The sequence below is a fragment of the Chanodichthys erythropterus genome, chromosome 10, assembly GCF_024489055.1.
Source record: "Chanodichthys erythropterus isolate Z2021 chromosome 10, ASM2448905v1, whole genome shotgun sequence".
NCBI lineage: Eukaryota > Metazoa > Chordata > Actinopteri > Cypriniformes > Xenocyprididae > Chanodichthys > Chanodichthys erythropterus.
The window spans coordinates 26131081-26275259 of record NC_090230.1 but is presented as its reverse complement, the minus strand read 5'-3'; the positions used below and the strand labels follow the sequence as shown (position 1 = coordinate 26275259).

General features: G+C 35.6%; 4 protein-coding genes across 6 annotated transcripts; 2 read left to right on the top strand and 2 right to left on the bottom strand.

Moving 5' to 3' along the window:
• Window positions 1-30154: 30154 nt before the first annotated feature.
• kdm4b (lysine (K)-specific demethylase 4B) lies at window positions 30155-86213 on the bottom strand. 2 transcript variants are annotated; one of them, XM_067396786.1, is made up of 22 exons: window positions 86091-86213; window positions 81238-81652; window positions 80013-80188; window positions 79672-79786; window positions 78718-78911; window positions 74095-74144; window positions 69865-69968; window positions 63023-63160; window positions 57873-58069; window positions 55747-55976; window positions 55107-55297; window positions 54876-54999; window positions 50754-50932; window positions 50275-50476; window positions 42455-42531; window positions 42317-42372; window positions 42106-42214; window positions 37592-37777; window positions 37351-37518; window positions 36991-37110; window positions 32483-32575; window positions 30155-32301 (listed from the first exon to the last, which is right to left on the bottom strand). In XM_067396786.1, exons 2-22 carry the CDS (start codon window positions 81631-81633, stop codon window positions 31960-31962), a joined length of 3447 nt encoding a protein of 1148 aa, XP_067252887.1. In that variant the 5' UTR covers window positions 81634-81652; window positions 86091-86213; the 3' UTR covers window positions 30155-31959. The 2 variants fall into 2 exon arrangements, with proteins under 2 accessions (XP_067252887.1, XP_067252888.1); XM_067396787.1 differs by having other exon boundaries at window positions 55107-55294.
• Window positions 86214-89340: 3127 nt separating this feature from the next.
• On the bottom strand, window positions 89341-104937 carry uhrf1 (ubiquitin-like with PHD and ring finger domains 1). 2 transcript variants are annotated; one of them, XM_067398860.1, is made up of 17 exons: window positions 104796-104937; window positions 103026-103188; window positions 101132-101392; window positions 99721-99866; window positions 98874-99089; window positions 97796-97911; window positions 97498-97684; window positions 96388-96511; window positions 96199-96306; window positions 95684-95788; window positions 95492-95598; window positions 95151-95313; window positions 93785-93922; window positions 93579-93696; window positions 93343-93494; window positions 93137-93235; window positions 89341-91746 (listed from the first exon to the last, which is right to left on the bottom strand). In XM_067398860.1, the coding sequence occupies exons 2-17, from the start codon at window positions 103176-103178 to the stop codon at window positions 91597-91599; spliced, it is 2343 nt and encodes a 780-aa protein (XP_067254961.1). In that variant the 5' UTR covers window positions 103179-103188; window positions 104796-104937; the 3' UTR covers window positions 89341-91596. The 2 variants fall into 2 exon arrangements, with proteins under 2 accessions (XP_067254961.1, XP_067254962.1); XM_067398861.1 differs by lacking the exon at window positions 104796-104937 and adding an exon at window positions 103935-104046.
• Window positions 104938-105622: 685 nt separating this feature from the next.
• On the top strand, window positions 105623-111013 carry ticam1 (TIR domain containing adaptor molecule 1). The gene is made up of 2 exons (XM_067396783.1): window positions 105623-105848; window positions 108783-111013. The coding sequence occupies exon 2, from the start codon at window positions 108884-108886 to the stop codon at window positions 110549-110551; it is 1668 nt and encodes a 555-aa protein (XP_067252884.1). The 5' UTR covers window positions 105623-105848; window positions 108783-108883; the 3' UTR covers window positions 110552-111013.
• Window positions 111014-112450: 1437 nt separating this feature from the next.
• On the top strand, window positions 112451-126759 carry timm44 (translocase of inner mitochondrial membrane 44 homolog (yeast)). Its single transcript, XM_067396785.1, has 13 exons — window positions 112451-112524; window positions 113026-113133; window positions 113211-113384; window positions 115975-116055; window positions 117956-118105; window positions 118255-118391; window positions 118574-118659; window positions 118991-119083; window positions 123357-123481; window positions 123570-123620; window positions 123704-123793; window positions 123978-124088; window positions 125836-126759. Exons 1-13 carry the CDS (start codon window positions 112495-112497, stop codon window positions 125953-125955), a joined length of 1356 nt encoding a protein of 451 aa, XP_067252886.1. The 5' UTR covers window positions 112451-112494; the 3' UTR covers window positions 125956-126759.
• Window positions 126760-144179: the final 17420 nt, after the last annotated feature.

Sequence of the window (144179 nt, the reverse complement as noted above, 5' to 3'; positions counted from 1 at the left end):
AGCGGATGCTAATGCTGAGACTGCCAGGAAGAGAAGCTGGATCATGACTGACCCCTACAGGTCAAGAGGGAATAGGGAATTACACGTGCTAAAGTAACTGTAGCACTGACTTCATGGTTTATCTGACTTTCTTTTTTCCACATAAAACATAAAATTAGAGATTAGCAAAAATGTCCAAGCTTCTGTTTACCATTCAACAAAAGTGCACTGCAAAAAACAAACAAACCAAAATCTTCCTCAGTATTTTCATCTTGTTTTCTGATTTAAGCATGTTTAGTAGGGCTGGGACAATACTATCAATGCATCGCGGTTCGTGGATCATTTCTGATATCGATTCTGAGCGTAGTTTTTAACAGCAGATGACGCTCTAGGCTAGTTTTTAACCACATGCTCAAATGTTCACGAAGCAGAGCGCTCGTGCGTTCGGCTGAGTCTGACAATGTATTTTTGATCAGAATCGATCCTGAATCATTTCTCGATTCGTGATGCATCGATGTATTGTCCCAGCCCTAATGTTGAGATATATGCACTGAAAAACAAAAATACTGAAGAAGAAAATCTAAACCAAAAAGAATCATAAAAGATATCAACTTAAAATATTCTCCTCCCAGCTCACATAAATCAGTTCATTTTTTGGTTGAAGCAACATGAGGATGAGTAAATGATGACAACATATTCTGCCATTTCAGAGAGCAAACACCAATCTGACACTCAAAACACGAGAGGAACAAAAAACACACACTAGCAACCAAAACACTGTGTTTAGTGTGCAAATATATGAATGATTGATTCTAAAGCATATAAAACTGCATCGCACTGACTCCGGACTTAACAACTAATGGATTAAGATATGATTAATACTTCACAAACATGCAAATCAATGTCTGGAGATGTGTAATTCTGCATGTGCGCTAATGTGCCGTGCGGTTTTAGCGGGACACAGGGACTCTTAGGGGCGACGAGAAACTCTAGATCGATATTCAAAGCTATTAATGCACAGATGTGAAGTGAGATTACTCTGACACTGACTGCAGTTATTTGGCACGCTATAATTGAATCATTATCTGCAGAACGTGACGTTCTGAAGAGGCTAATCTGAGATATAAATCAGTAGCATGAAAACACATTACAGAAGTATCATTATTAATTGGCATCAGTGTTATTGTTAACTAAAATAGAAATTGCACCTAAAATGTATAAAATAATTTAAATAAAGCTGAAATAAAGATAAATATTGTGATCAACTTTATTTCAGTTAGTTACCAGGGCAACATTTAAAAAAAAAAAAAAAAATTATGTTGAAGTACTAAAATTTAAAATTTAGAAAATAAATAAAGCTGAAATGGAAAAACTAACAAAAATTAAAAAAAGCACACCAAAATTTTGAAAATTAAAAATATAAAAATATAAATATTATACTATAATATTATGTTAATAAATAAATACAAAAACAACAGTGATGTGTGTGCTATGAGAAGCTGAAAGCATGTGTGTTCATGTACAGAGTTACAGGTTTAAGTCAACAAAACACTGGCAAAGACCACAAAACTTTCAATACTTCAGTTTATTAGTGGTAGGCCTACTAAAAACTTGCATAAACTCCAGTATTTTCATCTTGCTTTCCAGTCCAAATATCTACATATTCTTAAATCAAAAAATCTACTTGAGAAGCAAAATGAAAAAAATCCTAAATCTTGTTGTCTGAGAATTAAATGAAGAAAAGAATAAAATCTGCCAATTGGTTAAGAAAATGTAACTTGATCCAAAAGAAAAACAAGCTTATTTGATCCAATTGGAAGCATAAATTGGAACATATTTTTATAATTTTTTCAGAAAACAACACTTAAAATCTGTGCGTTCAAGTACTTTTGTAGAGTATGTTACAGGTCTAAGTCGATAAAACACTGACAAACACCAATGCAAAACTTTTCAAACTTCACAGTTTATTAGTGGTACAGCTGGGCGATATGGTCAAAAATATTACCACAATATTCATTTACCATTAGTGGGGAAGGAAATGCTTTCCATATATTTGTTAGTCCTTGAGAATGAATGTAAACGTGTTTGTTCACAGTTAAACTCCACAGAGTAGCTTCCTTTTAATTTAGGGCCACATGAAATACATTTTATTTTTCCCGAAATTCTGTGTTTTCCATTTTATTTTTGGAAATTCTGTGTTGTATGATTTAATACAAATGTATATAAACTTTTATCAAGCTTTAAAAACGTAGTAATCAAAAGGAAAATATAACAATTAATTTACAACAAAACATCACATTTTTATTTTTTGTTTGCACAACAGAAGTGTTTAAAAGTAAAACATGGATGAAAACATATCTTGGCTGTATGATATTCCTTAGAAATAATATTATTATTACTTTGAGAAGTACATTTTAGTATAGGCTACAGTAGTGATATATTTCTGTCATAATTTAAACCAAACTCCTAGTTTGACGGTTTGTCGTGAAGTGGGTATTTGATGGTAGTTTTTCGTAAAATGAAATGTTGAAAAGCTTGAAAAACCTTGATCTCGATATGATAGTACTAAAAACTTTCATAAACTCTAGTGTTTTCTTGTTTTCCAGGCCAAATATCTATATTCTTAAAATCAAGATACATTTACTTGAGAAGCAAAATGACTGGAGATGAATAAACTTTAAATCTCGTTTTCTGAGAATTGAGTTTATACTTTAAAAAAATCTGCCAACTGTTTAAGAGAAATCAACTTAATCCAAAATAAGAACAAGCATTTTTGATTTCATTAGAAATGTTTTTCTTGTTTTAAGTATTAAGTAACATATTTTTATAATTTTTTCAGACAACATCTGTGTGAGTATTTTACAGGTCTAAGTCCATAAAGCGCTGACAAACACCAAAACTTCACTTCTGAAGCTTCTTCACATTTTATAAATGGTACAAAAACTTACATAAAGTCCAGTTTTCTCAAAGACTCTTTGGCTTTTATAAAACCAGGCACTAAAAGCAGACATGAACATCAGTGTCAGGGTGAACCGTGCCATGCTGAATCAAAGATCAGGAACCTGCTTTCAATGCTTTCCATACATTCTGTCAGGTAAATGGAGTGGACCGGGCCAGCGGGCGTTTGACATTTCTTTGACATTTCTTTTTCATGCATTTCTGCTTTATTGAGGGGAAGGAAAACAGACCATTTTTCCTTTTTACAAACATGAATTTAAGAAACCCCTAATGGAAACTGGTGAAAGGAAACCACAGTTCAGAAACACTGTCCGTCCTGCTGGAAAAAAGCATGAAACTGCAATATCACACTGCGTTAGTGTTGTTGTCACAATGGACAAGATTATTCCAGTCAAGTCAAATAACACGGCAGCTTTTAGATTAAAAACCCAGCGAACACGCCGCAGCTTTGACAGTTGTGACGACGACAAATGCTTCGAAAGAAACTAGAACGTGTTCCTCACAATCCCACCTGCACTTTCAGCACTGGGGGATTAATCACAGCTGATCAATAACATCATTTCTAGCACTTCAACTAAAACTTTACAGCTACTGTTAAAGTGGGACAGGAGGAAGTACTTAAAGGGTTAGTTCCCCCAAAAATGAAAATTCTGTCATTTATTGCTCATGTCGTTCCACACCAGTAAGACCTTTGTTCATCTTCAGAACACAAATTAAGATATTTTTGATTAAATCCGATGGCTCTGTGAGGCCTGCATAGCTGAAATCACGTGACTTTGGCGCTCCGAACCACTGATTCGACACATTGATTCGACACACTTCATGAAGCAGCGTTTTGAAATCGACCATCACTAAATAAGTCGTTATATTGTTTTTTTGGTGCACCAAAAATATTCTCGTTGCTTTATAATATTAATATTGAACCACTGTACTCACATGAACTGATTTAAATATGTTTTAGTACATTAATGGACCTTGAGAGAGGAAATGTCATTGCTGGCTATGCAGGCAATCAACAATGGATATTTTTTCATCCATGTTTTCACAAGATGTAATATCAGTCTCTGGTGTCTCCAGAATGAAGTTTCAGCTCAAAATCCCCCACAGATCATTTATTATAGCTTGTCAAATTTGCCCCTATTTGGGTGTGAACAAAAACACGCCATTTTTGTGTGTGTCCCTTTAAATGCAAATGAGCTGCTGCTTTCCAGAAGAGGGCGGAGCTTTAACAGCTCAACAACAACAAAGCTGGAGAATCTCACGCAGACAAAATGAGGATTGTCAGTAACTGTGTTCAGCCTTACATTGTTCAAACCGGAGTCGACACTGATGGAGAGACTCAGGAAGAAGTTACAACTTTTAGACGTTTCTGAATGGTTAGTGGATACATTGATGTAGTTGCTGTGGAGTTGATTCAACTCATCCACTAGCATGTGCCATTTCGTTTTTGCAAATCCAGCATTGATTTGACCCTCGTTTGTGAAGCAGTCCGGCGTAAAAATCGCCCAGCCCTAATCATCATGGTTAAAAAAAAAACACTGTAGCACAAAAACTTGACAACTACAGCAGCGGGTGGCTATAATCAGAAATCTGTCCCAGCGTAATCTGACAATGGCAGCATGGCCTCACATGACACCCCTTTAGGGAGCAGACCAGAGTCACAGCGTTATCCTGCCGTCACAGTCCCTGTTTGACCAGACGTGTAGAGTAAACACTTCACAAGTCGAGAACATGGTACAAGAACAGCTTATTACCCTCCTCCACATCCTATTACACCAATAACAGGTCCTGCTCGCCGCACTGTCCTTTACAGAGGTTACCGATCCAACTCAAATGCATCCAGGGGACAAGAAAATGGATGTGTTATGATAATCACAGCATTTTTCATGGAAATGGAATTGACATATAGAGGATAAACCATGCTGTTCCATTATGAATGGCGCTATTATGAATAAATAATGTAGATTTCAAACAGCACAATGCATCTTGGGCCAACAAATCTAGTTTGCAAAGACACACCTGCCAGAAAATAATGCAGAACATATTAATATTTCTATTCACATGTATTCGTAAGGTTTTCCTCCCAAACTGACTTAGCATACAAACTGTAATTATTTCCAAAAAAAAAAAAAAAAAACATTACGAGCAACACAAAATATGAAATATGAACTAAAAATGTTCCTTAGACTTACCCAAACACCTTACAGAACAATTGTCTCACTCGAACGATGATTAACAATTTTACCAAAATTTCATTGGTTGGCATATTTGAATAATCATAAATTACTGAATTAGTCTATAAATATCTATATCTATAGATATCAGATAAGGAAATTACAGGTTCTAGCTTGTTGAGAGCGATAAAAGCATATTTTTTTGTAGAAACACTAGAATTTAAAAACATTACTAAGATTAATATCTGCTGCAGAAGTATTGTTCATTGTTAATTCATGTTAACGAACATAGGTAACTAATGTTATCAAATGAATCCTTATTGTAAAGTATTACTTTTTTGTGTTTTTATGTATAGGAAGCAGGGTTATTATCGTTCAAAACTCTAAAACCAAAACTATTAAAAACATCTGTTAATTGAAATAAAGCTGAAATAAAATACAAAATTTTAGTTGAAAAACTTAAACTAAACGAAAATTCGAAATGCTGCCTTGACAATGAACTGAAAAGTTTAAGTTGACTCACTAAAATGATTAACTGGAAACTAAAACTGAAATATAAAAATATAAATTAAACTGTTTACAGTTTTTCCCTGTGATTTTTCATAGTGCGATTTTTGATGAATTGTGAAAAGTTTGGCCAATACCGATAATTCTTAATATTTGAAAGCTGATAACCGATATATTGGCCAATAATTATAAATCCAATTTTTAATATCACTTTTGAGAATATGCAAACAAGTCTCCCCATTAACAGCCATGTCCCAAACACTTTAACATAAATCACATTTGTACACTACAGTAACGTAAAATATAAGTAAATTAAACAGTTTACAGTTTTTACCTGACATTTTGTTTTTCATAGTGTGATTTTTGATGTCTTGAATCCAATTAGGTTAAAAAATAATTCTCAGAATTTAAACTTTCGCCAACATTTCAACATGTTTTGATGTACTATAATACAAAAAAAGTAAGGATGCACCAATATGAAAATTTTGGCCGATACCGATATATTTATGTACTGCATATATTTGAAAGCCGTTAACTGATATATTGGTTGATAAATCTAAATCCAACTTTTTAAAAATTATTTTTGAGAATAAGAAATCAAAAGTCTCCCCATTAAAAGCCTAACCCAAGTACTTTGACATGAATCAAATATATACACTACAGTAACCTAAAATATAAATAAATTAAACAGTTAACAGATTTTACCTGACATTTTGTTTTGATGTCTTAAATCCAATTAGGTTCAAAAATCATTCTCAGAAATTGAACTTTTGCCAACATTTCAACATGTTTTAATGTACTATAATACCCAAAAAGTAGGGATGCACCGATATGAAAAGTTTGGCAGATACCGATAACCGATAATTCTGTATATTTGAAAGCTGATAACCGATATATTGGCAGATAAATCTAAATGCAAACTTGATATTAAAAACCATGTCCCAAACACTTCAACATAATTCAAATATATATAGTATAGTAGCCTAGTTTGAACCAGTGTAAGTTTTAAAATTAATTTAACACTCCTATGGTCAACTTTCCTCATTAAATAAAATCTATTGCCATACATATAAATCAAAAAATGGCTAAATAATGCAAAAAAAAGTAATTGGACAATATTACTTGCACACATAGAATCAAAATACACGTGCCATGGATGAATAAATTGGAATAACCTCCGCACAGCCAAACCAACAACATTAAAAATGAACAAATACCAGCCGATACCGATATGGTGGCCGATATATCGTGCATCCTTACTAAAAAGTCTTAAAACCGACTTAATGTGGTTTACTGATCTTAGCTGGCATCCACTAGTCAGGCTGGTCTGGTTTAATGGTTTAAGCAGGTAAACTATTCATAACATAAACAACCGTACATTGAACTTCCAACAACAGGAAGTAGCCAAGCCCTGGTGTCTTAACCCTTCGACAGCAGCCGTCAGCGTGGCCATCCATAACAGGAAAGTTTTAATTGTTTCTTTGTGTTGCTCGTGTGCGTCTGACACTGCAGAAAAGCCCAGTGAGAAACGCTCACAGGTGACGAGGAGAAATCGATAGCCCTTCACTGCCACACCGTCGCTCCAATACACGCTATTAATTTCCGGCATGCCGTGTATCTGTCAGGTCATGAGCCGAGATGCGGGAATTTCTTTCTGATGAGACACTTTTTGCCTTGAGTACGTTCTCTTTCCATTCTGTGTGTTCTGCTGACTGCTTGTTTTAGGGGATGGGGGAAAAAGACATTTTGTCTTTCATTTGCTGCCCTTTATCGTTTATAGTTTGTATAATTTGTGCCAGACAGACAGAATGAAACCAAATGAACTATAAGTTGCTTAATAGTTTGATAAGCATTTATGCTACTTTATCATTTTTTAGTACTTATACCGCAGTTTAACCCTTGTAAACTCAAAACAAAATGGTGCTGGATTTCCTTTTTGAAACAATTTTCAATCAAGTAACACATTGAATTAAAAGTAGAAAGACTGAAATAGTATTTTCTCCAACTATCTTTTTTTTTTTTTTTTTTTAATAAATAAAAAAAATTGTGGGTACAATTTTTATAGCTAATTTGATTCAATACAATTCACCAAAAATCACACTGAAAAACAAAATATCAGTTCATTTTTCTCACACTTTAATATTTCTCTGCACTGTGAATTAACATGAAGAAACAATTATATTTTTTTCCTAACATAAAGATTAACAAATGCTTTAAGAAATATATTGTTCATTGTTGGTTCATGTTAGTTAATAAATGAACTAATGTGACATTACTGTAAAATGCCAAAAAATAAACATGATGACATATTTGAGAATAGCTGTGTCAAACAAAACAACATGGCGCTCGCAACGCCAAGATCATGGGTTCGGATTTTTAGCTAAAATAACATGTACGCCTTCAACGCATCGTACGTTTCTTTGGACATTTAGCATTTGCCAAATACATAAACGTAAATGCCTTCAGAAGTTAGTACAGAAACTGACATAAAATACATCAAAAACTGTTTTATTTTAGCTCTGTGCAGCTGCCTTTAACCATGATATATTCGGGTCAAATTGACCCGCAAACAATAATACTGATATTAATTCCATTAGCACATTCAACAACAAATTAGATTGATTTACAAATGAGATGGTACTTCCTCAGAATGACAGCAAATAGTGATGGTTGATGGAGAGAGTTTTGCTGAGGAAAAAAACTTTCATTTGATTTCAGGAACAAAAAAACTGACGGGGATCAAGCATGACAGAGTGACGGAGGCTCATCAGACTGTCGAAAGGAACCCGAGCACGAAGATGAACCCAGTAGAGCGTCAAGCGGCACATACATGGGATGTGAGGATGTGTGATATGATGATCTCGAGAGAAAAAGGTCAATGTTTACACTGCAAACGGATGGATTTGAAGACAAAGCCTTGCAAAGGAGACAAAGGCTAGCATTCTGAACAGTATATTCTGACTAAACACATCGATACACATTTCAAACAGTAGAATGCTATATTATTGTCAAATATAGCAGATCTAATGCGTGAACTGATTAGCAAGTTGGGCGATAAACTTGTCCACACAGACTGTTGGTATCGTCCTGACCTTAACATGACCAAAAGACAAAGTTAAAGTGATTTAAAGTCAAAAACCAGTGAAGAAAGAGCAACCAGGTGCAAAAAGGACACACAAAATACACTGAATGAGTCACAAAATGTAGGAACAACTTAAACTATACCAGGGTTAGTACAATCAATTAAGACTAAAACTGAAACTAAAACCATAAAAAAGTGAAGTTCTCCTGTACATATAAATATGGGGGAAAAAAACATACATATACAATTTACATAATTTTAACATAAACAAACGAATAAACTTGACATGATGCAGATTTCCGTAATAGTACTAATAGACTGAATATGAATAACTGAACTAGATTAAAAAAAAAAAAGCTTACACAAACTTTAAGTTGGCTTGAAAAAGCCTAGCCAGAAAGTTTGTAGTGGACGGACAGATAGATAGATAGATAGATAGATAGATAGATAGATAGATAGATAGATAGATAGATAGATAGATAGATAGATAGATAGATAGATAGATAGATAGATAGATAGATAGATAGATAGTCACACAGAATGCGTTTTTCTATTGCTTTTCTATGTAAACGCGCTTGACGGACGTGCATGACCGTTACGCTCGCGATTCGCGTCTTTTGCAGCGCCTCACACGAGCGCCGCGTTTTTAAGATGCCGTGTCAAGTTAAAAGAATTTCAACTTTTACACGCAGCGCCGCTTATCAATGTCAGTTCCAAAACAGTGGACCAATCAGAAGAACTTGGAGGCGGGGCAAGCGTTGCGAGTTGGCATGACAACTGTTTTATATAATGGCAACATGGCAAAGGAGGCGCTAATTATTATCTTATTTTCTTTTTTTCCATGTCAAAACTTGTATCTGTAAATTCTGCAGTTTGCCCATTTCTATTATTTGTGTTATTGACGTTATTGCATCACGTCTCAAAGGCGCGTCTCGAGACTCTTGCGTTCTATGCTGCGCTTTTTTTAAAACCACTCCTGAGCGTTTTTAGATGCAAAGACGCGTTCTGTGTGAACGGCCCCTAAGGGTACTCAAGGTGGTTGCTAGGGTGTATATATATATAACAGCTCGCACTTCGGTTGCTCAACAACAACAAAGCTGGAGAATCTCACGCAGCCAAAATGAGGATTGTCAGTAACGGTGTTCAGCCTTACATTGTTCAAACCGGAGTCGACACTGATGGAGAGACTCAGGAAGAAGTTACAACTTTTAGACGTTTCTGAATGGTTAGTGGATAAATTTATGTAGTTGCTGTGGAGTTGATTCAACTCATCCACTAGCATGTGCCGTCATGTTCATCTCTTGTGCAAATCCAGTGTTGGATTGATCCTCGTTTGTGAAAATGACGGCATGACAACAACACTCTTCTACAACAACTCTTCCTCTTCTCTAAAGCAGCCCAACATGGCCCCGCCCCCTTTGTTGCCTGTTCTCGGGGACGGGGTTTATGTAAATCTCGTTGTAGTTCCTATCTTCCTTTACATTGAACTTTGAGCATTGTAACTTTGCAGATGTTGTTTATGCTCAAACAGCAACATTACACACTAACTAAAGTTTAAAAAGTCAAAACATAATTAACCACCCCTTTAAGAAACACTTTTCTATATAGAAACTTTTCTTCTAAGAGTGTAGTACAAAACCAAAAAAAAAAAATATGGTAATCCAAAACTTTTGTAAGACATTTTGTGACATACGTTTACAGATCTACGATAGAAAAGGCAAAAACGATTCATTTAGATTGGAAATGCATGCCTGCTCAGAAGAAAGCTAAAGTGAAGGACGGTGGTATAAATAAACTAGGGGAAGAGGCATCTTTCTGTGTAGTTATCAATCACTGCTGTGTGCTCACTGAGTCTGGTCCGCGCGATGACTCACTGCTGTAGCGAGAGCAGCGGTGTCCATATCCTAGCAGTCACGGGTCAAACCACACACTCTCACTCTCGCACACACTCGGTGTTGTGGTTATTCACGCACACGCTCGGCTGAGCTCTCCAGATAGCAGGAAATGAGGCAGTCAATAGAACGAGGCCCAGGCTGTCGATAGGGGCTCTGTGCTTTCGAATTTGTGCCCCGCTAAAGAGTCCAGGGCTAATGCGTGTGCCAGCACTAACAGAGGAGTGATGTGACCTCTACCTGCCACTGAGAAAATAGCGACTGCAATGGAAACCTATTATATTTGTGGCTTTAACTGCACCTGCTCACAGTAGACTTCAAGCATGCAAAATTATTTTGAACAACAGGATATTGCCACACTCTAGCGCTTTTCTTAAAATATATATAAATATATACAGGCATAACATTATGACCACCTTCCTAATATTGTGTTGGTTCAGTTTTTGCTGCCAAAACAGCCCTGACCCGTCGAGGCATGGACTCCTCTAGACCCCTGAAGGTGTGCTGTGGTATTTGATACCAAGATGTTAGCAGCAGATCCTTTAAGTCCTGTAAGTTGTGAGGTGATTCACAGATTCCCATTTTTGCAGTTTACACGGAGATGACGACGGTATCGTTTTCAAAAGTTTGCGTTTTCAGTTTTTAGTTGAAAATGGTGTCGTGCAAACGGCCCCTCAAACTGCACTGCAACACTGCAAAATTATTCATGCCCATTGACTGAGTTGTCTTTGCACAATCTTTGACACTGACACACCCACTTTTATGAAATATCTCCACTAAATATGAATATGTATTTGTGTGCACAAAACTCAAAACTACAATATTGAGAGCAAAGGCCAAACCCAACAAAGCCAGTAAAGCCAAAATATGCCATAAAAGCTGGATAATGTAGCTAATAATATACTGATGCTTGGTTATTTTAGTAAAATACCAAATGTAATACAACAACAACCCAACCAACAGGACGAAAGAGTTACAACAACTTCCTGTTTCATGGCAAAACATGAAATTTTGCCAGGCCGCCACGGACACGCCCTTCAGCGAAAATTCAAGATCTTCGCAATTTAATGTTGCAAAGGTCTTTAGATTACACTGACCAAATATGATGTTTATCTGATAAAATCTCTAGGAGGAGTTTGTTAAAGTACGTCTGGAAATGGCAAAAAAGTGCAAAAATTTGGCAGAGAAAATTTAAAAAAATCACACTTCCTGTTGGGTTTTCAGATTTTGCACCCTGTGACTTTTCTTGTAGGTATTGGGCTGTTACATCTGTTTACCAAATTTCATACTTCTATTTGAAACATAGCGCAAAGTGAAATTTTGTAGGTGGCGCTATCGAGCCATTTTGCCACACCTAATTCTGAAACCCATAACAGACGTAAATGTTCGCCACTTTCGACGCGTTGAAGATTCATGAGTTTTCGAGCATGTTTAGGCCCTCAAAAATGCAATTCATTTCGGAGAAGAAGCATAATTGACAGAGCAATTACAATAGGGTCCTCACACCCTAATTAAAACCAAATCACCATGTCACAGATAGTACACAGCAAGCGTAATAATTTCAAAGAAACCTAAAATGGCTGACCTGATATGTTGGTGTGTTTCCTGCAACATGCCTCTCATTAGATGGGTGTGGCAGGAAATCATTTGCGATGAGATGCTTTTTGGTGTGTTCGACTTGAAAATAAAAAAATAAATACATATGAATTCCTCTTTAATGATGCTTTAATGTGAATGTGAATTAGCACACAAACCTCAGATGAATCCAAACAGCTACAAACAACACAGTCACATGGAAGCCATTACTTTTCTTGGCGTTGAGAGGCTTGAACCAATCACATTCATTGGTTGTAATTGATTTTTCTGTTGTGTCCCTTTTCTACTTCTGTCAAAATAGATAGAATTTGCATATTACGTATTATATGCAACAGCTTTCTTTGTTTTATAATGAAACAAATAAAAAAAATGTATTCGTAAAAAATACTTTCTTAACTTGTATGAAGTTACTTCCAAATGTTTCTCGATCACGATAATGCTGTATAGGCCAACTATATAATATTATTATAATATAATACCACTAAATATAGGCCTCTCTCTCTCTCTCTCTGTCCATAGGCTATGTTATAAATATTATGTAAAGGACATTAGGCTTTTGTAGATAAGCATTATGTAGGTATGCATTGACATCTAAAATGATGCAACAGTGCATCATGCATAAGTGGGAAACTACACTTTTTTTTTCTGGATTCCGGCTCTAAACTTTTGTTTATAGCTGAATCATTTTTCCAGAGACAGGTTCGCCCTTGCAAGGACAGTCCTGACTTCGGGGGAAACTTTAAAAAGCTAATTATCTGCAAACTCCATGACGAATTGCTCAGATAACCTTATCCCTGGTGTGGGAAAAAAAGAAAAATAAGGCCATCAGCAGTTCTTAAAAAGGGCTGCAGCTTCCTTTTTGGGCGAGGAAGCCCAGCGCGCGCCAGGGCGGGAACGGAGGAAAGCGCAAACCATCCGTAATGTTTTGTGTCAACCTGGCAATTAGGAGAAATAATGTGCCTAACCAATGTCATCATCACCTGTGCTTTTGAGAGCAGGGAACATGACTAAATGGACTATGGTTAAAGGAGGGCTGGAGGCCAGGTGCTCGGCTGCAGGAACCTGTAATTTGGGCATTATCCTCATGAATATCATTCTTTTTATAGCGCCGGATTTCACAACGGCGGTAAGCGTCCCGTCAGGGCCACATCCTAGCGAAAAGAGTGAAATCCGACAACTATCATATCCCACAGACATGGGAGCAAACAAAAAGCAATCTCTTTCATTCTGCCTCACGTCGCGATGTAATGGATTTTCAATCACGTTATGAACTGTACATTAAAAAAAAACATTACTGGCATAATCAGCGGTGTGTTGCTATAAGACTGACAGGAAATAGTGCATAAGCAAGCAAACATCTCAAAAAATGCTTGATATTGAATAATCATCTGCGCTCGCACGCAGAGGGAAAATGATTTAGATTCGTTTTATTGACCGAAAGACTGTTAACCGAACAAATTAAGGGCGGGAAAGAGCGCGCTGTGCCTCCCGGCTGCGGGGACTTCAATTACATCTGAGTGCGTGTTTGCAGAACTGTCTGCTGGATTTTCCCTCTTTCCTTCTGAGTTTCCACAAATCAATTTGTCATATGCAGGAACATGTATGAGAAGCAATTTATTTTACACTTGCGTGAATTAGACGTTCCCCATTCCGCCTGTTGACATTTGAGTTCTGGGAGTTAACAATATTCACGGCCTCCACGTGGTGGCAAGCGGGTAAAGGTCAATTAATTATCACAAAATAAATTTGAATATGAAACAGGTAAAGCTCTCGATTCATAATCTCTAGTGGTTGTATATATGAAGCGAATTGGTTGGGTATTGTGCTCCTAACATCTAGAGTTCGGAGATTGATTTTATCCATAGCGCGCAACGGCTGCACTGCTTGATCCCGCGGGTTTATTCACATTAAAGGATTAGTTCACTTACAAATTAAAAATTGTGCTATTATAAAGCTCGGATGCGTAAGGATATTTATTAAAATATCTCTGATTGTGTTCATCAGAAAGAAGAAAGTCATATACACCTAGGATGGCTTGAGGGCGAGTAAATCTTGGGTAAATTTGATTTGAAAGTGAACTAATCCTTTAACTTTATTTCAGAGATTTAAGGTGTTGTGCTACTAATGAGACATATGAATAATCAAAAGGGTGACTGAGGTGAGCAGCTAGCTATTCAATCAGTATCTCAGCTGCTGAGTTGAAATTGCATTTCCAGTGTAAAATGAGGTGTAGTGATGTGACTACGATTGTAACGTGAGCTCAATGTGTTTGCGGCTTGTCTAAGCACACACTATCCTACTGCAGAGCTTTATCACCTCTCATATGAGTGTGTGTGTGTGTGTGTGTTAGTGCTTAGTGGCACCCCTCCGTATTCTCTGAAATGAAATAGATGGCAATAAGCCGGGATTAGGTTAGAGTCAGGTTTAATTCCAGTTTCCGGAATAACATCCACCACGAATCCACGGAGGTGATTGCACAAAGCTGCCACACACAGACTAGAGGTTCGGCCACATCCTGAATGTGTGCGTTTGTGTTCTGCTCATCCATATAAACAGATGGACTCGGTGGAAAAGGACATTTAAAAGTACCATGGTATTACTCTGTTTTTTTTGCAGATGTAAATAGCATGTTTTTGAACTTTTGAAGTACCTTTGAGTACCATCTAAATATAATATACCATATGGTGTTCCAAGATAGTACCATGTTACATGTCTAAAATACCATGGCAATACTATGGTACAATGTCCAAAATATGGTAATGTTTTTAATCACTTTTAGTAAGAGGTGCATCCCCATTTAAAGTGATTGCTCATATAACCATCTCTTAAAATGACGTGCCATGCTTTTTTGTATGATACCATGCTCAACGGGCTGAATGTAAGTATTTTCATGTATTAATCGTAATGTATTGCCAATGTGTGAACAGCTTGTAACGAAACTTAAAGGATTAGTTCACTTTCAAATTAAATTTTCCTGACAATTTACTCACCCCATGTCATCCAAGATGGTCATGTCTTTCTTTCTTCAGTAGAAAAGAAATTAAGGTTTTTGATGAAAACATTCCAGGATTATTCTTCTTATAGTGGACTTCACTGGAGCCCAAACGGTTGAAGATCAAAATTACAGTTTCAGTGCAGCTTCAAAGAGCTCTACATGATCCCAGACGAGGAATAAGGGTCTTATCTAGAGAAACCATTGCTCATTTTCTAAAAAATAATAATAATAATAATGTAAGTTTTAACAATAAATGCTTGAACTAGCTCTCTTCTTCTTCTCTATTTGAATTCCGGCAGTGTAGACACTGCTAAGTATATTACTGCCCTCCACAGGTCAAAGTTTGAACTAACTGTTATATACTTGCACTAGCATATTGTATATGACAATTTAGTTCAAACTTTGACCTGTGGAGGGCAGTAATATACTTAGCAGTGTCTACACTGCCGGAATTCAAATAGAGAAGAAGAAGAGAGCTAGTTCAAGATGAGCATTTATGGTTAAAACATATTTTTTTTTTTTAGAAGGTTTCTCAGATAAGACCCTTATTTCTCATCTGGGATTGCTGTAAACTGTAATTTTGACCTTCAACTGTCTGGAGTCCAGTGAAGTCCACTATAAGGAGAATAATCCTGGAATGTTTTCATCAAAAACCTTCATTTCTTTTCGACTGAAGAAAGAAAGACAACTTGGATGACATGGGGGTGAGTAAATTATCAGGAAATTTTAATTTGAAAGTGAACTAATCCTTTAAAAAACAAGACCCTACCGATTTCCTAGGCTGTCTATGAAAGCCTATAAACTGATTTATATGTTAAGGACTCTGGACGTTTTTGCCGGGAAAATCAAAAAAATGTGACGGTTACGCGCGCTCCCGAGAGCCTCACTCCCATAACAAATGAAAAAAAGGGATTCATTCAAACCATAGTCTCACATAGTTAGATATAGTCTCAAATATACTTAAGAATCAAACATCATAACAGTGTAATTTGAATTACCTCACCTGTCGACATGATGAATTATGGTGAATCGCAGAGCTGATGCAATATATCCACATCAGATTCTTTCTTAACTGCTGTTTTCTCATAGCTGTCATTTTTGTGTTATTATTTTGTTATTGAGAGGATAGCGCGCAACACATATATTCATCTAAACGTCGCTCTCAGCAGCGTGGACAGCATCGAGATGTTCGTTAAGTGTGTCAAGTTCAGCCTCTTGTACGTGCACGAGCGCAAGCATGAGCTGAATGCAGTTCACTTAAAGGCCACAGGTGTCGCTAATAAGGGTTGCTGAATTCTAAATCCTCTTTAATATTATGTTTTTGGACATGTTATATTGTATAATCGTGGTAAATACCATAAATATCCGGATACATGGGTAAGGTAATCACAAAAGAGGCAAAACTACATTTGAGTACTACATAAATACCATGGTAAATTAATTGTAGCACTATAAAAACACGAAACATTCTGAATACATGCAGCTTCATGCTCCTCAGAAACATTAAATAGGCATTTGATAAATAAGTATAAATAATATATTTTGTGCTGGTCAAGCGGCGTCTACAGCTAAGTGAAGGAAGCACTTTTTGCCTTTGAAGATCTCCGGCTGGGAGGCAAATGCAGTTTTCAAGTTTAAAATCTTTAAACCTCTGATTCTTTTGATGTCAGACATGTTCTCGAGTTAACACAGATCTTGGCTGCCCTCTCGTGATAGGAGCACAATACAGTGAGACGTTTGGGTCCTGTCAGCCGTCGGAGCGGGGGCCCTTTGGTGAGCAGGGGGCCGACAGATGGAAGATAATAGCATTTCCAAACTTTCCATTTAGAGGATTAAAATGCAGCAGTGGCCGCGACCCCCTTCACATTCAGACAGGAGGGACCGCTGAGGCCGGGAACATATGCCTGCTGCGGACAGCACAGCCAGAGGGGCCAACAACACGCGTCCTTCAGCCCAATGACCCCGCAATCTCTCTGGCACCGTTCCTTCCTTCCCTCTGTCCCTTGCTCTATCTCTGCAAGCTGTTCGCTTGTTAGCAGAGCTCCAGACCAGCCTCAAACTAATCATTCAGTTGTGCCTTCATCAGTGGTTTTCAACTGGTTTTGCTTCTGGGGCCAGATTTTACAATGGATATTTACAATGTTAAAATATGTTTGCTATTATAAACATGTATAAATATGTTATTTTCCATATCAGTATAATACACAGACACATATATAAATAAATAAATTTTAATTTTAGGGGAGTATTCAGGAAACCTGTTTGAAAACAGTTCAAAATTCTGTGCAACTCCTCGTGGTGGTGTTATTTGTATACGTAAATGGCACCCCTCAGGTTTAAAGGGGTCATAAACTGCATTGTTTTATGTTTCCTGGGGTGCACTTATAATGTTAGTATGCTTTTTACATCAAAAATTGTCATAATTTAGAAATAAAAGGCATTTTCCTGCCATGATTTTAGCCCTCTTATTTGAACGCTCTGTTTTAAGGGGCGTGTCTGTGTGAGACTTCAGTGTAAACGCCCACTGCTGTGATTGGCTGACATCTTTGCATATGAAATAGCTAAGTATTACTCTCTTGAAAACTTTCATCATGTTTTTTTCTATTACAGCTCTCGAGGTTAAAGGGTAAGTTCACCCAAAAATGAAAATAATGTCATTAATTACTCACCCTCATGTCGTTAGACCTTCGTTCATCTTCAGAACACAAATTAAGATATTTTTGATGAAATCTGATGGCCACGAGAATATTTTTGGTGCGCCAAAAAATATCATGATTCGGATCGCGTGTCAAACCGGCAAACTGCTGAAATCACGTGACTTTGGTGCTCTGAACCGCTGATTCGACACACTGATTCATTTGTGCTCCGAAGCTTCCTGAAGCAGTGTTTTGAAATCGGTCATCACTAAAGTCGTTATTTTGTTTTTTGGTGAACCAAAAATATTCTCATGGCTTTATAATATTAATATTGAACCACTGTACTCACATGAACTGATTTAAATATGTTTTTAGTACATTAATGGATCTTGAGAGAGGAAATGTCATTGCTGGCTATGCAGGCCTCACTGAGCCATCGGATTTCAACTAAAATATCTTAATTTGTGTTCTGAAGATGAACAAAGGTCTTACTGGTGTGGAACGGCATGAGGGTGAGTAATTAATAACAGAATTTTCATTTTTGGGTGAACTAACCCTAATTGTGAAAAGTGATTATAGCATTATATTTAGATCGTGGCATGAAAGGTTGCAGTGATGAACACTGTAATCGATCACAGACATGTTGTTGAGCTCATGAAAGCAGTGATTTCATCGTTGCAACTCGATTTCTGCACTCTCATAAATGCTTTCATCATCACTAACAGTGCAAACGCGATGTAAATAAGAGATTCATTGAATAAAACAGGAGTTTTGGCATGAATCTAGAACTCTAGAGTCACCAATAAACTCACGCTGTTTGATTGACAGCTCCAGCGATTGTAAAGGGAGCGCTTGTATTTGATCGCTTTCTATTTATAATTTAATCACAGGTTAAATAACAGATTATGTTCACCCTAATAAGAGAAACAACGTGAAGTTGAGCGTTTAGTCATTGGTTTGATTTACTGGCACATAGACAAACAATACCTGACTGTACATGAATCATTACAAATCACTGGTCCCAGATCAGGCAGAATTACCACAGTTACTCACATGTTGTCGCATTACTGTCAAGTCCATATCGTAAAAAAGTTATGCAAGTTTGCAAATTGACCAAATGTACCGAACACAAATAAATAATGCTCTGCTTAGACATTCACATCTTGCCGTCCCTGAAGCCATCTTAATTGCTTGCTAGCTCTAGTAACCCAGCGTTAGAGTCTCTCTGTTACTTGCCACACTATTAAAACAGAGCGTTCAAATCAGAGGGCTTAGAGATGGGAATTTTGAAATACACTTTGTACAGAAGACGTTTTGACCATAAATGTCTCTGGATTAGCATCTAGAGGTTGACAGCAGATGCTTGTCAACTAATTCCAATAATACACCATTATCATAAGTAACCACTTCAGTTCTGAAGGATTTCCTGACTTGTTGTTATGAATAAATTTAAATGAGGAGGTTTTTCGACACAACTGAAATGCCACTCTAACAGTTGATGTGCCCTGTAGGCTATTTCGATTCATTAAGACGTTTACGAACTGCTACAAACAGAATTACATTATGCTTGAAGATGTCTGTTCCTAAAGAGGGCAAGGATTCACACTACATCCTTATCGCATTATTGCTTAATGGAGAATTATGTCAGAGCGTCGTGGCTTTAATTATCTGCCCAGCAAGTTCATTTATAATGTAGTGAGACCAGAAACAGGCCGTATCCGTCTGCCGACCGCAAAGCCGTAATGAATTTACAAGCCCCCTCGCAAAGCAGGGCTTAAAACACGATTAAGAGTGCTTGAAAATAAAGCAGAAGGATGCTTTCAATTAACAAGGAATATAAAAAACAAACTTTAGTCAAAGGGATGAAAGTTGTGTGAAGTCTCAGTGTGATAACAGGAACTTCAGAGAAAACTATTTTGGGCAGAATATTTGATTAGATGTTAATTTGAGAGAAAAAAAGCACAAAATCAATGTCTACACCAGGGATGGACAACTCCGGTTGTATCCAGCAGAGTTTAGCTCCAACCCTAATCAAACACACCTGAACCAGCTAATCAAGGTCTTTAGGATTAGTAGAAAGTTATAGGCAAGTGAGTTTTTATCAGGGATGGAGATAAACTCTGCAGGACACTGGCCCTCCAGGACCGGAGTTGTCCATCCCTGGTCTACACTGTAAGTGAGTGAAGCTGCTAGCAAACTAACTGAAACGTTCACTGTCACTGCACGTGCGCGACACAAAATTATAATAAAATTGATTTCTTCCAATATAATCAACAAAAATGTCTACATTCTTAAGGCCTATTAACACCAAAGACTATATAACGCTAAAGATATGGTTCTAAAAATTACTCTAAATATAGAAGAATAGCGAGTCCGCACCACAACTGTAATGGCACAGAGAAACAATATTGTTGGAATCGCTTTCAGAACTATTTTTTCCAGCTGATGAACGATAAAAACATTGAAAGACAATCAGAATCCATCCTGTTTTAAAGAGCTCGAGCATTTAAAGCGGCAGACGACAAAACGAATAAACAGAACATTATCGTCCGCTGTGTGGACTCTAATCGTTATCGTTCTTGGTGTGAACAGGTATTACTCGTAGAAGTCGTTGCTGTGTTATGAGAAAGAATGTCAGGAAAAATTAATTTCATTGATGTCATTTGCAGTAACCAATATAAAGGGATGGTCATGGGGTCAAGGTCATGTGACAGGATGTGACCTCATTCAGACACCTGCAAAGGACCACATGGTCGTGAAGCAAAGTAACTAACTCTAACTCTTTTAACTATTTGAAAAATTCATGTTTTCACTAGCTCATACGCATATCCCGAAACATCAGGTCATTCGGTACAACCGCTATAAAACATGGAAAATGTTGTAATATTTTAAAAACTCCATCTTCAGAACACAAATTAAGATATTTTTGATGAAATCTGATGAGTGCTGCATAGCGAGCTATGACATTTCCTCTCTCAAGATCCATTAATGTACTAAAAACATATTTAAATCAGTTCATGTGAGTACAGTGGTTCAATATTAATATTATAAAGCGATGAGAATATTTTTGGTGCGCCAAAAAAAAACAAAATAACGACTTATATAGTGATGGCCGATTTCAAAACACTGCTTCATGAAGCTTCGGAGAGTTATGAATCTTTTGTGTCGAATCAGCGGTTCAGAGCGCCAAAGTCACATGATTTCAGCAGTTTGGTGGTTTGACACGCGACCCGAATCACAATATTTTTTTGGCGCACCAAAAATATTCTCATCGCTTTATAATATTAATATTGAACCACTGTACTCACTTGAACTGATTTAAATATGTTTTTAGTACCTTTACGGGTCTTGAGAGAGGAGATGTCATTGGTTATGTAGGCCTCATCAGATTTCATCAAAAATATCTTAATTTGTGTTCTGAAGATGAATGAAGGTCTTACGGTTGTTGAACAACATGAGGGTGAGTAATAAATGACATTATTTTCATTTTTGGGTGAACTAACCCTTTAACATGTTAGCAAATTAGCATTTTCTGAATTAGCTTGTAGCTTAGCCTACACTTATAAAGCTGTTTACATTGAGGCTACATGATAATTTAAAGTTGAATTAGAGTACTTATACATTTCAAGTAAAGAATATATAATCTAATTAAAATGTGTGAGTACGAAATAAAAATAATCAACAAAACTATCTGCATTCCAAGTACACAATGCACTGTTGTCAACAAAGCTTTACCACACACTGGGCAGAATATTAGTTTACACGTTAATTTGAGGAGAACCGCTCACAGGACGCAAGCAGGCAGATGTCAAAGAAAGGCGAGAGGGCAGAGAGAGCTAATATTCCCGGAACAGAGTGAAAAATTTGTTCACACAGCAGCAAATACAATTTTGCAGCCCCTCCAGCTGCACGGCACCAAACAGGAGAAATATGTTTACTTGTTTTAATTTCTTTTTCATGTAATGTTGACCCTGAGGGCTGCAAATATTTCCCCTGCTCTCGCGCTCTCTACATGGTGATTAAATTCAATTTTATTCAAATGAAATCTCCCACTCCGCGCCGGCACACACACATAGTCCTCCACAGATAATTAAGGAGAGGAAGCGTTTTCTCGCCTTCCTCGCTCTTCTCTAATTACAATCCTTTGAGAAATACAGAAGGAAACGCAGCGAAACACGGAGGTTTCCTCGGAGGGGAACGCGCGCTGACAGACACACGCCATAATAACCTCGCGCGTGATTACAGTTATGATTACACCATGACCCACAGATACTGGGATTAGATCATAAGGCATATTTATCTACATGTCAGACTGTCATTGAGGGTTATCGCTATATGTACGCAGAGACCTAGCAAAACTGAGGCCACGTCAAGAAAACCTGAGTGTTCATATCAGGCGCATTTATATCTAAACCAGATATCGTATTATTATAGGGAGATAAGAGGGTCTGCATCTCTTACTATTGGAGAAAGCGTAATGACTAACTTAAAGGGTTCGTTTCACCCCCCCAAAAAATAACTTCAGAGCTTCGGAGCGGAATCAGCGTGTCGAATCAGCGGTTCAGACCGCCAAAGACACGTGATTTCAGCAGTTACGCTGATTCATAACGCTCCGAAGCTTCCTGAAACACTATATCAGTCGTTATTTTGTTTTTTTTGGCACACCAAAAATATTCTCGTTGCTTTATAATATTAATATTGAACCACTGTACTCACATGAACTGATTTAAATATGTTTTTAGTACATTAATGGATCTTGAGAGAGGAAATGTCATTGCTGGCTATGCAGGCTTCACTAAGCCATCAGATTTCAATTAAAATATCTTAATTTGTGTTCTGAAGATTAACGAAGGTCTTACGGGTGTGGAACGGCATGAGGGTGAGTAATAAATTACATTATTTTCATTTTTGGGTGAACTAACCCTTTAATCACGTGCGGCACCTCTCAGCCTACCGTGTTGCAGTTCAAAACTCCTCCCTGCGTATGTACCACCAGTTAGCATTAGCCGTTACGCTAAAAATAAAATAAAATAAAAGGTTGCAGGTTTGCCTTCCAGTTGCTTTGGCAAAACTAAATTAGATGAATGTTTACAAAGTCTTTCTCTCTTTATACCTATATTTTGAAGGTCTCAATAGAAAAAAACAACAACAACAGTGAATGCTAGCGCTGGCGAACCATGATTGCTATAGAGTACCTCAGGGATGATGTGAAACAGGTTAGCATTTTAGGGCTTCCGGTTCCATCGGCCTGAAGTCTATGGGATTTTTTGAATGGGTTTTTGCTAAATCGCCTGAAATAAGGTCTGTGGTTAACAAAGCCTCTAAATTTTTTCACGTTTTGATCTATGACATAAAACACACCAGTTATAACCCGCTTGTGATTTTTTAAACTTTTACTGCGTCTTAAAAATGGCGGTTGCTAACAAGTTGCTAAAAGGGACTACTTCCTTTGGCGGAGACTTTAGACATCATCATTAAAAACGGGACATTTGGACAGCATTTCTCATGAAAAAGTGGATAAGTATTCATAACAGCACAGATCATAATCAGCGAGCATGTTTATAAATAAAGTTTGAGGAAGTTTGGTGATGGTAACGCTGATCCACGACCATGGTGTGCTGTAGTCTGTTTAGTTAGCTTTTTATATCTGACCACTTTATTTAGGCTTCAAAATGTATTTATGTTGTTTTAACTTGTAAAGATGATCTTGATAGACAAAACATAACCCTTTGTTAAACACAGAGCTTATTTGTTTGCGATTTTCCAAAAGTCTATGGGAAAAATGCATAGGCTTTCGATCGAGGGAACCCGTGCGCCGCTAACTTCCGGGCTGGCCTACAAAAACACGTCCTCCCTGAGATACTCTATTCAGAGGTATGCTTTTAGGAGACATTCTCATTTGTCATCAGTTTTGGTTCATTTTCTAGGAAGACATTTTGTACATATGCTGAGAGTTTAACTTTCGATGGCCTCGAAGCTAATTCTAATAGACACTGAATAAAAACCACAAAACTTTCAAGGCTTTTCACAGGTTAAAGGCTAATTGAATCTGAAATTAGGTTTTGAGCAGCAGAATTAGAGCTGATCTGAGACCAGTTTCTTTGTCTATTAAAATAACTCGAGTCTAAAAGTTAGATGTCTATGGACAGAGTTTTATTGTACAGAAAAGTTTCGGTCTCTGTTGGTTTGTACGGATAGAAGAAGGAATTAGCTGTTAGCTAAAAATTACTCAAAGACTTCTTTTAGGGTTTTGTGTTAGATACTGCAATTAGCTAAAAATAGCTTAAAGGATTAGTTCACTTTCAAATTAAAATTTCCTGATAATTTACTCACCCCCATGTCATCCAAGATGTCCATGTCTTTCTTTCTTCAGTCGAAAAGAAATGAAGGTTTTTGATGAAAACATTCCAGGATTTTTCTCCTTATAGTGGACTTCAATGGCCTCCAAACGGTTGAAGGTCAAAATAGTTTCAGTGCAGCTTCAAAGAGCTTTAAACCATACCAGACGAGAAATAAGAGTCTCATCTAGCGAAACAATCGAATCGTATATGAATACGGAAAACGGAAGCACGTGCAAGGCATTATTTTGTGTTTATAAAGCATATACAGTTGTATTTTTTTTCGAAAATGACCAATCGTTTCTCTAGATAAGACTCTTATTCCTCGTCTGGTGTCATTTAAAGCTCTTTGAAACTGCACTGAAACTGTCATTTTGACCGTTTGGAGTCCATTGAAGTTCACTATAAGAACAAAGAAAGACATGAACATCTTGGATGACATGGGGAGGGGGGGGGAGTAAATTATCAGGAAATTTTATTTAACAGTGAACTAATCCTTTAAGTTTACTGAGAGACTACTTTTTGTGTTAGATACTGCAATTAGCTACAAAAAAATGAGCTGAAATATGATTTACTCAAAGACTTTTACGGTTTTGTGTTAGATACTGCATTTAGCTAAGCAATTAGCTTAAACATTGTTTACTCAAATACTTATTTTAGGTTAGTTACTGCAATTAACTTTATATATAAAGACAACAAATGGCCTCATTTAGATGGCTAAGCGAATGTGTGTGGCTAACCATTTTAGAGACGCTAATAAATCGAGCCGAGCTCGCCGTATCAGATCCCTCATCCACTTCTGGACTAATGGAGCGTTTAGGAGCGTTTGGAGGAGAGGAGCGATTAGTTTGTCGTCCCTGACTGGACGAAGATGCTTCATTAGCATGCCAGTAACTCACAACGCTGTTTTTCATTAAACTTGGAGGACTTATATGTCTCTCTCTCGCTGCCTGTCACACACACACAAACTCTGTAGACAAGACATTGGTATACAAACAGCGACTGAAAACCACACTCAAACTGTGAGTAACACTGCATACCACAATACCATTCTTGCAGTATGTATACCATAACCCTGTTTATTAATGAAATAACACGACTTGAACTTATGTTTAGCATAAGATAATGATTCACATACTATTAATAATTGTATATGTAATGTAAATAACTATATAATATATACTGCACTGTACACTCCTGCATTAAATTGTCACATGACCTGCCATTCAGCTTTTAACAAATGAGAAAATAATGTAAAAAAACAATAGAAATACTATAAAATTAAAAATCCTAAACATCCAACTTCAGCTGGATTTCAGTAGCCACATATGTGACTCAGCAAGGCTGTAAATTTCCTGTCACATGACAGGTGATCTCACTTGCCCGGCACTAAATTCTCCTTTAGTATTTCACTGCCCTGATCCATAATATCAAATCCTGCCTTGTCTTTCTCTAAATGCATTTTAATATCTGTAATTGCAAATCTGGCACGATCCCAGCGCCCCGTTCTGGACGTACAGACGCGAGTGGAATATCAATGCCGCCCGTTTAGAGAGAGAGACAGACGGGTCAGACCGACGCTGTCACTTGCAGCTCCGTTGCGCTGGCAGAATTTGTCTTAGGCGGTGCCGGTCTGGTGACTGTAATTAGGGGGGAGCGCGTTCACATCAAACGGCCTCGCCACGTCGACGGGGTCACCGAGGGTCACGCAGAAACCCGCTCTCGACACGCCGGCCTCCGTTTCATCTGCTGACTTCAAAACAACTTTCACCAGCATCAAAGATGAAGATCGAGATGCTGATCACGTCTCAGAGCAACACCAGAGAGAGAGAGAGATGGAAATAAAGAGAGAGACAAAGAGAGAGAGATATAGATAGATAGATAGATAGATAGATAGATAGATAGATAGATAGATAGATAGATAGATAGATAGATAGATAGATAGATAGATAGATAGATAGATAGATAGATAGATAGATAGATAGATAGATAGATAGATAGATAGATAGATAGATAGATAGATAGATAGATAGGTATGATGGATGGACAGATAGACGGACAGATGGACAGATGGACAGATAGATATATAGATAGATAGATAGATAGATAGATAGATAGATAGATAGATAGATAGATAGATAGATAGATAGATAGATAGATAGATAGATAGATAGATAGATAGATATGATGGATGGATGGACAGATAGATAGATAGACAGACAGATGGACAGATAGATAGATAGATAGATAGATAGATAGATAGATAGATAGATAGATAGATAGATAGATAGATAGATATGATGGATGGATGGACAGATAGATAGATAGACAGACAGATGGACAGATAGATAGATAGATAGATAGATAGATAGATAGATAGATAGATAGATAGATAGATAGATAGATAGATAGATAGATAGATAGGATGGATGGATGGACAGATAGATGGATGGACAGATAGATGGATCGACAGATAGATAGATAGATAGATAGATAGATAGATAGATAGATAGATAGATAGATAGACGGACGGACGGACGGACGGACGGACGGACGGACGGACGGACGGACGGACAGACAGACAGACAGACAGACAGACAGACAGATAGATAGATAGATAGATAGATAGATAGATAGATAGATAGATAGGTATGATGGATGGATGGATGGATCTATCCATCCATCCATAAAAGCAGTTTCATAAGACTCTACTCATGTCTTTAGCAGCAGCTTTATTTCCCGCATCTTGTTCTATTATGAGCCACAGCTGCGCGTGTTTGATTCACGTCGTGCTTCTTCAGGTTAAAATCATCGGAGCTTGAACTAACTTTACCACACACTCACACACACACACACACACACACACACACACTCACACACACTGAACTAATGAAGATACGCAGCAGGTAATGAGCACAGGTGTCAATTCACATTTCTTCAGTTCGGCCCCTACAGAGGCAGCTGTGTCTCTAAATATCTCCGAGCGTAAGAGGATTCATAACTTTATCAACAGTTAGTGTGCGACTGCCACGGTCTGTCTAACGCCGTGGTGTATTATGGGAACTACAGTGGCGCCAAACAAATCCTGACTGACGTTTCATTTTAGTTGTGCGAAACAATTAGAGGATATTTTAAAAGCCTAATTGTTTTTTAATCAGATAAATGCACATTTAGAGCAGCTAAATGTCAATGAGGGTTCAATTTGACAAAATAACTCTCAACCAGATTAATGTTTTTGCCTCGGATGATTCATGACATTTTTTTTAAATGGTTTGTTTTTTTAATAGCGCTGGTCTCCGAGAAAAGCTTTTAATCTGTTCGATTGCGATCATTTGCGATTATTAAACAGCAATTTACTGACCTCTGAACTTCAGAAGAGGACTTGGCTGGAGTTTACAGAAAGACATTTATAAAAACGAAGCATTTTCAAGAGCAAAAGTGCATTGATAGATGCATTTCCATGACCTTCACGGTTGTTTGTGATTACTGGATAAGTATTTGAAGAACCATTTTAATTAAAGGATTAGTCCACTTTCAAATAAACTTTTCCTGATAAATTTACTCACCCCCATGTCATCCAAGATGTTCATGTCTTTCTTTCTTCAGTCGAAAAGAAATGAAGGTTTTTGATGAAAACATTCCAGGATTTTTATCCTTATAGTGGACTTCAATGGAGCCCAAACGGTTGAAGGTCAAAATTACAGTTTCAGTGCAGCTTCAAAGAGCTTTAAACGATACCAGATGAGGAATAAGGGTCTGATCTAGAGAAACCATCAGTCATTTTCTACAAAAAAAAAATATATATATATGTTATAACAATAAATGCTCATCTTGAACTAGCTCTTTTCTTCTTCTTCTCTATTAGGATTCCAGCAGTGTAGACGCTGCTAAGTGTATTACTGCCCTCCACAGGTCAAAGTTTGAACTAATTGTTATATACTTGCACTAGCATATTGAATATGACAATTTAGTCATATACAGTGGGTACGGAAAGTATTCAGACCCCCTTAAATTTTTCACTCTTTGTTATATTGCAGCCATTTGCTAAAATCATTTAAGTTCATTTTTTTTCCTCATTAATGTACACACAGCACCCCATATTGACAGAAAAACAGAATTGTTGACATTTTTGCAGATTTATTAAAAAAGAAAAACTGAAATATCACATGGTCCTAAGTATTCAGACTCTTTGCTCAGTATTTAGTAGAAACACCCTTTTGATCGAATACAGCCATGAGTCTTTTTGGGAAAGATGCAACAAGTTTTTCACACCTGGATTTGGGGATCTTCTGCCATTCCTCCTTGCAGATCCTCTCCAGTTCTGTCAGGTTGGATGGTAAACGTTGGTGGACAGCCATTTTTAGGTCTCTCCAGAGATGCTCAATTGGGTTTAAGTCAGGGCTCTGGCTGGGCCATTCAAGAACAGTCACGGAGTTGTTGTGAAGCCACTCCTTCGTTATTTTAGCTGTGTGCTTAGGGTCATTGTCTTGTTGGAAGGTAAACCTTCAGCCCAGTCTGAGGTCCTGAGCACTCTGGAGAAGGTTTTCATCCAGGATATCCCTGTACTTGGCCGCATTCATCTTTCCCTCGATTGCAACCAGTCGTCCTGTCCCAGCAGCTGAAAAACACCCCCACAGCATGATGCTGCCACCACCATGCTTCACTGTTGGGACTGTATTGGACAGGTGATGAGCAGTGCCTGGTTTTCTCCACACATACCGCTTAGAACTTTTTGGCCTTAATTCTATCTTGGTCTCATCAGAGCAGAGAATCTTATTTCTCACCATCTTGGCAAACTCCATGCAGGCTTTCATGTGTCTTGCACTGAGGAGAAGCTTCCGTCGGGTCACACTGCCATAAAGCCCTGACTGGTGGAGGGCTGCAGTGATGGTTGACTTTCTACAACTTTCTCCCATCTCCCGACTGCATCTCTGGAGCTCAGCCACAGTGATCTTTGGGTTCTTCTTTACCTCTCTCACCAAGGCTCTTCTCCCCCAATAGCTCAGTTTGGCCGGACGGCCAGCTCTAGGAAGGGTTCTGGTCATCCCAAACGTCTTCCATTTAAGGATTATGGAGGCCACAGTGCTCTTAGGAACCTTAAGTGCAGCAGAAATGTTTTTGTAACCTTGGCCAGATCTGTGCCTTGCCACAGTTCTGTCTCTGAGCTCTTCAGGCAGTTCCTTTGACCTCATGATTCTCATTTGCTCTGACATGCACTGTGAGCTGTAAGGTCTTATATAGACAGGTGTGTGGCTTTCCTAATCAAATCAAATCAGTATAATCAAACACAGCTGGACTCAAATGAAGGTGTAGAACCATCTCAAGGATGATCAGAAGAAATGGACAGCACCTGAGTTAAATATATGAGCGTCACAGCAAAGGGTCTGAATACTTAGGACCATGTGATATTTCAGTTTTTCTTTTTTAATAAATCTGCAAAAATGTCAACAATTCTGTGTTTTTCTGTCAATATGGGGTGCTGTGTGTACATTAATGGGGAAAAAAAATGAACTTAAATGATTTTAGCAAATGGCTGCAATATAACAGAGAGTGAACAATTTAAGGGGGTCTGAATACTTTCCGTACCCACTGTATGTTTAAAGCTCTTTGAAGCTGCACTGAAACTGTAATTTTGACCTTCAACCATTTGGGCTCCATTGAAGTCCACTATAAGGAGAACAATCCTGGAATGTATTCATCAAAAACCTTCATTTCTTTTCGACTGAAGAAAGAAAGACATGAACATATTGGATAACATGGGGGTGAGTAAATTATCAGGAAAATTTAATTTAAAAGTGGACTAATCCTTTAATTAAATTTGAGGAAGCTGACTAATTTGTGAACTGGTTCAATGGATTCATTACAAAGAACCAGGTCAAAAAATGAGTCAGTCACAAATCAGACATCACTAGAAACTTAAATGTATTATTATTAATTTAAACCAGGTTTTTCATGGCTTTACCAAGAAAATAAACACAGTTGAACACAAAGCACAGTTTCACTTCACATTTTATTAGAATCTTTCCTAGTAGGCCTACTTCTGAACAGATAAACATTTTCCATCATCAGTATGCAAGCTGCGGTGGGTTATTTCATTAAACTTGCCTCTTGTGAAGTTTCTGTTTTAACGCAAGGCAGAAACCTCAGAAACAGAGGAGTACAAATGCCATCGACACACTGTGTCTAGCCTTAGAGGGGCCTTAGGCGTCACTGACAGGTGGAAAACAATCAGTCGTGAGACGAGAACAACGGTCGTCACATCAAACGGAATGTGCTCGCAACAGTGCGAGAGGTTCTAACCTCAGTACGCACTTCGTCCATAAAGATTCATGATCTCCGAGATTATAAAACATGTTCTTATTAAAAAAACAAGCGGGTCGAAATGAAAGCAGGAGGAATAATAGTATGAAGTATGAGATGAGAAAAAGAAGGGCTGTCAATGCAATTTCATTTTTGAAATGTCTTAATTTGGGGAATTTAATGCATTAATTTATCCTGCGTCTTGAACAATTCTCCGATATCTTTGGCATGCTGAAGCGATTCATTCTGGAATGGTCTCATACGAGCGTTTGCCTCTGAATGAATCCAGTGGGCGGGCGTTGGAGCAAATTCTCAATGCTATCTGGACGACAAACCTGCAAGTACTGGCGATGGAGGTCTCACAAGACAAAACAACGAATGGGGAAACAACAAAAAGGAGAAAAGAAATCCGAAGCGACAACCAGACCCTTTTATTTGAATGTGGCATGGGTTTTGATAAGACTCTAGAAGTTACACTGAAGAATTTTCAGTTTCGTGAGCAGGAAGTCTAGTATGTACACCTCACCGTGGGTCACGTGACCCGGAGCGCCCCTCAGTAGTCTAAGACCTCTATAGCACCTTGAGAAGGCGGATTGCGTATCTGTTTAACATCACCTATATGACTATATGCTTAAATGTACGCCACTTCAACCTCTTGAATAGAAAGGATAAATTCAAATTTTTTTTTTTCCATATTCCAACATTATGTTGCAAAGTTTCACCAAAATAAAAATCAATAAAAATAAAAATCATAACAACAGTAATCATAATAATAATAATAAAAAAAAACAGACAAGGTGAATAGTATTCCATATAAACATCTACCAATTATGCTACAAAAACAAATCCAATCATCTGGCGCTGAAAAACTCTTTATCGTTGATTATAGTCGATAGAAGAATACATGAAGATGCGCGAATCTATCGAAACACATGTGTGCGCTAACTGAAAACCGTAGCTTCGGATGCTGTCATAATTGTGATTTTCTTTATACAAATATTAAATCTATATGTGACAAAAGACATTTAAATACTTGTTAAATCCCATGAGCCCTGCTAAAACTTCCAGTGACTCCCCCGAACACTTGAGTACAGAGAAAAATACCTGAAACTGTACAGATATAGACTGTGTTTGATCTGTGACCGGGTAGCGTAATGTTTTGGCTTGTTAGAAAAATATTTAGCACTCGTTAGAGAAAAAATCAGGTATAAAGTAAACAGCACAAACAGTAAATGATTATTCCATCTGAAAAATTGCCGTTTCGTGAAAGAGGCGGAGCGAGGGATCGTGGAAAGGGGTCCGAAGGATGTGGCGTCCCCCAAGGCTCTGTACTGGGTCCGTTTCGGCTTCAGTCTATAATGACACACATGCGTCCCACGCGCACCGTACATGGGTGGGAGACTCAGATTAGCACGACAGCGAGTAAATGAAACAAAGACATGCAGTGGATGAATTTAAAGTCAGTAAGCGTTGACGAATAGCTGCTAGCGCAGAGCTGCGCTTCAATACATCGGCTCAACACCTTGTTCGCCCTCGTCTGGAGGAAAGTCCGTGTTGAGGAGAGACTCCATGTAGGCTATGTAGCTGGAGCTGTGGGTGAAACTCTCGCTGGGTTCCGGGGCAGGAAGTGTGGGCGCTGAGACAGGAAGTGTGGCGGGTGGCAAGCAAGGGGCAGTGCTGGTGTTCGGAGTAATACTAGCGGGCAGGAAAGCGCTGACTAATTCCGGAGGTAGTGCTGAGGGCTCGATGGCTAGCGTGGGTGGCGGTGTTGGCAGACGCGGGCGTTTTGCGGCCAGCGGTTCGTCTGACGATTGGGCCTGAGGTTGCTGTTGGTTCACAGATGCCTGTCGATAAGAAAAAAAAAACTATTATCCTTCAGTAACGTCAATCAGAGCTCTCAAAATAGGCTTTGTTAGCTTGAAAAGTTCAAGTTTGGCAAACACAAAAGCAACTTTGACTTCTGCTTGATGAATTCTGTGAGCAGAAACGTACGGTACTCAGCCTGAAGCGGATTAAAGCACTTACCAGACGAGACATGACCCTCTTGGGCAGCTCCTGGTCCAGAGAGTGAATCTCACTGCGCTTCAGTAAGAGCTGCGTCTCGTCCTGAAACTCCACCTGGAAAGAAATGCAGTCGGTTTAGACGCCTCAGATCCTTCACTGCTCTTGGAACCAAAATGTTTGATGCAATCCAGAAGTTTAGAAAAGCTACTAGTGTCGATTCAAAGCTTACTAACACCCTTGGGAAGGCATTTTCCAGAAGTACAGCTTCATCTACGTGAATCTATGAACTGTTTGGGCAGGTTACACTTAGCACATTTACACCGCGTTCCAAATTATTATGCAAGTGACATATCAGTAAGAGTTCTTAAACATCCAGATTTTAGTTTTTCTAAGAAAATGTTTGTTTGTTTATTTCTCCATGTCTTTTTAGTAGGGATGTCCAGATCCGATCATGTGATCGGAAATCGGGCCCGATCATGTGGTTTCAGACTCGATCGGAATCGGACATTACCTCCCGATCAGGACTCGGATATATATGTATTAGGGGTGCAACGGTTCTCGGTAAAAAAAATCGAACCATACGGTTCTCCACTTACGGACCGTACTTGCACTGCGGTCCATCTCGAATGACGACGCATCTATTGGTTAATATGGTTTGTTTAAAATAGCAACGTGGAAAACAGAAAGAGTTCAGATAATGTATGTTTCAGTCGATAGATGCACAAAACGTTACAACGATAATCAGAAAGTGTGGACAAAACAGTCACTCTTTGTAAACTGTTAACTGCGAGTGCCGTCTGCTCTAATGTCCAGTCATTTACGCCGTCATCACCCGGGACCGGGTGTTGATTGCGCGCGAGCGCAGGTGAGACCTGAACAGCACACGTTGCTGTCTGTTTTTAAACTAACTCATTTAAGCCTTGCTGATTTAAACCTTAAAGAACAAGACGCGAAAGAGAACTCGCATGCGCTGTGAGAAGATTTGTCAGCTTATTCCAGTCAGCGTGCAAATACTGAGTTCTATTTCAAGTCTTGCGCTTCAGCAGACAAATTCATACAAACATTATGTCAACATGCCCGTCCTAGCGAGTATCCTAGCAAACATAGTCGGTTATGTCTTAAGTGAACGTATATTAGTCGAGAAAGACAGCGCATGTGGAACAGTATATGTACTGGATCGTGCATGTCTTAAAGGGAAAACAACTATTCCTGCTGCCTGTATTTAATGTTAAATCAAACAACAAATAACAAAGAAATCACTCACTGCTCTTGACAATACTTTTTGTAACATCAATAATGATTAATCTTTATTTATGTTACACATGTAAAGATAATATGCAGTGATATTTTATATTTGATTACTATTTGATTACTGTTGGATACCTGAAAAACCGGAAAAGCACTGTTCCTGGATCTGTTTTTTCACTCTTTATTCTTTTTTATGTAGGCTATTATAGAAGTATCGGATCGGGACTCGGTATCGGCAGATACTCAAAATCAAATGACTCGGACTCGGACTCGAGGGCAAAAAAACGTGATCGGGACATCCCTACTTTTTAGATAACTGGTATCAATCTCAGACAAAATAATTTGCCAGGTCTATGGAAACCCTACTTAGAGGTTGTTCCACATTATTAAGCAAGTCACAGTTCTCATGCAATATGGAGAGGAAGAAAGATCTTTCTGAAGATGAAAAGCATGAAATGGTGCAATGTTGTGCAAAAGGCATGAAAACAACTAATATTGTGTGAAACTGAATAGATCTGACAAATTATTTTGTCTGAGATTGATACCAGTTGGATAAGACATGGATAAATAAACAAACAAACACTTTCTTAGAAAAACTAAAATCTGAATGTTTATTCTACTGAAATCATGTCACTTGCATAATAATTTGGAACGCAGTGTAATTTAATAATTGTAATTTAAAAACAGAAAATAATATACGCACGCATTATTATGTTTCATCTTTCAGGAAGGGACATGAACTAACTCCTTGCACGGGAATTACTTGCGTAATGCTAACGCTGTTGATCAAGGATTTCTCTTTACAACTCTTATTTTTGGAAAGAAAGAGCAACCAACATAACAAGCTCCAAACTTTCAACCAGTCTGCAATCAACACCCTATTCCAGATCAATTCCCAATGGCTTCAAAACCTGTCAGACTTCCAGACATCCAGTTACAGATCGCCTGGAGTGGGTGGGAGAACATTTGGCGCGTCTAGCAAAGGTAGATGTGACGTCATTGAAGTGGTTGTTATAGAGTGCTGTGACTCACACGGCTCTGATAAATAATGGAGTCTTGTGGCGGAGGAGAGAATCATACGGTTTGTTAATGCTGACAGAAGAGTCTCTCAAGAGTTCAGCCAAGCAATGAAACACTGTATCGAGTGTGTGTGTGTGTGTGTGTTTGGGTTTTAATGAGAGAGAATCTGACGTGAACCAAAACTAGTTCTTCCAATGTGTCAAACAATGTATTAACATCGTTTGGAGATGGAGAAAAAGTGAAAAAGCATGTTTCGATTTAGCTTTTTAGAAGTTTCTGAGTCACCTTTCCATCAAAATGTGACCCAAATGTTAGGAAAAACATCATCCCATCCCTGCACAAGAACACAAAAGCACTTCCTGTGATGGAGTGTCGCATGTAGGAGAAATAGCAGATGAATGGCGGTCTACTCTCGCTGTCTGCGGTCCATCACACCTCATAAGCTTCACGTACAGACTCCATAAATCCCCCACATATGCCTAGTTTTCTCATTTTCCCATTAATCTCTCCTCCCTTTTGCTCAAGACATCAGTGGCTCCTCTGTGTACAGGGAAAGCAAACTTAACACCAAATATGGACTCATGAAAGACTTGGATAAAGGCGGGAATCAAAAGAAAGTTAACTTAAAGATTCAGTTTCCTAACCTAAAAATCAGGTGACACTGTGGCGCTTTAATAGTCTATATAAAAACACACAAACAAACTATAAATAAATTAATTAAAAAAAGATATGAAGAGTTTGGTTCCAAAACGCAATAATAATAATTTGAGTAAAAAGGTGTTTTCTTTACCAAGAAAGTGGCAAGATGAAAACCACTATTTTCTGTTTCAAATTTTCCAGCATCTTTTGGATATAAAAACATTAAAAATACAAATCTACATTTTGATTTTAAAATGTTTATTATAAAAACATATTTTCCCCAAAATGCAATAAATCCATGACACTTTTTTTTCTTTAAAAATGCAATTAATCCATCAATATAAAAGTTATTTTTCAAATTTAAAATACACAAAAAAGTAAGTTGATTCACATATATGACAGAGTCTAAACTTTGACAATATTTATCTTATATTCAGGCATTTTACTAAAAATACATTCAGCCGTCGCTCCCAAAATGGTCATCTTGTTAATGTTAAAAATGATTTGTCATTACCGATAAAGAGTATCTGGCGCCATTGCACGGTTAAATAAACACATTTGCAGAGAACATTGGTATTAAAAACGGCTTTATAAAAAAGCCTTCAATGTTTACAGCAGGTGGAATGATGCACTGTGATTGGCTGAGAGCAGATATATCGTGTTCTGCAGAAAAAAGAGACTGGCGTTTGTCGCGTTTTGGAAAGAAAGGGAGAAAACATGACAGAATAACACGACGGATATCGCATTTTGCGCAAAATTAATAAATGACTTTTCAATACCGACCAGATACAATGCTGATTTTGGCAGAAACTTTTTTGAAATTTTTTTGAAAAAGCCATTTATCGCGTTTTGGAACCAAACTCTTCATATTCTATTAATTAAATAACTTGTAATTAACATGAATTAACTGTATTAAAGTAGAAGCCAAACAAATAAAACAAATCGATCGAATCAAAAGCGAACAACACTAAATATAGGTGTAAACAGGGTCTAAAACGTTTTGAGCTTGTCCTCTTTCAACCACTTCCAGAGGTCGTCGAAAACACATTCGACCGGATTACTTTCGTAGTGTAAACACTCATGCACACAAAAGACCGCCTACTGACCTAATGTGTAAACAGTATGGGAAGCGCTCTAGCCAGACGGGATTTAAACTTTGTCTGCAGAAGACACAAGTTTGGTTTGAAGATGAAAAATGTACCAAGCACAATGTTCTCTCTCCATTCCTGATTTCTAACACACACTCACAGCGTTTAGCTGGTCTTGTGGCTATCAGAGCAGAAAAAAAGCTGATGCTCTCTGTGTGTTTTTATCTCCAGTCACGTATGTAAATTGTGCAAGCTTATATTATCCATTAAATCGAAAGATCTGAAAAAGCCCATACATTTACTTGCCCATCGACCCTTCCCTCAGAGAAATCAGGACAGAAGTGGTGGAAAGTGGACAAAAGAGACGGATTAAAACACCAGGTGTAAACAGGAATGTGTCTACGTCATTCATTTGTGATCCGATAGACCAAAACGCATCTTGTAAACAGGGTCAAAATGTCTTTATCAAAGTGCTGGAAAAACAAATGTGAAAATAAAAAACAAATACAAAAATAAATGTAAGAGGTCAGTTACCTGGTAGTAACGGTGGACGTGTTCCTTGACAAAAGACGCGTTGAGAATCCGTCCGTCGATTGTCTTGACCACCACAATTTCGCCCTGTTCTGGAGGGCCGTTCCGCAGGCAGTCGTGACTCTGAGACAGAAATTAAAGAGACGATAGATCAAATCTGATTGGATGAGCCAAATGAATGCACGAAGCCACCACAACAACCTACAATTAGATTTCAACCAATCAGCATCCAGGACCAGTACTATGCTTTTATAAGGCAATAAGCCAGAAGAGGCCATACATTACAGGGATTTTATCATGACTAAGGAGGTTTTAGCAACTAAAACCTATTTAAGATACTATTTGTTGGTGCGTTTAGCTCACCAGCAGGTTCTCCGGGAAGACATTATCACAGTAGGAGCCGTCGTCAAAGTTGACTTCGTAGTAGTTCTGCGTGCCGATGCCAGTGATGGTGCAGCGATAGAACCAACCATTGCTGTTCCTCCCGATGACCTCCTGACCCAGAGACAACTCGCGGGAGCCGCTTTTGACCTGCGACGGAAGCAAACCTTTAGTTTGAGGAACACTGTGGTCTCTTTTTAGAGTGTTAACCAAGGCTACGCACCTTATGATTGGTCTGTTTGTGTTTGTGGCAGGTGACGGACACCACGTACGGCCAATCGGCCGGCTTCATGACGACTCCGGCGAGGAGGGCGCAGGTGACGTGGAAGGACGTGGAGCAGTTGTCCAACGAGCACTGGATACACGCGCCGAAGATCTGCTTAGTCGTCTTGTGGCAGTAGACGCACTTCTGAAAATCGTAACGAGGAAATATGAAATGTCATTTACATGATAAATAGGATATTCACCTAGATAAAGTTCATCAAGACAAACTTTGAAGTTGGCTTCAGAAAGTGTATGGAAGTCTGAAGGTTTTCAGTTTGAAGTACTTGAAGTTTAAAGTAGATTTAAAAGGGATTTTTGATACAAGTATGATGAATTAATGCTAAATAGCTATTTGGCTAATGGTGAACAGCTAAAAAAAAAAAAAGAACAGTTTGAGAAGTGGAGCAGCTTGCATTTCAATAAAAGATTACAAATATGAACAATTATTAATGTGCAAACTATAATAAACACCAGAAAAAAAAAAAAAACTAAAAGAAGGAAAGAATAAAAAGAACAAAAGAAACAAAAGGAAAAAAAAAAAAACACCAAAAAATGAAAGGAATATATAAATAAAAGAATGAACTAAAGAAACAAATGATGACAGAATGGAAAAATGGTAATGGTGACCAGAAGCAGAAAAAAAAAAAAAAAACGAAATGAGAGAGAAAAGAAACAATGAAACAAACAAGTAAATGAACCCAAACAAAAAAAAAAAAGTGCAAACAAGAAGGAAAAGTAAACATTTAAAGTGATTTTCATCTCATTTAACTACTGTAATGACAGGGTTTTCAATGAGAAAAAATGACTTCATTCATTAGAAAATGGAGCCTGAGGCAAATGTAAGTTTGCTAAGCCGATGCTAAATAGATATTTGGCTACTGGTTAACATTATTTTCATGTGTCAGCTGCTGAAAAGGAAAGTCATTTCAAGAGTGCAGCAGCTTACATTTCCATGAAAAGGAACATTTATTAATAGTGAACAACAATAAAAAACACCAGAAATGTTGACAAACACAGTCGATTTTGATTTCACATGTAGAAATAAGGCCTTATTTTGAGGCAAATGAAGTCAATAAGCAGTCGATTGTTTAAAACCGAGCCATTTTTATGTGAATATCTATCTGAATGGAAAACATTTTGCCTTATCATTCCCTCTTTCTTTGTGTCCGTTCTTCCCCGTCTCTCTCCTCTTCTCCTCCATTTCCTCATGCACCACCTCCAAACACACAAACTCACACACAGCGCACGGACGCGGGGATATCGACGGGAATAAAAATTCTTTATTAAATTGTCAATACTTCATTTCAGCCCCCTGTGGCCAAGCGGCCGTAATGTACGACGGCCTTTTGATGTGGCGCCGGCTCGGAAATATTTCATTGGCTGGTGAAAGGCTCTGATTTATCATTCCTCAGGGATTGATCACGGGACAGGCCAACGGACAAGGGAAGGGAAAAAATATGTGATTTACGAGCATCAACCTCTCAGTTATTTATTCATACATCAAGACCTGGCGACCATTTTGTGTTGCAGTGAGCGAGAAGAGACTTCCTTTTAATCTACAATATGACGCCATTTCTTCAACTTCTTCTAGTGTGCAAATAATGATGTTTATATAAACATTCGCATCATGATGACAAAGCAACTGTGTCATCGATCTTTTACACAAGCTGAAGTCAGATGTATGAACATTACGAGAGCTTTATGAAATGATAAAGTAGAAAAGAAACAATAAGTACGAAAAAAGACAAAGCAAACAAAAAGAATGAACAAAAGAAAAAACAATAATGATAGAAACTGAGAGAACAAATAAAAGATTGAAAAAATAAACTAAAACAAAACTAAGAGAAAAATACCAATAAATAAATAAAATAAATACCAAAAAAAAGCACAAATTAAAGAAAGCGTGAACAAAAGAAACAGAAAAAAAGAAAACAATAGGGGAAAAAAAAAAGCAAATGAAAACGAAGAACAAAAGAAAAAAAGAAAAAAACGCAATAAAGAGTGAACAGTACAGAAAGAACACAAAAGTAGAAAAGAAGAATCAAAAGAAACAAAAAAATGAAAGAAAAAAGCCAAAATGAAAGAAAGAGCTAACAAAGAAACGGAAACAGAAAAAGCAAACAAAAGAAGAAAAGAGCAAAAAAAATGAAACAAACCGCAAATAAAAACAAATGAAAAATAAAGCACAAACAAAAGAAAGAGCGAACAAAATAAACAACCAGAAAGAAACAAAAGTAGAAAAGAACAAAAAAGAAAACAGCAAATACAAACGAATGAAAGAAAAAGCACAAACGAAAGAAAGAGCAAACAAAAAGAAACAAAAGTTGAACAAGAAAGAAAAACAGAAAAGCACAAATAAAAGAGCAAACAAAAACAGAAAAAGAACAAACAAAAGTAGAAAAGAACAAAAAATCAAAGAAAACAAGCAGTAAATAAAAAATGAGGAAAGAAGAAACACAAAAGAGTGAACAAAAGAAATAGAAAGAACAAAAAAAAGAAACAGAAAGAACAAAAAAGAAAGAAAACAGCAAATAAAAACAAAGAATGGAAAAAGCACAAACGAAAGAAAGAGCGAACAAAATAAAGAATAAACAAAAGTAGAAAAGAACAAAAAAATGAATAACAGCAAATAAAAAAGAATGAATGAAAAAAGCACAAATGAAAGAGTGAACAAAAGAAACAGAACAAACAAAAGCAGAAGAGAACAAAAAAAGAAAGAAAACAAACAGCAGACAGAAACAAAGAATGAAGGAAAAAAGCACAAAGGAAAGCAGGAATGGAAACAGAAGGACATGTATGAAGGAGCGAAGCACATTTTTAATTTCATCATGTGCTGAACGACACCAGAGGAGATGATCTGGTCTCGCTGATGTCACTTGTATTTTGGCTTCTGTGTTTGAGCGCGTTCAGACGTGTGGCGGAGGAGGAGAAACCTGCCTATATAATCAATGCACTTCGTTTAGCACAGCGAGGAACCACACCTGATTATTCAGGCATTCCACATCATTAATAATGCATCATTCCCTCCGAGAGAGAGAGAGAGGGAGAGGGAAGTACAACTACAGAACAAGAAAACTGAACAAATGAAACAAATATAGTGAACGAATTAACTACACAAAAGAAAGTAATAAAATAATGATCATAACGGTAAAAAACAAAAGCACAAATGAAAGAACTAAAAAAAGAACAAACAAATACGCACAAACAAACAAAAGCAGAAGTCAAACAGAAAAATACCAATGAAAAAGAAACTAAGAACAAACGAGTAAGAAACAGAAATGAACAAAAAAGCATAAATTAATTAAATTACATGAACAAAAAAATGAATGAATGAAAGAAATAATGAAAGTATGAAAAACAAAAAAGCAAGAAATAAACAAATTAGGAATGAACAAAAGTAAAACAAAAGCACAAATTAATTAATTAACAAAAACAAAAGTAGAAGTCAAACAGAAAAATAACAATGAAAATTAAATGAAGAACAAACGAATAAGAAACAAAAATAACAAACAAAAAAGCATAAATTAATTAAATTACATTTACAAAAAAAAATAATAATAAAAGTACGAAAAAGGCACAAAAAAGAAATAAACAAATTAGGAATGAACAAAAAAAACAAAAGTACAAATGAAAGAACATATTAATTAATTAACGAAAACAAACAAAAGTAAAAGTCAAACAGAAAAATAAAATGAAAATTAAATGAAGAACAAACGAATAACAAACAAAAATAACAAAAAAGCATAAATTAGTTAAATTACATTTACAAAAAAATAAAAAAATAAAAATAATAAAAGTACGAAAAAGACACAAAAAAGAAATAAATTAGGAATGAACAAAAGAAAAACAAAAGCACAAATGAAAGAACAAATTAATTAATTAATGAAAACGAACAAAAGTAAAAGTCAAACAGAAAAATAATGAAAATTAACAGAACAAATGAATAAACAAAAATAAACAAAAAAGCATAAATTAATTAAATTACATTTACAAAAAAATAAAAAATAAATAATAAAAGTACGAAAAACACAAAAAAGAAAGAAACAAACAAATTAGGAATGAACAAAAGAAATAACTAAAAAAAATTAATGAGTGAAAATTAACCAAAAACAATAAAAAGTAGAAGCCAAACAGAAAAAATACCAACGAAAGAACGAATAAAATAAATAATGAAATAAGGAATGAAACGAGCACCAACGAAAGAATAAAGGAATAAGAAACAAAAGAAAACATAAGTAGAAAATGAAACAAAACACAGAGAACAAACAAATAAAAAAAGAAAATCCATGTAAATGAAAAGAAAAAAAACAAAAGCGCAAATGCAAGAATGACAAAGCAGAACACACGACGAAACAAATCAATGGATGTCAACGAACGGAAAAGTATGAATCAAAGCAAAAAAACCTATGAGTGTCTTTCAATAAAGTTAAACTGGACAGTAAACGAAGTGAAAGAGGTGAAAGGGTCACTCACCAGACTCTTCCTGGTGTCGGGGACTGCGGTGACGTCCACAGGCTCTCGCTCCACAGCGTTGACGAAACGAACCTCGGCCACAGCGACGGCACAGATCACGTGAACCCACCTACGGACAGGAAAACAAACGCTTACATGTAAAGTTTGTTTTGCAGATTAGCATGAACAGATGCCCGTGTAGCTCCTCGTAATAGAGTTTAAGATATTACACCTGTCATCTGTGGTTTTCTTCAAAGCTCCTCCTCTTAAACTGCACAAACAGCAGGCCTGCAACGATTAAACCAGTCATGAACACAACGCTTTAACGCCATAATAAACGTGTCATATGTGAACGGTGTTCAATACTTACTGCTGTCCACTCCATCGAGGAGCATCGAGAACACATCCAGCCTTCCTGTTTCGTGTCGGGATTGACGCCGTAACAACCTGGCGGAAGAGAGAACGAAAACGTTATTTATTAAACATATTCCGTGCGATTCACCAGTGTACGTTATTTTCACAGAAAAAAAACAGTTTCAGTAGTTTTCTATTGAAAAAAATTACTTTCTCTGACAGAGTTTGTACGAAACGAATGAACAAGGAGACAAAACAGACAGAAAAAAAAACTAAACAAAAAGAGAACAAACAAACGAAAAAAATTGCCAAAAGCTAAAAAAACAAATGCCAGAAGAAAATTACACAATCGACAAAAGAAAACGCACAATGTCAGAAAAGAATGGAGAAAATAGAAACAAAGAACAAACAAATTAATATGTTATTAAATAAAACTATTTTTGTAAATTTAATACAAAAAGAATGAAGAAAAAAAATTAACAAATGAAAAGACGAAAGAAACAAAAGAGAGAGAACAGATAGAACAAAAACAAATTAGCAAAAAATGAACAAATTAATAATAATAAAAGTAGAAAAACAAATGAAAGAACAAAACCAAAAAAAACAATCAAACGAAACAAAGAATGAAGGAAAAAAAGCACAAACGAGAGTATAAAAGAAAGAAATCAAAACAGAACAAACAAACAAATAAATGAACGAAAAAAGTAAAAACTAAGCGAAAATATATTAAAGATACTGTGTATGATGATTCACTAGTGTATGCTGTTTTAAAACATGGCCACAGGAACAAATAACACATTTATTGACCAAGAACACTTCTTTAAAGAACTAATTACATCGCAATGAATAAAATCAGGTCATCCTACCGAATATTCAGATTCAGTATACACTGTTATAATAAATAAATCTCAATAATGGTCGACAGCTAAATATTCAGTTTGAAATAAGTCATATTACAAAAAATTAACGTTGCGAAGGAAGTTTCAAAGAAAAAAACGTAATTTTAAAATTTAAAAACTCAATGATTACAGATACCAACACTGAATATTCAGATGCAAATAAGTCATATTATGAAAGATGAATGTGTAACGAAAGACATTTAAAGCCATTAATCAAAAATCTAAATACAATTTTAAAAACTCAATAATTACAGTTACCAACGCTGAATACTCAGATGCGAATAAGTCAAATTGCAAAAAACGATTGTGTTACGAAGGACGTTTCAAGTCATTAATAGAAAAATGTAAATAAAATTCAAACTTTACGTTTGGAAAAACTCAATGGTAGACAGCCAAATATTCAGTTTAAAATAAGTCAAATTAGAAAAAATTATTGTTACAAAGGACGTTTCAAGTCATTAATAGAAAATGTAAAAAAATAAAAACTCAAATTACAGATACCAACACTGAATATTCAGATGCAAATAAGTCAAATTACAATAAATAAATGTGTTATGAAGGACATTTCATCTTATTAATAGAAAAAAAAATTATGAAAATGTATAACCTCAATGATTACGGTTACCAATGCTGATTATTCAGACGCAAATAAGTCATATTAAAAAAAGATGAATTTGTAACGAAGGCCGCTTCAAGTTAAATCGAAAACTACATTTTTTTTTTAAATCAACAATTACAGATACCAATGCTGAATATTCAGTTGCAAATAAGTCAAATTATGAAGGATGTTTCATGTCAATCGAAAATGTAAATAAAATGTAAAATAAATAAATAAATCAATGATTACAGATACCAGTGCTGAATATTCAGATGCAAAGAAGTCAAATTACAAAAAATTAATGTGTTATGAAGGACGTTTCAAGACATAAATAGAAAAATGTAAATAAAATTCAAACTTCACGTTTGGGAAAACTCAACGATTATGACTACAATTGCTGAATGTTCATTTGCAAATAAATCAAATTATGAAGGATGTTTCACGTCAATTGGAAAAATGCAAATAAACTTCACATTTGGAAAAACTCAATTATTGTCGATAGCTAAATATCTGGTTGGAAATAAGTCTTATTACAAAAAATGAATGTGTAAAGAAGTATGTTACAAGTCATTAATCGAAAACGTATTTTTTATTTTTATTTTTTTAAATCAACGATTACAGATACCAACGCTGAATATTCAGAGGCAAATCAGTTATATTACAAAATGAATGTGTAACAAAAGACATTAATGGAAAATGTAAATAAAATGTATTAACTCAATAGTTACAGTTACCAATGCTTTATATTCAGATGTAAATAAGTCAAATTACAAAAAATGAATTGTTACTATGGATGTTTCAAGTCATAATTTGAAAAACGCAAATAAAAAGTTAAACTTCACGTTTGGAAAAACTCAACGATTATGGCTATAATCGCTGAATATTCAGTTGCAAATAAGTCAAATTACGAAGGATGTTTCATGTCAATTATCGAAAAATGCAAATAAACTTCACGTTTGGAAAAACCTAACAATTATGGCCGACACAGCTGAATGTTGAGTTGGAAATGAGTCATATTACAAAAAATTAATGTGTTACTATGGATGTTACGTCTCTTTTACACCTTTTATGTTTTCAACTAATTAAACAAACGTAGAAAATGTACTCAAAACTAAAACTCAAGGATGACGTCACCACAGTAGCAGCAGCAGTGAGCAGCGATATCATCTGAAGGTGTTTGTCGTTGCGCAGCGTTCAAGAACCTGCTGTTTCCCATAATTACACCAGGCACCCTTCGATTGCAAGGCACAAAAGTGGACTGTGATATTGTACGAGCGACCCTTTTAGAAGAACGCTCCAGCTGTAGGTGAAAGCTCACAGAAATGGAAAGCTCGTTTTGACATGCTGTCATTTCCCCCTCGTCCCCGTCTTATCGAAATCACCAGCTTTCAGCAGCTGTGCCCACCTCATCCGCGCCAGGTAAACACTAACAGCAGGAACCGCGCGTCCAAGCCCAGCTCCAGCCGTAATGGCCTCCGCAACAGCAGACGGGATACAAATACGGCCTCCGGGCATTAGTTTAATGTGCAACACGCACACATGAGCACAAACACGCGCTTACGCGTGTTCAGGAAAGTCATTTTCATAACCGCTGGAAGAATGTTTGTGAGTTCAAGCGCTTACGAAACCAGGCTGGCAGAAAATAGCATCAAGAAATGAGGAGGCAAAGACAGCACAACTAACAAGCTGTCTTTCACTTCACAGCCCGTTCTTCAAGGCTTCGGAGGCAAACAAGCTAGAGATGTTGTTATTGTTGGTGGTGGTGGTGGTGGTGTTTTTTCCCCTAGAACAGTTCGACCGGCGGATCCTTCGCCTACAGAGCTGGTCAAAAGTTTGTACATCTTGCAATTTTTAATGTTTTCGAAAGAAGTCTCTTCAAGCCTGCATTTATTTGATCAAAAATACAGAAAAAAAACAGTAATATTGTAAAATATTATTACAATTTAAAAATAATTTATTTATTTTCTTTTTATATATACTTTGAAATGTAATTTATTCCTGTGATCAAAGCTGAATTTTCAGCATCATTACTCTGATCCTTCAGAAATCATTCCGATATGATGATTTATCATCAATGCAAGGCTTTTTTTCTGCCAGTGTGACTATTTGTTAGAGTGTGACCACCTCATTGCACAACTGATAAGAGCTGCCATAACTGTTTCATATGAGAAACATCAAACAGCAAAGACGAGCGCTACTCATTTGAGCTGTGCAGCACTTGTGTATCAGACGTGCCAATCTCGATCACGTGACACTGTTTACTATACACCGCTGGGAGATCCAGTGAGAATGTGTTTGAATTTGCTGCAAAAATTAATAACATCGCTGCAAGATCTAGTGGGAAGTGTTCAAATTCTCTGCTTTAAACCACAGATATCAGATCAACCAGCGCTGACATGGAAAACAGGAGAAACACTGTGCCATGAACAAGTTAAGGCTCCTCAGTTCACAAATCACCATGTGTTTAATGTAACGCTTACTGATACTATGGTATTGTGACAGAAATACTTGAATGCTTTTACATTATTAATTTCAGGGTTCATGCAAACTGAATTTCAAGTGCATTTCAAGGACTTTTTAAGTGCTTCACACTTTTTCCAGCACTTAAAAGCTCTAAATATTATCCAATTTTAATGTTTTTTTTAATGTGATGATTTGTAAAACTAAAAGTTTAAAGATGTAGGAAAACTAACACAGATAGCAGCAGAGAAGCACTTATTGATGGAAAAGTAGGAAAAGTCTCATGAAAAACAAACTTGTGACTGAATTACACAGAAAGCAAGTAGAGTGCTCCTTTTATAATCACTGAAGATGTCGGTCAGCTCAGGTTGGTACATTTAACACCCTTGAGTCAGCGGTCGCGCTGGCGATACCACCTTGCTTTTTCTCTTATCAGTGTGAAAGAGACTCAAAATACTCTGTCAATTTTGCACATTAAATTTAGAGTTATACACCATTCTAATCTGTGAAATGTTTTCTTTCGTTTGTGTACACTCAGAGTAAAAACAAAATGTTGCGCTTTTTGCAAAATAAAGAAAACTAACATGATGCGCTATCTGTTGTCTCTCTCTGAATCAAGTCCATTCTCAGAAAATTAACTGCAACTTAATGAATACTAATCACACAAACATGAGACATATCTAAAGAAATGTTGAAATGTCAGGTTTTAAATCATGTAAGTCCAATTGAAAACAAATATTCTGTTTATGTAATTTGTTTGAAAAGAGAGAGATGTCAGTCGTTCGCGAGTCGGCTCATTATCACGCTATTCAGATGCAAATTCTGAGGCGCCTGCATCAGCTCGGAAAATTGCATCAAGCTTAGTCAGATGTACATGGAGTACATAAGAGTAGAACATTTACATTTTTCCCTTTAAAAATGTTTTTGCACGTTACTGTTAATAAGTTAATTTTATCTGCATCTCAATTGAAGCTCAGTGCTTTGACAAATTTCCAATGAATAAACATGTAATATTATTAGTAACTGCACGTATTAATGCAAAACAATAGTAATATGATTAAATTACCTTTATGATTTAAAAAAAAAAAAAATCCAGCACCATATTCTGCAGAAATTAGTGGCACCAGCGCCACTGCTCCCTAATGTTAGTTTGGATTTCTATTTTGAATAAATTATGTTTTTTTGAACTTTTTATTAATCAATGAATCCTGAAAAAAGTTATCACGTTCCCAAAAAAATATTAAGCAGCACAACTGATTCCAACATTTAGCATATCAGAATGATTTCCGAAGGATCATGTGACACTGAAGACCGGAGAAATGATGCTGAAAATTCAGCTTTGATCACAGGAATAGAAGGAAGACTTCAAAGTATGATAAACCAATTATTTTAAATTGTAATAATATTTCACCATATTACTGATTTTTCCTGTATTTTCGATCAAATAAATGCAGCCTTGATGTGAAATAAGAGACTTTCAAAAACATTAAAAATAGTAATGTTTCCAAACTTTTGACTGGTACTGAACATTTTGGACAGTGATTCGTTTCACTTCACGGCCCGTTCTTCAAGGCTTTGGAGGGCAAACAAGCCAGAGATGTTGTTGGGGGTGGTTTTTCCCCTAGAACGACTGGATCCTTTGCGTACATTTTGGACCGTGGTTTGTGTCGCCTCTACAAGAACCAGTCATGGGAATCAGAGCGTTTAAAACACAGCAGGAGATGTGTTTTCCGTAGCTCTGGTGTTTTTGGGGGTGAAGTTTACAGCATGGAGGCAGAAAATTAAAGCAGTAAGTGCACTGAGGTCAAAACTTAAAGTGATTTCACCATTTTACGAACGACAGAACAAAAAAAGATAAAAACAACCAATATTGCAACTCTTGAAGAGATGAATAACGACAATGATTCCAATAAGTAATACAGTAGGCTGTCTAACATAACTAATGCAGAAATATATATATAATTCAGATGATGTATGAACACAGGTGCACATATATCAGCTATTTTAATCGAACGTGGGTCATCGGATGAGATTTACGAGCCAGAAATACCTGTTTTATAAGCTGAAGAAAGCTTGAGTGAAGGTAAAATATGAGTAAGTGTGTTTATGACACAGTGACAACTTTAATTAGTTTGACAGAGTGAAAACAGAGTGACGGTAAACTGATTAGTGCAGCTAAAAGCAAACTAATACATGACGGCTCATCCCAGAGCAATCACACTTCATAAATCAGTCACGCAAACTGAACGAGTGCTTCACGCTCGGCGTAATGAACTTTAGAAGAAGCCGACATACCGCGAGTCGTACTTTCGAATCTAACAACTCTGGAAAGCATCCAAGCGAAATGCTTGCGCTTATTTTTTTTGGTTTGGTACAGTGAAGTGCATCCGTCGCTGTTTTGATGGTAAATATAATCATATATCACGGCCAGATGCTTCTGGAAAACACAAAAACATCAAGCAAAAGTTGAAGTGAAATAGTTTCATCTGAACTGTCATTTTCATTTAAACGGGCCAATCAGAGTGCGGCGTCACACTCGTACGTCCCAGTCGCTCACACACACTTGTACTAATTGGCTACGCGGCTTAGACTCGCGCCGAAGAGAAACAAACCACTTTTGCGGTCTGCGTTTTCCTCTTCGGGAGGTTTTTTCTTTGCGCCTCTAAATAAATAACAGCGCTGGAGTTCAGCCTGACTGACGGTAAATTGGCTGGAGTGACGTCCGGGTCTCCGTAAGAGGCTCTCGAGGGCCCGGCGAGGAGATAAAGAGGGAATCAGGGGCGTTTATTAATCAGAGGCACACGGCTCCTGACTGACACACAGAAATATGTGGATTGGCGTGAAGGAGCAAACAAACAGCTGGAGAAGTGAACTACTACTTGTTTTAGGAGGAAGGCTGAGAGGACAATGAACACTAATATTATCTGTCTGGAAACACACATTTCATTTATCCAAACTAACCTACAGTACGTTTCCTGTGGCATGTGGCAATATGAAAAATAAATAAATTAATATACACCTTGCTGAAGAAAAAGATCCATTTTTATTTATATTACTATGTTGTAAAAATTGATTTATTAAATAGATTTTCACTCATCAAAAAAAAGCTAATTTATTAAACAAAAAACTAATAATGCTTAAAATATATTACATTATATATATATATATATATATATATATATAAACCACACATTTTACATTATATTACATTACATTAAATATAACAAATTAATATAAATACATTTTATTATTATATTGATAATTTTAGAGAAAAAAATGAAAGGTCCTATAATATAATAAAACAATATATATACACACACACACACAATTTTAGTGAAATTATTATATTATATAAATACATTTATTTATTATTCATTTTTAAAAAGGTAAAAAAGAAGGGTTTGTTTGAGTTGTCCAAAGAAGGATTTTTTTTTTAATAAAAAAATAAAAAAATAAATAAATATAATTAATTATTAATTAGTTAGTTTTCCTACATCTTTAAACTTTTATTAATTATTACTATTACTTTTAATATTATTATTTACATTTTATAAATTTATTATATTCATATTAAATACATTCATTTATTCTTAATAATAAATAAACAATAATTAAAATTATAAATAAACTATTATAATAATTGCTTTTTGAAAACTAGAAAAGAAAATATGTATTTTTTTGTAAATATAGCAAAATCAGGATAAAAGCACGCACATCACAGGCAAAAATATGCTCAAAGATGGGTGCTCGACCAAACAAATATTAATAAAAAGCAGAAAAAAGTCGGCACACCAAAGCTCCAAAAATATGGCTCTTTGTCAGACTTTTAAATATCCTTTTTTTTTTTTTTCATGAGAGGTGTGAGGTGTCTGAACTCACTTGCATGGACCTGTAGGCCGCAGCTGCTGCAGGACAGCAGGACGCTGGTGCCGTCGTCACCGATGTGGGAGTTTGACGGCAGGGGTTCAGTGTTCTCGGCACCGGCGCTGAAGCACATCTCTGGAACCAGCGGACGGGTGCGACACCCGACCCGGGACACCAGCCCGGACGTGTCCAAGGTGTGAAAGGGGTCCTTCGCAGGCTAAACATAGAAAAATATATGAGTGAGGTCAGCATGTTAAAAAGGACCTAATAGAATTGATTTTCAAGCTTGAATGTTCAAAAAACACAATTTTTCTCATATAAAATGCTCTGTCAGTAACGCTTTGTTTACTTCCTGTCTATATGAAGCCCCTCCTTCTGGTCGACTGGACCAGTGTCTTGTGATTGGTCAAGTCCTTCTGATTCCATGCCGACAGTCAAAACTCTGAATATGTGAGGCTATCTCAGTATGTTGACCGTGATGCATTATTAATTACCTGCGTGTACGGACAGAACAGCGTGCACACGGCGCAGTGTGGCTCGATGGTCGCCATGGCTGCGTTGAACTGCTTCTCGGCCAGGAAGTTTGGCGAGCGGTTCTGCCACAGGTTCTGCCAAAGGTCCTTCTTGGTCTCCGGACCCACGCCTCCACCTACTGGCAGCCCCGAGTACAGCTCTACAGGAACACAGAGAGATGACGCACACGTGAGGTTCACACAAACTACATCTTCATAGATAGATAGATAGATAGATAGATAGATAGATAGATAGATAGATAGATAGATAGATAGATAGATAGATAGATAGATAGATAGATAGATAGATAGATAGATAGATAGATAGATAGATAGATAGATAGATAGATAGGAGTACACCTAGTTTACAGGTAAACGAATCATACTGAAGTTAAATGGGGCTGAATGTTAGTGTTCTCCTCTTGCTGTCAATCGTGACTCTACAGACAGCAGGTGAAGATGTATTTTTGGAGCGTTTTGATGCCCCTCTGTCCTGTATTTTGCCCCCTGCAGTGACAGCAGGCGGTGCAGGTTTACAGCTGTCTGTCTGTTCATAACACACAGCACAGACAAATCAATAACCGTCTTTCAGCCGCTCGATTTTATAAAGCGCTTATTGTTCGTGGCTGCTTTCTTTCATACTTTATTGCTTTTGCTCTTTGTGCTCGCAAGTACACACTTTCACAACAAACAAACCAGAACACTCTGAAATGAAATGTTCTAGAAACATTCATATTGTAAAAACTAATCTAACTTTTAACAACTTTCTCCTCACTTGAAAATGTACCATCGGACATTTATCTAGGATGACATGTTTCTTTTCTCCATGTGGCAAAGAAAGCATATTTCTCAAAGTACGTCTATTTGTCTGTTCAAATGCATATTTCTGCATTAAATACAACAATTTATGCGAGGTTTTTATGAACATCACACAACCTTAAGAACATCCTTTGATTTTTTTTGTGTCATTTCGAATGTCATTTTTATGTAATTAATTCGATTTTAAGGACGTCAGTACGAACTTCATTTGAAACATGAGCAAAACAAGTTCATGAAAATCTTCAAAATTAACATAAGAACAGTTTTATGAACAATTTAAAAATATATTTCAATTTTATACCGCCATCTGTAAAAGAAAAGCAAAAGTAATTTGGGCTTCATAAAAAATGGCCTCATAAAATTATGTACGTCATTTTAAGGACGTCATTCTGAAATTCATGAAGAACTTTCATAAACATTTTCTTACGTAAAATGCGTCATTCGAATTTAAGGACGCGATTACGAACTTCATTTGAAACGAGCAAAAGAAGTTCAGGAAAATCTTTCGTAAATATTACGGAAAAAATATTTAATTGAATCTGACAATTAACAATTTTTAATAGTTTTACGAACAATTTAAAAAAATTCGGTTTTACGACCGCCATCTGTAAAAGAAGAGCAAAACTAATTCGGGTAAATCTTTTGTAACAGTTTACGCAAGAAAAGTTGTACGAACAACCTAAAGAAAATCATTAGACTGTTTTATTTCAAACATCATTTTTGAAACGTACATACAAGAATCCCTTGATAATTTTACATATGTCATTCGAATTTAAGGACGTCAAAACGAACTTCATTTGAAACTAGCAAAAGAAGTTGATGTAAATCTTTTTTAAATATATTATGTAAAATGTTGAATTACATAGTTTTTAATAGTTTTACGAACAATTTAAAATATATATAATTTGGTTTTACGACCGCCATCCATATAAAAAGAAGCAAATTGGATTCTGAGAAATATTTCTTAACAGTTTACGCAATAATATTTCAAACATCATTTCTGAAACATCCATGCAAGAATGACTTTGTAAAATTCAGTTCATCATTTTAAGGAATTTTAAATATATTCTTAAGTAAAATGATGTACATAAATTTATAATTAACATAAGTTTTACGAACAATTTAAAAAATATAATTAGGTTTTACGACCGCCATCTATAAAAAAGGAGAAAAACTAATTTGGGTCAATTTTTCGTAACAGTTTATGCAAGAATGATTGTATGAACAACCTTATGAACAACATTAGACTTGTATATTATTTCAAACATTTTTCAATTTCATTTCAATCATTTTTGAAACGTACATACAAGAATGACTTCATAATTTTACGTACGTCATTCGATTTTAAGGACGTTATTACAAACTTCATTTGAAAAAGAAAACAAGTTCATGAAAATCTTTCGTAAATATATTCTTACGTAAAACATTGAATTGAATCTCACAATTAACATAAGAATGACTTTACAAACAATTTAAAAATAGAATCGACAAAAAATACAACCGCCATCTATAGAAGAGGAGCAAAACTAATTTGGGTAAATCTTTCGTAACACTTTACGCAACAATGATTGTACAAACAACCTAAAGAAAATCATTCAATTTTTTGTTTATTATTTTAAATGTTAGTATTGAAATGCAAGAATGGCTTCATAAATTTATGTAAGTCATTTTAAGGACGTCATTCTGAAATTGAAGATCTTTCATAAACATTTTCTTACATAAAATACGTCATCATTACGAACTTCATTTGAAACGAGCAAAAGTTCATGAAAATCTTTCATAAATATATTACGAAAAATATTTAATTGAATCTGACAATTAACATAGTTTTTAATAGTTTTACGAACAATTTAAAAAATATAATTCGGTTTTATGACCGCCATCTGTAAAAGAGGAGCAAAACTAATTCGGGTAAATCTTTCGTAACAGTTTACGCAAAAAAGGTTGTACGAACAACCTAAAGAAACTCATTATACTATTTGTATATTATTTCAAACATCATTTTTTAATCGTACATACAAGAACAGCTTGATAAATTTACATACGTCATTCGAATTTAAGGACGTCAATACGAACTTCATTTGAAACGAGCAAAAGAAGTTGATGAAAATCTTTCGTAAATATATTCTTATGTAAAATGTTGAATTGAATCAGACAATTAACAGTTTTTAATAGTTTTACAAACAATTAAAAAAATATAATTCAGTTTTACGATCTCCATCTGTAAAAGAGGAGCAAAATGTATTTGGGTAAATCTTTCGTAACAGTTTATGCAAGAAAGGTTGGACGAACAACCTAAAGAAAATCATTATACTATTTGTATAGTATTTCAAACATAATTTTTGAAACGTACATACAAGAATCGCTTGATAAATTTGCATGCGTAATTCGAATTTAAAGACATCATTACGAACTTCATTTGAAACCAGCAAAACAAGTTCATGATAATCTTTTGTAAATATATTATGTAAAATGTTGAATTAACATAGTTTAATAGTTTTACGAACAATTTAAATACATTGAATTTGGTTTTACGACCGCCATCCCTATAAAAAGAAACAAATTAAACAAATTGGATAACATAAGAATGACAAACAATTTAAAAATAGAATCGCCAAACAACACAACCGTTTACAATTTAAAATATATATAATTTGGTTTTATGACCGCCATCCATATAAAAAAGAAGCAAAATGGATTTGGGTAAATTTTGCGGAACAGTTTACGCAATAATATTTCAAACATCATTTCTGAAACATCCATGCAAGAATGACTTTATAAATTTATGTACGTCATTTTAAGGACGTCATTCTGAATTTCATTTGAAATTCATGAAAATCTTTCGTAAATACATTCTTACATAAAATGTTGAATTAAATCTGAAAATTAACATAAGAACAGTTTTACAAACAATTTAATATATATATGTAATTCGGTTTTTACAACCGCCATCTATAAAAGAGGAGCAAAACGAATTCAGCTAAATTTTTTTGTAACAGTTTACGCAAGAATGGTTGTACGAACAACCTTAAAAACATCATTAGACTGTTTATATATTATTTCAAACATTTTTGAAATGTCCATGTAAGAATGACATCATTCTGAAATTCATGAAGATCTTATGAAATATGTTCTTACATAAAATGTTGAATTGAATGCGACATGGTTCACAGAAATCTGCTTCTTTCATGAATGAGGACCAAAATATTAATAATACGTTTTTCCATTACCATCTCATATTTCATTTTGGTCTCACACGAATGATGTCATGGTAGCAGTACCCACCCTCATCGCTGGAGGCTTCCTGTTTGACTATGGAGTGAGGCGAGCGCATGGGCGGCTTGCTGAACGGATGCCTTCGGCTCTTCTTCACCTCAACTTTCTTCTTCAGCTTCGTGAAGGGATTCGGCTGAGAACAATAAAATAAACATTTGTCAATAATTCACCTCAATGTTTAAAGTCTGTGGGCCAGAATTAGAGGCTGTAAAAACCCGTGGGATCAGAGAAACTGCTCACCTGCAGGCCGGACAGAGGAGCGGCTCCATTATTCTGGGTTTGCATGTCGTTCACTGAAGCGAACTGCTCAAAAGCTTGCTGGAAGGAGATATCGTCAGGATGCTTCGGCTTCTTCTTTTTCTTCTTCTTCTTCTTCTCCTCTCCATTTTCCGGCAGAGGATCCTGCATATCTGTTTTTCCATCTTCACCTGCTGAATGACAACAACAAAGATGAATGAATGGGAAGAAAATCCCATCAGTGGTATTAAGGCAATTGCTACGTGTTGCCAGGATGTTGCAAATCAACTGTATTTTGACATTCATCAGATGAAAACCTACACCGTTTACCAGTAAAATGCAGTTGATCTCATAATTATAGGTTTCATTTTGTATTTATGATGCTACTGTAAGATTTTAGCACAATCAAGGCTGTACAAAAGATGTTTTCCTTTCAGAAACTGCCGTTCTTGCCTTTCAGAACGCATCAAGGGCTTTCATCAAACTCGAGGCGCTCTTCAGGGACTGATTTCCCGCAAAAACGTTAAAATCACTTACATTAAGATGCAAATGCATCCTTTAGCATTAGTATTCATCTGCAGCATGGGACTTCAGCTTTGAAGAGCGTTTAAATAAAACATGTTAAAAGGTTGATTTCCGTCACCTCCTCCCCGGAGCGCCGCCTCCGCCTGCTCCTGCTCCTCCCTCTCCAGCGCCTCCAGCGTGAGCAGCGCCTCCCGCGCCATCCGCTCGTCCCGCTGCTGCCGCCGCTGCTGCTCGCGCTCCTCCACCTTGTGCATGTACTCGCTCATGTCCAGCTCCACGCCCTCGTCCGCCAGAATCTTCACCTCCTCCAGCTTGAGCCGCCGGAACTGCTTCACCTTCGCCTGAGCTCTACAAACGCAAGCGGATAACCAACTATTATTTTGAAGCAAAAGTTCTCACACTAGTAGTTATAGATAGATTTATTAAAGATAGTATCAGAGTTATTATAGTTAACTGAAACCAAAATCCTAAAAAAACATTTTCGCTACTTGAAATAAAATTTACGTTATCGTAAAAAAAAAAAAACAATATACAAAAACTTGCTAAAATAAGAAATATAGTTAAAATAAAATGTCAAAAACGTACAACAAAATTACTAAATCTTTAATTTAAATGAAACAGGAAAATATGTTGCATCTAAATATATCTATAACAGTATCTAAACGACACTATTTAGTATATAGATAGTATTATTTATTAAGATTCGAATAGTACAAGTCGATTCACGACTACGAATCTATGATAAATTTTCTGAATTTCGCAGAGATGTGTTAAAATAAAACAATGCATTTGTATAATCTTTCCCCAGTGAAAAAAAAAACTTTTTTTAAAATTTACAACAGCTTTACTATTTTCGCAGAGACGGGTCCGTTAAGACAAAACAACCCATTTGGGGAAAAAGCAAAAAAAAAAAGCTTTTGCAGCGATATAAAAGCATTTTATTACAACAGATATAATATTACTATAACTAACCATAAGTATCATTAGAACGTGACATTCCTACATCATGCTATCACATAAAACAATGCATTTGCACACTTTTTTGGCCAGTGAAAAAAACTCCTCAGCATTAGTACGATTTATTTCAAAAACAAAAGTTTTCCACTAGTCTTTAGTAAGTAAGATCATTTTTTATTTATTAAGATGTGAACCGTTAAGGTCAATTCATGGCTATGAAAAATGTGCGTGTTTTCGCATGTCGTTAAAATGAAATTATTTCCCCAGCGAGAAAGCTTCTTTATTACAAAATCTTTACTATTACTATAACTAGTTTTCATTTATTAAGATTGGAACAGTAAAAGTCGATTCACAGCTATGACAAATTATCGCAGACACGTCGTTAAAACCGAAATCTATTTCTGAGAAATAAAAACATTTGCACACGTTTTTGGCCAGTGAAAAAAAAATAAATAAATCTCAGCATCAGTACGACTTTTATTTCCTAAGTTTTCCACTAGTCGTTAGTAATACTTTTTATTTATTAAGATTCTAACAATAAAGGTCCATTCATAGCTAGAGATGTTAAAATGTTTCGTAAAACCAAACAATCCATTTGCGTAATGTTTTTCCTTCATGAAAAAAGCTGTACTATTACTATAAATAAGTTTCACAGTGAATCGTCAATAAAAAGTAACAAATTTGCACGCAGTATTTTTCAACAGAAAAAAAACTAGTTTTTTTTTCTTTTCAATGTAGCTTTTTAAAGACAAAAACAAGATAATAAGATAAATAAGATAAATAAGATGTTTTTGATTTTTTTACCCAGCAAAAAAGTTACCAAAATCTTAAAAAAATGCATTTTTGTAAATCCTATTATACAATTCAAGGCTGTAACCATGTTTGGACACTAGGGGCACCAATTTTTTTAATTGGTTATTATTAATTTATTTAATTGGCATTAAAATTTGCACCCATGAAGCCTACTTTTATTTGTATGCCTATATATGTTGAAAATGTAAAAGTTTCTCATCACACTCAGAAAGGAATTACATCAATCACATAAGTGCATATTTTCAATTCAAAACAGCCATATTTGAGAAAAAAGTCAAATAGTTTGCATCCCTGGATGTTACTCTCTAGTTACTCTAGTCGTCTAACATGGCAATTTGGCCGTTTCTAATTATTGGGGTGGACTTGTCCCGCTCAATGTCTGTGGTGGTTACGGCCCTGGTGCAATTTGACTTGTAATGTTACATTCCACAAAAAAGTGGAAGTTTGTTTTTGGAAATGTGAAGTATTCGGCACCTGCGCAGGAGCTTCTCTCTGAACGTGACTCTGTTTTTCCTCCAGTGCTCCAGCTCGGGGCTGGTGAGGTTTGTGGGTTTCAGGTGGTCCAGGACCATGGCGTCTTTCCCCTGTTTCCACTGCTCGTAGCGGTCGGGCTGCAGGCAGCGCACAAACACGTCCATGGAGATCTTCACCATATCCTTACGGCACGTGCACTGCAGAAACAAACAACTCTAAATCAACAAGTGTGAAACAGACAGTCCTGAATTTAAACTCTGAATGGATGTGATGTGACACAATCATAGCCAGTCAGGACAGTTTAGTTCACAGCTACATGTGATATTTTAGACCAATGAGATTCCACCGTGGGCGGGACTAATTGGCACAACGACGCATATTTTAATACGTTGCTAATAAATAAATAGTTCTGATGATGTAAACAATATATTTAACAAATCTTCAAAACTGGAGGTGAAAAATAAAATCAATTAAACTATAAAAAATATATTAAAAATACAAAAAAAAAATTAAATAATTAAATTAATGAATATGAAAGCATATATAAAATGAATAATGAAAGCATTATAAATTAAAATCAAATAAATATATTTTAAAAATGAATAAAAAATAATATAAACAATAATATCAATTAAATTAATAATGCAAATTAAAATATATAAATGTTAAAAATCCAGTTGCAAAATAACTTTGTAGTGAAATACTTCTATAATTATAAGGTAATTACCTAAAAATGCCTTTAAAAAAGTCTGTAAGCTACAAAATTTTGGGGATAAAAAAATACAGTCCTGCTAAAAATACAAATAATAATAATAAAAACCAATTAAAAATTTAAATAGAACAATCCAAAGTTGTTAAGAGCAGATTTAAAGTAAATCTGTAGTGGAATATTTTGATACTAATAATGTAATATATTACATTATTTTAATATGCAAATGACCTAAAAAGTCCTTAAAAACTACAAAATATTGGAGTTCAGAAAGATGAAGTCATACAGTCCTGCTCAGAATCACATTAAGTGTCTGAACGATGATTGCGAGGAAAATGAAGGCGTTGGAGACGAGACGTGATGATTAGATGAAACACGTCTTCATCCAGGTGCGCAGACGTGAGATTATTAAATCATCAGCGCTGACGACTGTGAGGGGGAAAACAGGCTTTTAATCGCAGAGATTGTGCGGCGTGGACTGAACGCACAAATCAACATCTCTCAATCAACAGCGCCAGAGAGAAAGAGAGAGAGAGACGGATGAGAATAGAAGTCATTTTCCTGTAAGCTGCGGTTGGGTGTATTACATCTGGCCGTTATTTCCAGCACTGCGCTGGAGCTGCTGTTCAATTACCAGAAACATTCTGCAGCTGAAGAGCAGACAGGCTGTGCGCAAACACCGCGAGCCCCGAGTGTGTGTGTAATAACGGCAACAAGCGCTATTCTTCACTCCCAAATGTCAACGACTCGCAGCGTAACTCCAGGGCTTGGCATATTATACTCAGAAATGCAATTGCAGCCCGACTGGAAGGATCTGACTCCACCTGTGGAGAAGAACCGGCTAACACTGAAACTACTGAAGATACTAACATTCAACAGCAGTGTAACAGAAACACAGCCCTTTCCAAAATACAGCAGATTTCACAAGTTTTGATTGAAAATTCAGCGCTAACGCAGATCTGAATGATCGCTGTGTTTAATTGACAGCTGAATCATTGTAATTAAAGAATAAGATCACATGGGTGTTTGAATCAAGATCCCGATTTTTAAATGATTAATCGCACAGTTTGTATATAAATATATAATATAAAGTATATAATATAAAGTATTGTATATGTATTTAATATTTTAGACTAACAATGAAAAATGAAACTGGAAAAAGAAATGAAATAACATACATACATACACACACATATATAATATATATAGATATATATATATATATATATATATATATATATATATATATATATATATACACACACATACATACATATATATATATATACACACATACATACATACATACATATAAAAATATATAAAAACTTATTAATAAGTTTTGGGTTTGCAAGATTTTTTAAATATTTTTTATGTTTTCTTAATGGCTGTATTAATTAATACATAATAATATTAAAAAATACAGTAAAAACAAATATTTTGAGAAATTATTAAAATAAGTTTTCTATTTAAATACATTTGAAGATGTTTGATTTGTTCCTGTGATGCAAAGCTGAATTTGGTCATGAATAAAAAGTTCAATAGAACAGCATTTATTTGATATAGAATTCATTTGTAACACACACATATATATCAAAAAACTATACATTTCAGATTATAACAATGATAACATTGAAAATATGGGTCCCACTTTATATTAAGTGGCCTTAACTACTATGTACTTACATCAAAAAAATAAGTACAATGTACTTATTGGGTTCATATTGAATTGCAAAACAATGCTATTGCTGCTATTGAGGTGAGATACGGGTACGGTTAGGGAAAGCTTTGGTGGTATGGGAAGGTTTAAGGGTAGGGGTAAGGGTTAAGGGAGGGGTCAACAGTGTAATTATAAATGTAATTACAGAAATTAATTACAGATGTAATTACATGCAGTTGTTTTTAAAATATAAGTACAATGTAAAAATGTGTATGTACACAATAAGAGCATTGAATCAAATGATTAATTTAAATGTAAGTACATAGTAGTTAAGGCCACTTAATATAAAGTGGGTCCAAAAACAATAATTAAAAATAAAAATAAAAATAATTCACACTCAATGTCTTTTACTGTTTTATTCCTCACTGCTAAATGAATAAATGGAAATGGAGTGAGAATCCAAACGGAGGAAACAATCACTCGCCCCTGAAGAGACCAGAGCCATGATGCTGTGCCTCATATCTGAGATTAAACATGTTAATAACTCATGCCGTCACTCTCACAAGAGCCGTTTGGACGTGATGCAGGTGTGTTATTACTAACATCTTCGTTTGTTCAGCAGCTTCTCTGGGATCTCAAACACACACAGACTACAAGAGATGGGCGAAATATTCACATTACATTCACAATGATGTAAAATTAAGCAATATCACAACAAATTTAATGCGCTAAAGAGTCACTAGACTAGTTTTACAGACTGACGTGTATGTTTTAATAGCATTACATTTAAATTTTAGTCAGTACATTCAATTAATTTCTAAGTAAGTACTGATATATATATATATATATATATATATATATATATATATATATATATATATATATATATATATATATATATATATATATATAGGTGCACATAAAATACAATTTAATATAAAATCAAATAGTCACACCATTTTTCTTTGTTTTCATTTAGTGGGAAATATGCAATAATGACTTTTGAAAGTCAAAACAAAACATCCTTTTATGCCATTTGAGATCAAATACTTCAATATTATTGCGATATGTACTAAATATCATCAAAAGGGCTGGATTATATTTAGGTTTTTTTAGATTTTCCTTTGCGTTTTTCACGTACAATGTCAAAATAATCTAAAAAACGACTAAAAACAATGTGTTCTACTGCCAGGCCAGTAGATGGCGATGTCACTTTGTAAAGAAACACTATGCGCCTATAATATGGTGCGCATGAGATCATTTTCACAAATGCATTTTTGTAGATTAACATGAAGACGATAATGGTATCGTTTTTAAAAACGTACACTTTGAAACTTTTCAAAAGTTTGCATTTTTCAGGCCCCCAAAACACTGTTGTGTAAATGAACGGCCAAAACGCATAAAAAGATTTAAAAATTTTTGTTGAAAATGGTGTTGTGTAAATGGCCCCCCAGAGGCATTTTGGCTGTAGTTCACCATTTTCACACATAAACATTCTGCAACATGCTAAAAAACAGTATTTTGTGACGAATGTGCAGGTTTAAACGATCTCTACCTAATGAGCTGCTCTATCAGAACTGAAATAATGACTCAAACTGTTATCAAATTCCCACAGAAGATACTGCTGCTCGTGTGGTTTAATTAGCGGCAGTGAGCCGCCGCCACACGTCTCTGACCCTCTCGTGCTCCGACACTCGCCAGCATCTCTTCAGATCGCTCTAATCATCACACAACAAGACGCTCTGTGTAACACCTGTGTTTAACATGTGCTGAGGAATCTTTTACATGGCCAGACAAGAAAATGATCTGGAACATGTCTCTCGCATAATATATATAAGAAAAGAAAGAAAGAAAGAAAGAAAATTTGTTGAGAACCCATAAATACAATCACTTTCAATGTGACATAATTGCTTATTATTTTTGACCAATAGGTGGCGCTGACACAAAATTGATGTGGTGTGGTCAGTGTTGGGTGGCAATGACACACACCAAGTTTGGTGTCAATAGGTCAAATATTTCCAGAGATAAAGCTTCAGATGCAGTTTGGCATTATGCCATCAAATTTGTTGATTCGGTAAACGAAAACGGTTTTGTCCATTGGCACGAAATCCATAATTTTTTTGCCAGCATATTCTGAAGATGATCTGAGACAAATTTGGTCAAAATCGGACCAAAGGACTAGGAGGAGTTCGGAAAAGTACGTTTAAAAAAAATCAAAATGGCGGACAGGAAGTTCGGCCAAATATGGCATAACTGGTATTGATGTTCTCGACAAGATCCAAAGAATCTATCTAGACCAGTCTCGTGACAATATTCTAAACTAATCAAAAGCTATTCACATTTTTGAAATTTCATTTTAATTTTTGACCACAAGATGGCACTGCCACAAAACTTTTTGAATACCTTCATTTTGTAATGATATGCCAATATGTTTGTAAAATATCGCATTTTACAACAAAATTCAAAATGGCTGACGCCTAAAATGGAAGATGTGAAAATTATGTATCGTTCGACTCAGTATGCTGCGACCAGTCTTGTGATTTTTGGCCAAACTGTTAAGTTTTAAGCAAAAAGAGTCAGTTTTGACCATTTGGTGCAGTACGAATGAAGAAAAATTAAACAAAAAACAAACAATAATGAAAAGGAAAAACTGTAACGACTGAACAAACAAATGAAAGCAGCAAGAACGAAAGTATAAATGAAAGGTTGTGAAGAACTAATGAACGAGCAAAAGAAAAACAAATGAATGAGAAATAAAGGAGTGTGAGAGAGACGTCTCACCTGCGTGGCCATCTTGCCGTAATCGATCCAGCGCAGGGTTGCGAAGTTGGTGGATTCGGCACAGTTGAATCCGTGGTTGAATCCGGCGTGATATCCGTACGGGAACGTGATCATGAACTCACCCTCTTCTTGAGTGATCTACGAGAGAAAAAAATTTATTTAATAGTAAAATGTGTTAAACTGAGAATATTACATTCTTATGGCAATGTTGGTGAACTGTAAAAAGTGTTTTGCTATTGCAAAAAAAAAAAAAAAAAATGCTAGAATAGTTTATACGCAAAAAAAAGCAAGTGAAAAAAAACCAACATGAACAAACTAAAGAAAATATAAAAAAATCTTTGTTTTTGTTCAAACTTTTTTTCACATTTCTTTTACTGTTTATTTAATTAATAAATTAATAATAAAAACAATTAAATGTGAGGTATTAGCTAAAAAGTACAGCATTTTGTTGAAAAAAAATTCAACAAAAAAAAATGGAACAAACAAACAATTTCTTTTATTACTTTATTACTTTTATTATTTAATTAATAAATGTTCAGGTATTAAATGTAAAACAAAATGTAAAAAAATTGTGTGTTAATTTTATAACTTTTATTAATTAACATTTAAAAATAATTAAAAATGTAATAAAATTTTCGGTAAAATGTAATTACTTTTAATAAATTTAAAAAGTTAGGTATTATGGTGTAAATTTGCATTATAAAAAAATTAATATATAATTTTTGCAAATAGATAATAAAAAAAACAAGACTTTGAATGCCTTTATTTTGAATTCTGCATGTGTCCTAATTATCCTGAACTTCTCAACACATTCTTCAATTGCGTCTCTGACGAAGGAAGTGGTGGACGTTTAATTTTTTCCAGCTATCGCTCCGTTACCCTACAACATATTATTAATTTCATTGAGCTCGGAGGTAATCTTGGTGAAGGCAACATTTAAAGGACTCAGTGAACTGTACTTTGATGAAAGAGCCAATAACTGGTGAATTAAGCTGTAAACGACACTTCAGAGGGGGAAAAACCCGACGTGGGAAAATCAGCCGAGACTGAGAAACATGTCGGCTTCCAACGTTAATGTCTACAGCCATTAGTGGCTGATGGGAAGAGAAATTTGCTGTGAGAAATCTTTACCCTCCCCTCTCATACGATGCACAGTTTCTCCTTTCATTCATCGTCTCCTTCAAATCTTTCACTCTTCAGCTGCCGGGGGCCGAAGGAAAAGCCATTTTCAGGCTGTACAAGCGCAATTAAGGTGGAGCCGCTGAGCATGGCGCGAGTTAGCCGGCCTTAGCTAATGAATACTTTCATTTCCCTCCGTTTTCTTACTTTGCGGCCGCTGAAGCTCCTGGTCAAGTCACGCTTCAGCGTCACGCTGGCGTCCATTAGAAAGAAAGTTAGATTCATTAACGGCATTCAGAGCGATATTTCACTTCTATGTGTCTGGTTTGTTCGTAGAATTAGTTTGTATACACTCAACGAAAAAAAGATTATTTGCACAACTGTAGAGAACGATATATATTGTGTTATGGTGCGTCAATTGGTGTCAAATAAATATAAATAAATCAATGGGCCCATTTTAAAATAAATAAAACATAATATATAAATACATAAAGAAAAACAAAATGTATAATTTTAAAATAAATAAAAAAATAAGCATTTAAAGTAAATCTGAAATAAATAAAAAAAAAATATTTAAAATAAGAACAATTAGATTTTTTTAAAATGTTAAATAAAATAATAAATTTTAAAACAAATAAAACATTTAAAATAAATAATTAAAATATATTAATTTTAAATAAATTTACTTAAACACTAATATTTACACTAAGTCTGTAAAAGTTTTTCAAAGTATAAAATAAGAAAAATATTAATGAAAATAAATAATATAAATACAATAAATTAAACATTTAAAATTAACTTAAAATATATTTTAAATAAATTTACTTAAACTCTAATATATTTACTTGCACTAAGTTTTTAAAAGTTTTTTAAAGTATAAAATAAAATAAGAAAAATATGAAAATAATATAAATAAAATACAATAAATTAAACATTTAAAATAAATGTAAACTTATTCTAATATATTTATTTGCACTTTAATTTTTTTAATCAAAGTTTTATCAAGTTTTTCCCCCAAAAATATTAAAAGCACCTTTACAGAAAATGAGATGAAAAACGACTCTGAAAGTCACAAAAAACTGCTCTGAACTGAAAAAAGTCCTTACAAAACTTAAAAAAAAAATGATCCCAACATTGAAATCCATTAAAATCAACGTGAAATATTTCACAACCAATTTTACTTTCAGAATGCGTCCTTATTTTGTAACCGGTTATTCAACGGGTAAAAAATACATTTAAATTACATGTTGACTATGTTATAGTATAATACTTTAAAAACAAAATGTTTATATTGTCCAAAAAACAAGACATTTGTTGGCGTTATGCATGTTATGTTTCATGATGGTTTAAGGGTCTTAAATGTCACCACACTAGCAAAGCGCATGAGCTTTAATATATTATTTTCCTTCCTCGATTTCTCCTCACACTCTGGGTTCTCGATGATTGTTCCCTAGCAGGAGTTTTGAGCTGGAAGCTCTAATAACGTCCCCAGACACGTCGAGAGACAGAGAGACAGACAGGCTACCTGCTGAGATCAACACTTCAACCATCTCTCTCTCTCTGTTTTATCTCACTCCAAATCCACCGAGTGTCACATCGACTCAAAAGTGACAATAACATCCACCAGCGGAGCGGCAGGAAGTGAGAATCAGCACCGATGACAGGAAAAAAGCAGATTGAAAGAGTTGAGCACAACGTATAGCACTGCTGAACTTTATCTAGCCTCATTAAAGAGATTTATTCCAGTTTTAATCTTCAGCCTGAAATCACCACGAGAGTCCAGGCCCGGGCCCCTGACAATGGGAATTATCCACGGAGAAGAAAAAACGAGTGCAGTGACTAATTTGCGCGGACAGAAATCGGCGGCGGAGTAAATTGAAATGTAATCCGTGGTGCGGTCGCTAGCAGGAGTCCGTGGTTGGAGTGTTAAGCGTGTTCGTGTGAAGGGCCTCGAATAAATATGTGCATACACAAAAATTTATGAGTGTGAGGGTCACAGTCCTTTAGTTGAACACCCTCATCATGTTTGTATGTGAAGCTATACTGCTAATATACTACTACTATCTGCCCACAGGCGGCCTATGACATTAGCGCTTCAGGCTATTAGCATACTTCAGACACTCTCACAACTGTGTGAAATAGCTAAGTGCGCACATTACAGGGTTGTTATCGTTAACTAAAATATTAAAAACAATTCTGTTAATTGAAATAAAAGTGAAATTAAATAAAATATAAGTATTCGTTTAAAAACTTAAACTAAACAAACTTATTTTAACATTCCTGTAGCTCAGTGGTTAGAGCGTGGCACTAGCAATGCCAAGGTCATGGGTTCGATCCCAGGGATTGCACATACTCAGATACAAATGTATAGTATAATGCAATGTAAGTCGCTTTGGATAAAAGCGTCTGCCAAATGCATAAATGTAAATGTAAATGTTATTTCAGTTTATTGCCTAGGCAACATTTTTAGTTTTCAATTTAAACCTCTAAAATCATTAAATAGAAATAAGTAAAAACTAAAACTGCCTAAAATTAAAACTGAAATAAAAATAAATTAAGCCTAAATAGCAATATTTAAAAAAAAAACTAAAAAAAAAAAAAACTATAAAATGACAAAAGCACATAACGAAATTACTAAAATTAAACTAAAATTAACATTAAAACTAAAAATATAAAATAAAAGCTAATTTAAAATATTAATAAAACTATAATACAACTAAAATAACACTGGCATATACATTTTTTTTTTATTGTCGCATTCACTTGAATTCAAATGAATTAGCATTAGCATTTTGGCACGCTGTGGCATACATAAACATTACTGTGCAAAAAACTAGCGTAGCTAAGTTAACGAAAACCTTTTACGAAAACCTTTTAAGTAAGTTAATGAAAACCTTTTGTGAAAACTGTGAATTACACAGAAGAAAAACTCTAAAGTGTGCACGTGTTGTTAGCGGGGTTGATATGTGTGCAACATGCATTGCGTTTGTTAAAATATGTAGAAACGTTTCGCTAGGTAAAAACCTGACTGAAATGTTTGTCATCATCCAAATCACAAGTTACTGAAATTGTATTTCCAAAACACGGAAAATTTCAGAAAATTTGCTTCACTAATGTTAATATGTTAAATAGAGAAGCTAATGACATTAGCTTTATTAGCTTCTTTTACTGGCGTATTAATGAAACACAAGCAGAAGGTTTGTGTAAATTGCTCGTAAAACCATTCTAATAAAAACGGTCACATTTATGTAAATTAATTAGCATTTTGGCACACACTGTGCCCTACATAAACATTACAGTGCAAAAATGCGAAAAAACAAGTGTAGCTACCTAAAAATTTGCGAAAACTTTTTACAAAAGGTTAAGTCAGTGAATTAACAAAAACCTTTTACGAAAACTGTAAGTAAAATTCTAAAGTGTGCGCGGTGTTATTCACCTAAATGAATTAGCATTAGCATTTTGGTGCATATTGTGGCTAAATTAACATTTAAAACATGTCTTCAAACACTCGCAAAACTGTGAGAAATTGCTAAGTGCTCGCACATAAGAGCAGTTACCGAAAAGATGTTTCTTCTTTACGAAAAAATAAATATTAGCTCGCAAAAAAGTCTAAAGTGCGTGTGTATTATAGACTTGTTCGTAAGTGTAATTTCACTGTTTTCATTAAAACGTTTCCCCAGGTAAAAAACTGACTGAAAAGTTTGACATCGTCGTTAGACGCAAGCATTAAGTAAGGTTTTACGAAAATGCCCACAAAAATTTGCTTTGCTTATGTTTCATTGATAATAAACGTTAACAAAATTAGCTCCTCTCATTAGCTTCACTCGCACCGCGCATCACAAGTTACTGAACTTACACATGCAAAGCTTTCCGTAGACAGCAAGAGTAAGAAATGTTTTACGAACAATATACAGAAAGTAATTATTAATACGTCAGTGAGAAACTAATAAAAGTAGTTTTATTAGCTTCTTTTAATGGCATATTAATGAAACACAAGCAGAACGAATGTGTGTAAACTGTTCAATAAACCACTCTTTAAACTGAAAATTGTCGCATTTAATTCAATGAATTAGCATTAGTGCTTCGACATTAGTGTGTTAAGCTAGATGATTTCGACAAAAGTTTGATACATTGTGCGCAAAAAGTCTTAATTCATTAAATGCAAACAAACTGAAATAAAGGTGCGTTAGCGCCATATCGCAATTACTGTAACGAGATTCTGGCTCGTAAAAAGCGATCACGTCCTCGTAGAGCTCGTAATTACAGTTTGTAAGCTGGGAGTTTTCTGAAAGCCGTACCACCTGACCATCTCAAGATTACGGTAATTACGCGGTGGTGTGAATGAAGCATAACAACTTTACAAACAATTTCCACAGACATCCTCCTGCATTGGTTGGTTTAAGCCCAGTTTTGCTGATCTGGGTTTCAGCTCCCTGATAAAAGCACATCCGACACTCATAGAATACGATATCTGATCTACGGCTCAAAACCATTCCTCTGATATCCAGCAGCTACATACAGATCATATATGGCTTTTATAGATCAGGTCTTTGTGTTTAAGTCAATATAAACGGCACTGTTGGGTTGCTATGGATGCAATGATCTCTGTAAGTCCAATCAGAGAGCGTTACTGTGGCGACGACTACGACAACATCACAACACACACCATCTGAAATAAACTCTGCTATATTCAGATCATTACAGCATCAGACCGCAAGACATGAGGATTGAATGACGTTTCTGCAGAAACAAAAAATAATTCCATATAAACTGGCATTTGTTTTGTTCCAGTTATTTTAAAAACTTGAGAAATTATAAATAAATACCACTAATAATAATAATAATAATAATATTTAAATAACCAACTATTATACTTTATTATATTATAGTTGGTAATAACTTGACAATGATTTTACCCATGCAAAGAAAAAAAAAATCTTTAATTTGTTTATTAAATAAATTATATACACATGTACACTATGAATAATAATGATAATTATGTAATTTGTCATGTTATTGTGTTATAATTTGCATTATAAATAAATCAAAAATATAATTAATAAATTATTAATTTAAATATATTAAATAAAAAAGTATTAAAAATAAAATGCAATTATTACAATTATTACAAACAACATTTTATGTAAATTATCACATGAAATTTTTGAAACATTATGTAATCTTTATATAATATCATAATAACAACAAAAATAATAATAATTAAATTCATATATCTAATGAAGCATCGTGCAATCTTAATCTTATAATAATAATAAATGTAGTTTTATTTTAAATGTAATAAAAATAAGTAAAAATATGATAGTCATATAATTAAATAAAATATTAATAATGATTGCATAAAAAATATAAATGTTTATATGAAACATCATGCAATCAGCAATCTTAATGACCATTAAATGATAATAATTAGTATTTTTAATAATATTAATAAGAATACATACATATATTATTCTGTATAATACTTTTAATATATAATAGTTGTATTAATAAATAGTTGTTGATTTTAATACATTATTATTATTGTATATTATGTAAATTATCATATAATTATCACATAATAACATTAATTAACATTTGCATGGATAAAATCATTGTCCAGTTATTCCATCTCTATCATTTGAATATCTGTGATGTGATGCCAGAAGAGACTGTATGTGCTGCACCACAGAGACAGGAAGTGATGTAATCCATGAATAACTCACTCTGTCAAAGGGAATGCTGTACTTCTTCAGGATCGACGGAGAAATGAGGGTCATCTTGTGACGGAGAAACGCGTCGCAGCCCTGAGAACTTCCTGGGAAGAAACCTGCAAACAGGAAAGAGAGAAATATGCATGGCATCATTAAATTATAATACAATACGTACATTTATTTTATTATTATTTAATAAAAAATAAAATACAAAATGCTTTAGGACAGATCCAATGCAAAGTCATTTCTCTGAATTCATCATCTTTGGAGATTCAGACAAGAGCGAGTCGTTATTACGAGCGTAACGTATAATTGCCGGTTGGAGGTTATCGGTAAAAGCTCTGCGTGCGTCAGTCTGGTCCGGTCCGGGTCAGTACACCAGACACACGCTGAATCATTCTGAAAGCCTTTAATTATTATAATCATCTGCCTCATTCCTGCCCACAGACTACAATATGGGTCATTACGACACGGCCAAACGTCTGACGATCGGCCCAACAGCACAAACACGGCGCTTCAGAGCATGTGATTCATACGTGTCCTCTGTCATTACCGCTGACATGCTTAAGTGGGTTTTTCAGAATAAATATGTCAGACCTTGGTTAATTTTCATTTGGCGAAGCCCTTATTTTTCAAAGTTACAAATGTACACACATTTTCCCTGTTTTTTCGCTCTATTGTTTCCAATATCTCATTAAAACAATCAAAGTTGAGTTCAATGCATTGATTCTCCTTCAGTAAAAATGCATGTACGAGTATGTGTGCGCAAAACCTGCGTGAGAAGTTTAATAAATTTACTCTGAATGTGGCATTCCAAAAATTCCCCCAAAAAAGAATAAATAAAAAATATTTATAAAAAATATATGTTAAGATATTCAATTTTAGAAAATACATGAAATGTATTAAAAATATAAAAAAATCATTCTGGATTTATATCTATAATGAACGGATGAAACATGTTTAAAAAATAAAAACAAAAACAATAAAATTAAATGTAAATAAAAATATATAATATTTCATACGAATAATAAAATGAATACCATATTCTGTATTAAAAATAAATATGAATGAATAAAATATAATGAATATTTAAAAAAAACATCCTGAGTTTATATCTATAATGAACAGATAAAATGTATTAAATTACATTTTTAATAAAATATCTATATATTATAATATTTAATATAATTAATAAAAATAAAATGCACATACTACATTAGAAAAAATATATAAATGCAATACAAAATAAAAAGAATTTTGGGTTAATATCTATGATGAACAGATGAAAAAAAATTATTAAATTAAATAATTTTATTATATATATATATATTACTACTAATAAAAATAAAACGCATATACTATATTAAAAATAAATATAAATAATATTTTTAAATCATCTTGGGTTAATATCTATAATGAACGGATGAAACATTTAATATATTAATAAAAAAATGAAAACACATTTTATAAAAATTATATAATACAATATTTCATATAAATAACAATAATAAAATTCATATAATACATTAAAATGAATTTAAATAATATATATACATTTAAATTTTATAAAAATATATATTACAGTATAACAGTCTATGATAAAAAAATATACAGTTTCATGTCTTTTAGTCCATGTTTGTTAGGTTTGAGCTCATTTATATACTTCTGTACTCTTAAACATTGACTGCAAAACTTTTACAGTCAAAAATATTGACAGTCTTGCTAGTTTACGAGACTTTTCTCCGGCTAGCACATTGCTGTCGTGCACAATTGATTTCTTCCACTTCCTATTATTCGTACACCAGAAAGAGAGCAGCAACAAGGTACATGACGCAAAAAGAAGCCTCGCATTTTCAAAACAACATTAAACGTCTTCGGCAGCGGAGGAGGGGATCGTCCAACTGAGACGCGTCTTTTCCCAAGCACCGCAGACGAACGTTAGTCAGTCATTGCGACTGATAATATATCGTCAGACATTTTGTCATTTGTTAACACCATTAGAAGCGCACGAAAAAAGCTCAGATTGACTCCCGGAGGTGTGGAAGGCTGATCGTGAGGTATGATTTCGGCGGCACACACCATTAATTTATCGTAAAGAGCTGGGACTGGCTTTGTTTTGTCCTTTAAGGCAGATTTAACAGATGAAAAGGACGCTCTGATGGTAAAAACGAGGCGACTGACGCGATGGAGTGTGAATTCATGCGCTTTTATGCGAGGATGTGAAGTACAGGAGTTTTGCATAAACCATTAGTGGGTGTCACGCCTTGCATAACAGAAAGGTTTATCACACGAGAAGCCAAAATGTGTGCGGCGTTTCTCTGACTCTCCTCAGGATGATTTGTGTTTGACACAGACCAAAAGAGGGCCAAAAAAAGACGAGTCTTGATACAGTCATGGCATCGAAACTCTGCTGCAGTTTTTCTGTACGATATCCCAACAATGATCAATAAAAACGCTGTGTTGTGTCGCAGTGCTCGTTCATTTCATGCATGCAACGGCGCTGTTTGTGGGGTGTTTGTTTAAGTGGGACAGGATCGTGTATGTGGGTTATGGTACTTTCCGGCGCTGTAGCGTTTTGAAGTACAACAGCACACAGATGCTTTCACAGCCTCAGATCTCAGACAGGCAAACACATCTTCACATCTCGTAATCCAAACAACCAGAGGGAGACGTGAGGGCTTTCCTAGAGAGCGCGTCAAAATTTCGGGAGGGTGCGAAAAGGATTTTCTGCCAGCGCCGACTCGCATCTCATTCAGGATTATGCCGATGTTTTGTGTTTTAGGGATGAAATAGTTCACCCAAAAATGACAACACTGTCAATATTTACTCGCCCTCAAACCCCTATGACTGACTGTCTTTGGTAAGACACAAAATAAGCATTGAGGCACCCATACTCTGTCAGCAGCTTGATCATATAGTGAAATATCTCCATTTCTTCTCGCACAGAATAAAGTAAGTTTGGTGCAATAAGAGATTGAGGTTCCTACATGAACTATTCCAGTTTTTGCTACTCTACCTTTAAGATTTCTATATCAAAATGAGCTTTAACAGCAGCTATTTCCATTCCAAGTCGGTACTAAATGTTAAAAAATTTGACGATACCAGCATTTCCATTTATTTTGAGTACTGTTAAGCGAATTCTTAAACACCTTTGATTGGCTATTGTCTTCATGCACATACACAGCAAAATCAGTTAAATCAGCTCTGCTCAGAGTACATATGGTCCCTCTCTAAATAGTGTGAAAGTAACACTGAAGCAGAGTTAAAGTTAATGAGATAATTATACAATTAAGTGATGAATGAACATTATTGATGAACACCTGCTGTTAACAAGCAGAATCACTGATGAAAAAATCCTCCTCTGCTGAGATCTTGAGAGATATGTCTTTTATCTTCAGGTGATTTCAAAGACTGTGGCTGAAGTCAGTTGTAGTTCTTGTGTTTCTCTTTTCTTCATTAACTCTGCTTGTTAACAGCAGGTGTTCATCAATAACGCTCAATCACTTAATCAATCACTTAATTATCTCATTAACTTTAACTCTGCTTCAGTGTTACTTTCACACTATTTAGAGAGGAACCAAATGTACTCCAAGCAGAGTTGATTTAACTCTGGGGATTTGTGTAACAGATATGTCTATGATTGGCCATTGTGTCCATGTGATCAACAGACATGTCTGTGATTGGCTACAATGATCAACGCTTCAAAAGCATCTGCTGTGTCTGCTGATAGACGGCTGCTTCTTTCAAACGCTCCCATGTGTATCTCTGTAAGCACTCGATGAAGAGCATGAAAGACGCCTACTTACAACATGTTTTTGAAGCGTTGATCATTGTAGCCAATCATAGACATCTGTTGAGTGCATGAACACAATGGCCAATCAGAGATGTTTGAGAATCCACTCAACAGTGCACTAAATGCTAGGGGGAAATTCTGGTATTGTCACATTTCTGACCAAAGTCTATATTTGACAATACTATACAGTACTTTTAAGATTGCTATACGTAAATATCCGTAAACTGCACCCATTTCCATTCTCTGTCAATATATGGAAAGTAGCCTGAACATTTAGTGAAATATCTCCATTTCTTGTCGCACTGAAGAAGTTTGGTGCAAGAAGAGACTGAGGCTCCTAAACTATTCCTGTTTTTTCTAGAGTACCTTTAAGATTTCTATATAAATGACCCCTCTGTTTTAATCAGCTAAGCTTGAAGACATGATAACGAACAGATGTGAGGTCTTACCTTGCGCCAGCCTCTCCAACCTCTTGCCGTGCTCGGGAGGAATTGCATACCTGCGGTGAAAAGGAAAAAAACGAGATCAATTAATGGGATCAATAGAAAAGACGAGAGGGAAAGACACTGGAGGGACGCACAGCGAGACGCCTCTGTGCGAATCACTCTCTGATCATCATACGCTTTTCTACATCCCTCAAAAAAATGAAACGCGCCTCAGAGAAGCGCACACAGAACATTTCACCCCTATTTCACATTCACCAGTCATATGCTAGTTTAAAGACAAAGGCACTCAAATGTCACTAAGACAAAGCCTGGAAAATTACTGCACGAGGGCCAATTTATTTCGGCTAATCGGCTCAAACACACGCAATAATAATATTCCACCCGAAACTGCAGACTGTGCTGTGCTGCATAATTTGAAATGATTTTGCTGGGGAAGGAAACAGTATAATATCTTCTGTGCTGCTAAAGGTTCAATTCGCTTGACGTGGTTATTGACATTGTCGGTATTAGCCTAATTATTTCCTCAAGTTACCAGAGAGCCGAGACCCTCCCGAGGCCCTGAACGCAAATGTAAATCCGGTGCATCACCCTCCCCTGGGCTCCAGCTCCAAATCACACATTCACAATGAGGAGGACATGGCTTTAGGATGCTTTTGAGCTGCGTCACACTGTCCTCTACTGGCGGCAGGAGACAAAACAGGGATTTTACAGGCAAGTGGCACTTTCCAGTTAAACACAGGCCAATTTCACAGCAGTGGTTTTCTCTACACAGACGGAGGATCATCTGAAAGTCAACTGAATACCAAGTGGACAGATTAAAAGGTTGTGTTTGTATGCAGCTGATGGGATACACATTCATAATGTCTTGTGGCTTTTACTAAAGAAAAAGGAGTAAAAGTACAAGGAGGGACTGGAACTGAAAGAACACCATGGCTTAACATGTGCATGTACTCGCCAAACAAGAACAGTATGGAAATATCTATGGAGGCTAGTTAGGAGTATGCGATTCCCATATTCATATCAAATTAGCAGTAGCATGATTTCCCAGTTTAGGAGCTCTGTGCCTCTTGAACTCATTGAATGCTGCTTTTGATACCTTAACACATATCTTGGAATCAGAGTCATTGTTAGAGACCTGAGTGTAGAAATTACAACAAACACTACTAGCAAACTTTCACACAGGAGGCGTTCTTGCATTCAAAAACATCTAGACACAATCTAAGCTCAATATAACTGGATCTCGAGAAAGTTTAAGAACTTTAAACTTTAATACAATGTCTTAAATCTATGCCGCTCAAGGCTCACAACACTAAAAAGCAGTGAGGTGACAGAGATGTCCTAAACAGACCAATAGTACAATTCAATCTGCAACAAACAGGGTTGCTAATCTCTTCCCATGATGACATGCATTTGTTGCATGGTGCCTTAAAACATCAAAGACGGAGCCATCAAGAAATCGAATGGCTGCCCACAAGTGCCACCTGCAACTCTGAAGACGTTGGCAGTATTAGATTTAATTTGGTGTTTGAGGTGCCACCACAGATCAATAATAATTAGATGTCTCTTTCTCTCCTTTTCTAGCAGATAAAAGCCGGATCTGATGGGCGGCTGTAATTAGGGTACAAATGCTTCCTGCCAGCAGGAGTATCTTTACACCCCACTAGCCCCACCATATCAAGCTGACACTAACTCTATCTGGCAACCAAAAAATGCAGAAGCTCAATTCGATCTGGAACAGTCTGGGGAAGAAGGCAAGTATTGATTGAAAAAAAAAAAAAAAAAAATCACACCTGGGCACCAGAAATCAAGCCAAATCCAAGGGGTTTGACTTGGTGCAACTGGAAACGCCCACTTGGAGGAAGGCCTCTAGTCTTTTGAGGTTCCTCAAGTACCACCGGAACAACAAAATTAACAAAAAGTGTCCAATAAACACCGTTTGGGATTTTGAGACAAGGGTACTTAGATGCCTGGGCATATGTAAGGGACGCATCCCATTTACCTTGTTTATGACCCATGAAACAATTCTGTACTTCACTTCCCAGATGCAAAGTCTCTCCAATCCCACACCGGCAACACAAAACCCCAACCTGCCAAACGGCACCGACCCCACCGGCGGCATTAAGGTTTTATTTGTCATCATCTTGAAGAGGACAGGAACAAGAAAACAAGCAATAAGAATCAAGTTATCCCCTCGGCTGTGGCACTCCCTCTCACAGCGATTATTTCCGGCAGCGTGCGCACCACTTTGGGCCACTCCGCAATCTTTAAGAATCTGACACTAGATCTCAGGAGGCGGCGAGAATTATGACTTTGATGGGAGGAGAGTTGGAGGCGAATGAAGTTAATTTCACAGTGGCTGAACAGAGGGTTAGGCAAACAGCTACCACACACACTTTAACATACTGTAATTACCAGAAAAGTAAAACGGATTCAATTTCAAAAGCGGAAGGGGGTGTTTGGGTGGGGAGGACAAGCGCGCACAAAGTTGCATTAAGCCAAGTTGAAGGGTGAGTAAATTTTCTCCTCTTTCCTTTTTTTTTTTTTTTTTTTTCACTAAGCAAGAGTCTTGCCGTTCTCTGTTATGCTGAGAAGCGACGGAAAGTTAACTTGAGATAAGGCCTCCGGAGAGCGAGAGAAAGAGAGAATGCTTAGCTAGAGACATCAAGAGCTAACACTTCAGAGAGATATGAGGACACAGAAGAAATGGAGACTGAAAGATACTCAAGAGAGCAAGAAAGACTTATGCAAGACCTCTCAAAGAATCACGGTTTTGGACCCTTATCCATTTGGACACCTGTGCGTACCGGACCAGGACTCAAACATGCTACAACCCTTTCACATGATCCATGTCAATGCATTAAACGCTACAGATACAAGCGTCAAGCGAAATCTGGCCCTAATGCTACTTTTAAACAAGGAGTCCTTGATGTTACCTCTTGCGTTTGCATTCATTATTTTAGGGATCCCACATCTTTTGATCAGGGATTATAAGTGAAAGTGTTTCATTAGTTTGTTATTAGCAGAAACAGTATTTTTACACTCTCACGTTATGATTAGTAACATTCTTTTAACTTTCCTTAAAGACAAACAAATGCGCTTGTAACTTGTGGATCTGTGAAACATTTACATATTGGTCCATTTATGTACTTCTAATTAAATTGAAAGGATAGAGATGACTGATGTGTGATAGAAAGCACATCTTACAAGAGCTTTTTTGGTCTTAAGAGAAAGTTGTGAAATTCTGAAAGCTCACAATGAAAACTTTCAGCATTACCACCAGTGCCGAGCATCATTAAATGATACTTTTGTAATCGTGGGAACCCTGTTGTTCACTGTGTAAACTTCACTACTTTCAACCCAAGTCTTAAAAACGTTCTTTTCGTAAAAGCAATCTATTATGCTTTTCATGTCACGCATGACGCTTGTGTTGAAGCCCTTTTTTACAGTCCCCACAAAGATCCAACATTGAACAAAACACCCTTGATTGACTACTGCTTTCCAGGAAAAGAAATGGGATGCACAGATGGATGAAATATCACTCTGTACAACAGCCCGAGATACTGACAAAACAGCTGCATCTAATGAACACAGCAACAGGGGCTTCTTCAGGACGACAAGCCAAGGGCATCAAGGACTAGTGTGCAAGTATGCAAAACACACATGCATCCTTTTCAAAAGAGGGGGGAAAAAAAGACAGCATACACCAGGGAGGAGACCAAACACAAGAGGGAGGGGGGGATGCTATAAAAGAAAAATGTGAAGAAAAAAAGAGAGAAATGTCTTTAGTGAACTCACATGTGGAAAAAGGACACTAAAAGCATGTTTATTTGAACTCTTCCAGCACGGGAAAGACATCCAGTCGGAAAAATGTGCATTCTGAACCTCAAAATACTGTATTTAAGTGTCTCTCCACAAGAAAGGAGAGTCAAGTTGAACTTCAGGAAAACAAACCGACAGAATACCAAGTCATTTCAATGGTATTTTGCTTTCTGCCGAGGGATGTTATGCTTGGTTTACACGTCTTTCAAGTCAGCACCTGTTGTCAACATCTTACTTGATTTCAATGCAAAATTATCCAATGAATAAAAACATGGCAAATACGTCAACATATGATGGATTTTTTGCTGCACAATACTTCTCATTTATGTACATCTAATGCTCTAGAGGATTTACTACACAACGAAGTGCGTCTGAATCGATTTGCTCAATTATAAAGAGCCTGTTGTGCGTTTAAATGCGGTAAGCGCGAGATACAGTGAGACAAAGCACACATGATTCATCTCTCTCGATGACATCATCCTGAACGTTCACAGCTGAGGTGAATGACAATGGTGCCCCCATGTGGTCCAAAGCTGATCTACATTTAAATTCCTCCATACTGTGCCCATAGATTATAATATAGGTTATTTGTGTGACACTTATTGTGAATGAACCACTTATGGACCACCATTTTATCTTCACAAGACTCATATGGCAAGCGTCAAGTAACTTTTTGGAAAAATGCTGGCAAAATGACCAAATCCGAACATATTTATCCACATTAATCTAGTTCATGTGTTCAAAAAAACCCTTTGAATCCTTTGAATTCATCTAAATGCCCATATATAGTAACTGTAGGATGCTCACCAAGACTTTGGTTGCCCGAAATGCAGGTAGTTGATGCTGTAGAGGTCCATGTCCTCTGTGTGCCAGGCAAAGGTGGTTTTCCACATGCCGAAGTACAGGTAAGGTGTGTTCACTCCCTCGATGACGATCCCACACTCCTGCTCCACCATGTCCAGAAGAGTGTTCAGATGGCCGATGTTCCACTCCGTGATGTCCTGTACCAAGACAGACAAAACATAGTACAAACATATATGACTAATTTTACACAACATTTATTGCATGCACAAGAAAATAAAACAAATATAACATAATTCAACTGCAATGACTGAAAATGATTTATAAACAATGATATGGAAATATTTTAACAAAATGTTTTCGACAGCATTTGTGGCATAATATTGTTTACCATATTACAAAATTACTTGAGATATACATAAAACTTGAATTTGATACAAACCAAAAAAAAAATGTAATTGAACAAAAAAACAAGCTTCACACATTCTACTTTTAACAATCTTACAATTATGCTATAAAAATACAAAAGAAATCATTAAAAAGCACCTTTAAAAATGTAATTTAATCAAAAACAATTTAATAAAAAACAATTAAATGAGTCAAACAAAAATAAAAAGCTTCACTATTTCTACTTTTAACAACCTTAAAATTGTGCTATAAAAACACAAAAATTACTTAAAAAGTACACGCTAGTCTCATTTGAAACATATAAACAAGTTGATTTTTAGCTGTACTTTTGACACCATTTGTATTTTCACACTTATAACTTGGCCTAAATTTATTATAAGTGTCTGTGATTTTTGTTATAAAAGTCCAAAAAAGAAAAGTGTTAGAAAAGTTAAACAATATTGCGTTACAAGTTCTGTCGCTGCAGCTTAACTTGTACTAAAATCAGGTCAAATCATTGAATAAAAATGAGCCTGTTATGCTAAAACCATAAACGGATGTTTTGTGACTAACCTGGTCGTAGAGGGAGCCGCTGATGTCGGCACCGTAAATGGGCGACACAAACGTCAGGTTTTTCCAGTATTTCCTTTCCAGGTCGTCAAAGTCCTTGTGTTGAGGGGTGCAGTACCTGCGATCGCCCAAGTTAAAGTGTAAATTATGCTTGAAGGATCAAAGAAAAACTGCCTGTAGTAAAATTGCAAACTTACATCTTAATCTACATTCTTGAAAAAATACACATGAAAATGTACTTTTTACAAGCCAAGGTGCATTTCAATTAAATTCTGCTCACATTATTGACAGATAAGAAGGCACACTTCACAAAGAAACCACATTATAGATAAAACAGACCATACTTTTTACTATTGGCCAGTTTGCGATATTCTCCGACCGTCATGGACTTCTTTTGGATGTTGTATTGAGTAAAGAGTCCCGACTGGCCCGTCACCACTTGCATGATGGGAGCGGGAATGACCATGTCTTCAATGGTATCATAGGAACGCCGTGGCTTCCACTCCTTCGGTGGAATAACCTGAGAAAACAATGGCGAAAGTACTTTAATACAGGTGATCAACAACTGTACAATTAAGTCCTTAGAAGATAAAAAAAATGAATAAATGTATTCATCAAGTATGAATGTTCATTTATAAATATGCTATTGTTCACAGTCATTCATAATACATTAATGTCTATTTACGCAACTAGATATGTTAGAAAATACATTAACCAATGTAAGGCTGAACACCGATTCTGACAATCCTCATTTTGGCTGCGTGAGATTCTCCAGCTTTGTTGTTGTTGAGCTGTTGAAGCTCCACCCTCTTCTGGAAAGGGGGCGGGAGCAGCAGCTCATTTGCATTTAAAGGGGGACACACAAAAACTGCGTGTTTTTGCTCACACCCAAATAGAGGCAAATTTGACAAGCTATAATAAATGATCTGTGGGGGATTTTGAGCTGAAACTTCAAAGACACATTCTGGAGACACCAGAGACTTATGTATGTGCGTGTGTGTATAATATATATATATATATTGTGAAAGGAGCATTATAGGTGCCCTTTAAGAGTAGAAAAGTTAGACAAAAAGTTTAATATTTGAAGTAAGAAGTAAAGGCTCTTCAATATTATTTGAAAAACAGTTTTTTTTTACAGCGATACTGATATACGTAGATAAAAATAACAAAATTGCTAAATTTTGCAATTATTTTAATTATGTTGCCTTATTATGGTATATAATAGTAATTATTATTAATAAATTGAGTATTGAACTGTATTTAAAATTAAAAACAAAGTACTAAATCTTATTACCACTACTGTCGCAGTAAGTCATGTGGGTAAAACCTTTCAATAAGATTGAATGCACATGAATGATGCTTACACATCATATATAACATTTTAAGTTGTATACATGAACTTTAATAACTAAATAACTAAAATAAATAGTTAAATATGAATGAACACGAATTAACAATGGCATGTTTATTCATGATACTTCATGCATTGATTGACTAAACCTCAAGTGTTACCATCATGCATACTGAAACCTTTTAAACTTAAACTAAAGGTAAACTTTGGGTCGGTACCTTTGCCAGACCAGCTCGATGAGCTCCTTGGCTCTCAATATAAGCCATGTACTTTCCAAAGTCCTTGAACTCCTCCATGGTGGGTCTGAAGGTCATGATCTTGTAGGAGTTCGCTGGTGGAGGAGGTGCTGGAGCTGGAGCTGGGATCTGTGGTTCTGGTGTAATTTCTGCTGCAGATCGTTCTGGCTTCATTTCTGGGGTCAGGGTTGGTTCTGCAGATGGTTCCTGGGCTGGAACTGAAACCGAAACCGGTTCTTCGCATGGCTGTGGATTCGAATCTGAGATGTTTTCCACAGGTGAATCCTGGGCAGCGTCTGCTTGTGGAGTCATGTCTAAAGAGGGTTCGGGCTCTGCGAGTGCCTCTGGGATTGGGTCTGGAGGTAAAGACGGGTCCATGACTGCAGGTCAGCTAATGCTGCGGACAGAAATACACAAACACCACAGATCAAACATCAGCCTGATTCAGTTACCACACCACTATCAGAAACACGCCGATTCATGTGTTACAAATGAAAAATCTTCAGAGAAAAACTGCTGAGATGAACTAACAAGATGAAAAAATGAACAAGTATAAAAACCAATCTATGAATCAATGTACTAGAACCTTTTCTTCAATTCAGTCAATCAGAAACAATTATTGGCATTTGAGGAATAACTTTTCTGTATTTTTATTTTTTCTAACATCAATATTTTAGGTTAGGTTTGTTTAAAATAAGCCTGAATCAATGAATTTATAAACTTAAGAATAAAACTAATCTATGAATCAAAACCCTTTTTTCTTCAATTTAGTTGATCAGAAATGTTAGTTGGTACAGTTTCTGTAATTTTTTATTTCCTAACATCAATATTTTAGGTTAGGTTCATTTAAAATAAGCCTAAATCAATTAATTTACAAACTGAAGAATAAAACTAATATCAAAACTATAGTTGGTATCTGAGGAATAATTTCTTCTGTATTTTTTTTAATAAGGGTATTTAAGGAATAACCTTTCTGTAATTATTTTTTTTTCTAACATCAATATTTTAGGATAGGTTCATTTAAAATAAGCCTGAATCAATGAACTTATAAACTTAAGAATAAAACTAATCTATGAATCAAAACCCTTTTTTCTTCAATTTAGTTGATCAGAAATGTTAGTTGGTACAGTTTCTGTAATTTTTTATTTCCTAACATCAATATTTTAGGTTAGGTTTATTTAAAATAAGCCTGAAACAATTTGCAAACTTCAAAATTAAACTAATCTACGAATCCAAAAAAAATGTCCCCTAAATAGTTGGTATTAGAGGAATAACTTTTCTGTCAATTTTTTATTTTCTAACATCAATATTTTAAGTTGGATTCATTTAAAATATACCTAAATCAATCTACTTATAAACTTAAGAATACAACTATTTTATGATTTTTTTTCCTTCATTTCAGTCGATCAGAAATAATAGCTGGTAGTTGGAGAATACATTTTCTGTAAATCTCTGTATGAGAAAGTGTGTATATTTCATGTCCTTAAAGACAAAAATATGCAAAAATAAACAAATAAATAAAATAAAAATGAGCCTGAATCAATGAACTTATAAACTTAAGAATAAAACTAATCTATGAATCAAAACCCTTTTGGTCTTCAATTTAGTTGATCGGAAATGATAGTTGGTACAGTTTCTGTACTTTTTATTTCCTAACATCAATATTTTAGGATAGGTTTATTTAAAATATGCCTGAATCAATGAACTTATAAACTTAAGAATAAAACTAATTTTTGAATACTTTTTTTTTCTTCTTCAATTCAGAAATAAGAGTTGGTATTTAAGGAATAACCTTTCTGTAATTATTTTTTTCTAACATCAATATTTAGGTTAAAATTTAAAATAAGACTGAACCAATTGATTTATAAACTAAAGAATTAAACTAATCTATGAATCAAAACGATTGTGTTATTTGAGGAATAATTTCTTCTGTATTTTTCTTTCTAACATCAATATTTTAGGATAGGTTCATTTAAAATAAGCCTGAATCAATGAACTTGCAAACTTAAAAATATAAAACAAATAATCTACGAATCAAAAATTTTTTTCCTTAAATAGTTGGTATTTGAGGAATAACTTTTCTGTAAATTTTTTATTTTCTAACTTCAGTATTTTCGGCTACAATTTAAATGAATGAAAAAAGTGTGTATATTTCATGTGCTTAAAGAAAAATGTTATATAAATATATATAACATTTGTTAAAATATATATATAATTAAATTAAAAACAAGCCTGAATTAATGAACATCACTATGAGAAACTTGTCTTTAAAGGGTGACAAAAACATCAAATTCATATTTTTCAAATGAAAACATTTAAAACCTTCAGAGAAAAACTGTGCTGAGATGAACTAACAATCTGAAAAAACAATTATAAGTATAAAACTAATCAATAAATCAATGTACTATAACTTTTTCTTCAATTCAGTCAATCAGAAATAATTATTGGCATTTGAGGAATAACTTTTCAGCATTTTTTTTATTTTCTAACATCAATATTTTAGGTTAGGATCATTTTAAAATAAGCCTGAATCAATTAACGTATAAACTTATAGAATAAAACTAATCTATGAACATATTTTTAGTTGAGGGATACATTTTCTTTAACAAAATACAATGTAGGCTATATGTGAACGTGTGTATATTTCATGTCCTTTAAGACAGAAACACAAAAAAGAAAAGAAATATAAGCCTGAATCAATGAACACATCACTATCAGTTTTCAAAGGGTGACAAACAGCCTCCATTCATATTTTTTAAATATAAACTGTGCTGAGAGAAACGAGCTGAACAACTATAAATTTAAGAATAAAATTAATCTATAAATCTAAACATTTATTCTTCCACTCAGTCTGGTTGGTGGGGAATAACTTTACTATTTTATCTTTCATCCATTTACATATTCACTAGTTCATTTCAAAGGCCTTGCGATGTGACGTTAATTTTCAAAGTGCAAATATTCCGAGTAGAGTCTAAATAAACATAAAACTGCATAAATACAAATGATTCAAGAATAGAACAATGTTGTTTAAAGCACTTTTAGATCATGTCTATAACACACAATTTCACTTCAAGTGCAAAAACACAAGCTAAGAGTAACCGTATGAAAGAAAATTATCAAAATGTATCAAACGAAAGCATAAAAAACGTTTCTACACAATCCAATTACCAAACACTGAAAAGCAAATCTCCCACAGACATTACTACTGTCACCACGCTGAAATCCTCACCTGACCTGTTGCATTGCACACACTTTCATCAGAAACACACAAACCAAACAACCACAAGAATGACGAAAAACACTGTACACTACAGCTGTGAAAAAACATGCACAGATATAAAATATGTGGGCAAACAGGATCTTGTGCATACGTTTTAAATAAAAAACAAAACAAAAAAAAAAAAAACAGAATTTGCATGTTCTAGCAAATGCAAATATTTCTTCTCATTATTCTTTAAAGCACATTTTGAGATAAATATGCTGTTTTGAAGCACAGTATTATAAATGTAAAATTAACCATACAGATTTAACGAGGGAAACGCATTTATACACTTTTGTCTATATTATGCATTTTATATCAGCATTTCATCATCAATTTTAAAGTTGCCAACCATAATAACATTATAAAACAGCTAACTAAATAACTGAAATGATAAAACAGCTAAATTTTCTGCACAGAATAGTCACAGAGTCTGACAAACATGATGCTTTGCATATTTTCTTATGCAAATACAGATCCTTAGGACGAAAAAATTTACTAATAAAATTATCAATAATAGCTAGAAGGTTCACATTTTGCTTGCCAAACCAAAACAGACTTGCATGAAAACCCGATTTCATGCTCTCTCTGGACTGCTAAAACTTTAAATCACCATCTTAATTTGATTATATTTTAATGACTACACAAGATTAAGCTTGCATGACTTAAATAATCAATAACTTCATCCCGGCTCACGTACAAACCAAGCAGACATGCATTTCCACAGCTTTATTCGACTTTAACTACGATTAGATATTACTAATCAATAATTTTTACAATGAAATATTCTGTTAAAATCAAACATGCATGCATCTTTCACTGCTTTCTTTGACTTTCACTAAATATATAAAATTTAATGATATATTATTGTTCAAATAGTATTATTAAAATCACATAATAGTCTAAAATTATGCATGACATAAATAAACTGGTATGGATTTTGCATCTAAATATCTAATGGATGCTTTTCAATTCCTCAGACATATATCGATTTCTCATTTTCATTTAATTAATAACCGCACTATGGATTATATGTATTAAAATAAAGATTACATATGCATTGAAATAAAAATAATACAAATACAACCCAACTCAAGTACAAAACAAACAGATTTCTGTTAATATCTTTCAATTAATATATTTAATTTGATTATATATTATTAATCACACTGTGTGCAACAATAAATATATATAATAAATGCACGCAAAATTAATCTGAGCTCAAGTTCAAGCAGCATGAGAGATGGAGGGGGTTTAAATGGCCTTTGTGTATATGTGTCCTGACTATAGCACAATCCATCATGGCTACCAGGGCAAATGCATCCAAAAATCACACGATAAACTATCAAACCAGTGCATATATATCACATACTGTGACCTACAGAATAAATGCACGCCTGTATTTACGTGCAAATGCTTTAATGTGCTCATATTTCTCATTAGCAGCGCTTATGCTGCTCATTTGACAAGCATATCAACACAGCTGCTCTATAGCATCTCAAATAACAATAAAAACTCGTCCAATCCCCGCGAGCTCGACCCGAAACCACTACAACAGCACTATCTATCGCTTTACCTCCTGCTGGGAATCGTTTCTCGCTCTTTTTTCGCTGTTTTCTTGTCGATTCTGTCCGTTTTCTGGATTCGAAAGGCTCGATAGTGTTACAGCAGCGCTGGGCCGCGTCTCCGCCCACTGCAGCGCGACGTGTGCTGTCATTGGCCGTAGTGCGCTATCGCGTAATCGCCCATTGGCTGGCGCGTTTGATTGATGGCTCAACCGACCTATCGCTTTGTGTTTGTGCATTCTACTATCACGGAAAACACGTACCTCACGAAATAATAATGCCTTCCGGTATGATCGTACGCTTACGTTTGTAGTCAGTTAGGAAAAAGCTAAATATTCTGTTTATATTCGAAGTTTTTCATATTTTAAGCATTTTTTGAAAAACAATACGTTATAAATAGAGGGAAAACTCGACGAAAACGAGGTTAAAATATGTTTAAAGAGTATAAAAGCATACATACACATACACACAAACAACATACTATAATAACCACTTCATTTGTTTCACAAAAAAACTTTCAGGATTACAAGATTATACTTTGTGGCTTCAGGTTTCAGCATTTTAAACACCTATGACTCAATGAGATCTTAAAGGATTAGTTCACTTTCAAATTAATATTTCCTGATAATTTACTCACCCCCATGTCATCCAAGATGTTCATGTCTTTCTTTCTTCAGTCGAAAAGAAATTAAGGTTTTTGAGGAAAACATTCCAGGATTTTTCTCCATAGTGGACTTCACTAAGGTCCAAATGTCAGTTTCAGTGCAGCTTCAAAGCGTTCTACGTGATCCCAGACGAGAAATAAGAGTCTTATCTAGAGAAACCATCACTCATTTTCTAAAAAAAATAAATAAAAATGTATACGTTTTAACCATAAATGCTAATCTTGAACTAGCTCTCTTCTTTTCTATTAGAATTTTAGCAGTATAGACACTGCTAAGTGTATTACTGCCCTCCTCAGGTCAAAGTTTGAACTGAATTGTCATATACAATATGCTAGTGCAAGTATATAACAATTAGTTCAAACTTTGACCTGTGGAGGGCAGTAATACACTTAGCAGCGTCTACACTGCTGGAATTGTAATGCTGCGTTCACACCGAACACGAATCGTACGTCAGACGCGTCTAGTTGGACGCTTGAACATTTTGAGTTTACTCGCTTCATTTGCACGTGAAATTCACAACAGACGCAAATTTGCGTCACGAGAGGGGCGCTCCTTTATGTGTCCCAGACTCTTCCACTTCTTTCTGCACATTTCCTCTGAATAAACACAACTTGTCAATGGGAAAGTAGTTGTAAATTACAGCGAATAAGATCAATTTGCCAGCTTTAGCTAGCTTGTCGTCTCAATATGTATATTTATATAGCTCAAATAGAGTAAAGACCGTTTTTTATAACTTACCAGATTGTCTGACCTCCTCACTTACTTTCTTTCAAGCAAGATCCTTTTTTTTGCTGTTTCTATAAAAGTATGAAGATGTACAGCGACTGTGATTTTGTCCTCCATTGTTGTTTCGGAGTTCTGCCTCAGCTCGCTACGTCACGTCACTACTAGAGCAAGCTCCTGATTGGTTAACGCGGTGCTCATTTTCGACAAAGTTCTGGCATCTAGGGCGTCAGACGCGTGAACGCTTAATTCACGCCGTGCCATTCGCATGTCAACGCGCTGCGCGCGACGCTTGATTCACGCTGCAGGACGTCTAGATGCGTGTTTACATTGACTTAACATGTAAATCAGATGCCCCAGACGCATTCGGTGTGAACGCAGCATAATAGAGAAGAGAGCTAGTTCAAGATGAGCATTTAAATGTTAAAATGTTTACTTTTTTTTTTTTTTTTGAAAATGAGTGATGGTTTTTCTAGATCGTGTAGGATCGTGTAGAACGCTTTGAAGCTGCAATGAAACTGTAATTTTGACCTTCAACCTTTTGAAGTCCACTATAAGGAGAATAATCCTGGAATGTTTTCATCAAAAACCTTCATTTCTTTTCCACTGAAGAAAGAAAGACATGAACATCTTGGATGACATGGAGGTGAGTAAATTATCAGGAAATTTTAATTTGAAAGTGAACTAATCCTTTAACTTGGATATTTGAGTCATTCTACAAAACAGGTGCCATTTGGGTCCGCAACGTTTGATCAGATGCATAAGGCACAAAAAAAAAAAATGTTTCTCCAAAGATCAAGGTTATTAATTCAAGTGTTCTTTTTAACATGATATATGATAAAATGCTTTTTTTGAAGATTAGCATATTATATTTAATCATTTTTCATTATTGCATAGCTAATTTCACAACAGTGTTAACCAACATGACATTTGCATCTAAAATATCACCAAATAAGTTATATATTTTTTTCATATACTATTTTCAGGATTATATGTGTGTCCCTGTTTACACAAGATATATTTATTCACAATAAACCTTTTTTTTTTTTTTTTTTGTAAATATTTTATGATTTGTGCATGTCCGTGTGAGAAACTTGACCACATAGGAGATTGAGATATTTTGGGATGAAATTTACCACCCCGTCACAGGGTCATTTTGTTAAAGGTTTATGGAAAGAAAATGAAATATTACATAAATTAATGTTGAATGATGTTCTTGTTGTGTGGACTGATCAGATAAATGTAACTTCATTTGTATTTAAGTGAATTCATTTTTTCAGTACAAACAATGAGGCTATTGAAATGTCAAATTCACATTTCAAAATTAAAAATCTAAAAAAAAAAAAAAAAAAAGACTTTCTATTGATGGTTTCCAAAAAAGGGACATTTTACTATTAGGAAAACATTAGATTTTAAAAATCTTGTTTTACTACTCCAGTGACATACACATTGTCCATGACGGGTGGTACAAGAATGGCTGCCTTGACCGAATAAAAATGATACCATTAATAAAGATTGTGTGCCTGAGGTGGAAATATATGTTTTTTGGAGGATTAACATCTTTCAAGTTGTACGTTTGTTTAAAAAAAAGTTTTATCTTAATGAAAATTGAAAAATGCAAAGTGTAAATGGCACCCGTTTCATAGAATGAATCATTTACATAAAATCAACTATTCAAATAGGTTTTTATGAAGAGAAAATAAATATTAATGCAGTTTTATTCCAGAGCCTCACCTTTTACCCTTTAAGGAAGTGTTGAATGTCATATTTTCTGGGAAAACATCAAGTTAATGACTATAAAAGCATTTGAGTCACTCATAAATGTTTGTAAACACACAACAGAGCATTTTATTAGGAAAAGAAGAGTTCACACACACCGTGGGGTTTATATAAAAGTTCAATACAGTTTATTGAAAAATATAGCACTCATCCCAGTGCACAAAAATAGCTATGCACCAACCACTACATAAAATGGCTAAATACAAGTGCTAAAAATATACAATTTCAAATTTCAGAATATACAGCTCCAGTCTATGCAAATATTAGAAATAGTTGAGGTATAACTAAGGAAAAACAAAACAAAATTATCTGCAGCCTCAGGCATTTATTTAGCAAATACTATAATAACTCATAACAAGCAAAGAACGTCAATGGCGAAAAAGACGATACACTTAAATACTTCCTGAATGAGAAACTGTCAGGGTTTGTGCGGAAAACAGTTCAAGGATTAACCTCGAAAACCTTCGAAAAGTCAAGGAAGACCAGAAGCGCTTAAAACCGGATCGGTTTTACGCGCATGACCACTGTTTGCATAACGGCAGAAGTTAGTGGAAAAATGACACTCCGTTCCTAAAGCACATACAGCAGTTAAACAGCGAAGCAAATAAATGAAAAGAAAAAAAAGAGGGATATCTATTAATTTCAGAGCTTATAAAATTTAGTCGCTTACCAAAATGGAGGAGAAAAAGTTCAACAAACATAGAGATTTTATGTAAATTACTATTAGGTTAAAAGGAATCAAATTTTTAGATTAAATTTAGTTAGTTACCAATAAATGGCAGTACGATGAGAATAAAAATACGTAATAAAGCCGAAACGAAAAAGTTTGTGCGCTAATAAACCTACAGCAACTTAACCTTACGGATCTTAATAGCATTCGTACAAAGGGTTGATAACATAGGATGGTTTTAGAGCCAGCGTTTTTCGAACGAATCGTTACTACTTGCGAAAAATGATTAACGAACAGCGTATTTGTTCGCTAATAAAGCTATGGCAACGAATAATCGATCTTAATAGCATTCGTTCAAAGGCTTGTTAACATCACAAATGACGAAATACTGCAGGCAAAAAAAAAAAAAAAAAAAAACGTTTGGAGATTAGCATCGCAAACATTGCAAAAATGCATAGCTAGTTCACTTAAATGTATTTAGCGGTAACAATGGTACAGTAAAAACATCAAACGCACTGATCTTGATGTCGTCGTTTTAACAGGATTCTAGAGCCAGCGTTTTCGTACAAATGATCGCTACTGCTTGCGAAATGATTAACGAACATTTGTTTTTGTGTGCTAGTAAAGCTTCGGCAATGTCGAAATAGCATTCGTACGAAGGCTTGTTAACGTCACAAATGACGAAATACTGCAGGCAAAAAAAAAAAAAAAACTTGCGGATCTTAATAGCATTTGCACAAAGAGTTGTTAAAACAGGATGTTTTCAAACGAATCATCGTTACTACTTGCGAAAAATGATTAACGAACATAGTATTTGTTTTTGGGGGCTAGTATAGCTATGGCAACTTAATAGCATTCATACGAAGGCTTAACGTCACAAATGACGAAATACCGCTGTCAAAAAAGTTGTTAGGAGATTAGCATCGCAAACGTCGCAATAATGAACAGGTAGTTCATTTGAATTTATTTAGCGCTAATGATGGTACAGTAAAAACATCAAACGCACTGATCTTGAAGGGATCGTTTTAACGGGATTCTACAGCCAGTGCTTTTTGTACAAATCTTCGTTACTAGTGAAAAATTGATTAATGAACATCGTATTTGTGCGCAAGTAAAGCTACGGCAACTTCAAATTGTCAATCTTCATAGCATTCGTACGAAGGCTTGTTAACATTACAAATGACGAAATACCACTGACAAAAAGTTAAGAGATTAGCATTGCAAACGTCGTAATAATGCATAGCTAGTTCATTTAAATGTATTCAACGCTAACGATGGTACAGTAAAAACGTCAAATGATCTTGACGGGCTCATTTTAACGGGATTCTACAGCCAGTGCTTTCGTACAAATCACTGCAATGACAAATTACAGCAAAAAAAAATTAACGAACATCATAATTGTGCATAGCTATGGTTCATTGTGCTGGTGTAGGGGACAAGAAGTGCCTATAGCTAAAACACAACTAGATCGCTAGAATCACCTTTATTTGTAAATATGAAGCTTGCGATTCAGAAGAAATTACTACAACGGACAGAGGTTGAGTGGCTAGATAGAGGCAGGTCACAAAACAGGGCCAAATCAAGTAGGCGGAGGCGTTTCGATCAATCCTACAACCTGATGCATTTGTTAAATATAATAAAAAACGAAATCCATTTCGTTAGTGGAATTGTCGCGCCGCGTCAACACCGGCCGCTGCTGTATCCTGGGAAGAGCTGGGTGAGGATGGCTTGGAGAGGTTTGTTCACCGTCATTTGGTAGTTTTTGCCCAGATCGTGTCGGCAAGCCGGACAGGTGTAGACCTCGGCTTTAAAAGATCGCTGAAGGCACTCCTAATAAAGAGAAGAAAATCGTGTTAGTCTTAATTCGAAGATCCGTGAACCGTCAGAACGGAATCCCTGACATCGGATTTGAGTTTCACATGCTGCCATAAAAACAGACAGCAAATTTAATTAGCTGCCAACAAAATCAAGGCTATGATAGAAGTATAAGGGGCTTTTGCACCAGAGGAACCTTTTCATAGTTCATAGAACTATTGGCTGAACTCAAGTACCCGGATTTTGCCGTGTTCGCACTGCAGGAACTAGGAACGGTTTTAGTTCTAGGAACTGCTTTTGGACTAAATTACTTTATACTGCAGAGTAATGCCTAAACCAGCACTATAGGAACAATCAGTGACGTGAGTGTATGATGATTGGTCAAACGCATGTCAAACACAGACACCTGGCATTTTTAAAAAGCTGTGTAAACATTCACTTCACGAACATGGAAAACAGCGATAATGGCATTTGTCTGTTGTCTGCAGGTTGTGTTCTTTTCTCAGCCTCGATGATATGTAATACTGAAAGTTGTCACAGGAGATTGTCTCTTAGCCCCACTTTTTGCTCTTTCAGTCCTGTAAATTATGTGTCTACATTCCATCTCCGAAACCCATGACACACAACAAACGCAGCTGTGATCACGGGATCCTCCATCCACCAGTTTTTAGCGTTTGTAAATGGCGCGCTTAAAGACGCCACTGTCGAACGTTTCACAGTTCCTATTCCTGGTGTGAGTACAACCAGGAACATGGCCCAGGGGAGAAATTACTTCCTGGGGAACTATCCTAGTGGCTAGTTCCTGTAACTGAGTTCCTATAACTGTTCAGAGCAAAAGCCCTTTATGAAGCTAACTTTTGACAATTTTTAAAAATGTCACTGGCATCGCACTCACAAACAAACACACTCATAACAACTTAAAAATACAACTCTACAGCAAATTTTCAGGTTTTCCATGAACTCAATTAAATATTATTAATTTTAATAATGACTTTTCCAGGCCTGGAAGGGACTAAAGCATTAAAGTCATTAAAATTAATAAATAAATATACAAAAATGAAAATAAAACGCATACAATTTATAATTAAATAAACTAAAAATAAAAGAAGTAAATAAATGTCTGAATTATCAGGCCCATCACATGTATTCAAATGATATTCAGTGACATCAATATTAATAAATAAATAAACAAGAAAATTTAAATTTAAATAGTTTTATTTAATGAAAATAAAACTATTTATAATAATTAACTAAAATAAATAAAATTAAAAGAATAATTTAAGTAAATAAATGTCTGAATTATCAGGCCCATCACATGTATTCAAATGATATTCAGTGACTTCATGTTGTCCACTCTGAAGTCTGCTGTGATATAACACGCGTGTCTGTGGTTTTCGTTTCTCACCCTGCAGACGTTGTGTTGGCATTCTGTGGTGATGGGCTGATAGACGACTTCTTGGCAGCAGATGCACAGGAAAACTTCCTCCACTTTGTTCAGGAAGCGCTACAGTGTGATATGAAGACATTAATCAGACAATAATCCCCCCTAGTATCTTAAATTATAAGTTATATGTCGCCAAATAAATAATGAAGACGTTGGCCTGTACGTACAGGTCCGAGGCTGAGAGACTGCATGGCTTCGTCCCACAGCTTCTTGTTCAGCTCATCGTCTTTGATCAAGTTCTTCTGCTCTTTGCTCAGTTTGTACGCCTCCACTTTCATCTTTTTGGGCGTGCCTTTGGCCGGAGAACTCTTCTCGTCCACTACGATTGGGAAAATGATGTTAGGGACGCAAACAAAGATCTTTAGGTATGGTCAATGTCACAACGGGACATTTTTACACCTACCGGTCTGGGATTTCCTCTTCCTCTTGCCCTTTGTGGGCGTTTCTTCAACGTCGTCTTCGTTTTTGTTCTCTTTCTCCTTTTCTTTCGCAGCCACGGCTTCCAGATAACCCTCAGGATACTGCAGCACGAGAGAGCCAGGGTTAATAGGTGAATCTCACCGAGAAATACCAAAAGGCTTGTGGATTTGGGGTGAAGCGTGATGTTACCTGCATGGTGAGCCCCAGTTTCTTAACGCGCTCTTTTCCGTCACGGGTCCACGGCGCTGGTTCGTCATCATTTCGTTTAAGCAAGTATCTCCAAACGAGGAAACCGGACTTGCCCTTCTCCGGCCAGTATTTCACCACCTGATTAAATATGAATGAATAAATAAAAATAAGTGAATAAATAAATCAATGAATAAATAAATACAGGCTTGGTAATGATAGAATGGAATAAATTAATAATAGATAAAACACAGGCATGGGAATGAATCAATGGATAAAATCTTCAAAAATAATAGTAAATACATAAAGAGTTGTGAAGGAATAAATTAAAATACAGGCGAATGAATATAAATAAATTATACAGGTTAGTAATAATTTAATATCAATTAATAAATATGAATGAATAAATAAATATGAATGATATATAAATTTGAATTATATATAAATGTGAATGAATGATTGAATAAATTTAAATTAAATGATTGAATGAATCTAAAAACGAATGAATGGTTGAAAAAAAAAATATATAAATGCATGATTGAAAGAATGATTAAATATGAATGAAGGCAACCTGTGAATGAAATTACAAATAAATGAATAAAACAACTGAATAAATAAATGAAAATAAATACAGACATGGTAATGAATGAATGAAAAAAATGACTATAATGGATGAATAAATATTTAGAAAAAATAGATAATAAAACACAAATTAAAATACAGGCAAATTAATAAATATAATTAACATGTGCAGGGCCTGGTAATAATTGAATAAATATAAATGAATAAATATGATTGATTTAATAAACAAATGAATTAATATGAATGAAAAAAAATGTATAAACATATGAATGATTGAATAAAAGTATGAATGAATGAATGAATGTATATTTGAAAAAATATAAATAAAAAAGTGACTTGTGAATGAATGAATAAATTAAAATACAGGCAAATTAATGTATATAAGTGACAATTGAATAAATATAAATGAATAAATATGAATGTATAATTGAATTAATAAATAAATGATTGAATAAATAAACAATTGAATGAATGAAAATATAATTATATATATATATATATATATATATATATATATATATATATATATATATATATATATATATATATATATATATATATATATATAAGTGATTGAATTAATGATTTAATAAATATAAATGAATGCAGGCCTGTGAATGAATGAATAAATATTAATGAATGATTGAATAAATAAATGATTGAATAAAAATAAAAGTGATTGAATGATTGATTGAATGAATGAATGAATGATTGAATAAATATAAAAGAATGAATAAATACAATAGATAAATACAAGCCTATTGATGAACACTCATGAGTGGCTCACCTTGTAAATGCCGTCGTATCGGTTGCCGTCTTCAGGACAGTATTTGCTGTGTTTGCGTCCTTTGGAGCTGCGCACGACTCTCACAGGTTTCCCAGCCTTCCAGTCTTTGGCCTCCGCGCCTTCCTTCTCATTCACCGCTGCGTTACAGTTCAGAGCAAGTGCCCTACAATAACAATCCCATAAACACAATATTAACTTTTCTGCTGATGCAATCCAGGCCACATGGTTGCAAAAGATATTAATATGAAAGCCGAACATGAAGTTCCTACGTGACGTCTGTCTGAATACTCATTTTCATAATTAAGTTCGTTGTCTTGAACATGCAGGACTACGTTTCTGACCTGTTCATGTTGGTGAGCTTCTGATCGCAGGACTGCTCGGCCGTTCTCTTGTTCCCAGACAGGTCGCGACCCCCGGAGCCAGTGTAGGTGAACTCATTACCATCATCCTAGAATTAAAAAAACACAACACACAGGTAAACAAAGGGAAGGACTTCCTAAAGGATGGTTTGGGGAGAGTGTTCGCACACATACCACATCATCTTCATAGCCTCCGGCGAGCACCAGAGAATAAGCGCCGTCGTTACTTCTGCCGTGAATCCCTGCAACGTGAGGCCTGTGGACGCCCGATTCGCTCACCTGACCAATACAAACATCACAAAATCATGTTAATATCCACCATGCATTCATCTGCCAGGGAGTGGAGCAGAGTATCATCAGTGTAACAGTGAAAACTAACATCACGTTTCCTAATGATATCTCCCAAGGGTGGCATATTTAGGGTGAAAATCAACGGTCCTCGTACCGAGCCTTGTGGTACTCCATAACAAACTTATGATCGATAATTAGCTTAGAGTAACAAAACTTTTCTAATAATTAATTATACAATTTGATTAGTTTTGTAGATATAAATGGTTTAGATAAAGAAAAAAAAAAAAAGCTTTAATGATGGAAACTATAATTTGAATTAAATTTTTGAAAAATTAAAATCAAAATCATTTAAAAAATTAAATCAATAAAACAAACTCGAGCGTATCAGAGATGCCCACCTGCACTCTGAACTTCCACAGTGTTCCCACGGGAACTCCAGGAACGGGCCCGTAATGGTTGGAGGGAACGATGGTGCACTGTTTGGTGCGGCCGACACAAGCCATACCCTACAAAACAAGACACCAGGCTCATAAACACTTCATCTTAACGAATCTGATGTCTCTTTGCGAACTTGAGCTTTAACACACCTTCCCCCAGTCCCTCTGACTGGAAGAGCTCGCAGACGCCATCTTGGCCTTTTTCTTGCTTTCCTTCAGCTTCTCTCCAGCCAGAACCACCTCACTGGCATCGTTACGGCATTCCGGACAATACCTGCATGGAAAAATTTATAATTTATAATGGAATCGACCATTTTTTTTATTTGATTTGCTGACAATTTGTGCAATGGCTTCACGATCAATTAACGTGAATATTTTGCTAACTGAAGGCGACACTTTTCATAAAAATTATTTTACAAACATTTCACATTCTTGCGCAAGAATGCTTTTATGAACATTTTACGAGCGTTTTAGGCAAATTTAACAATTTAACAAATGATTTATGAACATTAAGAGCAAGATATTTAAATATTATACAAACAAAATATTCATTTTTCATTTGCTCGTAGACAATTTGCGCAAAGGTTTTACAAGCAATTTACACAAATTTGTTTTGCTAACTAAATGCAGTTTTTCATAAAAAGTGGCTTTACAGACGTTTTACACATTTGTTTTTGCACAAGAATGCTTAGGAAAACTTTGAGCAATTTACACAAATTCAACAATTTACAAATGATTTTAAAGCAGAGTAACAAAACTATGTAATCGTTTTAAATCTTTAATAATCATATAAACAATTGCATGATAAATAAATAATGAAGCTAATTATAATAAACTTTGTTCATTATACAATTAATCATTATGTTGTTTTTAGATCATTTAAATGTAAAAAAAACTACATAAACCAACAGAAAGAAAATGGCCAACCAGACGTTTATAGCGGAAAACGCAATTTTTGCGTTTACGAACGATTTACACAATTTACATTTTACAACCGATTTTGAAGGCTACTGTAACAAAGTATAAGATTAAACTCATTAAGTTTGTAGATCATGATCAGAATGAAGAGAATGAACTAAAATATTGTAATTGTGTAATCAAACGTTCATTATCGTTAACGAACTTTAATGCAAGAGAAACTTTGTGAGCACAAAGCTAACACTTTAAGCTAACAAACTGGTTCAAATCCTTTAAAAGTCTATTTATTTTTCCTTTGGATGAAAGTATGAGATGAAGAGTAAGTGATGGAAACTCATTTACCAGTCCTCGTCTTCGGGAATGGTGGTGAGCGGCGGGTTCAGACAGTAGGTGTGAAACGCCATGTCGCATTCGTCACACAGCAGCTGTTTATCGGGGTCCTGCTTCACACCGCACACGTGACAGTTGCACACGCGGCAGTTCTTCTTCGGGTCGTCTTTGCAGACCTTGCACTCTGGTCCATTTGACCCTGATTTGACAGAAACGAGGCACCTTAACATTTGCACCGAACATATAGAGTCCGGATTGTATGAATATGGTAAAAATCAAAGCGTATGTTCGGTACTAAAGTCAGACTCACTTTTGAGAGGGCTGTCAGAAGAGGCTCCTGGACCATCTGAACTTCCCGGCTCTTCAATCTTGTAGATCTCAGTCACGAACATGATGCGACAGTCGTTCAGAGAATCACCAGCGTCCCTGTAGAAATTTCGGACAAGCTTTGTGATCAAACAGCCAATGAGAAATTTCTAGTGAAATGTACACTTTTAAAATTTGATTTGACCATCAACAAAAATTTACAAATGATTTTATTTGCTTACATGCTTTTACTTACTGAATGCAACAATGTGTAAAAAGTGGTTTTACAAACATTTTACAAATTCATTCTTGTGCAACAACGATTTTATGAACATTTTACAAGCAATTTACACATTCAACTTACAAATCTGTATAATTGTTTTAAATAATTTTTATCATACAGTTTTGTTTATAAAATAAACAATGATCTTTACTACACACTTAAAATGCTTAAATTTCAATTTACAAACTTAAGAGGAACTGAGTGAACCAACAAAAATAAGAGATGTTTTCACTGTAAAACACAAATGGCGGTATTTGTGTAACATTAAATTATGAATGATTTTACAGCCTGGAGCAAGAAATGTTTAAAAATATTTTTCATATTTAAATATTATATATAAACTAAATTGCATAATAAACTTAGGAATTTTAAATATAATGAAATCTGTTCATTATACAATTAAAATCATTAAGTTTGTAGCTGATAATTTAAATATAAAATAAATTTGAACAAACCAACAGAAAGAAAAACACTCTTATAGCGGAAAACAAATGTTTTGCCTTAAACAATTTCAGGGCCTAGTGTAACAAAAACAAATAATTTTTACAAAAACAACTTACAAAAAAAAAAAAAAAAAACATTAATTGTATAATTTGATTTGCTCAATGAATGTGACAATTTGTGCAAGAATTGTTTCATGAGCAGTCAACGCAAGTTTGTTTTAAGTAAAAAGTGGTTTAACAAATTTTACACATTCGTTCTTGTGTTTATGAAAACTTTGATTTACACAAATTCGAAACGTACAAACTGACCATTTGACCAAGCAAAGTTGATGTTAAAGGCTAAAACTTGACCCTACCCGAGCAGGATCTTGCCGTAAACCTCGCGCTGGGTGCGCGTCTCCCTCTTCCTCTGGATCTGGGCATCGTACCAGTAGCCGCGCTCTTTGGGCTCGTCCGGGTTGTAGTTGACCATCACAATCATGCCCTCCTCCAGCTGGTGCCACTGGTAGACTGTGCGCGCTCGTGGACGGACATCTTTCCCGCGCAGCTGCACCACGCCGTTCTCGGGGTAACTGCACAGAGCACATGCGCGCGCGATTAACATTCAGTTGGCGCGGGAGGTTTAAACAGATGGCCTTTGATGAACAGTTTAAGACACAGATGAAAGGAAAGACTGAAACTTCATGTTAACAGGTGCATGAATTGGAGGGAAAACTGAAGATAATTTCTTCCTGTTTGGAAAAAGTCAAACATTTACTCCCCTTACAGTTTCTTTTGAACAGTTCATGACAAATATATAAAATATATAGACAAAGAAAGAATACAGATAAAACTGTCAAAAACATTCAGAACATTTCTAAAACTTAAAATGAAAACAAAATATAAAAATAAAATAACTCAACGCTGATGTTGTAAATCACAAAGGGCAGCATTTCAAAAATTAAAACTCATATTATTGAACTATTCATTAAAAGAATTGGCACATAAGAGTCATTCGTTCATGAATCTGACTACTGTGCAGCTCACCAGAACTCAATATAACAGTTTCTTGCCATTATTTTGTTGATTTTAATTGATCTCATTTAATTTAGACTGCAAATCATAATCACAACCAAGATAAAATGTATTATTTTGCAGTACATTCATGATCAGAGTCAGTGTAATATCTGTAGTGAATGAGTTTTTGCTCTACAATAGACTTACTCCTCATATTTGACATGGTAAATGATCTCCTCCCCATCAGTTCCTCCATCTTCCCCTGAAGTCTTTTCCGTTTTCGTCACTTTGACGATCTGAGCCTCAAACCAGGCGCCCATGTTCAAGTCTCGAGCATCTACGAACTCGTTTACCTGAAAAGAGTGTTCAAATGTTACGTTTTGAAGAAGATTTGCTCGAACACAGCAATTTGCACAAGAATAGTTTCATGAGCAATTAAAGCATATTTGTTCTGGTAATCAAATGCTACAACTTACGTAAAAAGTGTTTTTTTTTTACAAACATCACACATTAGTTCTTGCGAAAGAATAGCTTTTCGAACACTTTATTAGACAAATTAGACAATTTTACTACTCTAACAAAAAACATCTTTTATAAATTTAAACATGAAACATTTTAACCACATAAAAAAATAATCAAGTTAATAAAATGAAAATTATGTTCATTATGCAATTAAAATAATTATTTTTAGATAATAAATTTAAATACACAAGACACTTTCAGCAAACAGAAAGAAAATGGCCAACGAGATGTTTATAGTGGAATTGACATGATTTTTGATTTTGACATAATTTGAGTTACTCAACGAATGTGACAATTTGTGCAAGAATAGTTTCATGAGCAAATAAAGCAAATTCCTTGTTCACAAAATGTGTCAACTTGAGTAAAAAGTTGTTTTACAAACATCATCATTAAATTTTTTACCCAAGAATGGATTTACGAACACTTTACAGCCAATTACATAAATGTAACGAATTAGAAAAAGTAAAGAAAATAGTCGTGCGACGAAAACACTTAAAATCTTAACTTGTACAAATACTTGTAGCATTAAACTTGAAGATTTAAATTAAGTTATTCATTAACATTGTTCATTATTCAATTGAAATGACTGAAGTTTGTAGATAATTCAAATATATAAGAAACTTCATAAGCGAAAAAAATAAAATGGCCAACGAAATGTTTATAGTGGAAATGACATGATTTTTAATACAAGTTACATATTGAATTCAACAATTTGCGCAAGAACAATTTCATGAGCAAATAAAGCAAATTTGTTCTGTTAAATGAATGTCAACTTGAATAAAGTGGTTTTACAAACACTTATAGACTTTTTATGTTACACTAATTTCTAAAAATGTCAAATATATTTAAATTGTACAACAACATGAAGATTAAAAAAAAAAAAAATTGTAAAAATTTTTTTGTTCATTATACAGTTGAAATCATTAAAGTTTGTGGATAATTCAAATAGACAAACTTCATGAGTGAAAAAGAAAATGGCCAACGAGACGTTCACAGTGGAATCGACAATTTTACATTTTATTTGTTTATCGGGTGCAACAATTTACTCAAAGATTGGCTTTGATTCATAAGAAGCTCATTTTCCCGCCCATCTCACCTTGTAAAACCCAAAGCCCGGGTCGATGAGGTCCGGCGCGTCGGTCTGCCCTGAGGTTGCGGCACTCTGGCCGTCACTCTCGCCGTGCGTGGATCCCTTATCCGACTCGCTCTGGGCTGATCCGCAGCCAGAGTCCGAGTCGGACAGCTCGGCCTCTTTGTCCTTCGGTAGAGCCGCCTTCGGGAGCGCCTGCCGTACGAGAAGCTGAACGATGTCGTTCAAACCCACGTTATAGTCAAAGAGTGTGTGACCGTCCTCCATCTGTCATGACCAAAGAAGTAGTGGACGAAATAAAATTAAATGTTAAAAAAACCTTATGACATTGTGTAAATGTGTAAGATATGAACAATATACACAAATTCAATATTTTAAAAATGATTTTAGAGCTTGGGGTAAAAAAAAAACAAAACAAAAAAAAAAAAACTTAAAAATCCTCCAATCGTAAAAAATAAAAATAATAATAACTTATTAAACTCTGAAGCCAACATAAAGTTTATAGAGTTAATCTAGTCATTTTTAATATTTAAAAAAAAAAATTAGTTGTATGATAAAATATAAAATTAAACTCATTAAATTTTTTAGATCATGATTTAAACATACAAGGGAGAAACTTAGTGAATGAACCAAAAGATACGATAGGGCTGCAATATCACGTTCATATCGCAGATGAATCGCCTTCGATAATGAACGCGATATTGCATAGCTTATCAGTGATCTACAGTTCTGTCTATTAAATGCCGCTCCATTCGAAAGCAGGCGATGGCGGTTAGCAGCAATCAGGGAACCGGCTTTACTGACAAAATGCGTGTGACAATCGCATGCGATATATCGGTCAGCCCTACGTTTATTGTAGAATCGAGGCAATTTTTTTTAAATTCGATTTGCTGAACAAATGTGACAGTTTGCACCAGAATTGTTTCACGAGCAATCAATAGAAATTTGTTTAGCGTAAAAAAGTTGTTTGACAATTTTTTCACATTTGTTCTTGAGAACAAATTTATATTAAATAACGGCAAATTTTTCACTATCCAATCAATTTGACAGGTAAGTCCAAGCCACGCCCATTTTTCACCTTAAAGTCAATTGAACCTTACAATTTGGCCTAAATAACCAATACCATTTCTGTAAAAACATTGACTGAAAATGACACATTATGCAAGTAAAACAGCTTGCGAATGGCACACGTCACCTGTTCGCCCCTGTAAAAGTGTCGTTGAAGAATGTTAAATATTAAAACAATGTTATGACATTGTGTAAATGTGTAAAATACTAACGATATACACAAATTTGATGTTACAAATGATTTTAGAGCCTGGTGTAGCAAAAAACAACAACAAAAAAAAAACAACTTAAAACTGCTTTAAACTTAAAGAAATCCTCCAAACGTAAAAACTTCTTAAACTTTCTCAAGCCACCATAAAGTTGGTCTTGACTATTTTTAATCTAGTCATTTTAAATATTATATATAAAAAAAAAATAATAAAAAAATAAAAAAAAGAGACAAACTTAATGAATGAGCCAAAAGATACGATGTTTATTGTAGAATCGGGCAATTTTTTTTATTTGATTTGCTCAACGAACGACAATTTGCGCCAGAATTGTTCCACGAGCAATCAACAAAAATTTGTTTTATTTGCGTAAAAAAAAAGTGGTTTGACCACTTTTTACACATTCGTTCTTGCGAATACATTAAATAATGGAAAATTTTTCACTATCCAATCAATTTGAAAGATAAGTCCAAGCCACGCCCATTTTTCGCATAAAGTTTCTCATCCAAATCAATTCAACCTTACAATTTGGCTTAAATAACAATCCTATTTCTGTAAAAACATTTATTGACTGAAAATGACTTCACACTATGCAAGTAAAACAGCTTGCGAATGGCACAGGTCACCTGTTTGCCCCTGTAGAAGAGTCGTTGCCTCTCGGCTTCGACGTTGAAGAGTTCGGTGATCTTCACGCGGAGCTCGTCCACCTTGGTGAGCTTGGACAGGGAGTCGACCCGATGGGTCTCCTTGCCATCCATAGTGCGCACCTGGATCCACATGGCGGCAAACCTGGAACAAGTGACATCAGAAAGTGAGATTGTTCCCCACCTTTTATTTTATAGTTCAAACAATGGCCCGAAGCCAGGACCTGCAAACGAGCAGGAAAAAGGTGTTCGTTTCACAGTGACGTGAGCAACACGGCCAGCTTTTTCCTCGTTCGTCTCCTCCGGCGGTTTTAAGACTGATACTCTATAAAGCTGCTTTGAAACCATCTACATTTCCTTGCTTTAATTAGAGTCCTGTTACATTTACAAAACAGGTGTTAGCTTGGTAAAGTGATGCTAGTGAATGATAAAATCCTTTGATTTACAAGCATTCCCACACCATTTCAGCAACATTTTTCATAAGTTTTCCAATTTACGATTACCATTTTTAAAACCCAGACTATGATTATATCATAGTACCAATGGTATTTCAAAGATACGCCAAAGACTGCCAATGGTAAAACATGGTATTACCATGGTACATGCCCAAAAAAACATGGTGTTACCATGCTGAATGCCCAAACAAAAAAAAACACGGTATTACCATTACTTGCCCAAAAAAAACAGCATTACCATGGTATATGCCCCCAAAAAACATGGTATTACCATGGTATATGCCCCCAAAAAACATGGTATTACCATATTACTTGCCCAAAAAAACAGTATTACCATGGTAAATGCCCCAAAAAACATGGTATTACCATGATAAATGCCACAAAAACATGGTATTACCATATTACTTGCCCCAAAAACATGATATTATCATGATACCTTTCCAGAATCAAATTAAAATGGATGGGAAAACTTAATTATCCATTCCTATGTGTGCAATCGTGTATGATAGAGTAATAAACCCTTGTTGACATCCAAACCTCGCCTTTTATTGGCGGAAATAGACGGAAACGCCCCTAACTGTCACTCAAGGTACTGCAGGGGGTGGAATAACATCAGTCTTTATCTTGTCGACTTAAAAAAAACAACAGGAAGTTGGGATGAGATAAACTTCATAAACGAGTCTGGTTATTTTATGTTCATTTGTAGAAATCAACCCGTTTAAACGGAAAAATCGCGCAAATCGCGTTCATTTAAATGAGAGGTTGTGTGTTGGCCATGATGTGGGTGGTCTTGTATCAAAAACAGACCCCTAAATGTCAAATCTAAATTAAGAATAACAAAATTTGTGTCAAATTATTAAACCTTTATCATTTTAATGGTATAAAAGTGATTTTTACAACAGTACCCCATTGTTAAATCCTGCATTACTCGAGTTAGACCTTCACAAACACTTTCCTGTCTCTTATGGGCTTGTTTTGGTTTGTTATGGTTACTTATTTCAGCATACAAAACATTAATATGGAACATTTTGAGTAATTTAATGGCAAAAAATCCAATTAAACACACAATTAAGGATATTTAGACTTCATTTCGGGTCATGAGGCTGATAAATAAATTAATGTAGCAGGCAAAGATATAAACATTTTAAAACGCTACAGGTTATACAAATATTAACATACACGAGATAAATATGCAAATTTACTAGAATGTATACAGTATAATAAGGCGCGTGCGCATGGTTTTACAGACAATACATTTAAATATAAACCGAAAGAGATTTTAAATGCAGCTCTTTACCTGTAATCTTCTTCTTGGAAACAGAAGACGTGATTTTAATTCAATAAATGCGATAAAAGTGTGAAAATGTTGCACTTTTTGTTACAGTTCAATTCTGCCGCGAAACGCACTGAAACTGGGGCTCGAATCAATAAAAGTGTTCAACAACGTGTTTCCCCTCCTGCCGCGGGCACGGCTCGCTCCTGATTGGCGGAAAGAAGTTATAATCAGCTCGCTGATTGGTTGGGATGCGCGTCACTTACGCGCGTTGCCGGAACTTAGGCTCAGCGCGCGAAACCCTGCTCTCGTTATCGCACATGCTTGGCTCCTCCGCTCAGCTGTAATCTCGCGCTATTTGGGGTGGCCTATTTATATAATAAGAGTATACTTAAGAGAATTGTTTATTTATAAATAAGAAATGATATGATATTTAGAAATGATATTTAATTGCTGATTCGTTTATTACAAGTGACTAATTCAGTGATTTATGAAAACATTCCTGTTCTTAATCTTGAATCTTAAAATAAAAAGTTTTGTTTTTCAAATATGGATATTAAAAGTGGATATTAAAAGTCATGATTATTCCCCATTGTTGATACACATCAGTATATTTGTACTTACAAGAACAAATTTTAAAAAGCCTCTTTAAAAAAAAAATAATAAAATAAATAAAAAGGGACTTTTAATCTATGAGTCATACATATTTTTAAATGTATGCTAAACAACGTAAAAGTATGTTTGTTATACTAGATCAACAGGTCTTTTTATGCAAGACCATTAGTGTAAATTATTCCAGTAATTTTTACTGCCATCTTTTGGTCATCTTAAACTAGTGAAGCACTGTAAAGTCCACACGCTGTTTACCTTCTTCCGCAATACAGAGAAAGCGAAAAACATTCCGTTTTAAAAACATCAGTGTGTCATTTAATGCTTTAGATATAAAAAAACCGGTAAAATAAGCGTCTTTGTGTTTGATAATCAATCAATTTCTACAGATTCACTGTTTCTTTTGCGAAAGTGTGAATGTCTGTTTGTTTCTTCCTGCTTCTGGATTAATGCAGAACTATTACAAAGGTAAGAAACACGCACTTTGTGTTTCTTTATAATATTATGAATCGATAGCTAACAAAAAAATGCTCTAAGAACGTTTCGCTATAACAATCCCTTTAAGTTATGTATTAAAAACGTTTTCTGAATGTTCTTTGAACGATGAAAACGTTTTAAATGTTCGTGGTTATGCTAACGTATTCCATTTTATCACTCTTTAAACGTTATTTGTGAAGTAGTTACGTTAAAAACCGTTAGATGAACGTCCTACTATAAAAGGTAATAACTTAAATGATGTTTTTGTGCTAATGTTTTGAGAACATTAAAGACCAGATAACTTTACTGGATCTTTGTTAATAACTTTGAGAGAACATTACCACATCGTTAGCTAAAGTGTTGAGGACGCTCACTGTTACCTGGGTATGTAGCCTATGTTTATTTATTATAATTATTTGGTCAACTTCATGGCTGACCAGGGTTGCCAGGTTTTCACAACAAAACCCGCCCAATTGCTACTCAAAACTAGCCCAACCCCTAAACCGCGGGAAAACTTAGCAACACTGTGGCTGACAGCCATTTAGCCATTATTTTTCTCTCTAAGCTTTAAGCTCTTTAAAGAAAACCGTCAATGAGTCATTAAAGGGTTAGTTCACCCAAAAATGAAAATAATGTCATTTATTACTCACCCTCATGCTGTTTCACACCCGTAAGACCTTCGTTAATCTTCGGAACATAAATTAAGATACTTTAGTTGAAATCCGATGACTCCGTGAGGCCTGCATAGCCAGCAATGACATTTCCTCTCTCAAGATCCATTAATGTACTAAACACATATTTAAATCAGTTCATGTGAGTACAGTGGTTCAATATTAATGTTATAAAGCCACAAGAATATTTCTGGTGCACCAAAAGGACAAAATAACGACTTATTTAGTGATAGCTGATTTCAAAACACTGCTTCAGTAAGATTCGGAGCGTTATTACTCTTTTGTGTTGAATCATGATTCGGATCACGCGTCAAACTGCTGAAATCACATGACTTTGGCGCTCTGAACAGCTGATTCGACACGCTGATTCATTACGCTCCGAAGCTTCCTGAAGCAGTGTTTCGAAAACATCAGTTTATAAGTCATTGGGTTTGACTTATAATTTTGGGTGAACTAAACCTTTAAACAATTATTTTTTTAATTATTTTATTATTCATTCATAATTTATAATATCTCTGGTGAATGTAAGATACATATGTTGAATTAAAATGTAAAATGCTTTGATAGTCTATAAAATATTGTATTGATATTGAAATATTCAAATAGACTTTCACTTTGTCTTTCATCGTTCAGGACCTCATGTTCACCTGAGTGAAAAAATGTCCAGTTTTAAATGTTCGTGGTTATGCTAACGTATTCCATTTTAGCACTCTTCAAACATTATGGGAACGTTATTTTTGATGTAGTTACGCTAAAAAAACGTTAGATGAATGTCCAACTAAAACGTTAGGTATAACGTTCCATGAACGACTTATAAATAATGTTTTTGTGAACATTTAAAGACCAAATAACTATACTGGAAGAACTTTGAGAGAACATTGTCACATTGTTAGCTAAAGTTATGAGAACGCTCACTGTTACCTGGGTAGAATTTATTTATTAATTATTTGGTCAACATCATGGCTGAACAGGGTTGCCAGGTTTTCACAACAAAACCCGCCCAATTGCTACTCAAAACTAGCTCAAGCTAGCTCAAAAGTAGCCCAAAACTACTAAATCATGGAAAATCCTCCCCAAATGCTACTCAAAACTAGCCCAAGCTAGCTCAAAAGTAGCCCAAAACTACTAAATCGTGGAAAACCCCACCCAATTGCTACTCAAAACTAGCTCAAGCTAGCTCAAAAGTAGCCCAAAACTACTAAATCGCAGAAAATACCGCCAAATTGCTACTCAAAACTAGCCCAAGCTAGCTCAAAAGTAGCCCAAAACTACTAAATCGCAGAAAATACCGCCAAATTGCTACTCAAAACTAGCCCAAACTAGCTCAAAACTAGCCCAAAACCCGCCCAATTTCTACTCAAAACTTGCCCAATCACATTTCAGTGTGAGTCCTACAGTAAAAAATCGCGTTTCGGGGGGTAAAATTTGCTTTTTTGGTGGGGTTCCTCTGGTAAAATTTGCATTCCAGGTGCATTCCTAAATATCATGTTATCACATTATCGCTTCAACCCGCGGACATGAAAAACAACCCACGGCAACAGTGTAAAGGCAGAAACACACCAAGGCGACGGTCGGCAGTCGGGCAGTTTTTGTTTGACTAAGTTTTCTCGGTGTGGCTGAAGTTGGTCCTCGTCGGCTTTTTTTCGGCCAATTCGACATGTTGTGTCGGAGCTCGTCGGGCTATCTGATCATTCTGATTGGCTGTTCAGTTACTGCCACCTGCTGGTTCGGAAAGGCATTTCATCTTACACAGGCGCAGAACAGACGTGCTACTTGGCCATCAGCTGTCGAGCGTCGGTTTGGTGTGTCAGGGCAACTTTGGACCCAGACGTTGCCGACGTGAGCCAACCCCACAGTCTGCTTTCGTTGCCCCTAGTTCGTCGGCGTCGGCTTAGTGTGTTCCTGCCTTAAAAGTAACCCAATTCCACGGGAAAACCACGGACTTGGCAACGCTGCCCAAAACTAGTAAACCGCGGGAAATCTGCAGACTTAGCAACATTGTGGCTGACAGCCATATATGACTTTCTCTCTAATCTTTAAGCTCTTTAAAGAGTCATTAAACATTTAATTAGGATTTTTTAAAATTATTTTATTATTCATTTAAATTGATTTATAATATCTCTGGTGAATGAAAGATACAGCTTGTGTTCAATTAAAATGTAAAATGATTTGATAGTCTATAAAATATTGTTATCGATATTGAAATATTCAAATAGACTCATAATCAACTTTCACTTTGTCTTTCATCATTCAGGACCTCATGTTCACCTGAGTGACTTCAGATTGAATGGAATGACGTGAACATGTCATATGAGAGCACATATTCACGTATGATCGGCCGCACTTGCGTAAACAATGGCAGAAGAGCAATTCCCGAATCTCGCCAAGGTGTTTGAGATCCTCTCCCAGGCTGCGCAGGAGCGATGGTTCAGCCTGACCTTCAAAATGGGCCGCGAACGGCCCGAGGAGCTGGTGCACGCCATGTGCTTGATTCTCCTGAAGCGGTACAGCGAGGCGCATGCTAAGCTAATGGCTAACAGCAACAGCAGCATTGGAAGCTACTTGGCCGAAATGCTCAAAATGCACGGAGAGCGTTTGAACAGCGGCCATATTGGCGGTTTTAAGGCAACAGACGCCAAAACGTTATTGGATATAGCAAGAATTTTCGGCATTTTGGTGCAGGAGCGATTGTGCGACAAGTCACTACGAGATCAAGCGTACCTCGCGGCTCTTGCGGCGAGCAGAACGTCTGGTTTGCGATCTTTAGATGTCGAGGAGGAAGTAAAGCAAGTCTGCGGACCTGATGCTATCGATAAATCCAACACCGAACTTGCTACTTTCAATCTGACGTCTCCAGATGTATCTGAGCAAAACGATACCCGTTTGCTGTCTCAGCAATCAAGTTCGGTCTGCAGTTCATATAGTTTGGAAATTAGCTCGCCAACTGCTACAGAATCCAGTACGAAAGAATCAAAGCCGCTGAGTTTACGCACGCCAACAAATAGTGAAAGTACAACCAGTCAAGACCAACTACGACGTCCAACTACGAATATTCGTGGGAACAACCAACTACAGACAGCGGAAGTCAATCACGCGACAAATTCAAAGCAGTGTGTAGACTCCAAAGGAAGCTCCCAAGTTGTGACATCCAAAAGCACAAATATTAGTTTTTCTTCCAGCCCAAATGATGCTAACGCTAAAGATCTCAAACCACCAACTCAAGCTAACAGTTTTTGCTCTCCGGAAGTGAGCCAAAGCGACGTAGAAGATACGTTTTACGCCTTCGTGATCCTCCACGAAGCAGAAGACGCGGATGAGGCGCAAAGACTCAGAGAAAGAATCGAGAGCATAATCTCCGCGCCTGGCGCAACGTTTTCCGATGACTTCGCCCAACCGGGAAGGTCGACGTTGCGATGCATTGAGGACGCCATCGAGAACTCGGCGTTCACACTGCTGCTGCTCACGCAGAACTTCAAATCCAACCTCAGCGAGACCACCGCCGATTCTGCGATCGTGAATTCGCTGGAAAACCATCACAAACTGAACTCTGTTATTCCGCTGCTACCTCGCGAAAACCGCTTGTCTCGCGAAAGTTTTCCGTTGGTGCTTAGGACGAAGGTCTTTCTCGATGAAAGCAGAATGTTCGAACGCAACGTCTTGAAGGCCATCACACCGGACAAAGTGGCAAATCAAAAGAAGATTTGGCTAATGGGCCAGCGGAAGAAGAAGCTACACGAGGAACAGAAGAGACTGCGAGAGGAGAACGCCAGAAACGCGGAACTACAACTAGAGACTGAAAAATTAGCACGACTGAAACTGGAAAGCGAAATGCAACAAAATAAGATGTTACACACAGCGTCTGCACCACCTCCGTTTAATGGAGCAATGTATACGCAACCTGGATCATGGCAGCCGCAACAATCATGCATCCACATTGAGAACGCGCAGAACGTTATGATTGGAAATCACTCGACGATGAATATTGACCATGTTAAAAACTCGGCTGATGAGTTTGACTTTTAAAGCTTCTGCTTTTTTTTGTTAAAATAGGTGTTGTGAGAAATCCCATCTTTCTCTATGACAGAATTGTTGTTTTAATCATTCGGAACACTCTCTGCCTGTCAGTCATTTTGCATGCTCACATCCGGTTGGCTGATATGATTTTGGGGGCGGGGTTTGAAGAATATAATTGTATTAATTCATAATTAGGGCTATTAGTATGTCCCATGGTGGTTTATGGTTCTAGATATCGTTTTATTATTATTATTATTTGAGTCTAAGCCCAATTTCCAACAATTTGTATGTTAATTTTGCTTTTAAAACTCTACAAAAAAGTCAACTGACAGACAAATGATTATAGTGTTACTGTGAGGTGAAGAGTTGTTTTAATAAAATAAATAAAATCATGACCATATTATGTTTTCTCATGACAAACTATGATAAACTATTCTGATTTGCTGTGCCTGAGGGCTAATTTCTGAATAAAAAAATAAGCCTTTATGAAAGATTTCTTTATGAAATATATTAATATAATCCTATACTAAACTTTACAGAGATTAACAAATCATTGCAATTTTAACATTTTAAGAATTATTGTCAGAAATATCTATTCATATAAAATATAAACAATTAACAAATTTATATATATATATATATAAAATCCTGTATTAAACTTTACAAAGATTAACAAATCATTGCAATTTTAACATTTTAAGAATTATTGTCAGAAATATCTATTCATATATAAACAATTAACAAATTGATATATATATATATATATATATATATATATATATATATATATATATATATATATATATATATATATATATATATATATATATATAATCCTATACTAAACTTTACAAAGATTAAGAAATTGTTGCAATTTAAAAAAAAATGCAGAAAAATAATTATCAGAAATATCTATTCATATAAAATATAAACAATTAACAAATTGATATATATATATATATATATATATATATATATATATATATATATATATATATATATATATATACATATATATATATTAATATAATCCTGTATTAAACTTTACAAAGATTAACAAATCCTTGCAATTTTAACATTTTAAGAATTATTGTCAGAAATATCTATTCATATATAAACAATTAACAAATTGATATATATATATATATATATATATATATATATATATATATATATATATATATATATACATACATATATATATATATATATATATATATATATATATATATATATATATATATATATATATATATATATATATATATATATATATAATCCTATACTAAACTTTACAAAGATTAAGAAATTGTTGCAATTTAAAAAAAAATGCAGAAAAATAATTATCAGAAATATCTATTCATATAAAATATAAACAATTAACAAATTGATATATATATATATATATATATATATATATATATATATATATATATATATATATATATATATATATATATATTAATATAATCCTGTATTAAACTTTACAAAGATTAACAAATCGTTGCAATTTTAACATTTTAAGAATTATTATCAGAAATATCTATATTCGTATAAAATATAAACAATTAACAAATTGATATACATTAATATAATCATATACTAAACTTTACAATGATTAACAAATCGTTGCAATTTTTTTTTAAAAAGGCAGAAAAAGAAAATTATTGTCAAAAATATCTATTCGTATAAAATATAAACAAAACAAATTATTTGTTTGATTAAACAATTTATTAAAAGAAAGCCAGTGAGACAAAATAATAAAATTAGTAATTTATAGTTGTACTATGCTGTACATAAATTACTTGCAATATAATAATAGTAAAAAAAACATACTTTATGAGACGTCAGAGAACAAGCGACTGTTCATTGGCTGCTTCCATACGTTGCTCCTCCCCCGGAATTGCGTCGCAAGGTCACTAGCCAAACGGGTCACTCGCAGCGCTTCCAAGATGGCGGCCTCCTTGTGTCAGTGTTATCAGGTGAGTTTCTCATTTAAGCAGTTTATTAAGCGCTCATCAACAGCGCGACCAATATCGTCACGATAACTGTAATGTTTGCGATTAAAGCAGCACGAGCGCGTGTTTGATTCACCTGAACTAGAATGTTTTTAATGCAGAAATGTGAAAAGATTCACTAGTCATGCTGATGAAACATGATTCTGGCCTTGATGGAGCATTAAATATTATAACATAACTAATAAAGATTTTTTTAAATGACATTATGTATTTTTAAATCACAATAAAACACCAAGCAGGTATTTATTATTGTGTTTACATCTCTTAACAATAAAATACCATGGTATTACCATGGATTTTGGTTATGTACCATGGAAATACCTTATGAAATATGAATAATGCATGTATAATATCATGTTTTGTAAGTGTCATCAGTATCAGATAACTCATCTGAGCTTGTTTAAATGGTGTTTTCCCTTCATAAATATGACATTTCTGCTTTATCATGCATGTTTTTGTGCTCAGCTGTGTGTCAGGAGAAGTTCTGCACTGTTAGTCACTCGTCAGTATGCAGCGTTATACGACAGAGCTCACGTGTACAGGATATGTGGCCCGGCGGCCAGTACGGCACAGGTGAGTGGTGTGTCAGTGGTTTTTTGGGGGGGAGATTTGGGATTTTACCATGTTTTTCACATGCTTGTTATGTGCAGGCGAGGCTTATGTCCGGCGGCGGTGGTCGGAAGGGCTTCCTGGGAGAGTTTCTGGACAATCTCAAGCAGGAACTGAGCAAGAACAAAGAGATGAAGGAGAACATCAAGAAGTTTCGCGAGGAGGCCAAAAAACTAGAAGAATCCGAAGCGCTCAAGCAAGCCAGGAGGAAATATGTACGTATGAGTGTTTTTATGCTGCATCAAATTTTTAATTGCGATTAATAACACATTTATCCTGAAATTAAACATACACCATTCATCTTGTTTAACATGTTTATTTTGTCAGCTGCTGTATCCAGCAAAGATTGAAGGGTAAACTGTATTTTCTGCAAGCTTTTATCATATATTTGAAAAAAGGACACTAATAACCAAGGGCCAGTTGTTCAGAAAGTTTAATCTGGATCAGAATGATCTGGATTTGGAAATCCTATGTTTTAATGTCCAGGATCTGGTAATTCATCTTACTTTTGTGCTGGTTCTTCAAAGCAGAGTTGGATTAGATCACTCTGATCCAGATACACACTTTTTCAGATTACCAAATCTGGATTACTAGTGCTCTACGGAGACCCTAAAGGGACATGGTGATAGAAAGAATATAAGATGGGGAAGAAAAAACTTTAAAATGCTTTTGCGTTCTCTCAAAAAAATTAATCGTTTGCAAAATAAAAGTCTGTGTTTAGGTAATATATGTGTGTGTTCTGTGTATAATAATTATGCATATATATAAATACAGACACATACATGCATATATTTAAGAAAAATGTTAGATTTATATATAAAATATTTATTTTACATGCACTATAAATTATATTTATTTAAATGCATGTATTTCTTAAATGTATATGTGTATGTGTCTGCATTTATATATACATAATTATTATACACAGAACACACACATATATTACCTAAACACAGACTTTTATTTTGCTAACGATTAATCATTGCAAATCCCACTTTGTGTGGCGACTTCTTCTATAGTCAATTTCCTGTTCACATGTGGTCAAGATCGCTCTAATCTGAGGTTAGCACAATTTTATTATTTTTTGGCTTAAAAAGTAAAAAATTTGCACTTTAAATTTTATGCAATACAACTTTGTTAGATATAGAGGATTTGCACAACATAGAGGAGACAATAACTTGTCTTTTGATACTTTAGCTGACGTGCTATGTTGAGCTCACCTTGAGATTTAGCCAACATTAACACACATGTCAGTTTGGGGCAAGTTGTCACATGTGACAACTTGCCCCAGTACAAAGAAACACATAGAACATGCTCAGAAAAGAGGTTCAACGGGTTAAGTCAGTTATATTCAGAGATAAAGCGAGTTATCTGCAGTATTCCATTCACTTTTAATATGGATCTATGTGCAATCCAGAGAAAGTTTGAGTTTAAAGTTCAAAGTAAAGTGGTCTTAATGTGTTTGGATTGAAATAACTGTTTGTCCAAATTCTCTAGGCATGATTTTTTTATATTTCCATTTCTGGTTTGAATTTAAAAACTAAAATCAATAATAACAATGAAGTAGTTGTGTACTTATTTTTAGATAATCTAATGTGACAACTTACCCGCCGATGGGGCAAAAAGCGCACATTCTCTATTCAACAGTCTACAACTCCATAATGAGATAAGATATGAAAATGTAATGAATACAACATATGTGCCCAAGGCTTCCTTCTTTCATTTGGTATGACATTTATCCCATTGTGATGTATGGTGCCCAGGAAATGATAGACAGTGTGAAAACTGTGACAACTTACCCCGCTCTCCCCTACAGTATGTGTTCAGTGTAGGGATGGGCATTTCAAGCAAAAATATATTCGATGATCGCTGGGAATTATTCGATTATTATCAATTATTTCAAATTAGAGGCAGTTTGGGAGTGGCGATTCATTTCTTAATGAATTCTTAATGAAAATCGCAACAACAAAAGAGGACAGTGACAAACCCGCTTAAATGGACGCTTTCACTTTGAAACTAAATCTTCCGCCATCGTCTTGTCAGTCAGGAGTGAGGCGAAATGAATTGAGTGGATGCATTCAGTTTTAAAGTGTAATGTCTGTTTTCCATCTGAACTAAATGATTGTATTACTATAAAAAAAATCAAAACGATGGTGCGGGTGGTGATAATATTGAATTATGTGACAGAACATTCATTTTAATGTCTTTGTTATATGCCACGCAAGTCTACAGTGAGACAATGTGTGCTTTTTCTGTTGTCTGAGACTTGATTGACAGCTTTTAGGTGCTTTAGGGGATTTTTTTAAGACAATAATTGCACAACATATTCAATATTCTATAATTAAATCAACCTAATCGAATATTCGAAAATCGTGATGCACTCCTAGTTCAGTGCAACAGCAAAGACTTGTTTACAGTTTATTCAAGTCAAGATGTGATACCAAACCAGATGGAAACCAAGCATCTTGACTTGCATACTGTATGCCGACGAATCCATTCAGAATTACTAAACACAGAAATCCTGAATGTGAGTGGAAATGACGTGAATGTACGGAAATGTGTCTGAACAGTGTGTCGAGAGCGCTGATCACAGATAAACTTGACGTGCGTGACGTAAATTATGTTAATGACGTAATTTCACTTGCTTCAGTCATTTATTTGAATTATTTTAATGCGTTAAGGATTTTGAATTAATTGCGTGTTAATGTTGACAGCCCTACTATTACTGTGATTATGGAATGGCTGAAAGCATCGTGTGTCCCCGGTGAAATTGTGCTGAACTATGTATTTGTTGGTGTCTTTCAGAAAACCATCGAGTCAGAAACAGTCAAAACCTCTGAGGTGTTGAAGAAAACTCTGGGGACGATATCAGACACTGTGAAGGAGGTGGGAATTACTGCTATTCCTGGGTGTTCCAGCACATCTTGACATGCAGTTTGTCTCATTTCAGAGGACATTAATATTTATTTATTCACTCAAAGTGTTTTCATTTACATAAGTGCTGAACGTTACGTTTCTGCAGAGTGTTTAGGCTGCAGTATTGCGATGTTCTGTGAAGAATTACATTGCAAAATAATCTTTTGGATTTTGTTCTGATTTTGTGTGGAAAAACTTATTTAAACTGCAGTGATTTATTTACATAACTGCTCAGTGTTGTAGTCATGGCATGTTGCCATATTGTAGTTGATATTTAAGCAGTGATTGACCTGATAATGATTAAATGATTAGTTCTTCTCTCTTCAGTGGAAAAGAAATGAAGGTTTTTGATGAAAACATTCCAGGATTTTTCTCCTTATAGTGGACTTCACTGGACTCCAGACGGTTGAAGGTCAAAATTACAGTTTCAGTGCAGCTTCAAAGAGCTTTAAACGATACCAGACGAGGAATAAGAGTCTTATCTAGAGAAACGATCGCTCATCTTCTAAAAAAAAATTAAAATTATATACATTTTAACCATAAATGCTCATCTTGAACTATCTCTTCTTCTTCTCTATTAGGATTCCAGCAGTGTAGACGCTGCTAAGTGTATTACTGCCCTCCACAGGTCAAAGTTTGAACTAATTGTTATACTTGCACTAGCATATTGAATATGACAATTTAGTTCAAACTTTGACCTGTGGAGGGCAGTAATACACTTAAGGTGATGATACACGGGGCAACTTTTTGAGCAACGTTGCTTGGGCACTTTCCCATTGAGAATGAGCAACAAATATATATATCTGGATACGTTAGATCGGTCGTGGGCAATTTTTTGAGATCCTCCAATCAGAATGTTAGCAGCCGATCACGTGACCGGTTCGTAGATTTCAGAAAAAATTCAAACAAGATGGCGGCCTCTCAGCGGCAGTGGAGCGGAGAAAAGGAGTGTGAACTTTTATCTTTTTACGCTAGTAAGTTGTCATGCGTCAACCCAAAACAGGGAATTTACCTCATATATTGCTTAAAATACCAACAACTGTCCGAAAGTAATGTGTGTATGCTGTAATGAAGCTATTGAATGATTTCAGTTAAATACTAAAAAGACGGGATTTTTCAACGTCTGTAGTAGCGTAGGCTGTAGGGCGTTTGACATTTGAATAGCTTTTGATGCGATCGACGCGGGTTCGAATCTTCCTTTTGCCGAACTCGCTCTTCTCCCTTTTCCTGTCACTAATCAGATCGGAAAGGCATTTATTTTTAATAAAAATGAAGAAAATATTTGAAAAGTAGAAATAAAATGCCTAACAAGTGTTTATAATAAAATATTTATTGAGTTAGCAATAGATTTGCTCCTCTCTGATTAGTTGCTGCCAACTGTCTGTTGCCTTAATTAGTTGCCCTGTGTCTCATCAGGTTGCCCGTTGATGGCAACATTGCCCAGCAACATTGCTCAAAAAGTTGCCCCGTGTATCATCACCTTTACACTGCTGGAATTCAAATAGAGAAGAAGAAGAAGAGAGCTAGTTCAAGATGAGCATTTATGGTTAAAATGTATGAAATTTTAAAAAAAATTTAGAAAATCGATGGTTTCTCTAGACAAGACTCTTATTTCTCGTCTGGTATCGTTTAAAGCTCTTTGAAGGTGCACTGAAACTGTAATTTTGACCTTCAACCGTTTGGAGTCCATTAAAGTCCACTATAAGGAGAATAATCCTGGAATGTTTTCATCAAAAACCTTCATTTCTTTTCGACTGAAGAAAGAAAGACATGAACATCTTGGATGACATGGGGGTGAGTAAATTATCAGGAAATTGTAATTTGAAAGTGAACTAATCCTTTAATGCTGATTGTGTGCGTTTCTCCTCAGGGTTTGGAAGAGGTGGGTCGCTCGGACATCGGAAAGAAGATCAAAGAAGGCGTGGAGGAGGCTGCCAAAACAGCCAAACAGTCAGCAGAGACGATGTCTAAGGGCGGAGAAAAACTGGGAAAGACCGGAGCGTTTCGGGCGATCTCACAGGTCCTTACTGCCATGCTGCATCTTGGGTTGTTGTCAAATCAAAGAAATACTGTTTATATCTTCTAAGCAATGAGTTTTCTTGCATATATGTTGTGAAAGTGGATGAAATGGACCCTTTTCTGAATATATCTTATATTTGTTGTGTTCAGGGCGTCGAGAGCGTGAAGAAAGAGATCGGTGAACTCGGACAGAGCGGCCCGTACCGGCCGCCCAGCAGACTGAGGAAGAGGAGCGATTTCTCATCCAAGGCAGGAGGCGCTGAAGCCAGAGTCTTCGAGGCCAACGAGTAGGTCTAATATGATGGCAAATGTTTATTTTAAGAAGAATAAATGTTGCTGTATATTAAATGGAAAAATAAGTGACATTGTGTAATATAGAAGTATATAGAAATATGAGCTCTAGTTCATCGTAATCATTGCACGTAATCGTTAATAACGTCTTAACGTAGTGTTTTTCTCTCTCTTAAAGGGAGGCGATGGGTGTCGTGCTTCACAAGGACTCTAAATGGTATCAGCAGTGGAAGGACTTCAAGGACAACAATGTTGTTTTTAACAGTGAGTTGAGCTGCAGTGCACATGTTTGACCAATAGATGGCGAGAGCTGCATGTTCACAGAGGCTCTGGATGTTAGTTGGTAGTTGTGTGGTGTTGAAGAGTTCACTGCATCAATTAGAGGCTCGTTAAGCGCAGTGATAATGAGGCTCAGTAACGAGCACCCGCCGCCCGTTGGCTCAGACTCACGATCACAATCTTTTCCAGAGGAAAGGCTGCCGTGTTGCCCAAACTATGATGTGAGATGATCATTTTAGTGTCGGGTTGTGCTGACACAATGACAGCCAGTATGTGTTGTGTTATTGAGTCTCTTCATGCGCTTTTGTCCTCCCAGGGTTCTTTGAGATGAAGATGAAGTACGATGAGAGTGACAACGCTTTCATCAGAGCGTCCCGCGCCGTCACAGACAAAATGACAGACATCATCGGTAAAGACGCCACTGCCTTTATGCTTACTCTTACTTTTTATTATTTAGAGACAGATACAGGTAGTCACAATAATGAGAAATAGTCAAAATGGTGAGATTAAAAGTTGAAATTACAAAATAACTACAAGAAATAAAGAGATATAAAGTCACAATTTGATAGATAGACAGACAGACAGACAGACAGACAGACAGATAGATAGATAGATAGATAGACAGACAGACAGACGGATAGATAGATAGATAGACAGACAGACAGACGGATAGATAGATAGATAGATAGATAGACAGACAGACAGACAGACAGATAGATAGACAGACAGACAGACGGATAGATAGATAGATAGATAGATAGATAGATAGACAGACAGACAGACGGATAGATAGATAGATAGATAGATAGATAGACAGACAGACAGACAGACAGACAGATAGATAGACAGACAGACAGACGGATAGATAGATAGATAGATAGATAGACAGACAGACAGACAGACAGACAGACAGACAGACAGATAGATAGATAGATAGATAGATAGATAGATAGATAGATAGACAGACAGACAGACGGATAGATAGATAGATAGATAGATAGATAGATAGACAGACAGACAGACAGACAGATAGATAGACAGACAGACAGACGGATAGATAGATAGATAGATAGATAGATAGATAGACAGACAGACAGACAGACAGACAGATAGATAGATAGATAGATAGATAGACAGACAGACGGATAGATAGATAGATAGATAGATAGATAGACAGACAGACAGACAGACAGATAGATAGACAGACAGACAGACGGATAGATAGATAGATAGATAGATAGATAGACAGACAGACAGACGGATAGATAGATAGATAGATAGATAGACAGACAGACAGACAGACAGACAGATAGATAGACAGACAGACAGACGGATAGATAGATAGATAGATAGATAGATAGACAGACAGACAGACAGACAGACAGATAGATAGATAGATAGATAGATAGATAGATAGACAGACAGACAGACGGATAGATAGATAGATAGATAGATAGACAGACAGACAGACAGACAGATAGATAGACAGACAGACAGACGGATAGATAGATAGATAGATAGATAGACAGACAGACAGACAGATAGATAGACAGACAGACAGACAGACAGACGGATAGATAGATAGATAGATAGATAGATAGATAGATAGATAGATAGATAGATAGATAGATAGATAGATAGACAGACAGACAGACGGATAGATAGATAGATAGATAGATAGATAGATAGATAGATAGATAGATAGATAGATAGATAGATAGATAGATAGACAGACAGACGGATAGATAGATAGATAGACAGACAGACAGACAGACAGACAGATAGATAGATAGATAGATAGATAGATAGACAGACAGACAGACAGACAGACAGACAGACAGATAGATAGATAGATAGACAGACAGACAGACAGACGGATAGATAGATAGATAGATAGACAGACAGATAGATAGATAGATAGATAGATAGACAGACAGACAGATAGATAGATAGATAGATAGATAGACAGACAGACAGACAGACAGACGGATAGATAGATAGATAGATAGATAGATAGATAGATAGATAGATAGATAGATAGATATGATGGATGGATGGATAGATAGATAGATAGATAGATAGATAGATAGATAGATAGATAGATAGATAGATAGATAGATAGATAGATAGATAGGTATGATGGATGGATGGATAGATAGATAGATAGATAGATAGATAGATAGATAGATAGATAGATAGATAGATAGATAGATAGATAGATAGATAGATAGATAGATAGGTATGATGGATGGATAGATGGATAGATAGATAGATAGATAGATAGATAGATAGATAGATAGATAGATAGATAGATAGATAGATAGGTATGATGGATAGATAGATAGATAGATAGATAGATAGATAGATAGATAGATAGATAGATAGATAGATAGGTATGATGGATGGATAGATAGATAGATAGATAGATAGATAGATAGATAGGTAGATAGATAGATAGATAGATAGATAGATAGATAGATAGATAGATAGATAGATAGATAGATAGATAGGTATGATGGATGGATAGATAGATAGATAGATAGATAGATAGATAGATAGATAGATAGATAGATAGATAGATAGATAGATAGATAGATAGATAGATAGATAGGTATGATGGATGGATGGATGGATAGATAGATAGATAGATAGATAGATAGATAGATAGATAGATAGATAGATAGATAGATAGATAGATAGATAGATAGATAGGTATGATGGATGGATAGATAGATAGATAGATAGATAGATAGGTATGATGGATGGATGGATGGATAGATAGATAGATAGATAGATAGATAGATAGATAGATAGATAGATAGATAGATAGATAGATAGATAGGTATGATGGATGGATGGATAGATAGATAGATAGATAGATAGATAGATAGATAGATAGATAGATAGATAGATAGATAGATAGGTATGATGGATGGATAGATAGATAGATAGATAGATAGGTATGATGGATGGATGGATGGATAGATAGATAGATAGATAGATAGATAGATAGATAGATAGATAGATAGATAGATAGATAGATAGATAGATAGATAGATAGATAGATAGATAGGTATGATGGATGGATGGATAGATAGATAGATAGATAGATAGATAGATAGATAGATAGATAGATAGATAGATAGATAGATAGATAGGTATGATGGATGGATAGATAGATAGATAGATAGATAGATAGATAGATAGATAGATAGATAGATAGATAGATAGATAGATAGGTATGATGGATGGATGGATGGATAGATAGATAGATAGATAGATAGATAGATAGATAGATAGATAGATAGATAGATAGATAGATAGATAGATAGATAGATAGATAGATAGATAGATAGGTATGATGGATGGATGGATAGATAGATAGATAGATAGATAGATAGATAGATAGATAGATAGATAGATAGATAGATAGATAGATAGATAGATAGGTATGATGGATGGATAGATGGATAGATAGATAGATAGATAGATAGATAGATAGATAGATAGATAGATAGATAGATAGATAGATAGATAGATAGATAGGTATGATGGATAGATAGATAGATAGATAGATAGATAGATAGATAGATAGATAGATAGATAGATAGATAGATAGATAGATAGATAGGTATGATGGATGGATAGATAGATAGATAGATAGATAGATAGATAGATAGATAGATAGATAGATAGATAGATAGATAGATAGATAGGTATGATGGATGGATAGATAGATAGATAGATAGATAGATAGATAGATAGATAGATAGATAGATAGATAGATAGATAGATAGATAGGTATGATGGATGGATGGATGGATAGATAGATAGATAGATAGATAGATAGATAGATAGATAGATAGATAGATAGATAGATAGATAGATAGGTATGATGGATGGATAGATAGATAGATAGATAGATAGATAGATAGATAGATAGATAGATAGATAGGTATGATGGATGGATGGATGGATAGATAGATAGATAGATAGATAGATAGATAGATAGATAGATAGATAGATAGATAGATAGATAGATAGATAGATAGGTATGATGGATGGATGGATAGATAGATAGATAGATAGATAGATAGATAGATAGATAGATAGATAGATAGATAGATAGATAGGTATGATGGATGGATAGATAGATAGATAGATAGATAGATAGATAGGTATGATGGATGGATGGATGGATAGATAGATAGATAGATAGATAGATAGATAGATAGATAGATAGATAGATAGATAGATAGATAGATAGATAGATAGATAGATAGATAGGTATGATGGATGGATAGATAGATAGATAGATAGATAGATAGATAGATAGATAGATAGATAGATAGATAGATAGATAGATAGATAGATAGGTATGATGGATGGATAGATAGATAGATAGATAGATAGATAGATAGGTATGATGGATGGATGGATGGATAGATAGATAGATAGATAGATAGATAGATAGATAGATAGATAGATAGATAGATAGATAGATAGATAGATAGATAGATAGATAGGTATGATGGATGGATGGATGGATGGATAGATAGATAGATAGATAGATAGATAGATAGATAGATAGATAGATAGATAGATAGATAGATAGATAGATAGATAGATAGGTATGATGGATCCATCCATTGATCATCATAACTGTCCTCTGCTCTTCTCAGGCGGTTTATTCTCCAAAACCGAGATGTCTGAGGTTCTGACTGAGATCCTGAAGGTGGATCCGAATTTCGACAAGGATTCCTTCCTCAAGCAGTGCGAGAGGGACATCATTCCCAACATCCTCGAGGTGAGAGACAAAAAAATCCCAGCGTGCATCGCTCCGAAACATCGAAAGACATCCACGATAAAACACTGAACATTCGCTCTGTTTGCAGGCCATGATCCAAGGAGAACTGGACGTGCTGAAAGACTGGTGCTACGAGGCCGTGAGTGTCCCACAATCTCCGGTGTTTTCTAGACTTCATTTTGGGTGTTAAACTTGTTGCTGTAACACTGGTTCTGGTTTCAGACGTACAGTCAGCTGGCTCACCCTATCCAGCAGGCCAAAGCCATGGGCCTCCAGTTTCACTCCAAGATCCTGGACATTGATAACATTGATGTAAGTACCGAAGGAAAGACACATAATATCCGTCTGCTGCATCTTAATGGCTCAGTAACTCCATCAGAGCGTCCTGATGGACGTATAATGCAGAATAATCAGACGTGAGATCATCTAAATTTCATTATGCCATCTTCTTCTTCTTAAAAGTCTTAAAAATAACTTGTTTTTGTTTTCTCTGAAGCTGGCAATGGGGAAGATGATGGAACAAGGTCCCGTCCTCATCATCACCTTCCAGGCTCAACTAGTGATGGTCATCCGTAACATGAAGGGTGAAGTCGTGGAGGGAGACCCGGTGAGTCAGCGCTCACATGACAAACGACTCCTAGCCATTAGCGTCGTTAAGTGCCGAGTCGAAGGTTGAGATTCACCTCCGGCGACCCCTCCAATGATCTCACTCGGAGCCGCCGTGACTCTGCAGTTCGTATAAATCTGTTAAAAGGCCAAATGTAACGACACACCAGGGATGTTTTTACATTAGAAGTTTGTAGTTCATTATCACAGTCCGCCGCCCTCGAATCATTGAGTTCAGACAGTCGTGGATATTCTGCTGAAGCAGCTGTCATGTGTCTGGATAAATCTGACGTAGTGTTGCTTTTGTCAACGAACCTTTACAAAAACGAGACGCGATGTAAATGCTAGTCATGTGACGATGACTGTAATTAAATGTATAATGCAATATTGTTGACTAAATGTGGTTTACAAAATAAAAACTATGCTAAAATGTCTCTTCAAAACGAGACGGAACGAAATTTTATAACGTTATTTCGTCTCATTTAGTTGCGTTATTATTATTATTATTTTATAGTATTTCCGTTTCCTGTGTATCACTTCAGGGGCTGCATCAGGTCGCACTGCGCAGACGCAGGCGATGTCACTTCCTCAAGCCCCTCTCGCGCCATTATTTAGAAGATTCAGCTGCGGTGAGGGACCGATATGTAGGGAAATATGTAGATTTCACGTGCTCATAACTTCATGAAAAATGCACAGATCATAGAAAATGCACATCATTATTTAAAGCAGATTCTCACGATTAAAATCAACATGATATATTGCGTTGATCACAAGATATTAATCACGGAATGATTTAACATACTCTGCCAAAAACATGTCTCTCATCTTTCCGGGATGTGTATCTAATGATCCCGAAACCATCCAAAATAGCTTAGAAACTCAGCTTTTTAATGCATCTAACCATTTTGAAAAACTCCTAAGGAGTGCTGAGAAGTGCCTCTAAACCAGAGTTTACCGCCTGCTGGCGCCATCTAGCTGCGAAAAAATTAATAACACTTTATTCAACTATACTTTATATGCTATCACCACAAAATTTGAACCAGATGCAGCTCACATGTAGGAGAGCATCACCAAAAAATAAATTTTCTCCGATCTTATTGCCTTCCTGAGTTATTCCATGTCAAATAAAAAAAAAGAAAAATTATTTTAAAATATATATATATATTTTAAGTCTTGTATCAGCATTTTCTCAGCATGAAAATGTCCAAAGGTAATTTATACTTTCTAAAAATGTAAAAAGAATTCAAATTATACCTCCCTTTTGACTCTCCTTGATACAGTTTTGGAGTTATGAGTCTTTACTTTTATTCATGTCGCTCAGAAAAAAAAAAAAAAAACGATAAAAAAGCCTTCAGGTCTTAAAGGGTTAAGAGACATCTGAAGGCATTATAAGCTATTATCTATAAGGTAACAATAATATAATAAGATAACCTTGTTTGAAATGGGTTTTGCCAAAAGAACATTTTGGTTTCATCTATGCTACTAGGGACTGGGTTAAATAGAATTGCATTACTAAAAAGAGACTAAAATACAATTTTCATTGACTAAAACTAGTCTAAAACTAGAAGAAAATAGTCATGGATAATTCTGACTAAAATGCTCAGACTTTTAGTCGACTGAAACTTGACTAGACCAAAAAGAGTCTGAACGTGACTAAAGCTAATAACTAAAATGACAAGACTAGACTAAAACTAAAATTAGAACAGGCCACAAAAAACAACCATTCATTGTGTTTGCTTGTTTCACAGGAAAAGGTTCTGAGGATGATGTACGTTTGGGCGTTGTGTCGAGATCAGGACGAGTTGAACCCCTACGCTGCTTGGAGACTTCTAGACATCTCCGCATCCAGTACTGAGCAGATCCTGTAAAGATGGTTCTACAAGGGGACTCAGGGGCGTGGCTTAACCAGGGGGCGTGGTCACACACATCTGCTTGTTTTACATAACCACGCCCCCACCAGCTTCTTCCGGAGCCCTTTCAGGAACCCTGACTAAGCCGCAGGGTTGTTCGTGTTTGAGCCAAAATGGCCGACGGTTGGACTCACGCCATTGAACCGAAACCCCATCAGTCTGAAAGACTGAAAGACTCATTTTTGTTTGTGTGTACTGTCTGTCTAACTGTTCAGTAAGGAATATGTCGAGTGGTTATCAAGTGCCATTCTACACAGCTATCAGTAACCATGTTTAATAATAATAATTATAATAAAAGTACTTTATTTATATTGGATTGAATCTGAAGATAACCAGACCTCCCCAGGCGTCTTAAACCCAGATACAGTCTGGACTTGTTGCAACTGACAGGCTGCCAATGGCAGTTCGACATATTTATTAAAGATTTGGCTGTGTAGTTTTATCAATTACAGATTGCATCTTTAAGGTCGGCCTTAATGTTTTCTCCTCGGAGTATTTGGGAGAGTTCAATGAATTTATTAAGCCATCAAATAGTCTTTTATTAATTTCCGCCTCATGTGAGGCTAAAATAGCAGGTCGTCTTCAAAAAGGACAGTATGTAGAATATCGTTCGTATAAAAATGAGTTGCTGGTTGTTGTAGACCTTTATTATCTGGATCAAAAACGTGAAATGTATATTAAAACTATTCCATGCTTCACCACTCACTATGAAAGATGTGCTGATATGCTGATTTATTTCACTAATTTTATTGTCTTGCTAAAAGGCGATATTGCACAAAATTGAGCTAAAAATGCCTAATAATCACATATCATAGTGTTTGAAATGCTAATCCATACTGTTTTTAGCAAATTGTTGCCAATATATACAGTAAGTTAGAACAGGTTAGCAAGATGGCTAACCTTTCTTTTAGCAGATCTAGTTGGATAAATCTATTTATTATAGCAATGCACAACATTTTATGTTAAATATTTAGCCAAATGTCACTGTTTTGGATTTAACAAGAGTTTATTAGTTTTATCTAGATGTGACGTTGTAGCGCTGCTCTGATTCCATTTAATCTAAAATACAAGCTACTTGTGTTAAATGTGTTTAGCTACAGTTAAGCTAATCATGTAAATAGCAGTTAGCTACACTGTAGGCTACTAGGAAAAAAATAGATAACTGCCAATAAGATACATAGCTATTCCATTTAATGTAGTTTATACTCTTTAAAAAGCAGTTAGCACTACAGGCTACTAGCAAAAAATAGCTAACTGCAATGGTACATTTGTTACTTACAAAAACTAGCTCACTGAAATTAAGGTTTATAGCTACTTGCAAAAACTAGCTAACTGTAATTATCCTTGCAAAAACTAGCTAACTGAAATTATCCTTGCAAAAACTAGCTAACTGAAACTAGCTAACTGTAATTATCCTTGCAAAAACTAGCTAACTGAACTTAAGGTGTATAGCTACTTGCTAAAACTAGCTAACTGAAATTAAGGTGTATATAGCTGCTTGCAAAAACTAGCTAATTGAAACTAGCTAACTGAAATTATCCTTGCAAAAACTAGCTGACTGAAACTAGCTAACCAAAATTATCCTTGCAAAAACTAACTAACTGAAATTAAGGTGTATAGCTACTTGCAAAAACTAGCTAACAGAAATTAGACTTGCAAAAACTAGCTAACTGAAATTAAGGTATATGTATATCTACTTGCAAAAACTAGCTAACTGAAATTAGCTAACTGAAATTAGGGTGTATATAGCTACTTGCAAAAACTAGGTAACTGAAATTAGCTAACTGAAATTAGGGTGTATATAGCTACTTGCAAAAACTAGCTAACTGAAACTAGCTAACTGTAATTATCCTTGCAAAAACTAGCTAACTGAAATTAGCTAACTGAAATTAAGGTGTATATAGCTGCTTGCAAAAACTAGCTAACTGAAATTAAGGTGTATATAGCTACTTGCAAAAACTAGCTAACTGAAATTAAGGTGTATGTATATCTACTTGCAAAAACTAGCTAACTGAAATTAGCTAACTGAAATTGAGGTGTATATAGCTACTTGCAAAAACTAGGTAACTGAAATTAGCTAACTGAAATTAGGGTGTATATAGCTACTTGCAAAAACTAGGTAACTGAAACTAGCTAACTGAAATTAGGGTGTATATAGCTACTTGCAAAAACTAGGTAACTGAAATTAGCTAACTGAAATTAAGGTGTATATAGCTGCTTGCAAAAACTAGCTAACTGAAATTAAGGTGTATGTATATCTACTTGCAAAAACTAGCTAACTGAAATTGAGGTGTATATAGCTACTTGCAAAAACTAGCTAACTGAAATTATCCTTGCAAAAACTAGCTAACTGAAACTAGCTAACTGTAATTATCCTTGCAAAAACTAGCTAACTAAAATTAAGGTGTATAGCTACTTGCAAAAACTAGCTAACTGAAATTAGGGTGTATATAGCTACTTGCTAAAAGTAGCTAACTGAAATTAAGGTGTATATAGTTGCAAAAACTAGCTAACTGAAATTGAGGTGTATAGCTAAGCTACTTGCAAAAACTAGCTAACTGAAATTAAGGTGTATATACTTGCAAAAACTATCTTACTAAAATTAGCTAACTGAAATTAAGGTATATATAGCTACTTGCAAAAACTAGCTAACTGAAATTAAGGTAAATATAGCTACTTACAAAAATTAGCTAACTGCAATGAAGGTACATAGCTAGTTTTTGTTTGTAGTGTTATTGCAGTTAACATGTTTTGTAAATCGCTTGAACAGTAAGTGTGGCTAACTACTGTTTAAATCTACAATTTTAATTGAATAGCTTAGTTTGGCAAGTTCTAATTTGAACTTTGACAGAAAACTATAGTGTTTCTGTCAACGTATAACAGCTATAGCACTTGAATGTACACTGCTAATTCACTTTCGCAGCTAATTTACCAGAATTTCTGGCAGTGTTTGGCTATCTGGAGTGAAAAAATGCTGTTATGTAATATGTTTCAGAGAATTGTTCTCTTCAGATTTCTGTGGGTTGATTCTCACCAACGTGCAGAGCTTGTCCATGAACGTGGGCGCGCCGTTTTGACATGGTCAGATTTATTGCCTGGGCTCTGGAAACGTGGAGGAAGCCTGATACACAGGCTTTCCTATTCGTTCATCCATTCATTCATCCCGTGACAAGCGCATCTGTTTGGTGATGGATCTCCTGGGCTGAGGTTTGCACTTGTGCTGAAGTTTTCTTACACCTGCAGATGGATAGTATGTTCTGACCCGTCAAGCCTATAGAATATATACAACATCCACCTCAGAACATGAGATAGTATTGTTCTAAAATATACAAGACACTACAAGCAAAATTTGTTTAAGTACTGGTTCAGAATAGCATTCAACCATACTGTTATGTATACTGTGATTAGGATTACATACATACTATTCTTGCAGTATGTGTAGTTTGTATAGTACAAATGGCCTGCCATTTTTAAGCAAATCATATGCAGAATAGCATACTACTATTTTATTATGTATATTAGTACTACTGTACATACTATTCTTTCAGTATGTAGTATGAATACTGTGACCTGCTTTTTTTTTAGCAGACTTTGTTTAAAAATGTCTTGATTCTTGGCTGTTTGATGCTGGTTCAGAATGGCATTCTTCCATACTATTATGTATACTGTGATTAGTACAGCATACTGTTCTTGCAGTATGTACTATGTATACTGTGGCCTTCCATTTTTGAGCAGATTTTGTTAATTTCATGACTTTTGGCTGTTTAAATGCTGGTTCAGAATAGCAGTATACCATACTATTATGTATACTGTAACTAGAACTACATACTATTCCTGCAGTATGTAGTATGTATAGTATAAACACAACAAAATTTGTTTGTTATTGTCTTGAATTTTTGCTGTTTGTTTATGTGCTGGTTGAGAGTAGCATACTACTATACTATTATGTATACTGTGACTAGTGCTACTGTACTATTCTTTCAGTATGTAGTATGAATACTGTGACCTGCCATTTTTTAGCAAATTTTGTTTAAATGTCTTGACTTTTGCTTCTATTATGTTTAAATGCTGGTTCAGAATGGCATTCTTCTGTGCTATTATGTATACTGTGACTAGTACTACATACTGTTCTTGCAGTATGTACTATGTATACTGTCATCTGCCATTTGTAAGCAAATTTTGTTTGTTAATGTCTTGACTTTTGGCTTTATGATTAAATACCGGATCAGAATAGCATTCTAGAATACTATTATGCATACTGTAGGTGCGTCCCAATTCGCGTACTTATGCTCTATTCTATGATGTTTTAAGTATAAATAGTGCGAGTAGTGTATAGTGCGTCATTTGGGATGCAACTTGTGACTAGTACTACATACTATTCTTGCAGTATATAGTATTTATAGTACACATACTGTGACCTGCCACTTTTAAGAATTGTGTTTGTTAATGTCTTGACTTTTGGCTGTTTATTTAAATGCTGGTTCTGAATAGCATACTACTATACTATTATGTATGCTACTGTGATTAGTACTACTGTACTGTTCTTGCAGTATGTACTATGTATACATTGACTTGCCCTTTTTGAGCAAATTTTGTTTAAAAATGTCTTGACTTTTGGCTTTATGATTAAATATTGGATCAGAATAGCATTCTAGCATACTATTATGCAACTTGTGACTAGTACTACATACTATTCTTGCAGTATATAGTAAGTATAGTACAAATTCTGTGACTTTTAATAACATTTTGTTTGTTAATGTCTTGACTTTTGGCTGTTTGCTTACATGCTGGTTCAGAATAGCATACTACTATACTATTATGTATAACAGTACTACTGTACATACTATTCTTTCAGTATGTAGTATGTATACTGTGACCTGCCATTTTGAGCAAATGTTGTTTAAAATTGTCTTGACTTTTAGCTGTATATTTAAATGCTGGTTCAGAATAGCAGTATTTTGTATACTGTGACTAGTACTACATACTATTCCTGCAGTATGTATAGTATGTATAGTACAAATACTGTGACCTGCCATTTTTGCACAAATTTTGTTTGTTAATGTCTTGACTTTTGCTTGTTTGTTTTATATGCTGGATCAGAATAGCAGTATACCATACTATTATGTATACTGTGACTATACTATTCCTGCAGTATGTAGTATGCATAGTATGTAAACTGTGACCTGCCATTTTTAATCAAATATTGTTTAAAAAATATCTTGATTTTTGGCTGTACAGTTAAATACTGGTTCAGAATTGCATACTACCATACTATTTTTACTATACTTATGTAGTATGTATACTGTGGCCTTGCATTTCCAGTAATACAAATGAACCCGAAGCAGTATTAAATGCAATTTCACCTCCTTTTTGACACAATATTTGATTGAACCAGCAAAAGTTACATTTTTATGCATGCACACATTCCCTTTGTTATACTAGAAATGGAAGGTCAAGTGCACTGCACTGTGGGATACAATGTTCACACAGTGTACTCTGGTTGTATTACTGCACACGTTCCAAACAAACCCTCTTCACAGACCTGTCAGGAACATACACTCGCAAACACACAGGCACACTCATTTACATATGCAAATGAGCTGCATTATTGGCATTCAGTTAATGGCTTGCTAATGAGACCCCGCCAGTGCTCATTTACTAGACCTTTAGGCTGTTAACGCGAGTCATTTGTGTACCGCAGAAAGCAAATAATTGTTTTCGATGGCATGTAACGACTCAAATCATGTGTCATGCTGTTACTTTACTAAGCATTTAGTCTGATTTAAGCTTCTTGCACATATTTACGGAAGGTCAGGGGTCAAGGAAGCGTGCGATTACTCAAAGACAGCAAATTAGTGGCAGATCAATGGATATTTCAGCAGTGTCCACTGTGGAGCGGCATACGATCCCCTTATGAGCAGGTCGTCTGGGGCTGTGTTGGCGTACGGACAATCGCCCCATCCCAAAGGCAGATTCTTTATGAGGATCTATGACTGTGTTTTGGAGGACGAAAACAATGGCAAATCCGGTTTCTATTGATCAGTAAGTCCTCTGCCTGCGGTTCTCCTGTTAGTGGCTTTCAGGACAGCAATTTGTCACGGGTTTAATGCGGAGGACGACTCGTTTCTGTCAGAGCTTTAGGCTGCGGGTGATTTCTGCTGGTGTAAATTCAACTTCGGCCATAAAACCACGCAAACAACGTCTTAGGTTGTCGAAACTGTCATCAGCATGGGAACACTTCCTCAAGACGATTGCAAATAGATGTTTTACTTTGAATTCAATGGTCTGTACTTTAACATTTGCAGTACAGTTTCTTCAGTACATACACGCTTATCTCAGGAAATGTTTACTAAGCAAGATTTTATTATCACAAATATCAATCACTTTTATTTTCTTAAAAGTGGATGTTTATCCTCGTGTAACTTACATATATTGATCGCCGGCATCTCTGCGATTTCCGCAAGTTTGCTGTGTACTTCAAAAAACAACATATTTCATTTTTAAACAATATGATAATTGAGCATTTCACACTCTTAAAATGAGGGAAAATATGGCTTTTTACAGAGCTTATTAAAGTAAATAATTATTTGCTAATTATACAAATAATTATTTTGGCCCAAAAATTCTAGCAAAAGTAATCATGTTGAATAAAAGTGTCACCCCCATTTTTGAGAATAGACATGAAAATGCACTATGATTGTGTGAATGATTATGACTCAAGAATGCTTTGGAGTACAGACTTAAGTTTGGTCTTGTTTTAAAGAACAAAATGTGAAAGCACTTGTTGAATTAAAAAAAATTAAAGTATGAAAAATGTATTGTAAATCAAATGTATTGCACTAAATATTTTATATTTTATCAAATATATTTGTCTCTAATGAAATCCATATGTCTAACCAAGTTGTGTTCCAAATTTGAAGTTGATATCACAAAAATTAAAGTTCCCATGAGATTTTGTTTAGGCGCTGTACCAAAAAGAGCCACCGGGTGTCAACGACATTCTATTGAACTTTTTTTAATGCATTCTCCTGTTACAAATTGATACATTTCTGTCCAAATCTCACTTCTATCACAAAACAGTTGGCAATTATGGAAACCTATCCAACGATATGTGTTTCGTCAAGATCAGAAAAGGTAACATTTTCAGAACTTCGACTAACGTTCTGCCAAGAGTCTCTCAAAGTTATCCACCTTATTCCTGACTAGCCTACTGCGTTTTGAATTATGGGTTGCACTTCTGGTTTGGGGAACTTCCATTTAAAAAGACTGAAACGAATCGTTTCAAATCATAAGGTTGCCCTACAAATCAAGCTTATCCGTCAGTTTAACTGAATGAGCTTTCCATTTTTCTTTCATGTTTTATTTTCAGACATCATGAGAATAACGTAACGCTCAGTATTTTAACGTGACACGTTATAACAAGAAAATCAAAGGCAAGAGCTCTTTTCAGCCGCTGCTTTCTATCCTCGTGATTATTTCCTTTTGTCTCTTTGCGTACTGCTGTAATGAAAAAGGACAACATATACTACACATTTGTGGTCTCTTCTCCCAATACAATTTACGATATATCCCATTAATAATTCACTGGAATGCACAAAGATCTCCTCCTCAAAGCCTCACATCTCTTTCCAGGTTTGTTTTCACAGGTAAATACAATTTTTTATCTGTAAAAATGATGGAAATCACTTTGGAATAGTATCATGCAATGCTGAAATTCATTAATTTTTTTTATTAAGGCAACGTACATAATATAGATATATATCACTATAGTTATATTTAACATGTCCATTATTGCTGTGGAAAGAATGTTGATGCTTTTACGCTTTTAAATGTCCTTTTAATGTTTGTTGGTTGAAGGGTGAGTAGAATAATGTCATCTCATTGTACCCAGTTTAAAAAAAAAAAAAACATTTATTGCGTTCATAGAGTGAGCCTTTCACTGACTGTTTACAGTTTAACGAAAGTTATACCCATATTTTGCGCAAAGCATCATGGGGCATTGGAATAAGGTAGATAAATAAACATAATTCCATTAACGTTGATAGAACGTTCATTCAAAGTTTTTAAGAATGTTCTCAAAAAGTTAGCACAAAAACATTATTCATGCATCGTTCACGGAACGTTTTGTCTGAAACGTTCGTCTAACATTTTTTAAATGTTACCACTTGTTTCGGAATGTTTAGAAAACATTCAAACGTAACGTTCTCATAATGTTTTAAGAGTGATAAAATCGAATGTTCCCTTCATAACCAAGAAAAAATACAAAATATTGTTTTTATAACTTACCAAGAACATTAGTAAACGTTTTATTTTTTGTGATCCGGGTTATAGTTAGCTAGACTGCAAGCTAAGCTACTAATAAAAACTACAGAGAACGGCAATGAAGCTACATATATAGTTACTCAATTTGAAGTTAAAATGAGCTACTATGGGTGGTGTGTGAGCCTTTTGTTTTGCATCGAGCATGTTCTGAAAATCCCTGAGGAACTCTGAGATTGCATTAGACGACTCCAGGAACAGCCTGATCCAAGAAGCAGGAAATTAGGCTTGAGTGTCTGGAAAACAAGCCTAATGGGGTGGCAAACCTTGTGGGAAGTGGGTGTAGCTGTGAGCATGCCCAGTTCAGCACTATATATCCTCCCATCTACCCCCAGGGCAGTTACTCACGCCCTCTCAGGCGTTTGTTTGTGCTGTGGAAGTGACAGCTAATCTATGGGTGTAAATCAGAAGGCTGGAGGTTGGGAAAACAGTTACAGAAGAGTCTCTCTCCGCCGTCGCCCGGCTATAATAATTGACTTTATTTTTATGATGAATCTCAAGGTTCCATTAAATCAAGAGGTGGTTAATTGAAGCACTGGATGAGCAAGTGTTTATCGATAAGTAAAGGAACACTGAGAAGATGAAAAGAATGAAGATGTTTTCGTTGGAATAATGCTAGTAATGGAAACTTTTGTGTATGATGGGTAACTGATCTCAGGTTCTTCTAAGACCAAACCGTTCTAGCTATGGCCAACAACTCTATCTATCTATCTGCAGAAACATGCTACATTGAACATTAAACAATGTGCTCATGCTAGCAACATGTTAAAACATGTTAAACACGATAGCAACATGCTAAATAATGATAGAACCATGTTTAAAAATTCTAGCAATGTGTTAAACTATGCTAGAAAAAAATTATGATAAATCATGCTAGAAATATGTGCTAAATCATGGTAGTAGCATGTTAATCATGTTAGAAAAATGTTAAATCATGTTAGCAGTGTGATAAATAATGCTAGAAATATGTGATAAACCATGTTAGCAACATGTTAAAAAATGTCAGCAATGTGTTAAATCACGCGAACAACATGTTAATCATGTTAGCAGCATGATAAAACGTGTTAACAATGTGCTAAACCATGCTAGCAATGTGTTAAATCATATTAGCAACATGTTTGCAACATGTTAATCATGTTATCATAATGTAAATCATGCTAGCAAACACATTAAAACATTTTCAATGTGTCAAATAATGCTAGATAAAATCATGATAGCAACATGTTAAAACATGCCAGCAATGTGCTAATCATGCTAAAACATGTTATAAACATGTTGGCAATGTATTATATCATGTTAGAAACATGTTACCATTGTGCTAAATCATGCTAGCAACATGTTAAAACATGTTAAGCATGATAGCAAAATGCTAAATAATGATAGAACCATGTTTAAAAATGGTAGAAATGTGTTGAACTATGCTAGAAAAAAATCATGATAGAAACATGTTAGCAATGTGTTAAATCATGCTAGCAAAATGATAGTAACATGTTAATCATGTTAGAAAAATGTTAAATCATGTTAGCAATGTGATAAACCATGTTAGCAACATGTTAAAAAACAGCATGTTTTAAATCATGCTAACATGTTAATCATGTTAGCAAAATGCTAAATCATGTTAGCAGCATGATAAAACATGTTAACAATGTGCTAAACCAATGCTAGCAACGTGTTAAAACAGGCTAGCAATGTGTTAAATCATATTAGCAACATGTTTTCAACATGTTAATCATGTTATTATAATGTAAATCATGCTAACAAACACGTTAAAACATTGGTAATGTGTCAGATAATGCCAGATAAATGTTGATACCATACTAAATCATGATAGCAACATGTTAAAACATGCCAGCAATGTGCTAATAATATTAAAACATGTTATAAACATGTTGGCAATGTATTAAATCATGCTAGAAACATGTTAGCAATGTGGTAAATCAAGCCAGCAATGTGGTAAATCAAGCCAGCAACATGTTAAAACATCCTATCATTGTGCTAATCATGCTAAAACATGTTATAAACTTGTTGGCAATGTATTAAATCATGCTAGAAACATGTTAGCAAAGTGTTAAATCATGCTATCAAAATGCTGTTAACAAGTTAATCATGTTAGAAAAATGTTAAATCATGTACAATGCCAGCAATGTGGTAAATCAAGCCAGCAACATGTTAAAACATCCTATCATTGTGCTAATCATGCTAAAACATGTTATAAACTTGTTGGCAATGTATTAAATCATGCTAGAAACATGCTAGCAATGTGCTAAATCATGCTAGCAACATGTTAAAACATGCTAGCAATGTGCTAAATCATGCCAGCAACATGTTAAAACATGCTAGCAATGTGTTAAATTATGCTGTAAACATAATAAAACATTAGCAATATGTTAAATCATGATAGAAACATACTAGCAAAATGATAAATCATACTAGAAACATGCTAGCAACAAGCTAAACCATGCTAAAACTTGCCGAAAGTTGTTAGCAATGTGTTAGAAAAATGTATTGAATTTAAGTGAAATCTTTTTCAAGGCTTTTTCAAGCAAACATTGTGATGTTATGCCATATAACATCTTTGGTTCCGGTACTGGTTGTAGACCGGGCAGTTCTGGGGAGTGCACCGGGGCCAGTGAGATAAACGCTATGTGTGTGCGCACTTAATAAATAATCAGAGTTCACAGCAAGTCTTTGTATCGTGGCATTTATAACATAACATGGTGTCAGATTTACGGATTGGCGAACACTAGAGAGTTAGTGTAAAATCGCCAGCGAGTTGAGACCCACGGAGAGCGAGACCTGAACGGAGAGCGGCCAACGAGACTAACGCACGCGGGCCGAGTGCAGGAAAAAGTCTAGTGCAGCAGTGCAGCGAAATAGCAAGTCGAAAAGACATATTTGACACAAAGTAAAAGGATTCAGAGTGTTTTCCCGTCATGGAGAAGTTAAATCCGCCATCGCCTATGCAGCTCGTCGGTAATCTGGCCGAAAACTGGAAACGTTTCAAGCAGAGATTCAACATCTATCTTGCTGCTAGTGGTGCAGGTGGAGATGATGAGAAGTTAAAAGCATCCATCTTTTTGCATATAATAGGTGAGGATGCACTGGACATATATAATAGCTTTCAACTTGACGAGGCAGATTTAACACTGACTGTTCTCATGACAAAGTTTGAAGAATACTTTGTGCCAAGCAAAAACGTCACATTTGAGAGATACAAATTTTTCTCTGCTGATCAGAAACAAGGAATGACTTTTGATCAATACCTTGCTGAACTGCACACACTGAGTAAGACTTGTGACTTTGGAGATTTACGAGATTCACTCGTGAGAGACAGAATAGTCTGTGGGATTCCCGATAATGGTCTCAGGGAAAGACTGTTACGTGAACCAGCTCTGACACTGGAGAAAGCTGTAAATATGTGTAGAGCTGCTGAAATAACACGTGCACAAGCCAAGGAACTGCATAGAGATGATGCTGCAGTGCATGCTGTAAAAAAAAAGAGGATCAGCGCACAAAACAGTTAACAAAACAAAGACAACAGAGGGTGAAAACGCAGAAAAGTAAGTGTGGCAGATGTGGAGGGACACACATGCCACGATGTTGTCCTGCTTATGGAAAAACCTGCAATAGCTGTGGGAAGAATAATCATTTTGCAAAATGTTGCAAAGCTGATGTTGCAAAGAAAAAAGTATATGCAGTTGAAGGACAGCCAGAGGAATTCTTTGTTGATTCTGTACAGACAGACACAGCAGATAAAGCCGAGTGGATCGTACCACTGACTGTAAATGAGACAATAATTCCATTTAAATTAGATACAGGTGCACAAGTTAACCTGTTGTCAATGGATGACTACAAAACCCTCAAAGTCAAAAACAAAATTCATTCAACGAAAATGAAAGTAACAGGATACACAGGTGAGGATGTCCCTGTCATAGGAAGCTGCCTAGTGACTCTGAAACACAAAGGTCAGCTGTTAAAGACGCAAATGATGATCGTAGAAAAGAACGTCCAGATAATTCTGGGACTGAGTACATGCGAAAAACTTGACCTTGTGAGAAGAGTGTTTGTAGTGACATCGCAGGTTAAAACAGAGGAAACTTCATTCATGGAGGAGTATAAAGATGTGTTTGAAGGACTGGGATGCTTGCCTGGGGAGCACAAAATAAGCATTGATGATACGGTGACTCCAGTGGTACATGCATGCAGAAAAGTTCCATTTGCATTGCGTGAAAAACTCAAACAGGAACTAGCTCGCATGGAGAAGTTAAATGTCATAAAGAAAATTGATGAACCAACAGACTGGGTGAGTTCACTCGTTATTGTGCTTAAGAAAAATGGTGCATTGAGAATATGTCTTGACCCACGAGACCTCAATAGAGCCATAAAACGCGAGCACTTCAAACTGCCAACCAGGGAAGAGATCATGTCTCAGTTTGCTGGAGCAAAGTGGTTCAGTAAGCTGGATGCGTCATCCGGTTTTTGGCAAATGAAACTTGATGAGGCAAGTTCAAAATTGTGTACCTTCAATACCCCTGAAGGCCGATATCGTTTTCTACGTCTCCCGTATGGCATTCTGTCGGCACCGGAAGTGTACCACAAAACAATCCACATGATTTTTGAGCACCTACCAGGTGTAGAGACTATGATGGATGATATAATTGTGTGGGGTTCCAACCGTCAAGAACACGACGCACGATTGAGGCAGGTTCTAGAGCTCACAAGACAGTCCAATCTGAAATTGAACAGAGAGAAATGTGAGTTCGCAGTCAACAGTCTAACTTTTGTTGGAGATGTTTTGTCTGAAGAAGGTGTCAGGCCAGACCCAAGAAAAACCTCAGCAATAGTCAACATGGAAAAGCCTCAAAATAAGGAGGAAGTGAGAAGATTCCTGGGGATGGTCACATACCTCGCCAAATTCATCCCCCAGCTGTCAACGCATTCTGCTCCACTCAGATGTCTCCTCGAACAAAAGAATGAGTGGATGTGGGCTCACGAGCAGGAAGCATGCTTTCAAAATCTGAAGCGCATCATTACAGAGGAGCCAGTGCTCAGATATTATGACCCACACAAGAGCACACGAATTTCAGCAGATGCCTCACGATATGGTCTTGGTGCTGTGCTTCTGCAGCAACATGGTGCAAGCTGGCAGCCGGTAGCTTACGCATCGAGAGCCTTGACTGGTGCGGAGTCCAACTACGCACAAATAGAGAAGGAACTTTTGGCTTGCACGTATGCTTGCGAAAGATTCCACCAGTATGTCTATGGACAGTCTTTTGAAGTGGAAACAGATCATAAGCCACTAGTGTCCATAATGTCCAAGGCCTTAAATGACTGTCCCATGCGAATCCAACGAATGCTTATCAGACTCCAAAATATGATGTCAAAATGATCTACACGCCAGGAAAATTCATGTTTGCAGCAGATACACTCTCTCGGGCAGTCGACAAGCATGAAAACCTCAACAGTGAGAAAAGTGCAGACATACAAGCATATGTTGACATGGTTGTAACCTCTCTTCCCGTGTCCACAGAGAAAACGGAACAAATAAGAAAAGCAACCGATATGGATGGAACAATGACACAACTCAAAGAGATCATCCTGAAAGGTTGGCCAGAAAAGAAGAGTGACTGTCCGAAGCAAATCCAAGATTACTGGTCGTGTAGAGCAGAGCTTTCAGTAGTGAATGACATCGTATTCAAGGGAAACAAGTTTGTCATCCCTGCATTGATGCGCAAAGAAATGCTGCAGAAAGTTCATGAAGGACATCTAGGAGAAGAGAAATGCAAGCGTAGGGCCGCGAGGTAATGTACTGGCCAAGGATAAACCATGACATCAGTCAGACTACAGCCTCATGTGAAATATGTCTCACATACAGGTCTAAGCAACAAGTGGAGCCACTCATGCCTCATCCAGTGCCCGATCATCCATATCAAAAGGTTGGAGTAGACCTGTTTGACTGCAATGGTAAGAGCCACATTGTAGTTACAGATTATTTCTCCAACTATCCAGAAGTTGCAACGCTACAGGTGACATCTAGTCAAGCTGTCATTGCTTTTCTGAAGACAGTCTTTGCAAGACATGGAGTTCCCTGTGAGGTGTTTTCTGATAATGGCCCACAATTTTGCAGTAAGGAGTTTGCTGTTTTCGCTAAAGAGTGGGGATTTCAACACACCACATCAAGCCCAAATTACCCTAGGTCCAATGGGCTGGCGGAGAGTTCTGTAAAGATTGTGAAGGCTCTCATGAAGAAGAGTCATGACGGGAAGACAGACTTCCATAGGGAGTCTAATGATCTACAGAAGTGCACCGCTTCAAAATGGGTTGTCCCCAGCCCAGATGTTGATGGGTAGACGGATACGCACTAACTTACCCATCCACCAGGATCTGTTGACACCTGCAGGGGCAAACAAAATCAAAGAAGCTAAACAACAACATAAAAACAAACAAAAAGAGAACTATGACAAGAAAGCAAAAACCCTGCAGAAACTCAAGCCTGGAGATAGAGTTCGTATCCTGAACCATACAACAGGAACATGGATGCAGCAAGGATGTGTTGAGAGAGAATTAGTACCACGGTCATACGAGATTCAGACAGAGCGTGGTGCAATTCTAAGAAGGAACAGAGGGGACTTAAGACCACAAGTGACTGTTAATGAAGCTGAGTCACAGTCACATGACAAAGATGTGTCTGATATTTCCACAAGTGAACAAGCTGAAAACAGTTCTGTGGATCACACTGACTCTGATTGGACTAAGGACATTACTGCTTCACCTGGGAAGTATTGCAGACCAAAACGCACTGTTAGACCTCCTGAAAGGTTAATTGAAATTTGTTGAATGGAGTTCAAAAGAGAGAAAAAAAAAAGTTCATTGTAAAAATTCTGTGGAGCATTTGTTGTGATGTTGTTATGAAAATGTTATTATTGGTACAAGTGTAAATTGAAAAAAAAAAAAAGAGATTTCAAAGGAAAGTTATTTACTTTTAAAGGGGGGAAGATGTGATGTTATGCCATATAACATCTTTGGTTCCGGTACTGGTTGTAGACCGGGCAGTTCTGGGGAGTGCACCGGGGCCAGTGAGATAAACGCTATGTGTGTGCGCACTTAATAAATAATCAGAGTTCACAGCAAGTCTTTGTATCGTGGCATTTATAACATAACAAACATCACAGTTTGTCATTAAATCTTGCTCATCCAATTATTGGAATGGAAACAGGTTGGTCAAGGCCGGCACTTAAATGCTCCTCATATTTGAATATTTGCATTAAAGCAACTGCACACCCAATAAAGCTAAGCAGTCGAGGCTGGTCAGAGTCTTTCTCAAAAAGACTAAAGTGTAAAATAATCCCTGCCTAATTATGCATGCTAATTGTAGCCTAAAGGTTTACAATTGTTGGACATTAAAGTCGACTAAAAACTGTTAGAACAACTATATAGTGCATTGCCCTTTGTTACCCCAACTGATGCTCACACTTGAGGTGTAAATGTCGTCAGGACTTTATTAATGTTTCTGAGATTGTGCAAGTGTCCGTGCGCCTCAGTAAATGAATAGAGTGACGGATCGCGCAATGGCGCGTCTGTTGGGATAAATAGTCGCATTAGAGTCGCTGCAGCCCGCGATGAGCATCGCTTACTGGCCTATGAAATCTGCAAGGTCCTGCTCTACATGATAAATGAGCTAAATTCTGCCGTAAAGCATATTAAAGTCATATCGCATGATAGATAACAAGACGGAGAAGAGGAGGAGGGGAGCTTAGCTAAGCCAGGATAAAATATGAAAAGAGAGGAAATTTAAAACCCAGACAAAAATATCAAAATCAGCCCCCTCTCTTTAAATTACTGATGAAATGTGCAGATCTAATTTTAATTTTTAATGCCTAGGCTATTGGTGCTAATTAAAGACCTGCTTTGCAATCATAAAATCACTTTGATCTTTTGTTCAGAAGATCTTAACGTGTTCTTTAAACCCAAGGGATCCCGTCGCCACGTCACTCTCGTGAACAAAAGTCAATCTTTGTACGTAATTGAATAGACTCAATCAATAAAATATAAAAATAGATTTTAAAAATACAGAAATTCAGAAACAAAATTATTTTAAAAAGTAGCTAAAGATTCTGAAAGCATCCCATAATAGCCTATTTAATATAGATTTACAGTAGTAACAATAAATGATATTTTATTATGATATGATTCATATATTTGTTTCATTATAAATATGTGTATTATCTCTAAGATGGATACCCAATTTGAAATATGATATTTACCATCTGAATCTAAACATGTCATGTCAAGAAATGGAAAAGCCAGTCAGCTGTTCATTATCATGTTAATTATTGTGCCTTTTGCCCCATCAGCAGTGGCGCTGTTTACCCCAAATACCATACTTTTACATATTCTTCCGTTATTGAAAAACTGTTGCTTTAATTACCTTGAACAAAACTGAAAATCATTAAGAAGAGGTTTGTCTGAAAATACAAACATTAATGTAATAGATTCTCATTTGCTATACTTTAATCAACAACATTTTAAAAAACATCAAATATTAGATCAAACTACTTCAGAATCAACTTTGCGTTGCTGCCCGAGATCGCGTCAAGGATCAGACAAATTTGCACATGCATTTTGAAAAGTAGGAAAGTGCTGCAGCAAGTTTTTGTGCCATCTAGTGGTTTAGAGGAAAATAAAATCGAAGGCACCTTTAGCCCCGTTGTACCCTAATGACAAAGAAAATGTCATTGAATTATTTCACTAGACTGTGAAAAGTTTGGGGAGCGAAGCGCCTTTATAAGGTTTCAATCAAGTTGTGACACACGTATTTCATATTGAGGGTCCCAAAATTTGACAGATATAAACTTTTACGTAATGTTTGCAGCACCCAATTTAGTTTTACATATTACCAAGCAAATTATTGCTGGTATGGGCTGGTATTGCGTCCATTAAGCATTCATGCAATATTAATAATCTTATGCATATTCGATGGAGCCGGGCTTCAGAACGTGCGCCTTGTTTTTGTTCTGCGGCTCAACGCATAAATCCTCCAAACTCAATTCCCAAGGTCATTGAGAGACATAATGTGTTTATCGCCTGGCTGTTTCGCTCATAATAAAACCATTCCCATTGGAAGATTGGGATTGATGGATGTCTATGGGATATTGATCGATACCTGCTGGCCTTCTGGAAGCGGGGAAATGAGTGACCATTAGTCCAACTCAATTCAGCGAGCTCAGAGCAGATAGCGGGACTCTATTTCACACAGCAGGGCATTGACACCGCAGGACACTCGTGGAAGTGTTTTTGGATGAAGCCCTTTGGCTGGCTGTTATAAAACCCCTGTGTTAGAAACGTTAAAGGTGTTCAGATGCTCTGCAGGTGCCCTGAAGAGTGAATTTGCAAAAACAAAGATTGGATTTTCTCCACAACATCTTGTTTGGTTGTATTTTCAGTTCAAACTCACTCTAATATTGGGCCAGTTGCATAAACTGTGTAGGCCTGCCTTTTGACATTTAAACACAAAATTACAAAAATATACGTTCTTGTAATGTTGAGAGAAAACGTTCTTAGAACAACATTCTTGGAACGCCCTTATAATGTTATTATAATTTGCTGAATGTTTTCATAATGTTATCATAAAACTTCATGAAGGTTCTCATAACATTGAGAGAACAACATTCTCAGAATATCTTGATGTTATTAATATTTGCGGAATGTTTTTTGAAGGTTTGCATAAAACGTTGTGAAAACAATTTTAATGAAACATCCTTAGAATTATAATAATGAGTGAAGCTGGTAATGCTGTTGTTTAATCAGAACTTGAGAGATTTAATATCTTCTTTTAACTTCAGTTGATTTAATCTAAGGCTGTG

Bases quoted from the DNA above. Each gene is read 5' to 3' on its own strand.
- kdm4b (XM_067396786.1), bottom strand. From the start codon at position 81,633: ATGGACCCGTCTTTACCTCCAGACCCAATCCCAGAGGCACTCGCAGAG. The intron at 78,912-79,671 runs GTTAGTCACAAA...GTCTTGGTACAG, and splicing joins GCGGCTCCCTCTACGACCAG to GACATCACGGAGTGGAACAT. The intron at 63,161-69,864 runs GTGAGTTATTCA...TTTCTCTCGTAG, and splicing joins ACAGCATTCCCTTTGACAGA to ATCACTCAAGAAGAGGGTGA.
- uhrf1 (XM_067398860.1), bottom strand. From the start codon at position 103,178: ATGTGGATCCAGGTGCGCACTATGGATGGCAAGGAGACCCATCGGGTC. The intron at 101,393-103,025 runs GTGACCTGTGCC...TGGTCATGACAG, and splicing joins TCTTCTACAGGGGCAAACAG to ATGGAGGACGGTCACACACT. The intron at 95,789-96,198 runs GTGGGCATCTCT...TGTATTGGTCAG, and splicing joins TGTGGAAGTTCAGAGTGCAG to GTGAGCGAATCGGGCGTCCA.
- ticam1 (XM_067396783.1), top strand. From the start codon at position 108,884: ATGGCAGAAGAGCAATTCCCGAATCTCGCCAAGGTGTTTGAGATCCTC.
- timm44 (XM_067396785.1), top strand. From the start codon at position 112,495: ATGGCGGCCTCCTTGTGTCAGTGTTATCAG. The intron at 118,392-118,573 runs GTAGGTCTAATA...TCTCTCTTAAAG, and splicing joins AGAGTCTTCGAGGCCAACGA to GGAGGCGATGGGTGTCGTGC. The intron at 123,482-123,569 runs GTGAGAGACAAA...CTCTGTTTGCAG, and splicing joins TCATTCCCAACATCCTCGAG to GCCATGATCCAAGGAGAACT.